This window comes from Cygnus olor, chromosome 3 (assembly GCF_009769625.2).
Source record: "Cygnus olor isolate bCygOlo1 chromosome 3, bCygOlo1.pri.v2, whole genome shotgun sequence".
Lineage (NCBI taxonomy): Eukaryota > Metazoa > Chordata > Aves > Anseriformes > Anatidae > Cygnus > Cygnus olor.
Window position 1 is genome coordinate 76949984 of NC_049171.1, and position 144179 is coordinate 77094162.

General features: G+C 41.5%; 2 protein-coding genes and 1 long non-coding RNA gene across 6 annotated transcripts; 1 reads left to right on the forward strand and 2 right to left on the reverse strand.

Annotated features, from left to right (window-relative positions):
* Positions 1-49293: 49293 nt before the first annotated feature.
* On the reverse strand, positions 49294-57436 carry DLL1 (delta like canonical Notch ligand 1). 2 transcript variants are annotated; one of them, XM_040551873.1, is made up of 11 exons: positions 56974-57436; positions 56494-56805; positions 56304-56364; positions 55881-56138; positions 53426-53486; positions 52806-52936; positions 52485-52654; positions 52130-52346; positions 50613-51405; positions 50385-50499; positions 49294-49998 (listed from the first exon to the last, which is right to left on the reverse strand). In XM_040551873.1, the coding sequence occupies exons 1-11, from the start codon at positions 57031-57033 to the stop codon at positions 49993-49995; spliced, it is 2184 nt and encodes a 727-aa protein (XP_040407807.1). In that variant the 5' UTR covers positions 57034-57436; the 3' UTR covers positions 49294-49992. The 2 variants fall into 2 exon arrangements, with proteins under 2 accessions (XP_040407807.1, XP_040407806.1); XM_040551872.1 differs by having other exon boundaries at positions 50385-50502.
* A 59-nt stretch (positions 57437-57495) lies between these two features.
* On the forward strand, positions 57496-118682 carry FAM120B (family with sequence similarity 120B). Of its 3 annotated transcripts, none has more exons than XM_040551875.1 (11): positions 57496-58075; positions 67006-68051; positions 71269-71449; positions 76994-77089; positions 83250-83422; positions 87429-87521; positions 104422-104628; positions 108597-108705; positions 110397-110510; positions 113606-113663; positions 116755-118682. In XM_040551875.1, exons 2-11 carry the CDS (start codon positions 67032-67034, stop codon positions 116765-116767), a joined length of 2064 nt encoding a protein of 687 aa, XP_040407809.1. In that variant the 5' UTR covers positions 57496-58075; positions 67006-67031; the 3' UTR covers positions 116768-118682. The 3 variants fall into 3 exon arrangements, with proteins under 3 accessions (XP_040407809.1, XP_040407808.1, XP_040407810.1); XM_040551874.1 differs by lacking the exon at positions 57496-58075 and adding an exon at positions 64042-64103; XM_040551876.1 differs by lacking the exons at positions 57496-58075; positions 113606-113663; positions 116755-118682 and adding an exon at positions 64046-64103 and having other exon boundaries at positions 109049-110413.
* Positions 97434-99368, reverse strand: LOC121067412. The gene is made up of 2 exons (XR_005818284.1): positions 99326-99368; positions 97434-97561 (listed from the first exon to the last, which is right to left on the reverse strand). It is a non-coding gene; the product is annotated as an uncharacterized LOC121067412 (long non-coding RNA).
* Positions 118683-144179: the final 25497 nt, after the last annotated feature.

Below are 144179 nucleotides of genomic sequence, written 5' to 3' on the forward strand. Positions count from 1 at the left end.
TAGGTATCATCTGAAAATGCTTCATTTATTTCCTCAAGGCACAGTCCATCCGAAATGTTCCAAGAAGTTTACTTCCTTTTGGTGGTTCTTCTCTCCCCTAAATTTCAGACTGACCCACCCCCCATCTCACCATCACCACCACCACCACCAGCACTCTGGCAGCTAAAAGACACCTTTATAATGAATTGTTTTACGTGTTTTTACAACATTTAAATGACTCCAGGTGGGAGCTTTCAAAGGAGCTTAAGGTGGAAACTCAACATCTCATTTCCTTTCAGAACCTTTGAAGATCCCATCTAATGGGCCTCGAGGGTTTTAAAAGTTGCAACAACAACAACAACAAAAGATGTAAATAGACCAACATCCTCCCTCAGTTCTGCACCCAACAAAGCTAGAGCCTAGAAGGCAGATTTTCAGTGCTTGAATCCTTGACTGAATTTAGGAAGGTGTTTGAGGAAATGAAGATAGCTGCAGTCTGTCTGCATATATGTGGGATTATATCCCATCCCTTAAAGTTCCTACCTGGCAGAAGGATCACCACCTTGTATTTTCATTCTGTTTGTGACACAGGGGAAGTCACAGCACTTGACAGCCTGCTGAGCCAGCCCTGGAAATGTGGAACCACAAAGAGACCTGACCCCTTCCATCATCCCCACCACATACTTCACCCTTCCTCCCACCTGGTGCCAATTAGCTTGGCATCAGTGGTTGGAAAGAAGGTCTGCCTTTCCAGAGGAAAGTAGTCATGGCCCTCCCCGGTGCTGATCAGTGCTGGATCAGTGCTAGTGCTCCAATCTGGGCCACATTGCCAGCCAGAGGTGTCTCGCCCACACCTCCTACAGGGATGCTGCTGCCTGCAGAGGTATCTGTGCATTTGGGTCTTCCATGGGACTTGGAAGCAGGAGATGTTGGTGTGTTTGCTGGGTGGTTTGTGGCTGGGCAGTAAGCTTTGTTATGCATTTTGGACTGGAAACCTCTAAAAGAAATTATTTCTAGTATATGGCACTTGGACCTCTCCCAAGGTCTACAAGTGAAGACTACGTCAGCACATTCCACTTTCCACAGAGAAACCTGATGTAAAAGATCTATGGAAGCAAAATTTATTTTCAGATTGAATGAAATATAACAAGGTAAATGGGGAGGTATTTGTCTTTCTTTGAAAAGCATCGGTACTGATTTTTCACAGAAAGTACATAAGTGAGTCACTACTTTTGATCTGTACAAATGTAACAAATACTGCTGTAACAAAAAAAAAAAAAAAAAAGTTAAGATCAAGTCAAGTCAAGAAAAACTCACAGTTTGACAAAATAGTCAGTAGCACAGCCCCTTACTATTTGCTTGGGTGTGATGCAGCCCCAGGATCAGTTGCCCACCTTGGCCTGGCATCTCCTGGCAGCAGACCAAGTCCTCGGGAAGCCCAGGGGTGCCCCAAGAGCTTCTGCTCTCCTCCAGCCCTCCTGAAGTTGCAGTTGTGCCACATCCACGGGGCAGAGGAAATGAGACACTTACTTCCCCACTAACCAAAGTAGGGTATGGAAAGTCAGGTGTGTTGGGAGCATGAGCAACTTGAACTCCACAACTAAAGGGTGCCTGAGGCGGCTTGATCGTGTCCCATGAACTGGCTGTTAAGCCAAAACCCCTTCCAGCCCAGCCAGCTGTTCAATGTCTTTGCCATTAAATATGACCACTGATGCTTCTGTTCTCTCCCTGGGCAGGAGGTCATACCACCCAAACTCTGCCTGGTTCCTCCTGCATCCCTTTCACACAGCCCTGTGCACAGCTTACAGACTTTGCATCCCCTCCAAAATGAGAGCCCCAGCTCTCTCCTTCAGGCTCTGCCCAAGGGAAACTGCTGCCACAAGTGATGCTCTGAGACTGGAGCAGACAACGACCAGAGATCCTTTCTGCTTCTGCACTCCTGGGATGAAATGCACAGTTTTCAGATCCAGACAGTGAAGCTCAGCACCGTGGCCTGCAGCACCTTCCTCAAGCTTTTTTTAGATCAGTGCAATAGGTACTTAAGGACCAGTGCACTCATTTGGATGTTCAGACGCAGTGATTTAGCACCCAAGATTGGTCCTGGTTTGAAAACTGGGTCAACTGTTAGTTTCTCCTCTGATCTGACTCTTTGCATGGGTACCAGTCAGCAACAGCTGCTTTTCTCATTTGAGACCATTTCTCACAGATTGACATAACTGGGCACTGCAGGAGAATTCTTATCTTGAGCTGCAAAAGTATGTGGTGACTTACAGAAAAGTTAGCCTGGTTAGGATCTCAGCAGCCTTTGCAAGGCTACATCCTGAGTGATAGCACAATTCTCCCAAGAGAGCTCTGAAGTACCTTCAGCCCTTGAAAGATGTTCATACCCGGTGGCTGGATAATGCTGAAAGCAGGGTCAAGAGACATCATTTGCAGCTTTCCATGAACAGATGCTCAGGCAAAAGATTATATGAATGGCAGACAAAAAGATCAAGCAAGCAACATTTGTGGAGAACACTTGTGTACCACAGGCTGAGTAGGTATTGAGTTTGTATCAGTTTCACTCCTGGTTACCCATGTGAAGTCACAGTAATGAAGGCTTGCTGCTGATGATTGCTCAGTTTTGCTTTTTGTTGTGTCAATCCTGTACACAGAGCTGACCACAACCTGCAAGTTTTAAGCTTTTTCTCTCTTTCAATTTAGAAATTACCAAACTGAGAACTGTTGACCTCAAGCTCTCTGTTTGCTGGAACAGAACCAAAAGATGTGAACACCACAGTCACTCACTTAGGTCAGCTACCAAGAAATACCGTGCTCAGATGGGGCTCTGTCTGGTTCTGGATTGTGCAGGTATTGGATCCCTGCCCCATCCACAGTGCTTGTGAGAAGGGATGACCGAGGCAGAGAAAAAAAGCAAGAGTCAAGGCTGGCCACCATGGACTAGCCTTGCCTTCAGAGATCATGGTGCATTATCCCCAGTCCAATTTTTATCTCCCCTGAAGGTTCATCCATCACCCTGGATGAACACCCAAGCACTGTTACCAAACCCAAGAGGGCTCTTCACCATAGATGCTACCCCGTAATACAGAGGTACCCTGGCATCCAATGGTATCTTTTGAGTGTGATTCATAAGCAATAGCTCCCTGTACACCATAACTGGTGAGACTGATACAACTCTATTCAACCTCTCTGAATGTTGTCTGTAACCTATCGCTCCCAGTTCCAACTCGTGTGAACTCCTGCCAGTTAACCTTCATCCCAGCCCAAATCTTCTGTAAACATTAGGTCATCCTTTCCATCACAGTGGCATCACCAACTGTGGTGCAGACATCCTGCCAGGCTTCGGCCCCATCCTGCAGACACCACCCTCGGTGCCCCCTGGCTCGCCCACAGGGACAGGACCTCTCCAAGCTACTGGGACCTCCCACAGGAAAGAGCTGGAGGTGACCAGGGGATTACCTCAGCTGTAGCTTTGGGTGTTACTGTGAGCTGGTTTCAGCATCCTTGCCACGGCCTCCGCTATTCTCAGGAGGCTAGAAATACTTTAATTTGGATTTTCATTTATTCTTGGTGTCTCAGTGTTACCCTGTAAAATTCATGTTGCCGTTCTGAACAGCATGCCGCATGTTTATGGTGATAACTCATGGGATGTTCATATTGACAGATGCTTTTTCGTTAGGCTGTCAAATGAGGCCTGAGATCATAGACTGTGTTTTGGCTATGATTTCTTTAAAGTCTGAATTCAAGGTAATTTTTGACAGTTTCAAAGTACAGCTGAACAACCAGAGGGTCTCATGCTTCACTTGGATGTGCTTACTGTCCAGTGTATCACTATAGCTCCCATTTTTCTAAATTCTCTGATCTTGTGCTTTTGCCCTTTGTTAAGAGACACACCCAACCATTTTTCTGTTTCAAAAGAAACACATGGGGGGTCACCAATGCTCTGCCAAGACCTTGGCTTCTCCAAGCCCTATTTAAAGAAAGTTATCCCAGATCAAAGCCTGGCTCCAAGAGCGCATCACCCCAGCCATCCCCAACCGATGGCAGGACCAAAGTGCGGAGTGGGGAGGGCCACCTGCATGGCCAAGGACTTCCAGCTAGTTGTGTCGGGATTTCTCCAGCCACACACATACCTATACCTACAGGAGAAGCAACAGCATACTGCATCAGCACAGGGAATGTTTAAGTCTTCCAGAGGGTTTGTTTAATTTTATGTAAGTAAAAGGGGAGGGAGGGGGGCTTGACCCATTTCACTTTCCGCTTCTTCTTTTCCTTCCTGTTTGTTTTCTATTTTCCCATCAGTTGCTTTTCCTTCAAACAGTGCTGCTGAGATGGCGAAGTTTCCCCATTAAAAAAAAACTCTCACTACCATTTCTGCAGCCTGACCAGCTTCCTCTTGCTTTGTTCCAGCATGCTCCACTAGGAACTGTTAGGATGAGCTCCGCAGCAGGACCCGCGCTGTGAAAGCATGGGGGTGCACACAGAAGGGAACGAGAGAGAGGCAAAGTATGTGTGTGTCCTCAGTTTAATTAGAAAATTTAATTGGATGGAGTTCGGGTCATTTTTTTCCCCCCCCTTAAGAGCTGGCTGCAATAAACAGACTTTTCTCTTTCCCTTTCATCCTTCAGTGGTTTGTAGTTCTGCATCTGCTCTGCTGGCATTGTCTCTGCTAACGGCCATACCGATCAGGAAGCCAGAGCCAGGAGGCAAATGAAGGGACTGCATTGATACCACTGATCACTGAGCCCCGGACAACTGGCAACTGTTTCTGTCTTTTACCTCTGGAGATGGGTTGAACAGATTGTGCAAAATTTGGTGGCTTCCAAAAATAGAAAGGAGGGTGGGGGAGGAGACAGAGGCATCTTACTGCCTGGCCCCCTCGCTACCTGGCACCAAAGGGTCTGTTGAGCAATGCTCTCGGCACAGGAAGCAAAAGTGAAAAATTCGTGGAAGTGAGCAAATCCGCTGATTTGAGGGGATGTTTGTACAAAAGAGCAAGAGACTAAATGTGCTGCGCCCTCTTCTCTCTCTGCAGGAGGATGCTACAGGCTTCAGTCCTACCACAGAGCCCTCCACCCTGGCTGTGCTGTGGCAGGAGGGCAGGCAAAGCCATGCACCGGGTGCTGGAGAAGGTGCTCGGCTTGGACACGGGGCAGCTTGTGCCGGGAACAGTGACTAACACCCAAGAGAGGCTGATGGTGATGCAGGGAGCTTCTCACAGATGCCGTTCCCCCTTGCTCAGCAGCAGCTCACCTCACAGGATATGGGGCACAGTCATAAGGCAAGATGGTTATTTGTCATCTCTACCCAGAAAGAATGGCCTGGGAAAGCTGACTGCTGGTTTTTGCTCCCCTCAGCCCATCTTCAAGCAAGACAGTAAAGAGCTGATAATATGAGTGGGCAAGTGTAGATTGCGCCATCTCCCACCAAGGCTTGTTTTTAGCCACACAACACTGGTGAGAGCTCGCCCTCCACTGCCAAGCACCCGGGTGCTCAGTGCAGTGAGCAGCTCACCACCTGATCTGGGGGCTGGGACAGGCTGAAAGCCCAGTTGCTCCTCACCTGATCTTCCCCACCATTTGCAACCTGCCAGCATGCTGAGGTGGGATGCAGAGTGCTCGCCTTACTTCTCCATCACAGAGTCTTGTCACCTTTCCATTTGCTTTAGCAGCTCCCCCTATGTCTGCTACAAGTTTGGATGCACAGGTGAAGTACTTGTAGGTGGATGCTTGTCCATCCTCACCTGGCTTTGAGGAGGATTATAACAAAATACATCTCTGCTACAAAGCCAATTTTGCTGTAAACAGTTCCTTTATTTGAATTTTAGGATAAATGTGACAAGGTGGACCCCCACTGCATCATCCTGCTGGTTCCTCAGGTGGATCAGATTCATACACGGGCATTATATGGTCCGCACACCCTATAATCTCTCTCTCTCTCCCTTTTTCTTCTTGCTCTCCCTGCCCCCACCAGCACCATGACCACATTACAAAGTCAGGCCAGGATCAAATTTAGCTTACGTGAATGTATATCATTTCCAAGTTGAAGTCTAATCTGCAGCCTTGTCCCCAGTGACATACTCAATTTACCACTCCTGTAACTAAAGCTCATTGTTACAACTATAATAATCAAATGTATCATTTTTCTAAATGATACTTCTGGTCAATGTTTTGCATTTTTTAAAAAGCTCTCTATAAAACTATTCTATTTGTTAGGTCACATTCAGGCTTCCTACTCTATTCAACTTCTTTTTTTGTGTGTGTGTCCCATTCATTACACCAACGTGGAGGCAAAAAAATATACATATATTTCCCCTTGGAAGAATCAAAACTGCTCATTTCTATGAAAGAATAATAGCACGACCAGGGGACTACAGATCAATGTTATCCAAATCAGCACTTAAATGGAAATCACTCTGCATGAAAAATTCACGATGCCCTCTATCCTTTACACGGATAATGGGGACATCTGGTTACAGGAGACAGAATCATTTTACGTATGTATATATGTGGGATACAGACCTGTGTGCTTTTGGCGTAATTCAGACAATGACTGGTATTGCCTAAATTAGTCATTCTGCAACTATTTTGAGGTGTTTAATAAACCTTCCTCTAATGAATACAAGTCCCCAGTAGTGGTATCATCAGAGGTACAGATAGTGGATAACACCACTACCGAGACCCCGTAATGCCTGCAGGTTACCTGCTGCTATTTTCTAACCCATGTCTTTCATATTAATAAAAGGGTCAGTAGCCCATCCTCCTGTCCTTTTATTCCTCCCTCTGTGAGCAGAGCCCCAGCAAGGTTTCCACTGCCCTGGGATCTCAGCATCGCATGCACAAAGAAGGAGGGAGCACAGAGCCTCACTACTCTGGCCCTGTGAACTTTACTCCATTTTTCCCCACTGGTGTCAAAAGCAGCTTATTCAGCAGCAGCCTTTTAGATAAGATAGTGGAAAACTGGGGAAATGCAAATGTTTCTTAAATCTCTGACCACCCTGCTGAGGATGGTATAAACAGGGCTATGCTGCCCTAACTCTCATTCTGACGGCTGGTCCCATGGGACTCCATCACGTGCCCCCATCAGTCTGGGCAGTGCCTTGGGGAAGGGGAACAGCCGAGCAGAGGCAGTGCCCTCGATCCACCTCCTCCCAGGGGTGGCCACCACCCCACTAGGGATGAAGGCTTCAAGGGCTAGGAGGAGATGCAGCACCAAAGGGAAACCTACCCTGCAGCCTTTGCTTTTCAACGCATACACAGTGAAGGAGTCTCAATTTCTTGCTCCTACTCCTCTGTGGATTCATACTTAATATGATCCAGTCTTTGGACAGAAGCTGCTAGTTTTGATTTGCAATGGGGATATATCTGTCTTTAGTTAGACTTTTGAAAAAAAAAAAATTAGGCGCATATTGTATTTCAGAAGTTTAAGGAAATCAGTGAGCTTCCTTCATATGTCTTGGGAAAGCTGGGGCCAAGCTTGCAGCACTGTGTAGCACTCCAGAGTCCTTGGAGCATCTCCTGCCCCTGCCCACCGACAGCAAAGGACAGAGGACAGGAGGGTCGGGGCAAACACAGGGTGTGGAAGGGGACCAGCAGCACCCTCCTCAGCACAAGGTCACACAGAAGTGGGAAAAGTGGGCAGCCACACCACTTTTAATTGTCAGCCATGAAATGTGAAGGCAGAGGCCAGCACGGAGAGAAAACAATCCAAATAGTTTCAGGATACATATTTGCAAAGGCGCACATATGTTAACATTAGAGATTAAGACTAAATGTACCCTATACCTGGAGAAAAGCCAGGAACAGAAGGTATCCAGGCTCAGCAATCCACAGATAGAAACAATACCACTTGCTTCAAGGTTATCTCCCACTACAAAGGGAAATTAAGTTGTATATTAGCTGTCCAAGTCAACGATAGTATTGGCATATGCTTTTATTACCTATATATTTAGCTGTCTTGGATAATGTAACCAGATTAGCCCAGCACAGGAGGATCCCATACTGCGTACTTATGTCCTAATGCACATGAGAACTGCTTCACGTGCTGCTGCTCCCTCCATGGCCATTAATATTGATCGGTGGTTAAGTGGAAGTTACTGTCGGCCTCTTGCTCTAGCTCTAACAACCACGGCCAGGCTCATTTCTGCTTCTAACGCAGGCCTTAACCTTTCTGCACTTACCTGTGCCCTTAGTGCCTGCTGTCTCCTCAGGAGTGCTGCCTCAACCAAATGAGGGCCCACAGCACTGCTTACAAAAAGGAGAGGAGACATTTTTTATCGGAGAGCATATTTTTTTTTCCCTATCACTCACACAATTTTCAACATTCAAATGAGGAAATTAACTGTTGAGTGGTACAGGCGAGATCTAATCTCATTAATCCAACGATAATTGAAGTACAGGGCTTCCCCTGAGGCCACGGATTAATGACCAGCTAGGTGGAGCTGCTGACATGAAGCACAGCCAAGTGCCATTAACCCCAGCCAGGCATTATTTAATCCCAGAGGAAATGTCCTGCGCAAAATTTGTTGCCGCTCGGGTGGGAGGACGAGGGAGGCGAGAGGTACATGGGCTGGGCGCAGGGGGCATCCCTGTGTCCCCTCACCTCCCGGCATCCCCCTCGTGCATCCCCCTCCAGCTCCAGTGTGGGTGCACAATTAAAATGAATTAACGACCTGAAGCAGAAACTGTGTTTAATGAAGCCCCTCTTAGACTCGTGCGCTAATGCCAACCCTGTTTGCCGACAAATATTTACCAACCCTCTGTGCATAAAGGGCCGGGCTACCTGCTCTCCCCCCTCACTGTGTCTCCCCGGGTGTAAAGGTAGCACTGTCTGGTTCAACCTGCGACGTCCGAGCCGCCGGAACAGCTTGTGAACGTCTCCGCAAAGCTGTGCCAGATCTGCCAAGCTCCATTTGTTTCAGCCTCTGTCTTTTTTAACTCCAGACATTGTTCACTTCCTAGATGTAAACTCAACTAAATGCTGTTGCCTGTTTTAGCAGAAGAGGTAATTTCCTGGCTAAAGGTTCCCACCGAAACACTTTCTGTCTTTTCAGCCAGAAATTGGAAATCCTTTAAACTGCACGTATTGCTCTCAGCTTTTACAAGGTGCGCCAAAGCAAGCAAAAATAGGTAATAAATCATAGTATTGGTTGATACTAGTTGATAATAGTGATACTAGCAATATTAGAAGTAGTTGCAGTGGGCATAGTAGTCATAGCAGTAGAAATTATCGTCACCGTAGCATAATTAATAATAATAGTGTTTTAAGGGCCTAGCCTTGTTTTCATTGAACTTGAGGGGGGGGGGGTGGAATTTACTTCAGTGGGAACAGGGTCAGATCTTAAACAAGCACCGAATAAAAAGGAAGCAGTATAGGATTAAGTCTCCCTCCCCTTTCTACCCCACGTAAAAGAAAACCAGGAAAGATTAGAGAGCTGTAAGGGAGACAGACAAGCAGGGGACGAGCAGAGGTTAAAAAGCAAACAAAGCTGCAGGCACAGCACTGGGTGGTGCCCCTGTTCGCACCAGCAAGGAGATGTCCACCTGAGCAGCCCCCCTGCAACAAGAACAAGGGACTCCACAGCGAACGGAAACGTGCCTCGCATTTCGCCTCTCTACTCCGTGGCTTAGGAAATCCATCTGGCACAAGGGCTGGCTCCTTCACTACACAGACAAGCAGGCACCTCGGCAGGCACAGCTGGGCGAGCAACCACGGCTTGGACATCGAAGTGACACCAAACCCACCCTTATCTACAGCAGGCCAAGCCTGAGCTCACCACAGCCGGAGCGCAGCGGCATCATTTCCTGCACAGGGCCAGAAGGAAGGACCCCACAGCCCTTACTCGCGCTGCGCCGTGCTCAGCACGATTTCGGGTCAGCCACTCGCGTGAGCAAGGCCCAAGGGGCTGCTCTGGCAACTGAGGTGGGCTGAATAACGCGCTCCTGGGGAGAGAAGGAAGAGTGGTGGTAAGTGCAAGATGCGCTTCACAGCTTTTTTCCACCTCTGCCTCCTCTGATCCTGCCATCAGCCACAAAACGCTCTGTTTCACATCCGTATTTTTCTGGGAATGGCATGACACAAAGCAAAGCCCCACGGTATTACAAGGTCACACACACACACAAAAAGCAACTGCCTGCTTGTTCCTCCATCTAACCATAGCCAAACATTAACAACCGATTGTTCCTTTGTAGATAGTTGGCTCCTTCCAGTCCTGACATGTGCAATTGCTTTCTGGTCTCCCACCCGACAAAGCACAGTGTGAAAGGATGTACACATGAAAGCCAGGGTAAATTCAAAAACATCAGTCCCAGGCTGCGAGGGAGCTGAATTCAATATCAGCAAAACATACAGGAAAGGACAATGTATAATGGAAGTGGAGGGGGATGGAGGGGGAGCCTGCAGGGGGAGGGGATAACGTAAACATTCACGCATGAAAATATTAGACAATTCTCGTTGCACAGTGACTTGAATTCAAAGTATTTACGTGGTCATTTCCATTTCTTTTCCCAAGAGGGTGCTGGGACTGGCATGGCTGTCAGAGGAGTGTGAGAAGATGCCAGCACAGGCAAGCAGTTTCCAAGGCAGAACTACAGCAATGCCTGATATTGTATTAATGCGAGTGCTGGCCATCTGGCCATTAGGGACAAGCTGCTGCCAGGGTGTCTCCCTTTTTCCATCTCATTTCAGAAGCTCTGGAGCCTGGGACTGAGACCCCTAGGGAGATTCTGGCTAAAGATCATTCCAGCATCCACTCAGATGTTGCGGAGAAAGGGCCAGAGAGCTGATAAGGCAGGAGAATGTGCTCACACCCACACAGAAAAAAACAACGGAGAATAACACTGGGGAGGGGGGGTTAGAGGCAGTAAGAAAATGAGAGCAGAAGAACAAGGGAATGGTTTAAATAAATAAGAGGGAGGAAGCAGGCAAAGGAAAAGAAAAATAAGAGGCACAGCGCTTGCTCAAAGGAGCCTTAAAAGGAGGAGAGAGGAACAGAGAAGAAAAGGAGTAGAAAGGGTTCAATAAGGAGAAATGGCTATCATTGAAGAGGCAGGGGTTATGAAAGGACCGCTAGCACAATGCACCTTTTCGGATTTTAACTCCTTGGGGCTAAAGTAAGAAAGCTTTCAGTTCACCCCTTTGAATAGCACCTTGTCCCGGGAGCCTGCTCAAGTCAGCCCTTGGTGTAAGAGGTTAGGGAGTGTGAGGAAAGGTGCCAAAACTTTGCCTTGTCAAAATAAATGCTCTTCCTTATGCTTGTTTATCTACTTCTCAAAGGTCATTGGAGATCTTTAGGCTAATCCCCTGGGAATCTTTCCCGTGTATAGAAAACTAAGCACAAAGCTGACAGTCACCATTTTACATCAATATGGAAGAATACATTCCTAGAAATGTCCATGGCTTTGCAACACTGCTGCTGAAGCTGAAAACTGAAAGGCAGAAATGACAGCACACCATTCTTCTGCAGAAGAAAGCAAAACATTTACCTACAAAATAAATTTTGGCTAATGACTGAGGAAGTGGCATGGAAGAGAGAGAGTACCAAAATGACAGCCTGCAAAGTCTCACTTCCTGCAAAAGTTGCTCAAGTGCTAGCTTTATAGTGTGATTTCCTGTGCACATTACTGAAAAGTAGACATTATATGTTATTTTTATTCCTGTTATTGTCATTATTATAGTGCCGTTATTTGGATCTATATCCTCTGAGATGCTCTGCAGGCGGATCTGGAAGTCTGAAAACAGGATTCCTTCCGAGATTTCCATGCTTCTTCATTTTGCCTAATGTTTGCCTGTTAATGGTTAAGGGCTGCTTTTCAAGAAAATGCTTCTGAGATGGAAACTCAGGTACTGATGCCACACCAAGCAGCCAAAGTCCATCTCTCAGGCCAAACTAGGGGAGCCGGTTTGAGCTGCACACCAGCAGAAAAAAGCAATTCTTGTCAACATTTTGGGGTGAAGGGGGAGTAGCTCCATGTTCCGCTCGAATTTAGAGCAGCAGAAATATTTGCTATCCATTGTTAATTAAACCCAGATAAGCCCTGGCGTAGCATTGCCCTGGAGTGAAACCAGTATGACTGGGACCAGAAGTGAGGCCTGATTCCTGTAAGCCCTCCCTACAAGTCACTCCTGCTCACCACAGCCACCCCTCTGAGGCACTGTCGGTGCTCATCTAACTTCCCCTTAGAGAAGTGTCAGAGGAGCACGTCCATAATGAGTAAGAGGAGGTTCTTCTGGCTTTCTGGAGTTTCAGACTTTTTTTTTTCATGTTCAACTAGCCATTCCAGGAAAGGTTTTTAGAGATGCCTAAGCACGATATGGCCATGACTGCCCTCTCGCAGCGACGCTGGCTCTCCCCAGCATTTCAGGGTCACCCCTCAAAGGCAGCCAAGAGCCCCTGTCCCCAGGGAGGCAGCTTTGGAGGAAGGCAGCCTGAAAAATCCCAAACAGCGCAGGGAAGGGGAGCGGGAGGGCAAGAAACCTGCTCAGGTCCGTGCGGAGCAGCAGTGCGCTGTGCCGTGCCGTGGAGCTGGGGTTTCTCCAATGAAACCACACTGCACCACACTTCATTTTTAACAGTCACTTGCGTGCTCATTCTCCTAAAAAGGGTTTCCAGCCACCTACACAGATTTCAGTGAGAAAAAAAAAAAAAAAACAAAAACCTCTGCAAATCGATAGAAAATGTACGAGCCATTGCATTCACTCTGTTCTAAAGGTTCATTTATAATAGGGTCTTCTAGCAGGGGTGGCCCCCCACTAAAACATTAGGTGAGCTGTCGCAGAGGGGATCTTGGCACGCAGTCTGCAACAGGCATAGAAAGTGAAAAACTTCACGGAGAGAGAAACTAATTGTAATTAACCGAATTAAAATCAACCTAAATATTTTTACCTTCCTAGAGTACTTCTAACGCTGCAGAGTGCTCTGCTTCCTTTATTTTGTATTTGATTAGCCAGAGTGAAATTGATAACAATCACAAGATTTTTTTTTTCTATGTCCATAATTAATTCTGTGAAAAAAAGTCCTGGTGGGGAACAAAGCATTCTGTAGGAAGATGTGGAAGGAAGATGAAAAATCCTTCATCTTCCACAAAGGGAAGAACAAACTGAGGTAAAAGCTCCTTTCCATTCCTAGTTTCTAAGGTTCAGTCTGCCTTCCCTACACTTCTCAAGCCTCCCTACACTTCTGACCAAAATTCAGTGAAATTATTTCACTAAAAAAGTGTGCAAACAAAAACTGATTTTGCTTTACAAAATTTTCAGTGAATACATTCTTGCATGATTTCCTAGGATATTTTTCAGATATTCTTTTTGTTTACAAAAGTTTTAACAAAGTTTTTGGTTGAAGTGTTTTTTTTTTAATTTCTGTTTTAAAATATTTTTATAACAACATATTTAGTTATTTATCACAAAGAAAATACATTGTGTTTAGTTTTTAAAAAAATAAATTATTGTTCTGTTCCAATAAAAAAAAAATGGAAAAGAATTGTGCAAAATCATAATGTTCTGACAAGGATTTGGGGTGTTCACCATTTTTAAAAAGTTTTGAAAATAAAAATAGGTAGCATAAGAATTGGAAAAACATTTCTCCAAGGATAACCTTTTCAACTTCACCTTCATGTAAGAACCCAACAGCTCCAACATGGCCGTGCTTTCTTTGCTGTTTGAAACAACCACTGATGAGGAAAGAGCGTGTTGCAAGGGACAGATGATGTGAGTTACTAATCAGGTGTCCATGACACTGTTTGCATTCTCTCACCATGTTAAACCATAGGCACCCAGGAAGCAGTTTCATCTATTGATGTCTAAGTGGGATGGGACAAAAAATAAGATGACTCAGTGCACATGGCTAGGACAAAGGCCTGTGTGGCTAACAGAGTGCCATCCCCACCCACGGGGATTAAGGAAGAATTAAATGGCACAGGGACCCTGTCTGGCAAAGGGCTGGATTTCCTGCAAGGCAGCAGGGCAAAGGCCAAACAATGGCAGGATGGGGTGCTGCTGGGCAGGAGGGGAGCTGGGAGGACAGCTCTGGTCACTGATGTGGTCACTAACACAGGAGACCCACACCAGGAGTGGCTAAAGAACATACCAGAGCCCTCTGGGGGCTCTGGGTTAATTTGGTTGGACAGAGGAAACCCAGAACCTGAGCATCTGCTGCTTGGTGGGGTGAGGGTGGGTGGTCAGGGTGTTCCTTTCCCATTGCAGAACATACAGAGAAATGCAATTCCCCTCTTCTGAGAAGCCTGTGACTGTCACTTCTTCCCCTGGCAGAAGGCTTCCTTGGGGCTCCACCTGCACAGATGTGCTCATGGTGCTTCTGCTCCTTCTGAGGCCACCACGTAGCCACCGCTGCTGTATGGCAGCAGTCACGCAGCTGGGTCACAGGTACAGCTACTTGCCTTGCCAGGAGTGCGTGCGTTTGCAGCTGAGGAGAAGACAGCTCTCTCTCACCTCACCTGCTTGAGACAGTGGGGAGAAACAGCAGAAGGAAGGAGCAGAAAAGAGATGGAGACAAAACTGTGGGAAGTCAGACCAGGATCCAGCCAGCACCTTCCAAAACAGGAGTGTGCAGAGAGTGTTTTGGCAAACAGCCCTACAAGTGGCAGCGAGACCATATCAGTGCAGTCCTGCAATCTTGGCTGAACAGAGAAGCAATAAGACAAAAAATCAATGGCAAAGCTCCCCGTGATGTCAATAGTACCAGATCAGGTTCACAGCATATACAAAAGCCAAGGATCGTTCTGCAGGAAAATTATGATTAGTGCTGAGGACAGTTTTACAGTATTTACACCCTGTGATTATATTCTCTAGTTAGGAGAACCAACAACCAATAGATTGGTAAATAATAAATAAATATTCACATTGTTTGAAATTTGATTTTATCCCATTTCATGAAGGCAGAAAAACTATGTGTTTTGAATGACTTATTGTTTGGAAATAATATATTTTACACTTAAGAAAAATCAATGCTAATGTAAACATTTACAAATAACTATGACCTTCTTCATAAAATGCACTTTAATGTTAGAGCCCAACCTTCTCAAATCCTGAAAGACGGAGTTCTTCAAAAGCTAAAGGTTCTCATTACCTTTCAGGACCAGCCCTTACCCTCAGCCTCTCCTTAATGTTCATACAGAACTTTCTTCCCTTTTAGGCTTATTTTTGTTTTTAACCAAGAGCCAATTAGACAGATTTTGAATAAGGTTGGAGCACTTTTTGTTCAAATGAGAAATTTTTAGTCCCTTGAAGTGTAATGGGTTTTCAATAGAAATCCTCTCCTGCTGTGCATTGATCAGCTATTGATTGGTGAGGGTTTAAGCTAAATTATCACTGCCAAATAAAAGACCTTCAGGATGAAGGAACTGAGCTGAGCACAGTGTTTTATGAAAAGTAAGCCAATCCTTTGTGGTGGAATCGAAAGGCCCTGGTCACTCTTGAAGAAAAAAAAATGTTAATTGAAAAATTCCTTAAATAGGTAACAGCTCTGAAAGTCTGCTTTACATAAAAGATATGAAATCACAATCAGCCAACAGAGAAAAAAGGATCCTGCAGTTCAAGTGTTTTTTCCCTCTAAATGGTGCTGATTACTTTCCCATTCATGGATGACATGGAGTGATGGAAATTAGTCATTTCAGAAGAAAGGACTAATGACAGCTGAACCTGCGGGCACTGGGAGAAGTTTGACTATTGGCTCCTTGAGACAGAAAGTTAAAACAAAAAACTTCCTATTGGGTGAAAAGATTTATCCCAAGTCTATCAGGAAAACAAATACATGAGCTTGATTAGGCTCTGAAAGATCTATTTTTTAATTTTTGCTTTCATCGTTGATCACAGCTCTCAAAGTTTGTTGAAAGAGCAGTGAAAGACAACTGCATTGACCACATACAAAGGGCTAGTAATAAAAAATATGTTCCCAAACAAGTTGTCTTCTTTACAATCTGGAAATGAAAAGAATGGATCTTGATGATCCTCAGAGGCAGGTATGGAAGGCTGGAGCTCCATCCAGCTAGTAGAATTTCAGTCAATGGCCTGATCTGCAGAGGTGCTAAAAGCTTTGGGTAGCCCCCAAGTAAGTTAAAAGGTCAGTCACTATTCCTAAAGTCAGGCCAGATCTTTGAGGAGCTGACTCTTTATACCCCTATCTCAACATGTGCAGGTCTGCAGGACCAGGCAGGATTGTACCCTGGCAGCATCACAGAGCACTGCAGTGCAAGTTGCTCCATAGACTCTGAAGATGCCTTCCCACACCTGTCTGGAGTGTGCCCATGCCATGCCTTGCCCACATCCACACCGACACTCAGCTTCCCTGCACGGCCCTGGGCATGGCTCTGCCTTCTCTGCTGGGAAGTTTCTTTGCTGCCAGTCCTTGGAACGAGTCTTTTTAAGGGTCAAGTAGCATGTAATTAATGCATACCATCTTTCTTAGCATATCAAAGGGTAACATGTAATAGGATCATTTAGTGAACATATTGAAGTGTTTCATTTTATTGCTAGAAAATGTATTTCAGGAGAGCAAATCTATAACCTGCTTGCAAGATTTCAGTTCAAGGTTCAGGATTGCCCAGTTTCACAGAGAGTTTTTTTCCCATTACTAAATAGCTGGCTCCATAACTAAACACGGACTCCAAGACAGCAGCATTAAAATTCATATTTACAGGGCTCTGTAGTGTCTGGTTCAGGGGTCGATTTAGTTTGTTATCCAGACATCTGGGAGATAAAGGTCTGGCTTGGACTCCACAAAAAATTCACCTTCAATCCGGCACTTTGCACAACAAAATCACGTGCACTTCAAGACTTCAAAGAAGTCAGAGCCAATATGGTTGCTTGATTTCTTTCAGTTAGAGGAACCATATCCATCCAATAAAAGCTTTCTCTTTGATTATGCTAATCTGTGGGCATTTAGCTGCTGGTAGCTGTAAATTGAGTGCTTGCCCAGATTTTGATACAAATATTTCATCCAACAAGATCCAATAGAGGTCTGCCATACCTTCTCAGTTGAGCAGGATATCACAGCAGTAACAGAATAAATATTTATCCATCAAAACTTTGCCAGTATCCTAAATACACTGGCCAATGCCAGAGCCTTCAAAAGAATAATAAAATCCCTTATAAAGCTCTCAGTTTTGTAACTGTAGAAACCTTGAATCTTAATGTCCCAGAAGACCCTTATCATTCATAATTTGAGAGCAAATAGCATTAATGTAGATAATATTCTTATCCATACAGATGTCTATTGCTTTTTCTTTATCTTAATTATGAATGTCGCAAAGCCGTGAGTTTTGTCAGCTAAACACACATGCATCAGCCAAGCACAAGCTATGCTTTAGGCAAGCATACATGCAAACAGAGTTAAGAGAAGTAACTTGGAAAATGAAAAAAATTCTGATAACGAGGAGGCCAGACTAAGTGATGTAGCTGTCCCATATGGCTCAGAGTTCTGTGAAATAACTTAGCCTGAAGAATCATGCCCTTTCATTCATTTTAAACTTTTAATTGAGCAAAAGCTTTTTTCATGTATCCTGTATGCAAAAGTAAGTAAGAATTAACATCTATTGCCAATGTAGTCTCCTGTTGGACACATAAATTCCACTTCTGTTAAATAGTTACAGTAGATGAGTATCCTGAATAATGAAAGCCCAGTCTTCTTACCATTTCAGTAGTGATGAGTCAACTGGCTTTAGTAGGAGAAAGATCAAGCCATAGACCCTGAGGCAAATGAATCTGATGATGCTGAAGATAGCAATCTAAGAGAAGGAAAACTTATGCAAAGGAGACTGGGAATATTTTCTTCCTCTGCCACCCACAAAATATCTTCTTCATTCTTGCTCATCCTGGCCTATTTATGCAGCAGACAGATTAATAAATTAGCTAGTGCTTCTCTAATCTCCAGTTTATCCCCAACATATGGATACAATATACTCCAAATCCTCAGTCACTGATAATTAGGATGAATTTTAGAGTAAGAGTTAAAAGGAAAACCTCTTAGGAGGATGTAAAAGTTCATCATGCAGAGTGCAAATATCTACAACATCATGTCACTTAGAATCTAATGGTTTGATTGCAGGACCTGATTTGACCCACAACTTGTTGTCAGGTTCTCTGTCATGTCTTTAGAAAATCAATGCTTTTGGTGGCCAAAAAGATCTACTGGCCTGGAAAGTCAGAGTGCAGGGGCAATGCTGGTCTTCCTAGAATGCTCCACACAAGCCCAGGTCCTGAGCATCAATAAAAAAATTCGGTAAAGGGAAGTCATACCTCACTTCTCCTGCACCCTGAGTTTCAGAACTGACATTTTAAGTGTCAAAGTTTCACATTACAACCACCAAACCATCAAGCTTTGGCATCTGGCACAACAAGCCTACTGGGCATGTTTTTCAAAGACTCCACAAGCTCACTAGGCAAGTGGAGAATAATTTGTTTAAGCATCCACACTACTCCTTTGATGCAGGTACAATGAGAATCTCTATTTCACAACAAAGAAAACTGAGGAATGAAAAAAATATCACCTTCCTAAGGAGAGGAAATGAGCATCAGAGACAATGCTAGAATGCAGATCATCTAATTACTGGACTGTGTTCTCCTAATTGCCAAAGAAAACCACTGCCCTACAAGAAGAATGATTACACCTTCATCACCATCCTGTTTACTAAACAATCTCGTAATAGAGCAATGACTAGGAGAAAATATGTTTTGGTTTTGAAAGACGATCACAGAGATTTGACAAGTCCTCGCAGAGACCTGTAATGAGTTCAAACCACTCTTGAAATAAAACTAAAGTCTGCAACAAGCTTCTGAAAAGGAATCTGTGTCACTTTCTGAAATGAACTGTTCATTCACATTCCTGTAATGATCTGACTGTATTGAACCCAATGCACTGAGTGACACATGTGAGAAAGCTCATTTACACTTTCCAACTTTGTTTTTTCCAGGGGAGCTGTTATTTACCTCCTCATTTCCTTTGGAGCTCTCCTGATTCGAACTATAAGCTAAGGGTCTTAAGCAATGGATGGGAGATGAAAGGTGACCAAATACATTCAAGCCGATAATAAACAGAGAGCATTTGTAGGTGAAAACAACCAGCTTAGCACAAGAGCCAGAGAGATAATGCAGTCAGTTTAATAGGAGGCTTTTAACGTTTCCTGTTCAGGATTGGCTAGCTTATTAATGATTTAAGCACAAATTGAATTAACCAAATATTGAACATATGTTCTTTTAAACTCTCTTAAATCTACCAGAGCCTCACGCGAGAGAGCTATGTGGCCATGCTGTTGAAGTGGGGGGAGGATGACAAGGGGGTATTGAGGGTGACTGGGTAAGTAAAACATAACCTGAAGGTGGTCAATTTAATGCTGTGTTAGTGGCCTGAACTTTCAGTTCCCAAAGGGAAAGGATGATTAATGCCACTACCAAATGTATACCCATACCTGACCCTGATCTCATCAAATCCTGCTGCCACCATCTGCTGTTTTTAATTCCTCCGCAATATTTGTATTTGCTACCTCCCTCCTACAAAGAGAAGGAGAAAAAAAAAATGTTCCCTGCTTATGAATGGTGTGATTTGGTAGTACTGGCTGAACGCTGGCCAGGAGGCATCTGTTGCTTATAGTCCTGACAGCATCTGCTACTATTTCTCACTTTTCCCAGCATGCTGTGAGATATGGTTTCTCCCAAAGGTGGCCTTTGTATGCACCATTGTCAATTCCATCATTGTCTGCCACAGCCTGTTCCCACGATGCAGTGGTAGTTATTACCACGCTGCAAAACCTTTTCTTGCAGGCTATCTGTAATCTAAGATATTGTGTGATTGAGTTATGCAGTTAACCCTTTTCCTATGCATCAAACCATTAAAATAAAAAGAAGCAGCCTGGACCATTTTTGGAATGAAAACCTTCAGGGCTTACAATGGATGGGAAAGTGAAACACATTTTTTTGTTGTTGTTGTTGCTTTTATTGCTTTTAGAATAATGACACTTTAGCGCTAAGTAAATTGGAGGTTTAAAAACAAACAAAAAGGCAAAAGCAAAAAATGTCTTAACTAGCAGTTTTAATTCCTTTAAAATGCTATAAAGGATGCATTGTTTTTTCTCCTGATTCCTGATACGGCTATTAAGCATTGTAACCAAATGTGTGTGAATGCTATTATTTATGTGTCTGATCCTTAAATACCCTCTGCTACTGGGATACAGGCTGAGACTTCTGATAGACATAGGCGTCCCAAGCTGTCATCTTGCCTTGTCCTTCTGTCAAACAGTTAGTGTGTCAAGCGCTTCTCCTGGGAACTTTTAGAGTAAGAGACTGGATGCACAGAGCAGTCCAGTCTCCAGAGAGCTACTTTTAACTCACGACAATATCCTTGGTGTCAGCTCAGAATAGCCCACTATGGGGCACAGCGAGAGAAAGCGCAACAGATGTTACTAGTAAAACCATGTTTACAATTCTGCAAAGTTATTGCCCTGACGTACCTTCTGACCAAAAACTGCTCGAAAGATGACCAGGTTCCTAGCAGTTGGATCGTTTAAGTTATTTCTGTTCACAGAAATGTTCTCATAGAGAATTGGTATGATTAAAACAGACACATCTCTTATACATACGTGCCCCTCCCTTTTCCCCCAGATCATTTGTAGTAGTACAGCCTTTCAAATAATATAGTTATCACTTACAGCTGTATTTATGATAATTTCTGTACCTATAACAGAATTTCAAATACATTTCCCTAAAATATGTAGGATGTGAGTGATGTTTTATCACTCAAATGCATTCATACTTCTTGTATCTCTTTTTTTTTTTATAACTTTTCACTATTTTGGGGCTATTTATTATGTATTGAACCATAAATCCTTTTTATGCAAGATTTAACGTAAGCAAGATGGATGACACTAGAAGCAACAATAATTAGCTGATTTCTGAAATACCTTGAAAAGGATCTGTCTTAGACCAGACTGAAACACTGGAGAGACAGAAAAAAAGAAACATGGAACTTGCGAAGATGGATTTTCAAATGAAGTTCCTCAAAAATCCTCACCTCTCCTTTCATCCACTTCTGATTTTCAATGAAGAACCACCAGGAAGTGCAATACAGTACATAATGACAGAGCAAATATTGGTATACTATTTAAAAGACTATATTTGTCTACTATTCCCCCGTTAGCCTCATTTGTGTTGTATTTTGCATCATCTATATTATATTTTCCAGGGAGAAGGGCTTCCAAGGAAGGGGCAAATTGCATTATTTTATATCTATCTATCTATCTATCTATCTATCTATCTATCTATCTAACTCTCTATCTATCTATCTGTGATTCCATTTTGCCAGGGATTTTGAACTGTGTTTTTACCCTTTCCACTTCCTCACAAAGGGAACTAAGGACAACCTTGCAATATGGCACAACATCCCCATTAAATAAGCGAAGATGAGGGACCAGATCATCTGACCTGCTGCAGAGCAGGGCAGGACAAAGAGGACAGCAAGTCAGTGAAGGCAGGGACATAACCCTCTCCTGCACAGTGGCTGCTCTAATAATGCCGACTGCAGTCCCAGCATGGAATGATCAAAATGAACAAGTACTGTACAGACATACCTCTCTATTTGGCACCAGTTTATCATGCTTTCATATCTTTACTAGCTATTTAAAGTCAATTTTCAGTGTTGTCATCAATTTAAATGAGGAAGTATGATCTGGAACAGGTTTACATTCTACCCTTTCTGCACTAGTAAAAGGCTAGGGAGAATAAGGCACTTGACAGGATAAGCCAGGTATGATGTTAGATCATAAATCTGATGAACTGCTGTTCAGTAAGACCATTAAAGATACCTTTCTGAATCAAAGATTGAGTTCCTCTCTGCATCCTGAAATTCTATTTCCAGAGGCAGCAGATAGAAGGCAAACAATGGCTGGGTGACTCAGTTGAAGTTTTTCTATCACCAAGGGATGATGAACCTGGGGAAGCAAAGACAGTGCAGCGAGACCTTTATGAAGCACCTAGTCTCCAGGACAGCTACAAAATCTGCATACACAAATTTGCATGGAGAAAGTCATGATTAAAAAAAATGAAGAAGAAGAAAAAGAAGAAGAAATGAAGAAGAAGAAGAAAACAAGAAGAAGGAGAAGAAGGAGAAGAAGAAGAAAAGAAGAAGAAGAAGAAGAAGAAGAAGAAGAAGGGGAAGCATTCCAGGAAGAAGTAGAAGAAGAAGAAGAAGAAGAAGAAGAAGAAGAAGAAGGAAGACAGCAAATGCATGTGAAGGAATCCACAGGTACAATGTGTGACCTGGCTTTATGAAACACTTAATATCCATTGGTAGAAAATAATAAAATTATCAAATTATCAAAGCAGCCAGATAACATGGCTTGCAAAAGAATCAGAGTGAAGCCACAATATGCAAATGCTATAAACTACAGATTTCAAGCTACAGATTCCTCCCAAGCTGGCTGCGTAAGCTCAACTGCTTACCTACCGTGCCTGAGTTGGTAGTACACTGGGGCATCACTGCAACCTTTGTTATTTCCATCAGGACACAGAATCCTTTGCTGACAGCTTGCTTTCTAGGAGATGTCTGTTTATTATGTCCTGCAACACATTGAAACAAGGTAAAACCTGCTGTGAAGGGCACTATCCCCTTGATGAGAACTTCATTAAAATACAGTAGAAGAGGAAACCAAACCCCAAGTGTGGTGTTAAGGAGGTACAAATGCACTGCTTTCAACATAAAGAAATTTACACTCTCATGGTATAAAATTGCTTCTATAAACTTTATTGGCTATTTTTTCCTATTTCAGGCCAATCATAGGGAATCCATTTCTCCTTGTTTTGACTAGCTCTTCTCTCTGCTACACTCTGGCTGAATACCCTGCTCTGCAAGAGGTGGACAATGACATCGGCCCAGGCGTCATGAGTGTTATAAAACAGAATTACCTTCAGGCATGCCAGTACCTTCACTGAATGAAAAGGAGCACTGGCAAGTTTACAGAAAAGCATGTGTGTAAATGTTTTCCTGAATCAGAAAATGTTGCACAGAGACAGAGTTTTTTTTTACCCTGTTTGTTTCAGTGGAAGAAACATGTATGGACAAAATTCCTTTATTACAGATATTTGGACAAGCATGGTATTTAGCCTAAGATCTGTTGTCTCTTTTCCTCTCTCCAATGTTATTGTCAGCAGATCCTTTTGCAAACTAGAAGAAAAAAAAAAGTCTGTGTGCAGGTAGGTTTTGATAACACATGTGTGCCAGAGGCTGCTTTCACTCACCCACTGTTTGTTTGTTTTTAATTTAGCAAAGTAGCTACACCTCCAATCATGCAAAACAAAGATTAAAATAATATGAATCAGAGGCACGAGATGTATTTACTTAGATAGGGCAGGCGTTACTGGAGGGGGAGATGGCAAGCCAGGGGAGAATGGCCACCCAGTGTTGGCAGCAGCGTGCCAATCCAGATCCTTCTGCAGGCCTCACAGCCCTAAGCGCCATCTTCCCCATTGCCTGCGAGGTGCCAGCATGTGGCGGGCCCCTGCCTGGATGGCCCTACCACCTCAATACCAGTGCCACATGGTTGGGTGGGCAGGGGCCCAGGATTGCTGGGATGCACTCCCCCAGCCTTCCTGTCATTCCCTGGCCTTCCCTGGCCTCCTCAGCCTCCCCTAGCCTTTCATGTCCTCCCTTAGCCTCCATGGCCCTCCCCGGCCTCCCCTGGCCTTCCCCAGCAACAGCCATGGCGGCAGCCAATGGGGCCGGGCCGGGTCAGGGCGGCGGCGGCTGCGGCGCAGGCCTTTGTGCAGGGTGGCAGGTGACCACAGCGGGGGAACAAAGAGGGGTCAGGGCGGGAGCCGGGTCCCTTTTCTCAGGCCCGTGTTCTCCACTCCTCACAATCTGTCTAAATTTAACTCGCCATTGAGGGCCCTGGCTGTCGAAAACAGCTTTATGTCGACTAATCCAGGCAGAAGTAAGGGTAGACACAGAGACAGGTTTGAAGGCGGGGACATGGCTATTCTGCCTGCCTTTTTTTTTTTTTTTTTTGGCTATTTTTCCCTCCCCCTCTCTTCCCCTCTGCCTCCAGTGAAAAGTTTTCAGAACAAAAAAAAAAAAAAAAAAAAAAAAAAAGGTGACAAGATTAATCAGCCCGTGGAGCTGAAACACATGCTTGACTTAAACAACCTCTTTGCTGTTATTAACAACTGCTCCAGCATTTCTCTTGTTATGCTAATTGTACAGATTAGAGTAAAATCTATTCCTTCTTTGCCGAACAGGCCAATTGATAGAGGCTGATCTATTTTGCTCCCCTGGTTTAATTCTTTTTTTTCTCCAGGCGCAAGTATTTGCGGCAGCAAAGACAACGGAAAACGGGAAAAAAAGAAGAAAACAAAAAAAAAAAACTGTGCACAAAAGTGACTATCCCTCACATACACTAAAATCATTAATAAATACAAATCTATACCAGTCTCCACTCCCACCTGGAAATCATGTCTGGGTGTTGTAACACAGGCGGACAACAAAAGACAGGAAATCCAACACAGTGGCTGATGCCCTACCTTCAACTCATTCACTTTTTTTCTGTGTAGACACAAACAGCCTGATAAAGGAGACAGCTTTGGTTAGTTTTAATACTTTGGTGGCATGAAAAATGGAGGAGGAGGGAGAGTCCTTGGGAGGTTCTGGCAAGGGCAACTTGACTCAAAACCAAACCCCACTTTTTTAGTAGTCAAGGACTGGCAGCTGTTTCATAGATAGCTGCAAAGCTGACATTTAAATCTGTGAGTTTATAACATGCTAAATATTTGAAAGCCTGGTATGTGTGACATCTCATAGAGGAGCTTTCAACAGGTATATAGTATTTATATTAACTAGTATAAACCTTGTACCACTTCCTCTGGATTTGAATTGTCCCTCTGTAAGTAAGCGGAAACATCAGGACCCTGGTTCTGCCTCATCCTACGCCAACTCAAATCAGTGAGACTGCTTCCAGGGATTTTCCCAGTTGCTAGGTCTGGCCCTACTGCTGCCTCTGTATGCAGCCACTGCTGAGCAGTAGCCATCTGCTGCCGCCTACCAGCACTTCTTCAGCCTCCCACCAGTTGGTTGATATGGTAAACTTGTCCAAGTTGACTGAGTTCAATGGATTTCCAGGATCCACTTGCGAAGCCTGCACTAACAGCTGGTTTATCTGCCCGGGTCCAAAGACATTAAAGACTCTCCTGGGCTAACACTGGATTTGGAGGTCAGTGCTTTGCTAGCACTGAATTTGATCAGACAGATTTCATAATTTCACAGAGTCAAAGACCGCAGGGATTGTTACATCCTCTGCTCTGATTTTCTGCATGCCATATGCCATCATATTTCACCAAGTTATTCCAATACTGAGCCTAATCACCTGTACTTGATTAAAACAGATCACCTGTCCTATCCTAATGAGATGGAATCAAAAAATGGAAAACTACCACTTCATGATAGCAGTTCATGCCAGTATGTTATTGACCTTCACTCTTCAAAAACATGTGCCTGGTTTCTCATTTGTGTGGGCCTAGTTCAATATTTGGGTTTGCTCAACTTTGCTCTCATGGAGTAAAAGAGCCTTTGTGAACCTGGTATTTTCATCCTGTGAAAGTATGTAGATTTCTTTGCCATCTGTCTCTTTACATTCTGTTGTTTTTTGTTGTTGTTTTTTTTTTTTTCTTTTCAATAATTTAAACAGGTTGAACCCCTTAGGGTGTTCACTGGAAGCCACTTTCTTGACCTTTCTCTGGTGTTCAGCTAGTGTTGCCTATTCTTACTTGCTAATCCTCCACATGCACCCAAGGACTGCTTTGAACCCTTTGCCATAGCCAAGCTCAGGCTGCTTGTCCTCCGTGAGTGCCAATCTTCCCCAGATTTTCTATAGTCCAGGAGGTGGCCTCACTTTCTCAAGGGGTGGCCCACCTTCTTTGCTCCTAAGAGGGCAACAACTTTCAGTTTGTCTGACCCTTGATCATATTGTGCCATATGACTGCTCTGCCCTTAGCCATTCTACTAACCTTCATATGAATATGTGTATTTAGCAGGACACTTTTTTTTTACTCCAAGATGAACAGGATGAGGCTTGCATGTGGCTGCTGTCAAACATAATCTTGAATTGCCCAGGAACAACTTTTCTTCAACACAGGCCAGTATCTAACTATTACTCTATTTATCATCTGATCTAGTGATATTTTAAAGAACGTTAGTCTAAACTTTAAATTTGTTCTATGGAACGTCTTCCATAGCATGAAGGCTCTGTGAAATGTATTGTATCTCTGCAGTTACATTCAAAAGTCAAACCTGGAATTTCACTGAAGAAGTAGTTGACAATTAGTTAAAAAGATCCACTTTCTTTGGGATTGTGAATCCAAAGACATTTCCATCTCTTAATTCTTTATTAATTAAAATCTATACCAGTCTAAGTATTATTGCCACAAACACACATAAATGATAGGCTAATTGGGCCATCATTACTTGGGTAATCCTACATGACATCAATACTCTGCAACTCACTGAAAATGAGCATCAACAAGCTGAAGATTTCCTTATCCAATGATTTCTGAACTCCTAGATATAAGTTGCTGAGCCCTGATGGTTTATAAATCATTATCATTAAAAGTCTTCACCTTGCTTTCCTTACAGTAACCCAGTATATGAAAGGAGCTTCCATGGACACCATAAAATAAAAATACATCAAGAAAAGAACAGAAATAGCTATGGAGAACCTGTTTTCCCACATTATGGGAAGTCTATTTTGTAATCTCAAGCTGATAATATTTATATCCCACCATTAGGATTTCTTTTGTTCTAACTGTAGTTGAAGAATTCCTTTCTATTGTCTTCAGCAACTCCAGATAGGGATTTTCCTGACTTTAGACTTCCCTTACCAATTTTCTGCACTTTATCACTTATTATATCCTTTGTTCTCTATTTTATCTTTTTCTTTATGATTTCTTATTTCTGACTGCTGCTTTAGATATTTTGCCAATGCTTTGTTGTTTCTTCTTAACATAAGCGTACAGTTATAGCAAAATAGCACTTCTGTCTGAAGAAAATATAAAAATGTACTGCATTTTTAGCATATCAACACCGTGATAGACTCCCTAACAGAAATCTAAGAAATCACAAATAAACTCTTTGGCATTCTGTGTAAAGATGTCCTCTTTCCCAGACAGAAGGAGATACATACCAACACATCAATAACTTCAGATGTACAAAGCTGCAGGCTGCACCAGTGTGTTCTCATGACCAGATCATGTGAGGCAGAAACATGCAGAAAAGGCATCAAAACCTGTTCAGGAAATCCCAGGCTGATATATAGGTCCATGTGGCACATGGTAGGTTTGTGGTCACCAGCAGGACTGTCTTGGTACACTGCAGTCATACCACACCTGAACAATGGCTGGGAAGCTGGCCAGAGACACTTCTCTGCTTGGACTGATGGACATTGGAAACCCCCTGAATGAAAAAAAGATGTGAGGGAGGCAGGGCATACAGCTGGTTTAGGCTACTGCCACTCCTTCTCACCCTCAAGTAAAATCTGCTTCCTTGAATAGTTCTTTGTGAAACAAGCATGAGAGTCCACATGGTGCTAGCTGTTTCTTAACCAGAAAGGCATACTGTGTCACCTAGTAGGTAAAAGTTCTTACTCCTCACTGAAGAAACATTGTTTCTGACAGCATTATTGTTCTCTATTCTCAAGTAAGAACTCAAATAAATAAGTAAATATTGTATGTACATACATACATAAATACATATTTCTCATTTTCACCCATGTTCTTTAAAGATATGATTTTTTCTAAACAGGATTTCGATACCTACTTGCAAGTCAAATATTTTCCTCAGTGAGAAGACTGACAGAGCACAAGGCCTGTCAGTCCTACCCTAGGACACTTTTGTCCCCCACTTAGAATATGCAGGATGTCATTATCATTCCAGTCTAGCTGGTGGGAGCAGTGGGAGATAAGTGAGAGGAGAAACATGTTGGGCTCTGGTGCCAGATCCCTAAATCTGAGCTTCATAGAAACAATGCCAAAAAAAAAAAAAAAAAAAAAAAAAAAGATCAGACAACACAGGAGCCAAGATGCTGTACACACACTAGATGCCAAATTTTAAATAAAACTACTGCCCTGAAAGAGGAAACTATTAGATTTTAAGAAAAGTCACCACATTGTCCAGCAGTAATGCCTCCCATAGCCAATAACTGCATCCCAACATAGTATTATATAAAGCACTAGAGCCAATTATTCTTGCAAATCAATGAGGAAAGAACAAAAATTGTATTATTGCTACTATGTTATTACTATTATTATTATTAGTGCACAATTTTTTATTCCTAACACTGCAGCCAGAGACAGTGAGCTTCCTTTCACAGCAGATAGTCAAGAAAACTGAACAAAACTCTGCAATTTTCATTTACCAGCATTCACACAATTTGTTTTGGTCCACATACCATACAATCCCTGGTTTACCCAGAAATATCTTGTAGACAGAAGTTGTGCCTAAGAATAAGCCAGCAAAGGAACTAAACAAAGTAATAAAGAGCCTTTGTTGATATGTGTAACATCTTTAGAGAATTGCACAACATCCAGCAATAAACACTTTCTTAAGCTGTAACTACTCCATCATTAGTCATGATGTGTGCTGCATCTCCTGTTGTTGTTCATATTTCTGTAGCACTACAGAGTCCTATTTGTAGACCCATTCTATTTAGCCATCAGCACTCTGTTGAACAGTACCAGATTTTGTGGTCTTGCAAACCAGCTACTGGTTGGAGAAGAAATGAGCGATCCAGAGTCTGGAGATTTTCTCAGCGTGGAAGTTACCAGGCTTTCTGGATCAAAGACTTTTAACAGCCATCCACACTTCTGTCAGTCACCAGGTACCCTAAACATTCATTTTTAAGCCAAAATTACTCTGAAGGGAAGCTTGTTTCATAAGCCAGCTCAGTGGACTGCTGCTGGTGTACCGCGCTCAAAGACAGACTGGAAAACAACTGGTTAGCCAGTATTTCAGAAAAGCTCCAGCGGCCAGAGTTTTTGGAATGAATCAGAACAAATTAAAGAAATACCTAGACTCTGCATCACTGTCTTAGGGTTTGGCTGCAAAAAACTTTGTAGGCTGACACAAGCTCACTCTGCCCACACTCCAGGCAAGCACAAACTCCTTCCATCCTAGTCAAAACCAAGGAAACTGTTCTAGAAGCCATGCTGCAGTATTAGTGTTGCATGGATCCACGGTAGTTTCTCCTGCATCTCTCAGCAGGACTTCTTAGCACAGGCTCAGCCTCCCTTTAACCACAGCTTCCAGTTTGGAGCTGCCATGGGTCCAGCTACCCCACTGAACAAGAAGAGTGAGCTATCTGTAAAGTGTCGCACAGCCATCATGCCATACAGGAATCTACTCTGTACAGTCTGTCTGTGTACATGAGAGATGTGTAAAAAACAAAGTCCATTGGCTGAGTGAAAAATAATACTGTATAATTCATCAGAAGACAATCCTGTTTCTACAGTTTATTCTAGGTATAGAAAAACAGAGGTCAAAATCTAATAATGCTGGAAGTAAATTCTCCAGGGAAAGAGGCAGCATAACTTAGAATAGCAGTTTTTCAAGGACAAAATGGTATTCTTCATAAGAAAAACAACTGGTAAAGCCACATGTGCCAGCCCCATGCCAGGACTGTATCAGACTGCAGTTACTGTATTCTTCTAACGAATGATGTCACCGCTATCTTAATTTGGCTTGTATAAATACAAGAATATACTTTATCTGTTTTCATAAATAAATCTAATATTAAATATATTTTATATGTTATAAATGTAAAGATATATTGTTTTTACAGCAGGTAATGTCGGTATATGAGAGAAAAAGAGATGATGAAGCAGCCAGAATATTTGAATGGGGCACAGGTACTCCTGAACCAAAAAATGTCAAAAATTTCAGACCTCAGACACTGAAAAAATCTCATGCTTCATATCAGTATAGCATTGACTGGTTAGAGAAAGAAAATATTTCTTTTTAACTGCACATAGAGGAGGGCAACCTGTACAACCAGGAGTCTCACTGTTTTGGGGTAAGCTCATAAAAATTTCCCTGCCATGACATCTTGCTCATTTTAGTGCTGGGAAACACAGGGCTCACCAAGGGCTTGGGAAAGGAAGTGGTTTAGATGTTACTATGGAATATCACCCAGTATTACATGAGTGGACACATTGATTGTGAAAGCAGATCTCATCCAAACTCTTTCTGATAGTTTTCACTGATAATCTGAAATGGATCAAGCTGTAGGTCTGTCAAGTTTTCAGAAACAGAGCACTGAATTTATATTGCAGACAGGCAGTTTTTTTCTTAAGGGACAGACTAGCTTTTGAACTGATTTGAAAAACTGGACAAATGGATGGTTAAATCAGGATGAAATTCCTAAGTGAGATGTTCAAGGCACTATGTATAAGAATTTGCAATTCCACTCCTTTGGAATTGCAGCAGTAATGGACTGTGCAAACACAGGATGGGAAATAACTGATTGGATAGCAGCCCTTCACAAATAAAGGTGCAGGCTAGAGCTGGACAAGCACAATGCCATGCAGGCAAGAAAAGTCCAAATACCCTGGTGGAGTGTATCAATTGGAGTCTAGCCTGCAAGATACATGAAGTCATCCTGAATTCAGCTCATCACTGGTACTCTGTGCAAATCTGAGTATCACCGCTGAAGCAAGGTTTGTGCAAATTGGAGGGAACCCAAAGGTGAAGAGAGAGGACTGAATAGATTGGGGTGGTCACATTAAGAAAAGTCTGAGGGACAGCAGGATGAATGTATTCAAATACATGAAAAGCTGCCAGAAAGAACAATCAGCTCATCTTATCTGCTGTGTAGAACATAAGTCAAGGAGCTCATCCAGATGCTAGGAAACCTTTCTGATAGTCATGACAGTGAAATACCTGAAGCCAGTTCTATCTGGTCACTGATATAAACTTCAGAAAAAGGACTGGTCCCTGCAAGCTTCTGTGGGTTAAATGCAAATATCTGGAGGAATTAAGATATAGTGTTTCCAGGGAGGTTTGTAGGATTGACTCCTCCTGCTGCCCATTCCTGATCTTCAACCATCACCCATGTACTGGAAACTCAACAGCAGACATGACAAAGAAGCAATTATCCCAACAAAATCAGTTATTACCAGCGATTCATATGGTAATGATGGTAGTGAGGATGATGATGATACTGCTCAAATGTAGCAAGGATGATAATAACCAGTTTTTTAGGGGATGGATTACATGTTTAATCATAATGACTAGTTTATCACAGATAATGAATTTTACAGAAGAGTACAATCCCTGTGAAAATGCCTTGTTCTGAATGCCTGAAAATGACATTGATTTAAGTAGTGAGCTACCATATTTGCACTATTTATTTAGGAGAACAGAGAATGTAGCACTTTAATGTAGATATTCTTTGCCAACCTTAAAAAACGTGTGCTGATGTCATGATCATAGAAAGGAGAGCCATTACAGAGTCCCACATGTTTATTGGTCTACTTTTTATAAGCTCTATCTTTTTTCTTTTGAGTCCCATCTATTCCATTTTTGTTTTTTCTCTGGCATAGAAAGAAAAAAATATCCTTGTGCTAAAAAGAAGCCAAGTTTTGTGACCATCTTGTGAGATTCATAAGCAACAAAGATCCTAACTCAGGAGAATGTTCGAGCTCCTGTTGTTAGAGTAGGACTTAAACATAAGCATAAGTAAGAGGAAAGCTCTCTCAAACAAAGGAATAAATGGAGATGGTCTGGAACAGTACGTTATCACTAAAATACTTTTTGAGCATATTCATTTCCCAACATTATGTTTTCCCCTAAAAAAAAAAAAAAAAAAAAAAAAAAAGCTTCACTTGTATGTCAAGAGAAAAGAAAAAAAAGAGAAAAAAAAAGGGAGAGAAGAAGGTGACAAGATATAATTAAAGGGTTGCCCATGTTTTAAAAATAGAGAAGTTTCAGACCCCAGAGAACATTACTTTATCCCCAAAAGTAGATTTTGACTACTGGTGTATCTGCTTTCCCATTCATTTAACTTTTCCTTGTATTTGCCAGAAGAATTCTCTGTAATATCATTCCTGGTATTGTTAATGATATTATGCTATTATTGTTGATTTCAAACCAGGCGCTGCTTTAGTTCACAAACTGCCCCCCAAACAAGCTGCAGAAATGATGAAATCAATACTTGCCTCTTGAAGGATAGATCTTTTGTAACACAAAGGAAAGAATGACTAATAGATTACTGAAGCCTTAACAAAACCTCAACAGATCCCCATATGGTGCATTGCAACTAAAAGAGTGGAGGATGGATTTATAATTTTTGGGGTGGAGAAAAGAAAAAAAAAATAAGACAGAAAAGAAAGAGTTTGGGACAAGAAAATGAGTGAGGTGGAGACAGAAGTGATGTGTGACCATACACAAAATAGAAACCCTTCTTTCTGGGCCTTTCATCTCTGGGTCACTGGTTCCAATCGAGCCCAGGTCGATAGTGAACAAAAATCATTTTAATCTGATGGCTGTTTGCTGACCTATGTGAAATGAACTGGTTGTGTCAGTCCACTTCCCAGCTGACAGCTCTCCCCGTCATCATGACCATTGCTACAAGTGGCAGTAATTGGTACTTTTTTGAGGCCAGCCCAGCTAAAAGGCTGAAGAATGTTAAAAAGAATAGGTCTGGACCACCTCCTGCTCTTGTCCAGCTGCTCCCTCCTCCAGGTGAGTGTTGCCTGCACCACATCTGCTCTTCAAACCAACAAAAGATTTAGGGGCAGGGGAGAGTCCTCTGAAGTGGTAAAGACTTCTCACGAGAATTGATATGATGATACAGCTGTTTGTTGGCAGCCCCATGGTTTCTGTGCAAGCCTGGGACTCCAAAGAGACCAGTTCCTGGGGGAGAGGGTCTGTAGGTATAATTCCACCAGCAAGAAAGGAGCAAGGAGGCCTAAACCCAATTTCCACTGATGTCTGTGGAAGGGCATCATGGCCCACTCACACACAGGTATATCAAAAGGACTTTAATAACATTTTCAGAGAATTTCAGTTTTAATGAAACAAGCTCACGTGAGGGGAAACCTGAGAAAGTGAGCTGAATCGAGGATGTTAGAATAATAAAGGAGAAAATAGAAGATGAACTTCAAGAAGTTAATAAAAGCTAATGCCCTCGAGAGGACTGTTTTAATCGTGTATTTTATCAGTGTTTCTCTGAGCAGCTGATACCTCCCCTGTTGTGAAGAGATAATGTATTATGAGAAGGATATTATGATGGGCGCTTTCAATTACACTTTAAGCTATGGCCACCCTGATTCCCTCAGATGTCCCCTGGGAAAGATGACTTTGCCATGGGAGATCAAAGATAACAGTCCATCTGTGCCAGGATGGTCTAGCTAACTGGGAGAACCAACAGGTCCTCTAAAGCCTACCCAAATTGTGCAGATATTTTCTGCAAGGTAAATCTGTGCTTGCTGCTACAGACAAGAGGGAGATCGTCTCCAGCAAGAGTCAGAGCTGATGGCAAAGCTGTGAAATGAAGCCTTGCAAAATGGGAAATCCACCTTTCAGTATCTGTTTCCCCTTTCAGAGATGCACAGAGCATAAGAGAATGAGGTCCCATCAAGCATCCTCAAGGTGGAGGGATCCATGCTGTGAGTGGGTTTTCTGATCTGAGTTAGCTGTTCCAGACATTGCACTTCACAAGCAAATGGTGTGATATTCCAGCTATGGGACACAGGTGAGTGGGGTAGGGACAAGGAAGGAAAGATGCCTAAAAAGATTAGGAGGAAGCTGGTTTTGCAAGTCACATCTTGTGCAACTAAGTCTTTGCCATATATGCTCCTCTTTCACATATATGCAAATGTCCTTTCTAGCACCTACATCAGGAATCCCTGTTACTTGGCAGAGGGAGTACTATGAAAAGAAACACCTCAGTTTTCAAAGTGGGAGCAGTAAAAATACAGGATGCTCTCTCATGTGGTGCACTTCTGAGCTCCTGTCATTCTGTGTCCATTGTCAGACAGACCACAGCCAGAGACAATCTGTGGAAGGCTGGCAGTGGTCTTCATCAACACATGTACCTTCTACTAAAAGAAAGAGTATGGAAACTTTTAACAGCTTCAGTCTGGATACTAGTGAGCATTGGCTGCTAGGAAAGCTATGTGTGCACACTGAATTCCCTTGTAGCTCCATGTCGGAAGAGAGTGCAAATAGTCATGGTATCTCCAAAATCTAAAAGAGTGCTGTTGCCTTCCCACTAGCTGAAATCTTTGGGAAGGGAGTGGGAACAGGCGATGTTCTAACAGGTACTGGTCCCACCTTGGCCTGAGTCAGTCATCAGGCAGGAGGGTGAAGAACAAGCACTTAAAACAAGTGAGAGATGGGTGTTACTAAACTATCTGGGCTTTGGCTGGAGTCTCATACTCCCTTGGATCCTTTCTCTGTTTAATCCAAGTTAAGCTCACTTTGCTCAGAGCTTTGCTAGTAAGGTAGGTACAAGATGAGTTTTGCTGCTGTGGATAAAGAGCTGGGCTGACTGTCCTGCCATGGGCAAGGAGTGATGGAGAGCTTGTGGGATGAGCCCATTTCCACAGCATGTTGTGGAATAAAAGGTCTGTGATTCACAGAAGGGTAAGGAATTATATTAAGAAGAATGTGATTCATATAGCATCAGTTGGCAAACTAAAACATATGTGTATGTTATATATCCTCACGTCTTAGAATACAAATCAGAACAAAGTGTTCAGGGGCAGGTAGAAACCTCATTCAGAGGTGAATCGCACTCAGGCCTTCCTCTGAAAAATTTATTCTTTTCAGAGATTATATCAACACTGGAAGGAATAGCCTGCAAACAGAAGAACTCCCTTTCAGTCAGAAACAGAGAAATTTCCACAGTGGCTCAGACCTCTGGTGCATTTGATTCAGTACCGCAGTGGAGCCACCAGCACATGATTTTGCAGAAGCTGGTAAGCCCCTGTGATAGTCAGTTGTGTCACGATATACCTGTTTCAAGCTGTTTCTATCTAAATACCACAATATCGTGACCTCTACAGAATTTGTGTGAGCCACAGTGAATATTCATACCTTGTAAGCTACAGGGTTTAGAGGACTGGTGTTCTGCAATAATTAGGAATTACATGAGACCACCTATTTCATTAAAACAAAATGAAAGAGTCAAAGCTGGGCCCACAAAGGTAAACAGTGCATGAATTCACTGCCTCCATATTTAAAGCCTTCAAAGCCTTTCACTTAAAATCCCTTTCCGCTCTGGATCTCAGCATGAGTCTGGCTGCGGGGAGGTTTTGTGTGGTGGCCTGTCAGCTTCCATCTCCAACACAGTGAAATTCAACTAATTGTAAGTGCACATTGCTCCGGGCGTGCACTACACACCACTAATTGTAAGTGCACACGCGGCCTGACCCCGTCCACCTACAGTACAATACAGCATGCTCCACACACACACACTTTTCCTTTTTGTTCCTTGAAATCACCAAAAAGATGACAGGCCATGTCCAGGAGCAGAGGTCATCGCTGTTTCTGCAACAATTGGTCTGGAGGGTTTTAGTACCACAAGAAGTGTGTTATGTGCCAAGCATTGCAGCAGTCACTGGATTGTGCCTCCATTAACGACAAAGGGCTGGCCAGAGAGCACAGTGTGAGGCTGCGTTTGCCTCCTGACTTTGATCTTACCTGCTGAAGCTGACCTCACTGTCGTGTCAGGCTCTCTGCATGGCAGCTGAGTATCAGAAAGCATCAAGGAAAAAAAAAAAGAGGAACAGAAAAATGGGAAGTACCTTGCAGTTGAAGACCTTCTGTGACCCAAAATAGCCTCTAATCCTCCATTGCTTGTGAGGTTCTGAAAGGTCAGCAGCCACACAAGCCTAATGTGCTCATTATGCAAAACTCTTTCATTCCTGAGCATTCATGGCAATGGTATAGTCACAGACTACTGCCAAACTGTCCCCAGCAGGCTATTTTCAGCACATATTTGTCCTTCAGAACTTGCGATCTGAACTTCACAGAAGTCATTTGACTTTGTTTCTGTTTCTGGATCCTTCCTTCTATGCTCACCTTTTTTGCCCACATTTGTATGCTGACTGAGGTAAGCAGCCCCATGCGCCACTACAGCTAGCACCCTTTGTAAGGACCTCCATACTCTTGGGGCACAAAAAGCAAGGTCCAGGCACACAGAGATCAACCCCTTCTGGGTTCTCAGGTGGAGGATAAAAGTGTCTCCAAAGTTCAACAAGCTTGGCTTGGAGGCCAATGCCTGCCCACAGCTCCTGTGGCAATGAGGGAATTTCAGGTGCCCAGGGTATTTCATGAACCAGAGCTCAAAATCCAGATAGTGCTAGGTACTTCCTCAGCAATGGGGAGCTGGGTTTCTGAATTCGTATATTTGTTCCTCAGCCTCGTTTGGCTCTTGTATTAGGTGCTGGAAGAGGTCATTTCAATCCCACCCTACACCTTTATTGTGTGTTAATACCAGTATAATGTGAACCTGATCCTTCATTGGTGACTCTAGGTGCTATTGTTGAATGAGTCATTTAAATAAGATTAATATTTGGCTAGCTGTTGGCACACCTTTTAGGCTGATCCTCATAAAGTGAAGTTCAGTTCTGAGCAACCTTCCTGATGTGACTAAATTCATTTTCATTACTCTACCACAGAAGTGTTTCTTATCCTTCAGATCACCTGCTAACTCTCCTCTCATGTTCAGCTGACCTGTGACACTCTATAATCCAGTGCTTCTTCAGTGACAATAACACTGTAGTTCAATCACACAAGATCAACAATTTAAATAAATAGTTCTGACTACTTTCAAAGAACTCGCAGTCCAAAAGGCTTTCACTGCCACTCACTGCTGAACCTCACCACTTATGCTCACCTAATTATGCAACACTTTTCTTCCCAAGTTGCACCTGAAGTGCTGATTATACTGTATTTGGAGTACTGGCTGCTCTCTGAAGGGCTGTTTGGTGTCTCTGTGAGGTTGCCACGTGGTTCCTGATACCATCCAATACCATTGCTATTTCCTACTTTGTTTTGGAGGCAATAACTGAAGTGCTGATGTTCAGGATTGCCTCCACAACACCACAATAAACAAAAATCCAACAATTCTCTTTTTGGATATGGGAACACTGGAGCAAAGCAGTTAGCCCAATATTTCATTCTCTTTTCAGGTCAGTGTGAGAACCACAATCCAGAAGTCCCAGCCTCTTCTCCTGGCTGTGAAAGCACACTTCTTGGAAAATGAATGCTAGGAAGGTGGCCCTGGGGAAAATACTTGCTGCTCCTAGCTTCCTTGGGAATTACTGTGTTAGAGATAAGAGTTCTCAAAAATACTGGAAGAGGAAAATTCAATTTTATTAATTAAAAAAACATGTTGGGGAGAGATCACATATGATGATGATGTGTGTGGTGCATGTGTGCATGTCTGCATGCATATATATATATGTATGTATATGTATACGCACATGTACATGTGTATGTATACATATATCCTTTCTACCTAGTTAAGGTATTCTAATCAGTTTCACTGTTTCATTCTCTTATTTCTAGGTGTTGTTTTTATTTTAAAAAATAAAAGTGATCATTTCACAGACTAGAGTCAAGGGGACCTTTTCTTGGGCCTTTTGATGTTGATTCAGAGTGCACTGGGATTTTCTAACAGGTCAAAGACAGCCTCTGCACATACAGGCAAAATAAACCAGTGTGCCAGTGAAGTCTTATTTTGAGGATTTAAATGCTAAGGACTTAAAGCTTTTTCCTGGTTTGCAAGATACAAATTTCATCCACAAAGCTTTACAATGTACAACAAAGTGGTACCATAGCAAACTGGAAACACAAGTGTACCTCTTCTCACTTGTCCTTAAGCGTCTTACCCATTTGAACTCACATTTCCTAAAAAAAGATTACAATTAGGAAGAAGCAGATTAGATAGAATTGAGTGGCTCAGCTGATCCTGACATATATTCTGATAGGTTTTGTGTTTCTGGAAATAGCTATTCAAGAGAGTTAGGGCTCCTTCCTTTAATGGAGACTCTAGGTCTATAATATCAGTTGGGTTGTCTCAGAGCATCTCATCCACCTTGTGGGCAGGGGGCCGGTCTCTAACACGAAATCACAGAGGGAAGTATAGGAGGCACAGTCCAAAGGAATAGAGAAAACAAATAGCATGGCCTTGCATGTCCTTCCTTACACAGGAGCTCAGGAAGGACTGGACCCACCATTCTCATAGATTCCTCAGAGTCACACTTCCTACCTCCTGCCTTCACACCGATTCCTGCTGAAGAACATCAAATTTTACCATGCAGACAAGTTCTCACAGGACAACTTCTTCTGCCAGCTGAGCCATTGCTGGGGAGCAGAGGGCATCCCACACTCTGAATGCTCAGGCCCTTACGTAGGAACTTTCTGGTATCAGCAGGCCAAGCATTTTCTCCCAGCAGGGCAATTTCCCTTGCACGTTCTCCCCTGTACTTACCCTATGGTTCCTCTGAGAAGCCATAAACCTCTACAGCAAGTGCTAGGATGTTTTTTTGCCATTTTGACAGTAGTCAATAGTGATTAGTAAACAAATACTGAATTTCCCCCCTAACTGTTGCATCTTTTGCATTCAGCTTAAAGACGCTATTCATCTACTTTCTTTCCTGCCAAGATTTTTCTAAGACAAAAATTCAGTACAAAATCATAATTATTCTACCACTCTTCTATTCCTAATCTTAGTAAGCAGTAATGGCCGAGGTTTGGAGATTATTTTTGAAGAGTTAGTGACAAGTCCAGAGGATCTGTTGGTTGGAGGTGCAGCAGAGAGTTGTTAGCCTCCAGCTAGTCACTAATCCCCAGGAAATGTTCACCCTGCAGTCGGTACTGCTCTTGCGATGAAAAGGGTTATATAAGAGCAGAGTATTATTATGAGGTAAGAAGAAGGGAAAAAAAAAAAGATGTTTTTCTGAGGGTAGGTACCCTTAGAATTGCATTTGGTTTTGATTTCCTTTTCCTAACACTGTTGAACTTCAGCAGAATGAACACTGGGTTGCTTTAAACCATTGCTTCCCTCATATGTAACTCAGTTTGTACAGGCATGTATTTTTATTTTTTTTTGTTTCTCTGAATACTGTTTATTTAAGTAATTGTTGGCTCTTTTCCTGTCCTTTGTTGACCCCAGGAAACAACTTTTTTTATGTGTTTCCATTCTGGGATTTCTATTATCTACTGACTTGAGCTGGGTGTACTTCCGTGAAAAGACCCAAAAGAGAAGGAGAGAGAGCTGAGGTTGCTCTTGAACTAAAGTCAATTTATCTTCCAGTCTGAGACCCAAGAAAACCATCACTTGAAGCAAGGCACTTAGAAGGTAGTTTAAAAGCCTACTTCCTAAGAACAAATGGGGTTGCAGTGCTATGTTATCACCTTTATGAAGTTACAAGAGGTGATTTTACAATTTAGTGGAAAGAAGTCCTGCTGTTAATTAGTCACATTTATTTGACAAAAAAAAAGTGGGGGAGGGTGAAAAGGGGAAAGGAAGTTGGGAAAGCAAAACAGAGCAGAAGGGAAAAAATCTTTATGATGAGGTGCTCGGCAGGATGAAGGAACAAAAGGAAGGCTTTCTGCCTGTCTCCTGATATTTTCCAACTCAGCAAAAAAATCCATTGTGTAGCTTAAGGGGGAAAAAAAGTTAAAGTTGAAAGCTTAGTGTGTGAAAGCAACTGCTCAACCATTGTATAATATGGGCTAATGTAATGTCACTGTTTCCCCATGATGTAAGTTGCAATTTTTGTTCCAGTTGCTGTGCTCAATGTTATCGCTTTCACTTTTCAAAAGGGGGTAAAGGGGCGCGTGAAGATGGTATTTCTCTTTACCCCCCAGCCCTTCCCCAGCCCGAAACAAATACTTCTGTTAGGAAATATCAGTGTTGACCAGATGTCACTGACTTTTTTTTTTTTTTTTTTGCATGTGTCCCTTAACAGCTGGCAAGAATATCAGCTCAAATTATTCACCACAAGCACACTCTTTCTGTTTGTCTCCAGATAAAGGGATTTGAAATCCTGGTTGTCAGAAAGGGATGCTGAAAACTGTGGAATGGATTTCTTTGGGCAGAGGGAATACTTCCTGAAGATCTTTTAAACCAGTCAGGGATGGTCACAACTAGTATATAAAACCAAACAGGTCCATTAGGGTTGGCACTTCATGTCCCCAGAAACTGTTTTATCCAAGGATGTTTTCTTGGAACCACCGAGAAGTGGCTTGTTCATAACAGTCAGCAAATCTAAATGTAGCAACACTTTTCATTTCAGTCATGTCAGCTGAAAAAAAAATAAATCTTAGATGTGGTTACAGATGAGAAATATAGTGGGTGGATGTTAAATAGAGACTGCTCTGCATGGATGCTCTAGAATTGCTTTGGATGAGAGCCATTTGTCTTTTCTACCTTGTACTACTATCTCTACATCTCGCATGCAGATCGAGGGCACAAGACAGCTCTAGGCTTGCAGTGTGACTGCTCCATGCACAGCCCTGGTGCCACAGGACTCGAGAGGTGGTGGTGATGATGCAGTGGCACTGTTCCACCTGGAACCACACATGGTAGGTACAGCTGTGCACGGCACAGAACAAGCTCTCATTTCTCCTCATGGGTCACGAGCAATGGCCCTTGTCACCTATGTCAGTGAGGACCATTACCTTCTGCCTAACTATAATCTCCTCTTCTTTCCCTCATATGTACGGGTGTATCTGCTTTTCTCTTCAAAACTGTCATAGGTAACTGAGAGTGTAGACATTAAAGCTGTGTTCTTCCCCAGTTATGACTCCATCTCAACAGCATGTTTTCAGTATACAACCAATCAACGATTATTAAGGAGCATGCTGCATGAAAATCATAATATGATACTGTTATAGTTAACATTATCTTCAGATGAAGGAAAAGCCAAAATCAGATGAGGATAGCTATGAGTTTCTGAAAACTCCCAGACAATGAGAAAGCAAATCTCAACTTAAGCTCTGCCTGTAAACCAGACTGAACCACTGTTTTTGTTAATGCTGCGTCTTGTCTTTGGGGATGGTCTCAAATAGTTACTTTAGTAGAAAGAAGCAAAGATTTTTAATGAACAATGAGGACACCAACTAGCCTTTTGAGAATATGTAACACATAACATGTCCTGCATAGCTAATGGTTATGTTATGCTTCAGCAAATTAGGGTTTGTATGCTTTCATTTATCCTCTGTAATGTTGCTGTAGAGATCTCCACTATTGGTATGAGCAACAACCCTTTTCTAAAGCCTGCCAAGCTTTTGAAATGACATCAGAGTTCAGAGACACTAAATACCATGGGTGAACTACATTATGGCGTCAGGTACTCTTATTTTGGCCTTTTCCAGCAAGCAAGTAGAACTCTATTCACTGCTCTCTATATTATCCTGTTCCCTTTAATAAGTAAACCCTAGCATTTTCCACATGCCTCATCACCTCCACTGTCAATCTCCTCAGCCTATTCATTTTTGTCCCTACCTGATTTGAAACACAGATCTGGGAACTGACTGTGGCTTTCTGACCATTTTATGATGTAGAAAGCTGGGGCTATAAGAAATCCTAGCTCCAAGTCAATACCAGCATTGCCATTGACTTCAAAGTGGCCAAGACTACTTCTGTGCCTCCATTTTTTTGCTGAAAAATAGATTATACTACTTGCCATTGTTTCTGAAGTGGATTTAGATCAATATGAAAATTAGATTGTTATATAAAAATTAATGATAATTATTAGTGCATTTTCCATATTGTTTTCCATCACACTATTTTGTTTGCTTCTCTTGATGGCCTCAAGGCACAGAGCAGATGTTTTCACTGAGCTGTCCTCAATGACTTTTAAATTACTTCATCATTGAAAAATGGCAGCGGTGCCAGCTTTTCTTGTAAGATTCAATCTCATCATTCCTCATATACTTTAAAAAGACCACTTCAGCACCAGATATACACAGCCTTGGAAGCACCATCTTCAGGTACCTCATGTAAACGGCAAGAGGGAGATGGAGAGGTAAACAGAGAAAGAGAGGGGGAAAAAGAAAAAGAAAAAAGAGTGAGAGAAAACACGACACAGAGAGAAAGGCAAGAAAGCAAGCTTATTTGTGCACTTGAAAACCATTATAGCTTGGATTTTCCTCAACTATTGATGGCCTGAAACTCAAATATTAATTTAGCTTGATTCTTGAATCTGTCTTGCCTTAGAAATAACGGGAGAGTCCTTTATTAGAAAAAGGAAAAAAATTCCTCAAATGTCTGACAATGGAACGTTACTGAAAACCTTTGATTCCCCCCAACAGAAAACCTATTAAAAAAAAAAAAAAAAAGACAAGTCATTAATCAGTAACAGCTGTTCCCAGCACCTGTTATTTATTCCAGTTATTAACACTTCCTTTAGCATTTCTGACAAAAAAAAAAAAAAGGGTATCTTTCCTACCAAATGCACTGTGCTCCTTGGAACATCCTCAGTACTTGCTGGCTACCTTTGATCTACAAGCTGCATTTGCAAATTACCCCAGTGTGGTAATGCAGCTTTGTCACTTACAGGCTCTTTTAATTTTTTACTGTAAACATAGGTTTAAAAAGCTCTGAGCATCCATCCCATATCTGTTGCTGAAAGCTTGTGCAGCCTCTGTTCTTGGACATGCCCTGGTTAGCTGGTGATAGGGGCATAGCCACATGCTAAACCACAGAATGGTTGAGGTTGGCAGGGCCCTCTGGAGGCCATCTCGTCCAACCTCTGCTCGAGCATGGACACCCAGAGCAGGCTGCCCAGGACTAGTGTAGGTAATGAGTGACCACGCAGGCCATACAGGCAGTCAGATGTGGAGAGGACAGCCACTGTCAACAACCATGTAAAACTCTCCTTGTGCACATGCAGAAGTGAGCTTTGAAAGCCCAGCCAGCTCTAGCAATTGCAGTTTGAAAATCCTATGATAGACACTAATATATTTCTGCACATAGTTAAACACATCCAGAGCAGTGCAGGAATGCAAGCATACCTATAATATTTGCACTCTGTTACCTTTTTCTTTTTCCAGCTTTCTCTTTTTGCTTAATAAACATCAGTCAAATCTGTTTCATGCTTGCTCATAGTTTAAACATTGAGATTTGCAATGGTTTCCTACCACCATTAGGCAATATTTTTCATCTGAAAGCCACTGTTTTCATTTATGGCTGTTGAAGTTGTGGCAACATTTATGTTGGTCTTGTGTTTTGTAACATAGTTTAAGTTAAAGGCATGCATGGGGTTGGATTTAGGAGAACATTGTTTAATACAGATAGATAAAGAAAGCAGTGTATTGTATTTATCAAAAGGAAATGTCAGCAGAACTTTATAGTCTGGTAATTAGATAACGCAGATAAGTCTGCTGAGTTTGTGTGCTCACAACTGCCATTCCAGATAACACTTCCTGAAGCAAATGAGAAGAACTTACACAACATTGTACATTTTTTGTGGCTCCTTTCTTTAAGCCGATATAGAAATTAAGACAGAAAATTCAGATACGACCTACAACAAGCACGATATGTTACATTTTTTGTTCTGAACAGTCCAGCTCGCTTTGAGCAAGCGCGCCAGGCATCCAACTTTTCCAAAGACACCCGCAACCGCAGCAGCGGCAGCTGTGCCAAACCATCACCACTGCGGGCAGTGGAGCATGCCACGGTCCCTTTGATTCAAAACAAGGTAAAGCCAGAGCAAAGCAAGGGGCTTACATTTTTCAGACAGGTGGCCTTTGTAAACACCCATGTTTGCATATATGGAAAACCTCATAAAGGAAAACCTCATAAAGGAAAACTTCTTAGTGTCTTGAAAAGGAAAACACACAAGCAATAGCCAAATTGTCCTGGATGTAGAACTCAGGTCCAAGTACTGAAGGCCTCATTCTCTGCTATACTTTTTTTTTTTTTAAATGCATTTGAGGTATTTTGATTCTATGCTTCTTGAAAACACACCAGAGAGGTTATTACTGGTAAAGCACTAGCCTTTTACCCTAGGAGCTTATTTCTCATAATGCTTTGTGCCTTATGTAATCAGCTGTTCCTGAGGATTCCAGTTTTCCCTTGTACAGGTTACCATTGAAAGTATTTTATGACATGTGGCCAAACCATGAAATTGGCTTGTGTTTAACACCACCTTCCGCAGGCCACTAACGTGCTACTTATTAGGGCCAGGAGATGTGGTGAGGGGGAGAACTTAGCTTTAAAAAGGTTCACGTTCTAAAGCAAAATCAAAAGTAAAATTATATGTAACTTGTTAATAGGAGAGAGTTTCCAGATTGATTCTATTTTTGAAATTAAAGAGGAAAAAAAAAAAAAAAAGAAGAAGAGGAAGAAAGGAAGTTTTCAGCTAACTTGCTGTCTGCCGGGAAACACTTACTTGTCATTTTGCTATCTTGCTTTAGGGAGAAAGTGAAACCCATAGGAGCTTTTCAAGAGTGTATTTCAGTTTACCATAACTGCAAAACAGCTTCCCCACTGAAAATAACCTTTTTAAAAATAATAACTTGGAAATCTTGTGCAAAACTGTAATTTTCTGGCAGGTAAAAATTCTGGTTCGAAATGCTCACCAACCCTCTGCAGTGCTGAGAGCCTGGTGGTGCTGGGAGCTGGCTATAGAAGTGACTTTGCAGAGCATCTCCTCCTGACACTGAGGGCTGGTCAGAATTTCTCCTGCTCTGTCCTTTCCCATGGAAAGTGCTGTCCTCACAAAGTTCAAGTTTCATGTTACAAAAGAGAACAGAGGACACCCCCTCCCGATCCTTTCTCCTGCTCAGCCTTCAGCGCGCTGGAGAACCTCCCCGTGGAGATGCATGCACCAAGTTGTGTGAGCCCACGCAACCTCAGTGCTCAAGCCTTGCCCAAGCAGCTGTGCGTCTTCTGATTTATACCTGTGTCTCCATAGCAGCACAACTGTGCTTTGGAGAACACAGTGGCATAAAGTCGCTTTTGCCAGTGCAGTTTAGATAAATAAACAAGGGAAGGGAATTTCTTTGCGCTGTATGTGACCTTTATTTCAACATAGCTGCATCCACACTGGCCGTTCTGTTGCTGTAGTTTTGTACCAGGAAAAAGATCATCACGGTCTTATATAGCCCACGTGTTGAGCAAGCTTTTGTGTAAACAATGCCATGTTTATATAGCAGCCCTGAGCAGCTGGCATGAGTCTGCACTGCCCATACAGCTACCCCACAGCTGACACACGACATTCCTCCTCCACGCCATGGAGCAAGCTTCAGCACGGTGCTAAGTGAGATGCTCTGGGTGCATCTCTGCTGGGAAATTAAATGGCTCCTGGTCCCAGGAGCATGATTATTTGTGCTGGTGCATGGCTACAGTCTTCCCTGCCATGCTTTTGTCCCTACAGGGAGCAGCGTCCTAGGCTGTCCTCAGGCACAGAGCAGGAGTCATCCCCAGTGTGGGTGTGAGCAGTGAGTTTAGGAGATTAAAGCCTTGTTTTTTTTCTAAAAATCTGTCCCATAGAGCACATTATGTCTTTTCCAGCCAAGCTCTTGATTTCTCTGACTTGCACGGTAGGTAACAGAGGTAGGTAACAAGTCCTAACAGCCAGGTGAAATGAATGGCTCCACAGGAGGGAAGGGAGCTGACAGGATCCCCATACCACATGAGCAGAGGCTGCTGGCCCTTTGGGCTCTGCTCTGCTCCCCACATGAACGCTGCCTCAGGTGGCATCTGTCCTGGGCCAGGGGCACACAGCGCATGCCTTATGCACAGCAGCATCCAGCCCCCACCAGCATGTCTGCTTGCTGCCAGCACAGGGCTTACTCATCCTCCCTCAAATGATGGATGTTTCAATTGTGATAGGGGTCTTTATTCCATGCGAGCATCTTGAAGCGCTTTACAAAAATAGCTCGCCGTCTCGCAGACAAGCAATCAGACATGCGGGGATAGGAAACAGCTTCACTCGCCTTGGAGGGTATTTTAACGTTCCCCACCGCCACAATATCCTCTCACAAGTACCAGTGACCTTCTCCCTCCCAGCACAACCAGGAGGCCCCCATTTTCCTTAGGCCCTGGAAAGATTAAGTGACCCAGGTCCAAGGTTGCACAGGAAGTCTGGAGGGAGCACTGGAAATAGAAGGGGGCCCTCCTGGGTCCCTCTGCAGCGCCTTGACCACCAGACCATCCTTCCTCTCCCAAGGTCACACATCGAGCCTGTGGTGGAGCCAGGAATAGTACCCAAGTTTCCTGACGCCCAGGCCCTTCTGCACAAAGTACAAATATCAATTTAAAGTAATTTATAAACCCAGGTCTTGCAATTAAACCTAAGACATGCTGCCTGAGCCTGACGCTTCCCGTGTCTCACTTAAAAACTCCCCACACCAAAAACTTTGTGGGATGCCACCGCTTGCTTTTCAGGTAGGGGCAGAGCCTGGGGGTGCCCTCTCGAGTGAGAAGGGACACCCCTGTCCCAGGGGATGAACCCCTGGGGAGGGACAGACCTGGCTAGAGCAGCCTCCGGCTTTCTCGCTGCGTGGGTGCGTGCCGCTGCCCCACGGATGTGCTGCGCCGGGGGGGCACGCTGCCACATGCCCCCGCAGCTCGTTGGAGCCTTTCCATTAATTTTAATGGGCATTGGATCAGGCCCTGAATTCTCAGCTGTTCTGGCTAAACGGCCTCCCCAGGCCAGCTCTCCTCTCTTTTTAGACCGGGGAGGACTTTTGGACACCCTGCTGACAGGGGGGTCCTGCTGCTTTTTGGCAGCCGACCGGCCTTCTCCCTGCGCACAGGGCTGGGCAGACCGGAGCACGCAGCCACCTGTGTGACCTCCGTGCACTGCTCAAATCGTCCTTTTTTCCCCCAAAAGAACCAGGTGCTAATGATGTGGAGCAAGGATCCATCGCTCCCCACTGCACACCTCAATCTGATCACCAGGAACCCCTGTATATGCGTGCAGGTGGGGGGGACTTGGTAACTGTGCAAGAAATAAATCCTGCATGTGGCAAGAGCCCCAACTCTGCTCAGAATAGAAGCTGGAAAAGCCATTCAGCTCATCTGCAAAGCTGTCGTTTCAGAAGGTGCTTCAGAAGAACAAGACCCTGCTCTTCTCTTTGCCCACAGTACTGTTTCCTTTATTCCCCAAACTCACAACATCTAGCAATTCTCACACTGGGACAAACTGAGCTTTCTGAAGACGTTTTATCTTCAAGCAAAGTTGCTTAAATGCTGATGCTGTGCCTCTTCACCAGAGCAAGGAGCTGCGTACTTCTCTGGACCTTTACCTGGCGGTACATTAAGTGGCACTTGCTTTAGCACTGGAGACCTAATGTTATCACAGAGGCACTCAGCCATCAATGGCTTCCACTTGTTACTGCTGTTTATACAGAAGCAGCATTAAGAGGTCCCAGCTGAGACCCTGGCACTGACAAAGTGCAGCAGATCACGAGGCAAGTCGGCCCTAAAAAAGCTTAGGAAGAAGAGGAAACAGAGAAATTAAGCAATTTGCTCAAGGTTGGAAAGCAAATCAGCAGCAGAGACAGCAATAAAACCTGCCCGAGCACACTTGTTTGTCCAATGGGAGGTTACGTTGCTCTGAGCACCCTGCTGCCATGCACACTGTCATGCCTGGGTCACTGTGTGATTTATTGACTGATTATCGGCAGGATGTTATGTGACCGTCCAGCTTGAAAATGCTGTTCAGACCATCACTCACAGGCTGCTTTTTAGTACCTCATGTCACTGTCCTTATGAAAACCTTCCCTAAAAAGACATTTGGGGATAAATGAAGAGGATATATACCCTATTGGGTCACTTCGTGGGAAGTGAGTTGGTAGATCTCTATAGGTACCTTCTCTCTCTATAGGTACCTTAAAGGAGGCTGTAGCGAGGTAGGGGTTGGTCTATTCTCCCATGTGGCTGGTGACAGGATGAGGGGGAATGGGCTAAAGTTGCACCAGGGGAGGTTTAGGTTGGATATTAGGAAGAATTTCGTTACTGAAAGGGTTGTTAGGCACTGGAACGGGCTGCCCAGGGAAGTGGTGGAGTCACCATCCCTGGAGGTCTTTAAGAGAAGTTTAGATGTTGAACTTAGTGATATGGTTTAGTGGAGGACTTGTTAGTGTTAGGTCAGAGGTTGGGCTAGGTGATCTTGGAGGTCTCTTCCAACCTAGACGATTCTGTGATTCTGTGATCTTGTCTAACGATTGGCTTAGTGAGATGACCCTATAGATGGACAAGCCCCTGCAGTCAGTGTGTTTTCTACCGACCCCACACAGAAGTACAGTTCTAGCTGTTCTCACATTCCTGTACACTAAAATAAGGTGACCACATATAGAATTTAGATACAGATCACCAGTTGCCATTATTGCTTGATTACACGTGCTATCCCATCCTTTGCATTTAGGATAGCATCCACATCCACCTCCACTGAAGTGAATGGGAGCGTACTATTTTCATCAGCTCCCAGAGGATGTGAGAGGTGGCCCACAACAATTGGGGTGGGATTGGCTTTAATGGGTCAAAAAAGAAATTATTTCCTAGATTGTCCTTCTTTTTCTTGAGATGGAAGAACACTTTGCATGTTTCCAAAGGGTCTCTGCTAACTAACAAGCACAACCCAAAGGAGAGTTAGTTAGGGCAAACTAAACAGCCTAGGAATTTGAGGCCAAGCCAGGGGATGGGGTCACACACTGCCCCAGTATGATGATGGTAGCAGGCACCAAGGGCAGAGCTGAAACTAAAGACACAACTGGTACTTTACGCAGATATCACAGTCAGGAGAGTTGTGGCCATCAGTCAACTCAGTGCCCCCTTTTCCTGGGGAGGGAAGGGCCAGCCCAAGGTTGGTATGACTGGGGGAGCTCAAGTCCCATGGGTGGGTACCAGGAGCATGCCCTGGACCAAGGACCAGGGCCAAGGCATGCCCTTGGTGTCCCAAACTCCCCATGACTCCGGGCAAGTGTTTGAGGTTGCAAGAAATGAAGAGCGGAGTCAGGACAAGCCCTGTGCTTGTATTGCAACAGAGCGCATCTGCATGGCTCTTCCTTGGGAAGTGATGCCGTATGTGTTTATATATACACAACCCAACAGGACTGAGCAAACATTACTCAAAGTTTTGACAGACATTTGCCTTTGGGATAAGGGTGAGCATGACAATGGGGTCAACAGTTCAGGAAGTCAGGAGGGGAAAGAAGGGTCTACATAGAACAAGTTGTTCCCCACACTTTGTGATAGATATCGGTCCTGCCCCGTCTCCCCATGAGTCTTCAGAAACCTGTCAGATATCTGGTCGCAAGGTTCAGTCCAGTTCATCATCAGTTATGAAACAAACATAGGACTTCAGTTATCATTAATAATATTTATTTTGGAAAAATATTTTAAAAATGAATTTCTTCATTAACAAAACGGTAAAAAAAACTCAAATAACATTTGCACAATATTCCATAAATACATTTATATACAAAAAAATATAGTCACATAGACCCGAAGTGCCTTTGTACATATTTACCAAAAAATTTAAATTATAAAAAAATGGACATCACAAAATACTCAAGCTTTACAATTATCATGAAAATATTTTTACAGATTCAGAAAAATAACACACTTTTTCTCACCTAGTAAAAACACATTTTAGTATCAAAAAAGACAATAAAGGCAGTGTTTGTGTCTCTAATTCAAGAAAAGACTGGCTCATAAGAATCCAAAATATACACTTCAGGCAGTGCATGCTTCTTATGTAGTAATTAAGTCCATTCATTTAAATATATATAGAAAAGCAACTGACCATAGTGCAATGATAAAATTCATAAAAGGCAGTGCAACAGTAATCCTTGAACACAGACCCTTGCCTGGTGTCCATCTTGTTTCTTTATTTTGCAGTCACTTTGCTAACTTCAGTAGAGAACCAGCTCAAGCCTGAATTTAGTTTCTCAGCAGCAGTCAGTGAAGGAATCTATCTCCCATTCCTCTTTCAGCAGCATTCATTGGGGCACGTCTCCTTTGAAATTGTTTTGAACAACATCTTTGCCATATCACGTCTGTTTTACACCTGTTGGGAGAAAACACAAACATAGACCAGAAGAGGTTAATAAACAGTAAGAAGAGGACAGTAAGGCTGCAGAGGTTCAGGACTTCATCTTCATGCCAAGCAAGAACAGGCTCCGCATGAAGTATACGAAGGGGTGAGTCAGTAGACCACAACCACACTATAGCTGTACCCTTGCCTGCAAATGTCACTGTCCCTCTAACACCCACTGGACTTATCTTAATCCAGAGCAAGTTTTTACAACATCTGCAGCACCATAAACTCAAGGCGGCCAGACTTCAACAGGTTCAAATCACTGTAGCCGCACAGAGAACAGCTTGGTTGCCCCGACCTCCATTGGATGGGGATTGCGCACCAAGTCTTGTCCAACTGCCAGGTGGGATACTAACCTCAGTTGCTATGATGCACTCATCTTTCTCTTCTGATATGACGTACACCGACTGGTACTTTGTGTCCTTTGAAGTGGAATATACTGAATCTGGCCGTTTTCTTTCAGAAGTATCACTACTGAAGACAAAGACAGACAACATAGGTCAGATGGCTGTTGCTTAACGCTACCTCTAAGACACGCACCCTCCAGAGTAAAGCCACCCCCAGCACTCGAGTATGAACGATACCTTTTTAGCTGTACTGCACTTTTCTCCTCTGCCTCTGAATCATACGTTTCACACTTGGCTTCACATTTGCCATGCTCCTCTTTAACAGAGTCCTCATTCTTGAGTTCATGCACCAAATTGTAATCCACAGATGGGTATCTAACTTTGTAGCCATTTTTATCAGAGTTATCACTGTGAAAGTCTACTTTCTTATTTGTGTTTTTAATCTGAGTGGCACCAATGACACTTATGGAAATGTCCTTCTCACGCTGGCAGTTCGCCAGGTTGTTCATGGTCTCTGTTTCGCTCCTGCAGGCGTCCTGCTGGTGGTGCCTCTTCTGCACCTTAAGCCTGATGCAGACGACCACGGCGGCGCACCCCAGCAGCAGCATGAGGACCAGAATAATCCCGGCACACACTGCGATCCAGGGGAACTGGCCATTCTGGCCCTCCGTGTACTTCTCGGTGAAGTCAACGATCACTGGTCCCTGAGGCGGCTCGGGGAGTAAGAACTGGCAGTTGAGCCCGCCGTAGCCCCGAGCACACTCACACACGTAGCGGTTGCTTCTCTCGTGGCAGGTGGCCCCGTTGTGGCAGGGGTTGTGCTCGCATCTGCTCACTGGGGTGCTGCAGTTCTTCCCGTTGTATCCGGGGGGGCAGGTGCAGGAATAGTCATTGACCCCGTCCTGGCAGGTCCCTCCATTGACGCAGGGAAAGGAAGCGCAGTCGTCCACGTTGTCATCACAGTGTCTCCCAGTGAAGCCAGCCTGGCACTGGCATATGTACGAGTTCCCCAGATCAACACACTGGGCTCCTGCAAGGCATTAAGGGCACAAAGTCTGAGTGGGCTGCAGTCACACCCTCCCCGCAGTGTGCCCTGAGTGCTGCTCTCAGGGTCATCGCCACAAGCCACAGCTGAGAAAATCTTCCCTTTAGAGAGGTTAGCCCCATCTTTGCCAAGTCTGAGCCACCATAAAAGTATGTATTTTTTTAAAGGAAGGTATTTCTTAATCGGATCTATTTTTTATTCACCATTCTATTCCGTTTTTGACATTTCACTTAGCTGGGACAATGAAGATAGTCCATATCAGGTTCACACCACAATCTCACATTACAGAGGTAAAGTGGCACTGAATAAGGAGGACTGCATTAAAGAAAATCTTCACTATGTTAGTCAAAGCAGGAAGATTACTATTGCCAGATTATAAGTAATAATAATACTTAGTATTAGTATGGCATTTCGTATCCATAGATCCCAAAGAGTGTCTATAAACCATTTAGAAGCATAATCCTCCACAGTTTTATGCATGAAGCTTCAGGCAAAGTTACCCCGCCACAGTGACCCCTTAAGAAAACATTATCTGTAGCAGTGACCCATGCCATACCATTACTTTTAAGCACACTTCCTCCAGCAAGTCAACCATTGACATGCCATAGCCCATGGTTTATCACTGGGCTTTATAATGAACTCCAGATCAGTAGCCAAAGCAACTGGTTGTTCTCCTTTCAGAAGGTCACTGTAGTGTATTTGGCCTTACCATTAGCACAAGGGCTGGAACTGCAGTAATCAATTTTCTTTTCACAGTTGAACCCAGAATAACCCAGTGGGCAGCGGCAGCTGTATCCCCCATCGGGGTTGTCGGTGCATCGCCCACCGTTGAAGCACGGTCCATCAGCACAGGTCATGGCGCTCAGCTCGCAGTTTTTACCATAGAAGCCCGGTGGGCAGGTACAAGAATAGCTGTTCTCGAGATCCTGGGGGAAAGACACAAGAAATGTTCAAAATATTTACCTGAAGTTGCTTTGAGATCCAGAAATGGATTCTGAAAATCAGTAGAACTGACATTAACTTGCCCCTTGGGGTTTCATACTGCACAAGTGACTGAGACTTACAGTGCAGCTTCCACCGTTCTTGCAAGGGTTGGCATCACATTCATTGATTTCAATCTCGCAGTTGGAGCCTGTGTACCCAGGCCGGCAAGAACAAGTGTAGCTCCCTTGACCAGTGTTCGTGCATGTGGCACCATTCTTGCACGGCTTGTGGTGGGTGCAGTAGTTCAGGTCTGTAAAACATTGAAAAAAAAAAAAAAAAGAGAGAGAAATCTGTCAAGATACTTGCTCCTTTGCAAGGTTAGGCTAGCACAGATGAGCTAGAAATAGCAGCCTTCTTTCTGCATTTTAAGACAGATCCTCAGGCAATGACTGAGAACTTACCCTGGTTGCAGAAAAGGCCACCCCAGCCTTCCTGGCAGTTGCACTGCCATGGCTGCTGACAGGTACCATGAAGGCAGCCTGGGTATCGGATGCACTCATCACAATATCGTCCCTGCCAACCCACTCTGCATCTGGAAAAAAAAAAAAAAAAAAAAAATTTTGACAACAAAGTCTTGTCAGATTTCAACTTCTCACATTTGGAAACCCTATAGCAAACTCTGCAAACACACTGATGCCAGGGATCAAGTTTCCTAAAAGCCTTCAGTGATCCTTCGTCTGAGAAAGTCACCGAGTCCAACCGTAGCATCAGCTTTCATCAGTCCCAGCTATTTCTTCTACTTCCTTAGACAGAGCCACAGTTGCAGGTAGTTAATTTGTTTACTCTAATAACAAACAGCTAAACCTTACACACAGCACTGTAAACTCGTTAGGTTAATATTAATGGCACTGATGTTTGACTTGCAGTTTAATACTTTGATCTGGCATCACCTGGATTTCTCGAATTACCATCTAATATGAAGAAAGGCATTTAAACTGACCCTCGAAGGACTGATGGCTTGTTTAGCACCAGAGCATTGAAGTTAAAGACAAAGAAGGGGGGGGGGTAGTGGAAAACTTACTTGCATTCCCCAGGTTTGTCGCAAAAGCCATGCTGCTCGTCACATCCAGGCAAACAAATCGCTGTAAACAGACCAAGGAGGGAGAGGCATAAGCTCCAGGGCCGAACGCCTCCCTTTTCAAAGTCCCCTCCTGAGAGCACCTTGTGGGTGGGGAGCCAGCCCCTTTTGCTAGGTCCAGGCAGTTAATAGCAGCTGAGTTAATCTCTGGAGCCTGCAGGAGTATTGATCTCGCCTGGTAGCTGGGCACTTTACTTATCGCCAGGGATGAGCATTCTTCTTAATACAGTTGCACACAGACAAAAGAGGGCTCACAATTGCTGCCTTCCCCACAGCCCCTCGCCCCCCTTCCCTTCCCAGCGAGGGTCAGAAGTCCTTTTTTCCAATTCTATGCACACAGCTCCACCTCTTAATATCCCCCGAAAGTGTGTGTGTAGATAAGAGTGGACAGCTGGTGTGCAGGGTGCCAGTGCAAGACAGCTGCTCTATTGTCTATTCTCTCCCAGCAGCTGCCCCACTGCAACAATACCCCCGGCCCCGGAGCCAATGGGGCCGGTGCCGGCGGCCGGGCAGCCTATCCCTGCCCACAGCTAATCTATGGCACGCGCGTGATTTCGCTGCAAAAACTTTTTTTCTTATTCAAATAAATAAGTCTAAAGTTCTTCCTCCCTCCTCCCCCCACTCCCCGCCCCGCTCGGAGCAGGGGCGGGTGGGTCCGGGCATGGTAAAGAGGTAAGCGGGCCAGCGGGAGGGAGGATGAGGGGAGGGAAAAAGGGACTTCTGCTCATTACTTTGCCTGGTTATGGAACTCATTAAGCAGGCACTGCAAAGTTTTAATTCAACAAAGCCAGCCAGAGACAATGGCATGCGAGGGGAAGGGGGGTGGAGGGGAGAAAGAATCAGTGCTGATAATCGGATCGCCTCAAAGTTGGAAAGAATGGAGCCGAGGGCAAGTAGACGGGAAGCAATCTGCCACTGGGAACTCGGCTTGCTAACAGGAAAACATTCTTTTTGCATGCACACATAAACACAGCTCCAGCGCCTAGCGGGTTTGCGCTGCTGCTGTGCGCTGTGTTTTCTGAGACAGAAAGCAGAGCAGCACGCACAACGAGTCGAGAAAGATGGACAGCGTTCTGCTTTGCTGGGGGAAGAGCGGCAGTGCACAGGCGTCCAAAAGTGCTGACAGCCCCGAAAGAGCTCATTATCAAAATGCTTCCTTTTTCCCCAGCCCTTGACATAACCGGGATAGGCACTTTTGATCACGGAAAAGGTTGTAGATCCTATTTAAAACGCTATCAAAGGAAATGCAAGCCCCTTTGCCTGCTGTTTATTGTGCAACATCGTACCATGAACTGTTAAAAGCATCTTAGCAGCCACTGACGGTGTGAATAATCAGTCTGAGATCATTCAATAGCAGCTCAGCTGAGACCACAGTGTAGGTGGGCTTTGAAAAAAATAAAGAAGAGAGGCTGCTTTACAGAATATAGCTGCTTCCTCTCAGCCCACCTGGCCCTCTGATGACTGGGAGCACTCAGTGCATCATCTGCCAGTGTACTTCAGACGTATGTGTACACACAAACAGAGAATGCCATCACACAACGCAGCAGGAGCTCTGCGTGTATGTTTGCCTGTATGCTGCTATGTGTCTACAAAGGGGGGTAATCTCATAAAAACCGGTGGTACCTGACATCTCCGGCTATCTGTCCTCTCTGTGATCTACTTACTAGCCCAGCTTTTCCTGCTACATCAGTACACCACATTCCTGAACAGTTTCAGGATCAGGCTCACTTTAAAACTTACATCCCGTGTCCTGTTCTGTCAGTAGCAATGAACACAGCAATGTCACAGGAGAGCAGTGGGGAAGAAGCTGACCTGTGGCTCCAGGTGCAAAAGTCTCTGTCAGTGGCCACGTGTGAGTACCCCAAATGAGAAATGTGCAGCCTCCAGGCCACAGGGCATATCTTGGCTCTCCCACTACTTTTTTCAAGACAAGGTGGCAAGACATCAGACAGCAACAAGCCTACCATTAGGCCTGCCACACGGATGTTGCCAAGGCCTAACTTCCTTTCCTGGAGCCACGTACCCCATAACGATGATATCAATGTACCAAGGCTGAAGGGGTGGCTAGGTGTAAAAAGGACTCCTGATGCATTTTAATACATCCTCAAGCAACTGCTGAACATTCTGCCACCAGATTTGACAACTACAGTGAACAAGCAAGAGTGTGATGTTGGCACTAACATTTTATTAGCTCGAGATGGAGCTGCCTGAGTTAAATTTCTGTGGTAAGGCTGAGGACCCCTGTCCCCCACACCAGTAAAGCCTGCACACTGCACCGGCCCTCCACGCGCTCCGGCTCGGTTCCCCCTCTCCCATGGGGCCTGATGTCAGGGAAACACCTCCCAGGGAGCTCAGGGGACACGGCCGCACCCAGTGAGACACGAAGGTGGACACTCACGCTCAGTGCAGTACTGGCCCTTCCAGCCCGGGTTGCAGACTTTCTCGCCACGCTCTCCGCAAGTGAAGTGACCGAAGGCATCGTCCCGGGGGCGGCAGAAGACAGAGCAGCCTTCTCCATAGTAGTGCTCGTCACAGACGAAGCGATACGAGTACTTGAGGTCAGTGCGGCCGCTGCTGTGCAGGTCCTGGGACCACTCCTCGCCCACCGCCAAGTGCCTCTGCGTGGCCAGGCGGCTGATGAGGCGCTCGGGGTTTTCTGCGTAGAGAGGAGAAGCGTGATCAGGGTGCCCGGAGCAGACAGGGGGATGCTCACAGGGGGGTGTCTGGTGGGATGGGGACCGCGGAGACGGGGCGAGGGGGGCTGCGTGCCTCCCTGGCAGGGGGGGTGGCTCTGGGGAGCGGTCTGTGGGGGGCCGGGTACCTGTGGTGAGGTCGTCGGGCGAGTCCGTGTGGAGAGCCTCGATGATGAGCGAGAAGGTGCCCTGCGGAGACAAGGGGCAGAGACAACCCGCCGCGACGGCGTGAGCACGGCCGGGGCCGGGGGGCAGCACCACCGGCCCCCACCCCGGGGTCGCCCTCCCTGCCACCCCCCCTCGTCCCCCCTCACTTACGGGCCAGGTGAAGCCGAAGGGGAAGCGGATGGGGTTGCTGAAGGCGGGGTCGGCGCCGCCCGCCCCGTCGGGGACGCTGAAGGAGTTGGCGCCGAGCACGGGGGTGATGGCGCTGCCGTAGGTGCAGGGCGGCTCGGGGGACACGCTGGCCTGGTAGTGCTTGAGGCAGACGCGGAAGAAGGTCTTGCAGTCGCACTGCTGCAGCCCGGCGCCGCCGGGGCCGCCCCCCCGGCAGCAGTTGCGGTTGCTGAGGAGCCCCTTCTTGTTGACGAACTCCTGCAGCTTCAGCTCGAACACCCCGGAGCCGGACACCTGACGGGGACGGGGACAGGGGCCGTCAGCCCGCAGAGCGGCCCCATGCCCCGACGGCTGCCCCCCCTGCCCGCTGCCCCCCCCCCCCCGGCCGCCGCTGGGACCCCCGAGGGGGCGTCCGGGTCCCCGTCCCCCCGTCCCCCCGTCCCCCCGTCCCCCCTCACGTACCTGGCGGCGGCAGGGCAGCACCGAGAGGAGGACGAGCGCCAGCAGGAACCGACCTCCCATGTTGGAGGGGCAGCTCTGGTGCCCTCGCGTTCCTCCCCCTTGTCTCGTCTGCGGGGGGGAAAGGGGAAAGTGTCTCTCGGGGGAAATTAAAAGAAATAATCACGAAGCGGCCAAAGCCGCTCGCCCCAGCGAAGCTGGAAGAGTTACTGTCACGGTCTCCTTCTTTCAGGAGCGGCTCTGACTTTTTTTTTTCCCCCTCTGCTGACACCTCTGGGTGTAGCCTGTCGCCGACTGACAGCTCTTTCGGATGGCAAAAACAGAAAAAAGAAGGAAAAAAAAAAGTTTACGATTGATCTGCTAAACTCTCTTTCTTTCCCAATCCACGGTGCTCCTCCTTTTCGCCAGGAAAAAAAATTAAAATGTCAAAAATCAAAAAAAAAAAAGCAACTTAATTCCCAACAGAGGCAGAGAAAAGGCTTGCCGAGGAAGATTTAAAAAAAAAAAAAAAAAAAAAAGGAAAGAAAAAAGTCGGCGCTCTGGAAATCCCTGCCGAGGCGGCGGCGGACGAGGCGGCGGCGCGGTAGTTCCCGGTGCGGCGCGGTGCGGGAGCGGCTCTGCGCGGCTGCGCTCGCCCTGCGCACGTCGGGGCTGGGAGGCGGCGAGCGGCAGCGGCGGCTTGCGGGTCACGTCGGAGCCTTGATTTCCCCCCCCACTTTTTTTTTTTTTATTATTATTCTTTTTTTTTTTTTTTTTTGGGCGAAAGAAGCGAAGCTCTCGTTCGTCGTCGTGGGCTTCCTTTTGTTTTTTAGAGGAATCCCGGCCAACTACAACAAGCTCGTGTCTCGACGGCGGCAGCAGCAGCAGCAGTGTCCGGGGGTGCTCCTGCGGGGGGGCAGGGGGTGCCTGCTCTGCGCCGCGGCTCGGCGGCTCTCTCCGAGGGTGAAGCGCTAAGGATCTGCCTCTCCTTGGGCGCCTGCCTCCCTTATATCCCGCCGGCCGCCTGCATGCCTAATGAGATGCAAATGAGCAGCCCCCCAATCTGGCTAGAGCTGTCACAAAGGAGCCACTTTTCCAAACCCTCCTCTCAATGGATCGCCAAATGGTCAGTGAGCTGTAAAATGTGCAACCCTCCTCCCCCTCTCCCCTCCGCGCTCACAAAACGTGCTCATTTACATTCCTGCAAATTTGGTAACCGCGAGAATCCCCCTCCTGCTCCGGGCAGAGGGCAGCACCCCCTCCGCACCGGGAGAACGAGCCCCCGGGGCCGCGGGCAGCGCCGCCGTGCCCCCCGAAAGTCGCCCGGCGACCGTGCCCCCTTCCGAGGGGCTTTAAAGGGAACGGGGGAGGCGGGCGGCAGCGAGGGAAATCCGATCCCTTTAAACTCACACCGCATTGCCCCCGGTATAAGCGGGATAATTGGGAGCGGGGGAGGGATGCGAGCGAACCCAGCCCCGGCTCGCCCTGCCCCGGCCTCCGCTCGCAGCACCCGTCCCGCCCGCACGGGCCCGGGGGGCTTCAGGGGTCCGGGGGGCCCGGCGGAGCCCGCTGCCCGCCGTCCCCGGGGGGGTCCCGGGAGCGGGGCGCTGCTGGTCCCGTCCCCACGACCACCGCTGGCGGAAAGAGCTCCCCGCTCCTGCCGGGTCCTACACCCCTGTATGATTATTATCATCATCACCAGCAACCTCTTTCCCTCTCTCTCTCTCTCTCTTTTTTTTTTTTTTTTCCTGCTTCAGCTTAGTAAAAAGTGAGTTTGGTGTGTGTCGTTCGCGTGGCTGTCATTAAGGCCGTTTGTTATTGTGTGAGGGCTGAATCAGTTAGCTCTTTGTGCTCTCAGCTGTATGGTAATGTAGACAGCACCTGCTCCCTGCACAATGCGAGGGAGAGAAAGAGCTCCCCTCGGCGCACGCTACTGCCTCTACAACAATGTCCGCACATTTTTTAAAGAAATCCCTTCCAGCACTTCCCCCCTCCGTAAAAAAAAAAAAAAAAAAAAAAAAAAAAGACTTTACACACCAACCGTCACCTTATTATTTTTTTACATATCCATCAGACACTAGAACTTTTGTTTTGACCTTAAAAACATCGAAAAGGAGTTTACTGGGGCGGTGAAAGAGGAGCAGAGATGATTACCCTTTGAGCAGCTTCTTAATGACGGATGGAAGCGGGGGATAAAAGTTTGAGGGCGACTCTGGCATGTCACTCGAAGCGAGGTTTTCCACTTTGTTAGGGCCTTCTGTTAAACACCTTCGGTAGGCGCAGGCGGATTCATTAGGATGCAAGGTGTAACTGTCTCTGTAAATGTCATTTTAATTGTAACAGATCATTTCAGCACAGATTAAGCTTGTGTGCGAAAGGAGAGGATTTGGCTACAATAACCTCACTGTAGGTATGCCGTGCTAAAAGCCTTATTATGGCGACTTTATTGGGCTGAAACGTGCATTTGCATGGCAAAATGTGACTTTCATTGAAGCAGATGTCTTGATCACAAATTATCTTACAATGCGCTAGGAAAAAAAAAAAAATCTTAAAGACTTCTTAAAGTAAAAGCACTGGGTAATACCAATTAAAAGAAAATCACTAATGAGTTCATTCAGCCCAGCTCTTCTTGACTGCTCCAGGACTGCGGCTGCCCACGTTCATCTGCGGGGCGTTTGCGACACCCACCCCAAACCTAGGCAGGTACTTTATCAAGCAGCCAGCCTCTCTACCTCCCTTAAACCCAGTCGGGGCCCAAGGAGCCCTCTGCACGCAGGTAGACGAGGAGAAGGCTCTTCCCCCTCCCCTCCCCTCCCCGCCCCCGACCCTCCAGAGAAAGCTGAAATGTGCAGGAATGTTTGCTTTTCCCCCGCACCCGCGGCCGGGCAGCGCCGTGCCGAGGCTCTGGGCAGGCAGAGGGGAAGATGCTTTCGTCCGGGGACCGGGGGCGAAACCGGGAAAGCGGCCCCCGAAGCGGGCAGGGGGCAGCGGGCAGCGGGCGGGCTCCTGGGCGCCGCGCACCCGGCAGCCCCGGCGGCACGAACCGTAAATTACTTTTGCCACCTAGCGTCAACATCTTTTCGAGTGGCTTCGCCGCTGCTTCGCGAACTTGCCTGCAGGGTTATCCCCAGGAAAGGGAGAGAGTGGGGAGGGAAAGAAAAAAAAAAAAAAAAAGAAAAAAGGAAAAGAAAAAAAAAAAAAGCAGATCGTCCCACTAAGCAAGTGGATTGGGGGGGGAACATCTCTTGAAATTTGGAGGTGACACGTCGGTGAGACGTGGTGTACCACCAGGGATCTTTTAATCAACGAGAGGTAGAAAGTTGGTCCAGTAGTATCCCCTTGCTTAAAAAAGTGGAAATAAAAAGTTACACGCGCGAGGGCTTTAACCTAGCGAAAAAAAAAAAAAAGCCCCGAAAAAAAAAAAAAAAACTTGCCCCCAAATCCTTAACAACCCCCCTTCGGTACCGGGTATTTGTTAAATTGACGTGGCACAGATTTCTCGATTACCGCTGCTGAGCGTGACTGAAAGGCGCCGTGAGAGCCGGCAGGATCCTGCCCACGGCGCTCATTCTTCTCCGGCTTAATTTATGCCACGCGATTCTGTATTGGGGAAATCAAGCAGAAAGCTCCTTTTTCTGCTTTTTTCCCCCCTCTCCCTCTCTCTTTCAGATGCCGGGCTAACGGGGAGACTGTTTAACTTAAGTGTTTCTATAGGAGGCTGTTGTAGTTTAACTCCTGCCCACCAGTAGCTGAGGCGAACAAAGGAGGGACTCGAGGTCTAACTATTCATCCATTCTCTGCACTTTAATTTTCATTGATTTTGAAGACAAGGGGAGCCCTTAGGGATTCTCGCTGAAGGGGGATGACACGCCTTTAGACGCGATCAGCCCCCTAGCCAGCCATCTGCTCCTAACCAAATGGCGCTTTTTCGCTCCCAACCGCGTGTCTCCGCATCGCGCTCCCCCCGCGATGCTGCCCGCCACCGCCGGCTCGGCCCGGCCCGGCTCGGTTTGGCCCGGCTTAGCCCGGCTCTGCCCTCGGGGAGCGGCTCCCAGCCCGGGGGTCCCGCCGCCGGCCCCCGCTCGATGCCCCCGCTCCACGGCGAGGGTTTGCAAGCCGAGAGCATCCCATCGGCCGCTATTTCCAAACAAGCCAGATTATGGGAAAAGTCACTTCCAAAGGGGGGGGTAGGGGAGGTGGGGGGGGGGGGCTGCTAATGAGGGCGAGGCGCTGAATTCACCGCCGTGCGAGCCTCCCTCGCCCGGGCCGGGGGGCTGCGGGCATATGGCGAACGGTGCGCCGCCGTACGTGTGGAGCTATGTGTAGCCGAGTGTGCATAATATTTTAATTAGCCCCCTAGCCCCTCCGGAGGCATGCGGGAGCCCCTCCGCCGCAGCCCCCCGTCAGGTGTCCCCGGGGCCGGCCGGGGAACCGGGAGCCGCGTCCCCGGCGGCCGGGGCTCGGCGCGGTGCCCGCCGTGCTGCCCGTGCCCCCACCCCTGGGGCGCTGAGTCCCTCGCCCCCGGGCCCCGATCCCCGCCTGCGGTCCCCCGGGGGCGCCGGGCCGCGCTTGCCGTGTGCGGGGAGGGGGATTACCAAGTTGCGCATGTAGGTTAGCCGAAAGTTGCAAAGGCATGTGCTGATTAGAATAAGAAAGGGCAGTCGCGTGGCTCAGCTGGCACACAGAGAGGCCAGATGATAGATAAGCAGCTCCGGGCCTTCCCTCCCTCCCCCCCCCCCCCCCCAGCCCCCTTTTTCAAATCGCAAATCATCTGCTCCAGCCCTATCCTAGCCCCTCATTTTCATGACAATGGCTGTGTGTTTACCTGTGATCCTAGGACCGGCGGGGCATTCCTTTGTCTCCCGATGAGATTACCGCAGCCAGCTGCTCTCCAACCCTTCCCCGGGCAAATCCCAAAGTGGCCCCTATATGTGTTTTTCTGATGGCACACGAGGAGAAAGCGAGCCCCCACCCCCCCCCCCCGCCGCCGCCCCCGCTCCCCTGCGCTACTTGTTTGTTTGGGTTTTCTCCCTGGCTCGTTTCCGACGCGATTTTGCTTGTGGGAAACTGCGAGGGATAAAATTGGCCACTCGTGTGTGTGCGAGAACGCTCCCGAAACGGGAGGTTGCGGTGGGCTGCACATCCCTGCTGTGGGCTGGCTGTGGGGGAGCCTCCCCCCTTCCTTGCTCCCTGCCATCCCCCAGGCCTTTGGGCTCACTCCAACCGGGGAAGACACCTTCCCCTGGGTGTCCCTAGGCTGGATGAAGGCCTGCTCACTCCCTCGACCTCCAATCTGTTGAAACGGATGAACCTTCCACCCCGTTTCTTCACCTCAGCAGCAGAAGAGGTGTGGTACTTAAGTTACCGCACTTTCCGTGCTCTGCTTGGGTACAGCTCAGCCCTACAGCTACAGAAGCGGCCTCGCTTGCCCCTTTTAACCCCAGGCTTGCGAGCTTAACCATACTAGAAACCACGATTCCTGTGCTGACCACCAACCAACCCAAAACACCCTACAACCCCAAGCACACCACCTGCCCCGTCAGGCAAGGCCAGTGTAGGCCCCTGCGGAGCTGTGGCCTGGGTTGCCTTAGTGGCAGTGTCCTTGAGCAGGGGGGACAGGCCGTGAGCTGGCTCAAATCATGCACACAGGGAAAAAAAAAGTGTTATAGCACTTCTCAGAAAAACATGTTGCACTCTGGCAATGAGATTTCGCGGGATGGCTGGAAATATTCCCCTCTGCTACCGACCTCAGTAGCAATACTTACCGTGTTCACCATTTCTCATGGGGAACCCCCCTCTTCCTTTTCCCCTGCCTTTATTTATCATCATCTTAAGTCAGAACTCCAAAGAGTAACTGCAAACTGCTACTCCAAAGAGCAGACTGCTCCTTCCCTGTGACAGTCAGCACAGCGTGCCGCTGTACTGTACCGCGTTTCATGCATGAAGGGGTTTTCTGTTCCCCTGTGGCCCGCAACCCCCAATGCACGGTGTGCACATCTTGTGTATTGTGTGCTGGCTGCAGCGCAAAACCTGCTGCTAATAAACTTTGGGGGGTGGCAGCAGTCTGATCGTATGTTTTCAGGGCTTTCCGAGCCACTTCCAATTTGCGTTGTTTCCATTTCTTTCCGCATCTCTCTGCATCTTCGTATGTGCAGGGAGGGGGCAGAAACTGCTCCGCAGAAGGTGATTACGAGGCAGAGGATGGGTATGGATGGGGCGGGCCCGTGCTTTTGGAAATGCTCTCCCCTTTTCTGAGAGCATCTGCCCGGAGACGAACAGATGTGGGCACCTGCGGTGACAGGCCACATATGCTCTGTCCTATTCACAGGCATTCAGACACGGCCACAATGGCGAGGCTTTGTGCGCGCGGAGTCACCAAATATATTAATCTGTGCTCCCCAGAGCACCACTCTGTTTAATTTTTCACCGGCAGTAACATCTGATCTCAGCCCTCCATCGGCTCCCCGGCCCCCTCCTTCCCCCCTGAAAACATGTGGAGTTATCCAGGCCCCCACCTGTTGCCTGCAGGGCGGAGGTGGGCCTGCCGCAGGGCTCCCCGCTCACCACAAAGCCAAGGAAACCCAATCTGGCCCCCCAGTTTTGCCCTCCAGGTCCCAGGGGCCGCTTTGTTGATCAAACCCTGCTGTTTTCCCCCCAGCACGGCGGTCAATAGGCTGCGCAGCCAAAAGGTGACATAAATCTTGGATGTGAAGCTTGGGGTTCTGTGTTGTTTTTTTGTTGTTGTGTTTTGTTCGTTGTTTTTTTTTTTTTTAAACTGCTTCAGTGGGTGTTTTGTTGTTTTTTATTTTTCAAACTACTTCAGCGGGTGTTTTGTTGACTTTTTTTTTTTTTTTTTAACTGCTTCACTGTGCGTGCCTCTTTCATCTCCCCCTCCCTCGTTCTGCCCGGGGTTGTTCTGGGCCACACCGAGCCCTTCAGCCCCACGGTGCCCGCACAGTGCCGGGGGACACCATGCCGCGGACGACCCCGTCCCCCCAAACCGCCACCACCCGCCGCCATTGCGCTGCCCGCGGCCCCTCCGCGGCCCCTCCGCGGCCGCCCCGCAGCTCCCCCACAACCCCTCAGCACGGCCCGGCCCGGCCGCTGCGCGCATGCGCAGCCCCGCCCGCGGGGAAGCGGAAGCGCAGGCTCGGGTCAGTGCCGGGGGTGCCGTCAGGCGGCCGTTTAACGGCCGAGGCGGGTGGGGGGGGGGGGTGCGAACGGGGCCCCGCTCGCAGCATGGCCCCGGGGGGGGGCTCGGCCCCTTGAGGCCGGGCCGCGGCGGCGAAAGGAGCGGGGGGACTTTGCCCCTTGTCCCTCCCCGGCCGGAGGGCACTCTGCGAGGGCGGTTGGGGGTGCCGGCAGCAGTGCTGCGCCTCGCTGGGAGGGGGACAATAAAATCCCTGTCGTGGTGGGGGGCGTGCTGGCGGAGTGAACTCACGGGTGTTCGGCTCGCCGGCAGTAGCAGGGGTCTCCCGTGAATCCTGGTGCTTGTGTAAACATCGGAAGGAAGGAAGACACCGCTGATTACTCGGGTGGTGGAGGGTTTTCTTCTTCTTCCTGCAGATTTTATTTTCTGAGAATAAAGAACATTTTTTAGCCTTGCAGCTGAGATCCCGTGTAAACCTGAGATCTCAGTTTCACAAAAAAATAAACATCCGGCTTTAAAACGTTCATCTGTTGCACAAAACATGCAAGTTTGCCACTCTTAGGAAACTGAAAGTTCCAACATCCAGTGCTTTAATCCTTCTTCCACCATTATTGAGGTTCTTCTCAAGGCAGTAGATCTTATCTTTTTTTTTTCTGATATTGTGGTGAAATCCACTACAGTATCAGAATATATAGAGAGCGAGTTTCACTTGACATGGAGGCTCTTAGATGAAAGAAAGAAAAACAGGATGAGTGAAAGAATATAAATTTGTTTTATTAATATTATTATGTTTTCAGCAGATGTTTGTGATAATGTTAAAATGGTAATAGCGCCCAAGATTCTTGCTTACATGCTTAGCTGTTAACTTTCTGTTGATTACGCCAAGCTGTTACTGGTCATGGAGATTTTTCTGATAATGTCAGTGTCACAGACTTGCATAAACTGTTAGGCAAGAGGAATGCTTCAGATACAAGAGTCTGAAGGTTAAAGGAAATAGCTCTTTCAATTTAATATAACATGGTACAGCCAGTAAGTTGTTTTACCACACTTCCTGCTCTAGGTGTGCAGCCACCAAGGCGGGAATTTGTACTGAATTATAAGTAACGCTTGGGCACAGCACGTTTCTGCAGCAGTAAGACCTGCAATGGCATACTGCATCTGGGTACTGAACATTTAGTCTGACTGCTCATGTTAGAGCCTGAAAGGTGAAGATCTTCACACTCGCTGCTAGATCTCCAAGGAAAGTGATAGATAATCTGTCAGTGCTCAAACCGTTTGCAATCAGAGGTGAGCTGCCCTGGAAAAGCAAATGGCTGAAGTGTTAAAGGCACCCAGGTATCACTGGAAGTAGCGCTGTTGAGAAAGCGATGCCCTACCTTGTGTACCCATGCCTTATGTTGTATGTAAATTCGTGTATTTCATATTGCATTAAAGAGGATGGTATTCAGAAACTGTATCTGAAGGGTATTAAATATTTCAAACTCCAAGGAAGAAGAACTGAAATACCTTTAAAAGTTGTCAATTCACAGTACTTTTTTGAATTCAATTTGTTTTGTATATATCAGAAGCATGTTTATTGTAATGTAACACTCCCGAGACAGTCTGTAATTGAAATGTCAGAAACCAACAGTGAGAAACAACAACAAAAAAGTACCTAATTAATTAAAGCATATTGAATGTCTTCACTGTGCAACTGAGAAAGGATTTACTTTCAAATAAAATCAAAATAAAAGCAAAACATATTTTCTGAGAATAAAGAACAAAACAAAACTTGATGAGAAGGTCAGTGTTGTCACTTCCAGTTTTCACTGGGAGGTCCTTTAAAATGGTGATGTGGTAAAGGAAATCACTGTTGTAGTAGAGGAAAGAGCACATCTAATGTCAAAGCTTTGCCAAACTAATTTGCATTGAGATTTCTAGAAATAAAAACAGAAGTCATCTGTGGTTTTAATTTTATCCCATGACTCTCTTTTTATGGAACACATATATTGGTTCATTCAGGATGCCAAATAAAGTTCTGCCACAGAATTTGGAGACTATGCTTCAATCTTTTGGTGTTTTGTAAACAAAAAATAAGACGTTCAATTTTTAATTATTTATTTTCTACTTAATATTTGCACATGTCTTTTAAAATAGATTTGTTCAAAATTGCTGTGCATGTTAGAAATCCCGTTTAATAAAATAACTTCACTATTCATGATAGTCAAATTTGTAGATTCACCAAGTATAGGTAAGCCCGTAATTCTTTAAACATGTCATGAAACTTAACTATGTCTTCAAATGCCAGCATGGTAAAATGGATTCAAAGCAAACTGACAGTGCCAATAATGTTGGGGAAGTCAGTATTGCATGCAACTGGCACCACACGGATGGAGTGCTGCCTGTAAACTGTGACGGTAGCTGAGCAATTTGAACACTCAAGGTACAGGACCAGTTTCCAAAGTTACTTAGTATTTTTTTCATCTAAATACAAGATGTCACATACTTTTAGTGTGAAAAGCAAGCCATTGAGTCCTGTGTTGCACATTGTCAGCTGAGATGGTATAAAGCTTTAAATTACATCTGTATTTGTTTTTCTAGCAATGTATACGTTTTAACACTTCATCTGAAATGTTTAAAGTCATGCAGATGAAAACATTTTGATTATTACAGTTTTCACTGATACAAAAAATGGAGATGGAAGGCAAAGCAAATAGGCTTTATGTCCAGTTTGTTGCTGGGATGAAAACTGGGTCAGATAGTTTAAAGGCCAGGATTAATAAAAGAAAAAAAAAAGGTATTAGCAAAAGCAGAGAAATAGCTGTTCAGTTTCTAAATGTTCTTTTTCGTTTGTTTAACAAACTAGCATTTTATTATATTTCTTAGTGCTGCATTTTGGAATTCTGTTTTTATTTTTCTTCTTTCAGGCTGCTTTGAGTTTCAGAGATCAACCATGGGCATTAAAGGCTTGCAGGGATTTGTGACAAGAGTTTGTCCTGACGCCTGCAGAACAGTAGATCTGAAAGAGGTGGCGGAAAAGCATCGCATCGATCATCCAGATATCCCGCCTGTTATCGTAGTAGATGCCATGAGTTGTGTTAGGCACTGGTACACGCCAGAATCCTGGGTGTGTGGTGGCCAGTGGCGGGAGTACCTTGCCAATTTAGAGGCTTTTATTAAAGCTTTTACAGCAGCTGGTATCACACTGGTGTTTTACTTCGATGGAGTGGTAGAAGAGAAGAAGAGAGATGAGTGGATCAAACGGAGGCGGCAGAATTACAAGGAAATAGCTGCACTGTTTCAGTTTGTCAAGACTCACAGGAAACAACCGGGGAGAGGAATGTTCGTTCTTCCCTCAGCGTTGCCTACTTTTACACGGTATGCCCTGAAGTCACTCGGTCAAAAAACAGTGTGCACGTTGCAGGAGGCAGACTTTGAGGTGGCTGCGTATGGTTTGCAACATAACTGCATAGGAATTCTTGGGCAAGACAGTGACTACCTCATCTATAATACGTCTCCCTATTTTTCCATTGAGAAGCTCTGCTTGGACAAACTGGTCACTGTTATGTACTGCAGAGAAGCTCTTTGCCGTGCGTTGGGTCTTAGTATGACACACCTCCCTCTCTTTGCTTGCTTGCTTGGCAATGATGTTGTTCCAGAAAGCTTGTTGGAAGGCTTTTGGAGTAAATGTTTAGCCACCTGTCCACCCAAGAATAAGAGCTACAACAGAAGAACAAACGTACTTCTGGCTGTAGCAAACTACATCTCGAGAGTTCCATGCTCGTACAGCAGCCTGAAACACTTGGAAGAGATGCTGCCTTTGGGATCAGACAAGACATTACTTCTCAAAGGAATGGAGTCCTATCTTTTGCCTGGGCAGCAGTCTCCATGGATTCCTCCCAGTGCGGGACATCTCAAAACGTTCTCAGATGTAGGAGAAACAGCCATGTGTCAAGATAAGGAAATCTTTCAGGTACCTTGTCTTCTAAAGCTCAGTGGTCTGTTTATTGTCATGACTACTTAGTGAAAGTTGGTAATGAGTTCATTAAATTTGCTTGAACAAAATATTTTGTTTGTTAAGAGCAGCTATGATTAGGAGTATTATATGCATCATGCTAAGGGCAGATGCAGCACATCTTAATTAACAGTGGTTCCTCTCTTTTTGAAGTGTCAGGTCAAATAACAGGGAGCAGCATGTTTCTGGGCTGGTAGCTGGGCACAGGGATGTGCTTTCCTTGTATTGCACGATGGAATAACTTGATTTTTGCTTTGAGAGCCCACAAGTCAGATGCAGCTGGTTAGTGGTCTGCTGGGCTATGCCTGGCACGTGCAGTCAAGGTACCAAAGGGGAGCTGTGCTAAGAACACAGGAGTTAAAACTGCTGTTGTGGAGGAGACAGAAAAGCTTCCAATAAATCTATATTTCAAGCTTTTAGGACCACATTAATTATCATTCAGATGCACTGCCCTTAATGAACCAAAAGCAGTGGCCTGTTAATCCTTAAAGGGCAGGGCTGCACTAAGAGGTTTAACGTATGGCTTCCTACGGGGGCAGAGATGCACTGGCAATGGGGTGAGAAGCCGTACAGATTGGCTCGCTCTAGCAGATTGGATGTGTTATCTCAGGTAGCCTGCCTGGCTAATAGAAAACTCCTCTGCCAAGACATGGGCTAATCTTTATACCTATTGAGCTGCCTTGCATCGGAGTTCATAGAACAGCAGTAAGCCTAGAACACAACTCTGCAAATTCATAGCAATTCAGAGAATATATTGAGGTTTAATTGAAAAAAAAAAAAAAGGCTACAGGAGGTAGTGGCTTTTGTACCCTGTATTAGTCATCTACTAACTCCCTATTTTGTCTGTCTCTTACTTATCTTGCAACTTTGCTTTGAGACTATTTTTGTTTCCTCATTATATTACTCTAATTATATAATTTACATTTTCCTTTTCAAGAAGACTCTGAAACATTTAAAAGCTAAATTAAAACCTATGCAATGATCATTTCAGCTAAACTGCAGATGTCTTTGGGTTTGATGTTAACCACATGTAGATACAATACATGTAATTTTTGACTGTACTAGTTAAATAGAGGACATCATTAGAAAAACAATAACACTACATCCTAATGAAGTGTTGAAAAATACTGTTTATGCTTGAAGTGCAAGGAAAAATTAGGCAGAATGTAATTATCTAGGTGGGATTACAGCCAGGGCAATAGTATTAATATCCTTACTTCTTAAGAGAATGTACTGTGTGGTCTTTATGACAAGTGGTCATTATTTCTCGGTTTAATCTTTCATTTATAGTGTTGCAGTTCTCTAGCATCATGCTGAGCTACTGCTGTACAGAAATAATAATGTTTAGAAGCTCCATTGAAGAATGCCTCACTCTTACTGCATAAATCCCACGTTAAGCTTGTACCTGAGCCAAGGAAATTACAGTCAAAGTTGAAGACATGTTGTCTTCTGCTTTTCTGTTACAGGTGTTTAAATATTTATATATGTTATGTGTGTGCTTTGTTTCATATTTTGAAATCCACAATGTAATTCTACTTGACTTGCACATTATCTAAACTGCGCACAAATGGCATACACAGCTCAGTTCCAACCTTAAGGACATAGCCTCATGTTCCTGGTTCCCTCAGGGAAGAAGAACATACCTTTCTAGCTGTCTGCATGTGTAAATTAGAAATATTTTTCAAGATACAGCATCGAAAACAACTTTACTATTGAAATCAGCTTTTTTTTTTTCCAGTACATTAGGATATGTATGCTATTTGCAAATGATAAGAAACTAGCATTTTCAAATGATCTCGTAGTTGTGAAGGTTTGTCTGAAATAGTTCCGTGGTGCTTTATTCAAATCATGCTCAGAAAACTTTTTTGGTTTTGTTTTATACAAGAGTGGATTTGGGAGATTACATTCTTTCAGTACATCAGCAATACTGAAGAATTTCTTCCTGGGTAACCAGTAATTTATTGCTGTAAGAAAATGCTCTGTTGACTGGCCATTTATATAGAAGCCTGTCATTCATTGTATGCTCATGTGAGCAGTTATTTGGGAAGTATGACCTTTCCATAGAATTAGTTTTGATCAGTAATGGCCAGTGTTTGACTGCAGCTTTGAACTCCTGAGTCCCTAGGGTTGTAGGTACCAGGATCCTGCAGAGATGATGAGTTTCTCTGGCCAGAGGTCTGGTAATTCCCTGCGAAAAAGACTGAGGTAGCTGTGTAGATGGCACAACCCAAATAATACGGATAGCGCGACACATGCAGGGAATGCCAAGCAGAGAAACTTCTGTGCCTGTGCACCATAAAGCATGGGTCCAGGAGAATTAGACCCCTGTAGTTTGGGTTTGAGGTTTGGAAGTAGAAAGTATGGCTGGCTCTGCACTTGGCCAATCCAGGTTAGTTAAGAGTAGGGTACCTAAGAGCAGCTTTGTTTGTAAGATGGTCCAGACCAGCTGTCCCCGTAGGTACCCTGGCTGCCTGTATTCATTTGATGTGCCTGCATCCGGTGGGTGGCAAGCCTGCAGCCTGATGCTGTGATTCTGCTTTTCAGCAAGGCTGGAGACCTTGTTTCCTCACTGGAGTAGACTGTATTTCTTTCCTTGAGAGAAAAAGCTATCACAAAGTAAAAGTGTGGTGAAGTTTCAGTATTCTAATTTCACCACTATGTAAAGTACACAAATCCAACTACTCTCAGGAAAGAAAAGGGACTGTCTTGTATAGCTTGTCTTACAATGAAATGAAAAGTTTGGGTTTTGTCATGCCTTCACTCAAGTGTTGTACTTTTTTTTTTTTTTTTTTGAAGTGTATATACACTTTTTAGAAAGGGAAGAACTCTTGAAGAAGAGTGGCTAATGGAGGACAGCTCATTTTTTTATGTCTGAATTCAGAACTCATTCTAAGCATGATTACTCTCTAAAAAGGTGTTGTGAAAAAAAAACGCTCAAGATTTAAGAATTCAAGGAGTGATTAAGAGAAAGGCAATGATGGGTTTCCTGGGAATTCCTATTTATAAAAAGATAGGTGTCTGAAAACATAGTATACTCCTGTTTTTTTGAAAAAGTGCTTGTTCCTTTCCTGACCACTCTGTCCACTTGTACCGATTCCTCTAACAATGGATATGTTTTATTACTTTTTGATCATTCTTAATTTTGGAGATAACGCCTTCTTCTTTCTTTGAACAGTTAGCTAAGGAACAACACATCCAATCTGAAAATTACGTAATCTTCAATATCCTGAGTAATGGAGTGATTGAGTGCAGCAACTCTTTGGAAGATGATCGCGATACAGAGATTCCTGGACAGGCACTCATCTTTCGCCCTGCTCGTCAGCATGTTTATTCTGTGTTGTTGGAATCTGGAAAAGGTATGGGTTAGCCTACTTACACCATTATTCAAGTGTACTTTGAATTCTGAAATATGAAATCTTGAACTTGTTGTTTCAGTAGCTACTTCTGCATGGCATTTAGGATAAAAACTGTGGGCAACTGAGATGTAGTTTGTAAGGAATCAAAAGAAAACTTGACAATGAAATTGTAGTTTTTCTACATGCTGTTAATTTTCAGTACTTTTCAAGAGATTTTAAAAAATATATTTTTTTGTTGATAAATGGGAAGTTGTAAAAGTTGTTAATCATCAAAAGATTGAGCAAAACTAAGACATTTAGAATATTTTAAGAGTTTGAGAGGATATAAAGCCTTGTTTTGTTTTACTAAGTATCTCCCGATGAATTAATGTCAGCTGTAATACACTTCTACAAAACAGTTACCGTTTTACCTTCTGTTGATTTTAAGTCTATGATTTTAAGAACATCTGATAGGCAAATGCAGTTATGGCAGTAATACACAAGCAGTCATGCCAGTGATTATTAATTCTTTCATCAAGGTGGAAGAAAGTAAGATTTCTTTATCCAGTTGTATAAACAGATACTGCAGTAGGTATGTTATCTGTGCTTCTATTCTACTTTAAGACAAAATTTTTATGTGCATCCTTGTACAAATTTTACACTATTAAGAGTCATTACTTAAATGTTATCTTTAGCTGTGGTGGCTTTTATTTCATGCTCCCAGTGGCTTTTAGGCAGTGACTTGAAAAAATGCACTTTTATTCTTTTTAATATGCTGTTTTCTCTTTGTTAATCACTTTACATTTGTATTGATGAAAGTGCCCCACAATCAACTTAATATTTAAACCATGTGCTTAGAAAGGCCATATAAATGAAGTACCTGACTTCCTTCACCAACTAGAAATTGAAGTCATACCATAATAGGAAAAAATAAGAAAAACTGAGTAAGAGTTTACATAGTCCTTTAGAGAGAATAACAAAAAGCTCAGCAGTAGTCATGCACATCTGTCATCTTTCATTTTTCAGCCTATTGCCTCTAAATTTTGTAGACAATTATAACTTCATTGGGTTTTGTTTGTTCCTCTGCGCAGCAGGATATTCACTGATGTTTTCAGAAACACCCAGTACCAAAACTTCTAATTAACAATTGTTGCTGCAGGATGGCAGGGTAGTAGGCAGATTTGCATTTGTGTTAGTGTTTGTAGTGGTCAGATGAAGAAGATTAGAATTGAAATATAGAAACATTAATTTAGAATTGTAATGAAAATGAAATTTGAAAGAGGTCTTCTTTTAAGAAAGCGATTTTAGAATAGAACCATGGATAACATGTTTTACTTGCTGTCAGTTCATGCTTCAAATTCCAGAAACAGTTTTGTAAAGTAAATCATGCTGAACACCCCCAATCCTTAACCTTTCCAAAAAGGTAGGTAGAGCTTGTCTGCATGGCTACTGTAATAAATCTGCATTTTTATTGCTTGTATCTACCTCTGTCTGCATTAACTGTGTCACTTCCTAGTCGTTCATGGTTTGGTTGGTTGGTATTTACTCCAGTGTATAGTTGCTTTCAGGTCAAGAGTGTAGACCATTAATCAGATTCTGTATGGAAATTTGTAAGTGAATGTCAGCATTATTTTTTAATGAATTTCCTTGTAGAGCTACAAGGCAATAGTGTTCTCTACAAAGTAAGTAGAATCTTTTACGAGTTTCACTCGGATAAAGTCTGACTTTTTTGTAGTTCAGTGAGGGGTAGGAAGGGGAGGTGTAAACAACACTGTATGTAGATTGTCATATAATGTAGAATTACTTTAGATTAGCATTAAAAAGAAGAGCTTACTGGAAGGAGGCAACCAATTAAATTAGGCTGGAGCCTGCTGCTGTAGAGAAACAATTGCCAGTGTAGCTCTTGTAAAATCAAGTCGGCTAACTACACAATGTTCCAGTGTGCAGTGGAGACGTATGTATACCCACTTTTATTCCTTAAGATCCCTCAATTATAAGATTCCTGGTTTGGATATGACCTCTTTGCAGTTTGCAAATCTTCTTATTTAGTGTTAAATAAGGATAACAAAACAGCCAACACTTTGTAAAAGCGGCAATTGCTGTTTTAGTTAAGAACATATTAAAAATAATGTAAACTGCTCCATCAACCCTGAAACAAGAACCTCTTACGTTTTGTTTATTTAGGTTAAGATTTTTAGGTGCCTAAGATACCCAAGAGTCAATAGGAGCTGGATGTCATCATATCCTTTGAAATCACCTGCATAGACCATGCCACTTTGCCAGCATTTATTTTGCTGCCACTGCCAGTGTAATTTTCTTGCACAGCCATTGCTTTCAGTCCCTGTGCAACCTCTCAGCTGTGCCGGTGCAGCTCTTTGTGCAGCTACATGGTGACAAACTGAAAATAGCTCATTTTTCTCTTCCCTGACTTTCTTGCAGTCAGGTAACTAACCTGGTTCTGTTTCCCTATCTGACTCTGTGTAGTCACAAACAGTTGTGGTAAAACAACCTGAGGGAATAGCAGGGAGTGGGAATCAGCAAATCAATGGTCACCGGAAAAAGTTAACAAGACTGCTGAAAGAACTGCTCGTGAAGCTGTCACTTCGGCTGTAGTTTGATGTATGGTAAGCAAGTGCATACATTTACTTACCAAAGTATTACTAGAATAAGAGCCTTATTTTCACCCCACCAAAAAAAAAAAAAAAAAAAAGGAAGGAGGATGATCTTGATCGTACAGCACTTGTTGCTTGTGTTTATTAAAAATATAATTAATATTACCAGAGCTTCTTCTGAGCACTAGGTGGAATATTGCTTTATAGTGATACATAAGTTGTCAACTTTCAACATTGTTCCTAGAACAACTGTACTGTTAGAAAAAATCGAGGAGGAGGGAAAAATAACAGTATATAGTGCAGCCTGATATACCAGCCAAGCTCTTTCTTTTGTACACAAAGAGTTCGGAACAAAGCCGACGGGTTTTGGCACTAGCTCAGTCCATGGAAATACCTGCACCAGTTGCAAGGTTATGTAATTCGGCCTAAACACGTGGCCAGCTCCTGGAAGTCCTGGCATCACTCCCAGTTCTAAGATTAGCAGCCCAGGCTGACCATGCCTTTGACACTGTCAAAAACAGGCCATTAGTATAATTTTTGCCAGTTATCACAAGTGACTGCTCAGTAGAGTTGGCGGTGGTGCAGGTGTAGAGGAGCACACCGTTTCCAGCAGTCTCTTAGTTCAATGTTTTGCACATAGCTGAAATTTTCCTTAAGCTACTAGGCAGTACTTTCACAGGTTATACAGGGTCTATTTAAGCAAAGGAAATCATGTTTTTGAATTTCAGTGCTGATAATCTATATGTGTATCGTGGGGGAAAAAATGTTTCAAAAATTAGACTACTTTTTTCCCCAGAGATAATTCCATGCCAGAAGACTTGGCATTTAGTAATCACCTTTCAATTCAGTTCTTGCTAGGTTAATGTGCTGTGAATTTGCAGGACCTTCTGCAATATATTGTGTTCTCAAGTATGTCCCCTCTCGTTTGTTGTTCTACCCAAATACCATGTACTTTTTTTTTTACTCAACTTTGTGTCTCCCGTAGCTATTGGTTTATTGCTTGGCCATCCAGTGCATTCAGACAGAACAGGTAACTTGACTTTCCTGCCTTTCTTTCAGTTGGTGCCCTAATAGGATCTGTCAGCTGAGTCACCAGTTTCATGCAATGTTTTGCTGTTTCATACAGTTGAAATCTTTTGTGCTGTTTCAGAGTTAGTTGAAAAAATCAGTGGGTCCATCAATTAGTTAAAAGACAGACATCCTAATTATATAAGCCTTGCTTCCTTAAGAAACCAGGCTAAAATTTAGGAGGTTGAATGGATTGGATAAAGCAGAGTCATTTACGTAATGGCTTCAAACAGTGCTAAAACATGAAAATGCTTTCTGAAAGTGACTTTGGGATATTAAATTGGAAGGTTTTCTTAACGGAAAAACATTATCATAGGCAATGATTTATAATCAAGATTTGAGACTCTTCAGCTCTTGGAATGTGCAGTTGAATGTGTTGGTTTTTTTTCCCCCAGCCTAGGCATTTTTCATTTTATTCTTCACATCAACAGTTTTCAAACAACAAAGCATGGTAAGCACAGGTGTAGTGCTGTCCCTTGCAGTCCAGTTGCTGACTCTTCAGTCCTTCACCTTCATTGGGAGTTTGTGCTGCAGGTCCATGCTTAAGGAAGGTAGAAGAAGCAGGGCAGTAAAACAGATTTTGTCAAGTTCTTTTCCCCTCCTCTTATTCCTGAGTCTAGCACCCCATCTGAGGTTTATTCTTCCCCTGCACCATGACATGCTATTGCTCATTCATGCCAGCAGTCATTTTCTGCACTGAACTGTGGACAAGGTCAGGAAACTAATGTGACCAAAGTTTTTGAGATGGGGGAGACAAGAGGAGGAGAGTGTTGGAGAGTTGGTTGTTGTTTGTGTGTCTTTGATGTTTTATGCTAGGTAAAGATTTTTTGGGGGTTCACATTGTGGCATAAGAAATCTATGTGAATCAAAATGCACAGTGATGGGAATTAATGACAAAAGGCAGGGATTTGTTGTTAGTACCACTGAAACCCCCTGTATCTCAAAAACACTGAGTGAGAGCTGGAAGGATTTATAGATGCAATTCTGTGAATCTGGAAACTGACCTTGGTTAGGTCAGCTTTGTACAACAGAAATCAGAACTGGTAACTGACTGTCCTGTCTTCCTCCCCCCAACACCCTTACGGCAGACATGTTCTGAGTGATGCAGAGAAGTAAGGTACCACCTTCCCTTTGATTTTAATGTGAGCTCAGCTTCAAAGCCAGTATGGGGTGGGGAGCATGTGGCTCAAGTAATGAAACTTTTAAGTTAAGAGACGCCTTAATCTTTACATTGGGCAAGGCTGAGGTTGGGGTTTGGAGGGCTAGGAAGCCACTTGAGCTATTAGGCATAAACAATCCCTTTATACCGGATAAAAGATCTGGAACGATGGTCTCTAAAAGCTCTGCATCTGACTGGGGTGACTCCATTGCTGTCAGCTTTCAAATAGATAGCCATCAAGGCTTCCTGTAAAGACTTTGTTGTAAATCCTGATACAGGAATTATCAGGGCAAACTGGCAGGAGGACCATATTAAGGATTGTCTGCGTTTGTGGCCCCGAGAGGCTGAGGTAGTTCATGCAGGTCCCTAAACTACACCAGATGCCTCCATCCTGCCTGAACTGCCTTGGAATGGGAGGGCCTAAAGTTGGCTGAAAGATGTTTTCGAATGCTTTCCACAGACTTTTGTACTTATATTTTTGGCTGTGGTTCCCAACTCCAAACTCATGTTTATGGTACATAATTCAAACTCTCTTCACTTTTTCTGATGATTTGTCATAAGGATACTAAAACTAATCTTTTGTGTTTTAATTTCAAAGAAGTAGAGCAAACAAGTCGTTGTGAAGTACTTCCTTTTACTTAGAACCCTGACCACCACTGCTTCCAACTTTTACGCAAGTATCAATGCTTGCACTGGACTTACTCACCCAATTCTGTCTTTGTTTAGGTGGAGCCTGTCCTTCTGTGAAAGAGTGGTTTGTCTATTTTGGAAATCCTCTGCAGCAGCCAGAGGTGATACAACCTGTGCAGCCTCCTCTTCCAGGTAGAATAAAAATGTGTTTAAATCTGAAATAATGACATCACTAAAATCAGGTTGGAAAATATATCATCAGATATTTGATATGGTATCCAAAATGATTGTGGAGAACAAGGAGCTAAATTAGAAATGCTACATGCCTGTAATTGCTTTTAATTGCCCTATGTAATTATACTAGGATTCCGCTTTGAGCTACATTTTATTACTGTGTCTTGTTAAACCCGGTGCTAATTCAAACATCCATTCGAAAATGCAAACAATTCCTTAAAGGTTCTAAATGCTGCTCTGAGGCCAGTGTAAGTGGTGTGTAGGGCTGTATTAAAATTCTCCTATTGAGCTGTTTGAGAGAATGTGTTAATGAGATTGGTGGAGAATATAAAAAAGGATCATTTTAGATCACTTGAGACAACCCAGAAGAGAGAATCCAGTTTCAAATTAAAAAAAAAAATGTAGTTATCTGTTATCAGTTACTTGTTTTTGTGTAGTGTCTTTTACTGCCTTAAGCATCAAGTGTTTTGTGTGTTCACATTTTCTTTCCTTTGGTAAAGTACGGATTCTTAAACACTCTTTGTGAAATCAGTATTATTAAGAATGTATTTATGAGGAAGTACACTGTAGTTAAAAGATTGGGCTTGGTGTATGTCACTTATCCTGTTATCACTAAATGGTTTGATGCTGTTCAATTTAGCATAGGAAATAAATAGTAGTGTATTATTTTTGTTATTTCAGAAGGAAAATTGTTGTAATTTTTAATTTGACAATGCTATTGGACTTGTAACCCCTCTACCTTTATTCTCACAGCTGTATCCCTCTCTATTCAACCACTAGCATGTGGATCAGAAGCTGGAAGTTTTTTAATTTTTATATGAAATATATTAGTTCCATTGATATATCAGTGATACCTTGTTGAGGAAAATGCCTTCACTTCTTTGTAGTGAACATAAACATCAAGCTGGAGCATGCTCTTTTTTTTTTTCTTTTTTTCCCCTTTTTTTTTTTTGGGGGGGGGGGGGGCTTTAGAAGCTACCTGTTTGTAATTTTCTGTGGTTACAATAAATTGTCTCAAGGTATCCTAAGATGGTATGTTTATCTTCGTGATTAAAAGTCGTAATATTTAATAAGAGTCTTCAAATTCAAGTATGAAGGAAAAACAGCTGATCTTAGATAGCAGCCTTTTCAAAATCCTTTTGAAAGGAACTGTTTGGAAAGAATTGAGTTATATAAACAAAGTACAAACAAACCTGCATTTGATATACAGTAGTTTCACTGTCCAGTAGCCCTGATATGCTATTAGAAGAGTGATTATCTAATTGACTTGATGATAGCATGAAATTGCTGTGAAATTTTCCAAATGGATATGAATATGCAGGGTAAAAGTTGATTTGTCTGTTCTGTAGAACTGTTTTATTTCAGCATGTAATGGTCTGGGAGCATGCATTTTTAAAAACAAACAAAAACTCAACAAAGTATAAATGATACCTATGTCGTTACATTTCTGTTTGCATGGCAGATATACTGTATTTATTGTTGTGAAATTTTCTTTCCCAGATAGTATAGTACCTTCCTCCTTTCTTGGAGAGGTATGTGCTCTGTTTCTACTGCCCTGCAACATACTACACACAGAATCCACCTTCATGTTGACAGTAAATAGGATTTCAAATTACTTTGTTTGTGTGCAGCAAATGCATATCAGGAGTTTGTAAAAACAGCATCTTCAGAGACATAATCTTTACTAAATCAGTAATGAAGGACTGTTCTAGCAGACTATTAAAAAAGGGGAGGAGGACTTCTGGTGTTTATTTTTAGTGCTCTGTTGTCATTCCTTCAGCGAACAAATATTTTTCTAAAATTTTTGCAGTCCATATTTGTATGCCTTACATTCGCTCATGCATCTTTTATTTTCCACAGCATGACTTTCTAATTCACCAAATAAGGTTCTCAACAGCGCATCACATTTTTCAGACAGGGATTGTATTTAGAGCTCACTTAAAAAAGTTGCTAAAGGAAGTTGGAGTTCAAAGCTGTCAATCAAGATCAGGTTACTAAAAAAAAAAAAAAAAGAAAGAAACCTTAATAGGAACTATTCGAAAAATTACAGGTGCAGTCAAACTGGGAAAGTTCTTTGTTTTATATTTTTGGGAAAAAACAATAGCCTCATCATCGCAAGTACTTCAGTAGTTCATTGTTTAGTAATATGCTGAGAATATATGTGAATTCTTGACTCTGTCGTGTTTGATTTAGATTAAAAAGTCTGAACAAATATTATTTGATATTAATTTTGAACTATAATGTATATCACTAAATATAAATTTCACGTTGGTCTTAAAAAAAAATCCCACTGATAAATGGATTTTTTTTGTGTATAAAACAGCAGAACTGTCTTGCATCTAAAAGGCTTGCAGGTAATGTATCAAATATAAGGGTTTTTAATGAAACATTGAATCCTTAAGACTTTAAGGTGGCAGTTTAAAATACATTTAAAGTACAGGGTTTATTATGTGTGTGTATTTTTCTTGAGAGAGAATCTGCTGAATTGTCATCTGCGCTTGCTCATGTTCTCTATCTCCCTTCTGGAATGTTTCCTTTCATTTGAATGAATGTGGTTGTGATGTTTCCCACACATTGACAAAGCACTACTTAAATTGATAAAATAAAAACAAAATTTATCTCTGAGAAATGAATTTTGTTAGAAGGTCTGTGATCTAAGAAATTACTGTTTAACATCCATATGTTGTGAAGGTAGCCAATCTATTTGATGTGTGTGCAGTTTGTTATGGAACAGGAGATTTAAAAATCTTTACTGGGAAAGTACGAATTCTGCATTCCATTTTATTTCTGAAAACATGTAGGATATTTTAGCTGGTTGTGCGTGCAGACTACTTTATACTTCAGGAGTTTGGATATACTTTCAGTCTTCTAATCATTACATCTTAAAGGAATATGTCATGAGTATGCTCAAGTTCAAATTACTGTCTTCTGAATGCTTCTTTAATGGTCAGATTTAATTTGCATTTGGATTTAAGGCATCTTTAGAATTGGCCAAGGTTGTTCACAAGTTAATGATGAGCATTCCTGTTGAGCATTATAACATTTTTATAAACCGATCTTTGTTGCTTAGTATTTGCATGAGCATGTAAAACAAAGAAATGTTAAAGTTCTATTACTGGTGTTATAAAATGAAATTTCAATAGTTATTACTTCAAACAGTAAATGAACAGTAAATAATATACATTTATATCTATATACAGAATGATGACATGACATAAGTCGGTATGAATGTGAGGGTCACCTTCGTATAAGCCCGAAGTTCAATGATGTCATATTGGTAATGCATTCCACAACTTTCACATGCATTCCATATTTGTAAATCAGTTATTGAAGTTAAAACAAATGAAATAAATATTTGTCTTCCCTTTAAGTGCTCTTATTTTTCACAATGCTTCCTATATGACAATGTCTTTATATGTATGAGTGAAAAGGAAAAAATAACAAATTACTTTTCTCTCACTTGTTGTTTGTCTGTGTTTGTATTTAAGCAAGTACTACTTCTAGATTTCCATGGACGTCTTTGTGATGCTCTCTTTCTGGGAGTGCCCAAGGACTACAGATTGCACACTGCTGAATACAGTTTTCACACAGTTTAGTGCATGTTGAGAAGAGGCATAATCATATGCAGCATTTAAGTCTCTCTCTGTAATTCATGGGACCTTATGGCTCCTATGACCCAAATAGCATAGATAATTTTCTCCTGACTAATCTTTACTGTAAAGATGTATCTGTTATACTTTTAAGCATGTTTTCTTCTGTTTCACTCCCTTTTGTTTTTCAGGTTTGCTGTTGTTGTCATTTTAAAGTTAATTTAGTAAATATTTAGACGTGTTCAGTAAGCAAAATATTTCTCATTCCTTTACAAATAAATTTCTCTTTTTCAGAAATGTTTTTATAATTGCTGTAAAGTATGTAGTGAGGTTGCAAGTAGAGCAGAAAACTGTTTTGGGGGTCTGCTGTGTATGAATTTAGGTCTGTTGCTGGCTGTACATGTGGTCATGGGAAAGTCATTAAACTTTAGAATATTTGTTCATTTTTACTGATCTTTCATTTAACGGTTAATAAATGTCTCTCTCTCTCTTGGTTATGACATGGATTTAATTATTTGTTGAATGCATTGAGACCCTTTCATAAAAATAATGGTTTTGGCAGGTATGTTCCAAAAGGAGGTAGTGTCAAGTTTTCTTCCCCAGAGTAAATAACTCATAATTCATCAGTACCTCATTTTCCCAGGCACAAGTTGATGTCACTTCTGAAAGTATAACGAACTGTTTATGGAAAAGATGTCTTGAATTTTTTGTTGAGCTCTCTCAATATAGATATGTAGCCTTGATTATTGATGTAGTTCATGGTTTTACTCTGAAGGAAGAAAAATTTCTATTATTAGGTATACCCTTGGATGCAATTCATTTTTAAAAAGTACAGATGGAAAGAGTACTTTCCTTTAACTGATTCTTGGAGTCTTTCTCCATATGTGGCTGAATGTGAACTTTTGGGAAAGCAGAAGCCATCAAAACTCTTTGAGTTTACCTACTTAAAAATTGTCTCCCCTTACAGCTGGTTAGCGTTGATTGGGAAAGTTGGCTTTGTTTTAGTTTTATGCATATTATCTTTGCATATCTATTTCTTCCTCGAAGTCACTGTGCTGTTCTTTTTTTATTTATTTTATTTTTATTTTCTTTCTCAATACAACAATTACCACTATCAAAAACAGCAGTCTGAATCTCTTACGGTGCTGTCTATACTGGTCCTGTTGCTGCCAGTGTTTGTGATATTGCTAACCACATGTTTAACCCAAATCAAGCTATTGGTATTTTTAATGTAATATATATGTTTTCCTACGAAGTAAGGTTAAGGTTAGAAACTTATGGATTTTACAATTATAGCTCTTTACATAGTTAAAACTTTTGAACAGAAAGTTGGTCTTAAAAATAGTAAGACAAACATACACCAAGGAGATGAAGAAAGAAAATACCAAGAACTTTCTAGTTTCACCCTCTCTGAAGAATTAATACCATTTGGTAAATGAGTTTTCTTGGCTAAATAAACAGCATCTATGTAGATTTAGCACCTTGTCACTTTAACCGTTTATTATCACCAAGTGTTCCTAACTGGACTACAGCTGCTGCATGTCACAAAAAAAAAAAAGGTGTTACCAAATGCAGCGTAATTGGTCCACATTTAAAATTCACACCTTTTTATTTAACTACAGAAGCAGCAGTGTTTTATGGTAGGGTTCTGTCTTTAATTGGGATTCTTAGGCATAACCAGTTAGCTGGTCTGTTATTTCACATGCATTAATGTTTATTTTGATAATGGACTAAATGTAATTTAAATGGGGAGCAAATTTTACATTAGTTCACACGTCACAAGTTGGGAGGTGGCAACGTGGAATAAATATTAAGCATTTAGTCACCGTGGTGAATGGTACTATAAAAAAGCCTGAAAAGATATACATAAATGATGGTTGTTCTTTTGCATGTGTTTGTAGTAATGTTTCATACAGTAGACTAGAGAGTATGAACTGCCAGATAGCCTTGATTTTTTTTTCCTTCCCCAAACTTTCTAGTGAACCTAATGCAGAAGAATCGTGCTAGCAGTGTTAAGTGGAGAGTGCATGCCAGTAAATGGTGTAGGTGGCCAGTTTGTTTCTTAAAGCAGGTGGTTGTGAGAAAGGCAATTCTAGCATCCTGAGGGGATCTGATGCACTGTTGCTAGGAGAGAGAAGAAGGATGTGGTTGTATCCTGTTGAATCATTTTTTATAATGAAACTTACCTCATTTAAAGCTCTGGGTCACCAAGGAAAAGCACACGCTTCAAGGCAAACGTTCTTGCAAAAGCTAAATATCTGTTGTCTCAAGGTTGTATGTGTTGTTGTAACAGTTGAATTCAGTCCACTCTGCTTAAATGTTGCTGTATTTGATACAACTTGGTTAAATTAGAGGCCTTAATATTTTGTGTTTCTTTCAAATGCCAAGTTTTGTCAAATACATTTTACTGTCGCTCTGTGGTCCTTGCGAGTGCCAAGAGCAGATCAGTTGTTTCCTTTCAAATTTTACTTAGGAAGGCATGTTTTATCTTGATGCTGCCAAGATAAAATAATGGATTTCTTTTGTAGGTGGAACACCTAATTTGAAAACACTGTGGTTTGCCAAGGGACCTGAAGTGGAAAAGCAACGGTACAGTACATTTCTGGCATGCTTTCATCTTCAGGATTTGATGGAAGAGCTCCAAGCTCTAGAAGCACCTGTTGCAGGATTCTGCTGCTTGGTGGCCTATCTAATGCTGCAGGTAACTGGGACAGTTACTGCTTCTTCAGCTGTCATCCCTTATAGGTGTGATTGACTAGTAAACTCTTTTTTGTTGGCCTGTGGTCAATTTTTCTCATAATCTTTACTGAAGGCATAGTTGATCAAATATAATAGTACTGCATTACAGTATTTTAATTACTTCATTTAACATGCATCGTCCTGTTTAAGAAACACTTATATTTTTTTAGTAGTTCATAATAACTCTCCCATGCCCATGACAAAACCCCTTGGGCAGTTTAACGGACAAAGTGTAAACTGAGGGATTTCCCAGCCTTTTGGGGACCTGTTCGCAAATTAGAGCTTTTCTTAGTGTTTCCTTAGTGTCATCAAAAGGAGACATCCCCTCAGGTGACTATGCAGGCTGGGCAAACAGGCAGTATAAATATTTAGTCAGCTCTCACTATTTTTTCATACTACTTTGTCAATCTATTCCATTTCAAGCCAGAATTGAGGATATGGTTCTGCTTATTAAAGTCTGAGTAATAGGGGATCATTAGGTAGTAGTTTTGCTATAATTCTAAATGCTTGGCAGCCTGCAGACTACCTTAATTGTAATAAAAAGGAATGCAAGATTAAATGCAATAACACTTTATTATTTATATTTCTCATAGGTATTTAATATGTTGTCTGTACTTGCCACCTTTCAAATGGTGATCTCACAAGTAGATTTTCCTCTCTGAGGATGAGAAAATTAGAATGCCTTTATCTAATCTGATAAGCTTTGTTGCACTTTTTCTTACTCTGAACTGTTTCGTCTTTTGTTTTGCTTTTTCATACTTCACTTGCCTCAATGACAGAATTATAGTGTTTTATGATGCATGAAAACAGGATCTCCATGGCTTTTCTGTTCTTTTTCCTTCGTGTATGTTTGCTCAAACTTAGATGACACATTGAGGCAGTATGTATGGGAATTCTACAAATGATCCATGTAGCTCCTTTTTTCTTTAATCTTTGCATAGCAAAATATTAATGGAAAGTTTTTTGAAGATCAAAGTCATGAAACAACATTTCATGCCTTACTGTTTCTATTCAACAAGATAAGAATTGTGCACTTAGCTTGAAAAACATACTTTAAGTGTTTTTTATATTTGGATATGATATGTTTTCACTGTTTCATTCATTTATCATGCTATTCTATGTATCCTTCCGTAGCATGATTACCGAATTATTTGAGAAAGGTTTCTTTCGTGGCATTAAGAAGTTGAGTAACATGATGGAACACCTACAGATGTATGGATTGATCGCAGCATATTAATAAAATGAAGAAAAAAAGGTGTTTAGGGATATGACCTTCAGAATTTATTATCCAGTGGCTAACATTGAAAACGAAGAGGAAAAACAGCTTTGCAGCTTGTAATTTCAGCAAGAAGACTAGCAGAGAGATCATGTTAAAAGGGCTTAGCTTGATGGAAGGTTTTTCATGGCAGTACCAGTTTCTCAACACCTGTCCCATTTTCCTGATTCTCTTCTGCCCTCTGAGAAGCATAAATACAATCTACCCTGTGAACCAGACTAGCAAATTGATTTGGATCAAAATGTTTTTCATTGCTTAGTTGTTTTTAACTCTTTTTTTTTAGTTCTCTGAAGTTGTTGTCCATTTGTTTTCATGGTGTGTTTGAAAGGAAGAGCAAGAGTAAGTGTCAGAAGCCATGCTTTGAGCTGGCAATACTGCCTCCATTTGTTTTTTTAGCTGAGAAAACAATGCTTGTCTAGCTGTGGCCTAATTCTTGTCTTTACACTTCAGTCTTGAATTTTTATTAAAGAGTTAAAGGGGATTGTTAACTCAAAGGGATTTAAGTTGCCTAATATTAGGCTTCCATTAGAGGCACGCCATCATATGAGGGAGAAATAAACGTCTCAACAATTCTGTTAGATATCATTTAAACCAACCTAAAACTGTTTTTTTTTTTTTTTTTCGAGGAACCAGCATACTGACCAACCAGGCTTCCTCAAAGTGTGTGCCATAACAGCATATAAAGCATGATTTAAAGAGTAATTTTTTCAATGAGGGTACTTTTCAAATATACTCCAATTGAGAAGAAAAATAGTGAAAAAATGACAATAAAAAAGACATTTAAATGTCTTTTAAAAGGCGAAAGGAGTGAATCACTTCAGAGATAAAACTGTAGAGCCTCCAAAGAAAGGGGAGATAGAAACAATATTTTAAGCTCCTACATTTTTAGAAGAAATCTGACAATGCAAGTGTGATTACTCACTGACTTGGGATACTGAATAAAATATTTCTCTAAAGAAATGTTTTGACATTGGTAAACATTTTTATTGGTCTACTCTCTTGGGGACTTTTTTTTTTCCTGTTGTATTTGCAAGAAGACTTTGACTTACTTTTCTTAGGACAAAATTGTGCAAGTATTAAGAATTGCTCTGTAGATATAAGTCACTTTTTCTGTTACTGCAATGGATAAAATTTGCAGACGTGTTGCCATCTACACAAAGGTGACACCTGACTTGAAATACAGGGTGACGGAGGGCCATTATCAGATCTTAGCAGCCAGGTGGAGTTAATGAATACCAAGGAGCAATTGGAAACTTAAAACTTCTCAGATATCCCTTACATTATGCAAGTTTTAATAACTTCATAGAGAGGAAAGTATTTTACAATGGGATAAGCAACAAGGCCTGATGAGAAAAGCAAAATAAAACAACTCTCAATAGTGGTTGAGTAATTTATATCTTGAAGATTACTCTTAAGCAAATAAATGTATGAAGTAATCATAGATGGCTTCTTAGTGTTGTTTTGTGGGTTTTTTTTCCTGTTCATTTACATCAATATTTTTATTTTCTCTCCTTCATTCTTTTTTTTTTTCTTACTTTGTAATTAATGATAGCCTTAGCTAAAATTCATAAGAGATTGAAGTGGGATATGCACAACATTCCCTGAAAATCAAGCTGTTAAAAGACAGACAAAGCAGAGTTGTAGGCAGCCTTTTAGCTGTACTGTAATCCCACATTACACACTTCCTCACTTTTGCAAGAGAAACCTTCCCTCAAGTTCCAGCTGATACTGAATTTCAATGCCTTGTGGCTCTCACTTAGAGTCCTCTTTGTAGTCTCAACAACTGTAGCAGATATTTTGTCTTGTTGCACACGTATAATTTACTGTTCTTACAGAGGAAGCAGATGATCAGAATTAGACAGTCACGGAGTCAGTCCAGCTGCTCTAGAGGCACTGTCTTTCCTCTGAGGTTGACCATGTGCATCTACAAAATCCAAGCATACTTTTTCACATCAGTAAATGCCCCATATTCTCCCTTTTCTGGTAGAATTTGAGTGAACTGTTACAATAATATAGAATTTTCCTTCATGTTTTCTCACTTAAGCATTTTAGATGTAGTTTTCTTAGAGTTTTGAGTTTTTCTCACATCACTATGTAACCTAGTGAAAGAATCCAGGTATGTTTTTTTCAATCCTGAATTTTAACTTAAAATAGGTAATTGAAATAGTTTAGATTATTATTTTAAGTTTTCAACAGGTAACCATGTAAGCATTTGAAATAAATCCTAATGTTCATCACATCTGTGGCTCATTGAGGTGTTTTTTGTTTTGGGGCTTGGTTATAGAGTGATTTTTTGTTGTTGTTGTTGGTTTTTTGTTTTGTTTTGTTTTACTATGCTCAGCATTATGGATATGAAGAAAATTCCTGTAATTAAGAAACTTCAGGGGAATAGGAGAAGGGAACATGTGAAGGGTGGGCATTTTGTTTGATGTGTGGAAATCATGTATATATGCTATACATGGGTATGGTGAGCTATGCACTTCATTCAAATTGTGGAAGTTTTTTGTTCTATGTAAGTGTCTTTTCCTAGACAGTACATTCATGGTTGTCATAACTCCATGAGGTCATTGATTTAAATCAATGTCTTGATGTGCTTGAGAAATGTTTGATGTGCTTGAGAAAAAGAGGAGCCAATTTTAACAGTTTCTCTTCAGAGCCTTCAAATAACATGTTACTTTCATCTCTGTTTTAGGTCCATAGCCTGTCTCTGGAAGACTTAAATGCATTTGTGGCTCTCGTTCTCTGCCTCAGAGGAAAGTCAGCATCTCAGCTGGAGCGTTTGCAGGTATTGATTGGAATAATTGAGTAACACGAAATGTTCATGGTAACTCAGGAATAAATATTCTGGGGAGAATTCTGCTTTAATTTTTAAGATATGGGAATTGAGCATCACAGAAAATAGTAGGCTTTTAATGTGGTACAGCTACTTTGGATATTTATATTTGTTAATCATGTAGAAAAATCAATAGAAGGGACATTCTGTAGTGGTTGGGATCCTAGGGTGAGCAAATTAATCTCAGGTTTCTTCCTGACTTGGTTTCTGGATGTCTAGCCAATGGAAATTTTTTAATGTTCAATCCCATCTTGATATATTGCTTCATTCCTTTTTCCTGAGGAGGACAGTGTTTCAGGACATCAGTTGTTTGAAAATCACTACATTTAATAAAGTTTGGCACTACTTTGTGTGGCAGAACATAAATCCAGCTAGAAAAAATGTCGTCTTAACTAATGTGGCCCACTATAGTGAAGACCTATTGAATCACTCTATAGAATATTGGATTGCAGAGAGCTATTCTGTGTTTTTTTGTTTGTTTGTTTGTTTGTTTTTTTCCCATGTTGGTGTGGTCTAATCACTTAGATCTTGTGATTTGTGGATCAAATTTTTCCAGTGCAGTCTTAAAGTAGGATAGTGTATTTATTTATTACTTATTTTTTATTAATGTGTAGCAGGGAATTAAAAGTTAAGACAGCAGAAACCACATGAATTATGTAATCATGGATGCTTGTGGAATCAGCTAGAGAGGTAGAGGCCTTATATATGAGCAGTCAACTAAGTAAAGATCTTCTTGTGATATGTTAGTAATAGCACTGTATTGATAAGGGCAGAAAGAGACAATTACCTAATATTTACAAGGGCTTCTAGAATCTGCTTTTAGATCTGGGACCAAACTGTAGTAAGTTTTGAAAATAAATTGGAAGATACTGACAATGGTTAAGGAAATCTACATTGTAGAAGTGTTTTTCTGTACAGTGATTGCAGAGGTTCAGCGTGTTCTCTTCCATGTGCTGTGTAGTCATGAGACTAGAGGGATGAAGGTAGGAATTCTCAGTTAAGATCTAAATTTCATGACTGTCAGTTATTCAAGAGTTCTTTTAAAAATTTTATACACTTTGCAAATCTGTTTTCTCCCTTTCCTATTTTCTTAAATTCACATGTGGAAAAGCAGGTTCTTAGATGGTTATTGAAACGGAGTCATCTAACTAGTTTTTCTTGTATATCTGATTATGCAAGAGTATTTTCAAAGTCATAACTTCAGATTGCATTTGAAGTATTAGCAGTGTACAGAACAGACTGCATCCGTCAATGGATATTTGAGTTGTGGGGTTACTTAAAAAAAAAAAGGAAGGGTCAGAAATGGTTGGAACTTTAGTCTACCTTCTCTCTGAAAATCTTGTTTATATTTCCGGGGAATTCTCTGTTTCTTTGAACAGGCCATATCAGAGTTTTAAAAGTCCTTTTTTGTTAATAGTAAGGTAACCAAACACTCCTGTTACTGTCTCTTGGTTTCTAGTGCACAGAGACCAAAATAACAAAAATGGTGTGATTCCAGTTTCATTAATTGACTCATTCTGACAGATAACTTTTTTCCCTTCCAAATTTATCACACATTTGTTCTTTAGGTAATCAATGTTAGATCTGTATAACAAAAAGGAAGCAATGAAATGAAAGCAATATGGAAAACAGCAAAAATGCAGGATTTATTTCTGTTTTGAAGACATTATTATACATAATGTTGCACTTAATGTTGAGCATATCATTATTTTATCAAGTCTGACATGGCAGTCATTCAGTAAAAGCATAAAGGCAGCCAAGCGTAATTAGGAAGTATTGAAACAATTGGTTATAGATGCGCCTACAGGTGCTATTACGTAAATTTATGTAAATCTAAATTATGTAAAGTGCTTGGAAGTTTATTCACTTTGATTTGGATGTGTTTGTTCATTCATTCATGTTGTGGTTCTATGGAATTATAAATCTGAGTTTGGGATGCTTAGTATTGCATACAACCATGTACTTAGTCATTCTGCTAATTGAAACTTGTTCACAAACTTTTGTAACTTACAAAGCCTGTGGAAGATCAAGTATTGTCTGTTCATCCACTGCTAGCATAAAAGTACATGAAACATGAAGTTGGTGTTATGCTGTATCATGCACTCTACCGAAGCAGACAGTATGATGTTGGGATTGAGTTACAGTTGACATTGGCAGGTACTTTCAAAAGTTAAATCACTCTGCTGCTTATATCAGCACTTCATGCACAAATGCGTTCTGCTGTGCTAAAAACCAACAAAAGATTCACGCAATGCAGCTGAAATATTTGTATCAGACTATTTCTTGTCATTCATAAAGCACTTCCTAGTGCTTTCTGTTGAAATTCATCGTAGTACCTTTGGTAGATGTTCAAGCCAGAATGAATCCCTATAAAGAGAATAATGAGGAAAGATTTTGGCCTGTTTCTATTCTGAGGATGTGAATAGGTGAATAACAGTTTGAAAACTTTCCCTTGTTACATTTGAATTAATCTACCTTCCTGTGTTTTGATGACTTGGATCTCCAAGTGGAAAATAGTTGCTCTTTGGCAGTTTGATGCATATCTCCTGAATTTTCAAGTTATATCATGAGAGAATGTCATGTTGGATGTATTGCCATAAAAAAAGCTTTTCTCTTTCATATCAAAAACATCCTGTAATTTTGTGGTAGGATTGACTTTAATATATATATGAGGTGAATCTCACTTCACTGGAAAAGTAAAAAATGGTCTGTTTCTCATTTCTGTTTTTCTGAAAAGTGGTGTGTAGATGAACTTTGTTATATCCTGTGAAGTTTCTCTTGGAAGGACAGGAGACAAATCTAATAGAATATTTTATACAAATATTTTAATAATAATCACAGATCAATAAAGCAAGCATTCTGAGAATTGCAATTGAAGCAGGTCTTTTTTCAGAATTCCACTTCAGAATAGTTAAAATGTTTTTACACATTTCTATGTTTGTTTTGTAGATCTGCAAAACTGAATTATGATGATAACTTTATTTTAATAAGTATGAAACATGTTATCAATAGATATTTAATAGTTTAAATTTCTATGTTTAAAATCAGTAGAGGACCCAAATATAATAATTACACTATAACAAGTACACTAGTACACAGCTAATAAATACACGAGCCTCATAGTAGGAAAACAGAAGAACAGAGTACTTGTCATACTTTTTCTTCTCCTCTGAAAAGTTAAACAAGATCCCTAGGAACAACTTAATAAAGTTTCAAAGAAGTTACATTAAACTTAGACAGCATCTACAAATATTTATGAAAATGTTTGCTTATTTGCAATCTTGGACTTGTCTCTACATTTTAAGTAATAATTCAGTATTAATATTTACTCCTTATAAACAATTCTGTGAAGAACACTGATTTGGTCAAAGTAGTTTTGCTCTGTTTCTGCACAAGAGTCCATTAGCAAATATATTTGAGCAGAAGAAAACAACTTCTACTGTTAACATGAGAGAAAATGTAAATAGAACCTGTTCTCATGTGGTGATCTTTTCAGCCTTCAATTCCAAATCTGCTTTCTGATGTATGATCCATATTTCATAGTTAATGAGATCCATAAGCCCACAAATTCATTAACAAATGTCTGTGGTTTGAACAAAATGGGTTAAAGCCATAAAAATACAGTTTATCTCATGCTGAAAGAAATTGACCTGTGGACATACAACTAAAATACACATGACTCCATTTTCAGAAAGTAACTGCTTAAAATTTATATATGAAGATTTGGTTATTTTTCAAGATCAATGGTTTCAAAATACTGAAATGTGCACATGATAGACAAGGGCTTTTGTAAATTCTTTCTCTCTTTTTATTTTTTATCTAGTTTCCTTGTACATCCCTTTTATGGTATATTAATGTTCTGTTTTGCCCAAGCCTCCCATAGAGCTTATACATAAGGTCAGAATTAAGTTTTGGACCCCAGGTTGCCTATTTCCCTTCTTTCTATTTTAATCTGGTGCGCTGTTCTGGCAGAAAGCCCAGAGAGCCATCAGTCTAACTTTGCAGCCATTGTAGAGAAAAGGAGGCACCAGCAGTCATGCTTGCAGTGTTGTTTCTTACATTGTGCTAGCCCTGGTTGTTTACAAGTGCAATTATAGATCATCTTTCACCTCTAACGCATGTAGAACACTCTTCAAATAGGAGAGGCCACAGTGAGTTACAAACAGAAATAATACATTTCTTCTAGGATTTCTTCAAATATGTGAACACTGGTATTAGAGGTGGAAAGCTGTGAATCACATATTTCTGAAAGTCGCAGCCAAAGATCAGTTTGGAAAATTTGGTTTAAAAAAAATAATATTAATAATAATGCCTGGAAACTGATAGATGAAACTTGGGTTCTGTAAATGCTTTTAAGAGTGAAATGTATGTCGTAATACACGAAGAAAATGTTAGTAGCAGATGTGTGATGGACATACGCATCACTTACTGCCGGTATTTATGGCATCTGCAAGCTCTTTATAGCTTTGCCATAACATATCCAGTTATGCCATAATATCCACTTTGGACTAGTTACATCTTTTGTGCTACTCATAAAAGAATCTGTTTGGCTGTGTATGACATATAAGAAAGTCAAGCCTGAAATGTATATCTTCAATTTTTCAAGTGCTTTCAGTTACTTGGACAGTATTACTGATATTAAATGTGGACAATCTTAAATGGTAAGTTCCAGAGAGTCTATGCAATTTGATTGCAAATGGACTTTCACAAAAAAACAAAAAACAAAACAAAACAAAAAAAAAACACTAACAAGCATTACTTCATTAGATTTTGGAACAATTGGAGGAAAAGAAAAAAGAAAAAAAAAACTCAGCAAACTAGTTTGACAGGCAGAAATAGCTTTAGCAAGAATAGTAGTTGTGTAGAAGGTTCTAATATTTTCTGTTGTGTGGTGCAATAGAAGCAGAATTACTTTGGTAATGGTATGATATCAATATTACACAAGATAACTTTTTTTTCTCAAGTGTTTTCCTGAGGGATACCTAGCCACATACATGCAAATAAAGTAGTATGTTTTAGAGTAATGTGTAAGTATCTTAGTTAGGGTAACTCACACTTCAGAATATTGCTAAATCTATTCTGTATTTTTAACTCAGTATTTTTTTTCTCCCCTGCCATCTAAACAGAAGAGCATAAATAATACCCTGACTCTGAATATTCCAGAATTTGTCTTTGACCTATTTGGCAAGCCAGGCTACATTTGTCAACACCATTAGATGTGATACTGTTCAGACAGACTTCAAACAGCTTTTGTAAGCAAGCCACATTTTTCAAAATCCAATTGTTTAAAAATAAAACAAAATAAAAATTTCTCCAGGAGAAATAAAGTCATTTCTGTGTATGTTTACTGTACCTGTATGGCTGTTTCCTATAATAATTATTTACTTGCAGTCTAATTGAATTAAGGAAAACATAAAATACGAGTAAGAATATTGTAAAGATCTCCTAGATAAAACTCTCTTAGGATATGCTTTAATGATATATTTTTGGTATTAACTAAAGAGGAATTTTAATGCATTCCCAAATGCTTTACTGAGTCAGGGCTTCATATTCCCACAGAACTTGCATCCAACAATACTGTCTTTAGGATGATTGGTGAGATTGTAACTGGTCAGGTGGGAGCAAGGGTGGGCTGAGGTGGTTTACTATCATTGCTTCAGAGCCCATTCTATCATATTATGCATTCTTTAGGTTTTCTCAGCGTTCTGGGCTAATCTGGAACAAAAGTGCAGTATAGGATGTGATTTCAAGCTGAGATTGGTTCAGTCCCTGTTCAGCTGCAGAAATAAAACTTTCTTCTCATTGCCTCAAGAAAATCTTAAGTGAATCAGTCCAAATAAAAAGAGTTCAAGTCTTCGAGTAGTTAAATTAGTTCGGTTTTTAAGCATTCCAAAAAATTTACATGGTTAATCAAGAGTAAGTTGCATCAAATGAAGACAGCAAGAGAATACCTGATTGTGCTGAAATTGTTCAAAACCTTTCACATTCCACTAAACAAGTTCAGAGAGTAACCAGTTTCACACTGGGAATCCTGCTTATATTAAATCCATATATTAAGTCTGAATGTATTCAGGTTTCCATATTCTATTTTTCTCCTGTTAACTGTATTTTGGCCTCTCGGGCCTGCATGCCTGCTTCAGTGTGCTGCCTTTGCTCTGCGAGACCTATTATTTTCTCTAATAAATGTGAAGTTGTGTATATGGCTCTAATACTTAACAGGCAGTAAGAGAACTATGAACTTGCACAGATTAAACATCTGTGCAAACAGAATTATATCTCAGGAGCTCAATTTACTCACCGTTTACGGTGTTTTTTGCAAGTCCAGTGTCTAGATCTGTTGGTATTTTCAGAATCATCCTTCGAAGTTCTGAAGAAATCCAAGTTCTCTTGGTCCTGTTGTACAGACAGCTGTCTCTACCTTTCTTTGCTGGTGTTGATTCATAAAGATATAAGAAAAAAAATTTAGGCTGCCATATTCAACTTTCAGACAAGATTGCTGTTCTCCCCTGCTCCCCAACCATTTTCTTCTTTACCAAGTTGGATATAGTTATTAGTATTTTTAGAGTCTGCTTCCCTGAACATTTTTTACATTTGACATAATCTCGAGTATCAAAATTCACATAACTGTGTGAATTCTGTTATGTGTCAGTGGCACGGATACAAACCCCAGCATGACCAGATCAGCTCTTCTACCTTCTGAAAAAAATAAGAATAAAAAAAAATTATTTAGTTGGATGCTCTTTGCTTATGGAGAAAATCATTGAGAAAGTGCCTTAAACCAGAGGATTTATATTCCTTTTTGTGGAAGAGATCTTGCATTTTTTTCCATAATCTCATGGGCTTGCTATGCTTTTTTTTATGAGTTTTCCCCTTAACTGTCATGTAGCTTATTAGCAAGGTTTCAACAGTAAGGAAATAGAAGCAGGGTTTCGGTTGTAAACTGCTTTCAAGCTTTATATAGCATAAAGGTTACTTTAAGGTAAAAGGTAATCTGGCATTTCAGCTGAAATTACTGTTACTTTTTAATCCATGCTCAGTAATACTGCAGAAGATGAAATGTAATTTTTGCTAGTGCGAGTAATAAAGATCTCCCAAATATCAATTGAGCAAACTGTCAGCTTTCAAAAAAGAAAGAAGTTACTACAGAGAAGGAAATATTAATTTCTGGTATCAACTGATATTTTTCTGCTAGGTTTGTATTGGTCTAAGTATCCGTTTACTCACAAGACAAATAGTTTTCACTTCCTTGCATACTATGTTAGAAGGAAGAAGCGGTACCTGAGGGCTGGAGCTGGTGTTTTCATGGCAGAGGTGGGGTTGCTCTCCGTTGCCTCTAAGGGCTGACCTGACTTACCGTAGGGCAGGTGACGGGCAGGGGCTGAAGCTGGGGAGGGAAGGGAGCATGCCATCAGGAAGCGGTGGCACCCATGCACCTGCCTGTCATCTGCTTCAGGCTGCCTGCACCTGCCTGCGTGCCCCTGTCACGCCTGAGCAGGAATGCAGGCTGCACATCTGCCTGGCCTTGCCCTGGAGAAGCAGATGGCAACATGTAACTTGGGAGAAGCAAAAACGTTTTCCTGAAATGGTCTAACATCCACATATAGGTGGTTGGAGAGAGAAGATAAAACAAGCCTTTAGGCATGCGGTTACAGGGTTTCATAGGATGTACTGGAATTTATGAAATGGCTATGGTAGAGATGTTCATCTTGAAGAAATCAGAAACAGCAAGGCTAACCAAGAACTGATTTGCTCTCTTTCTTTTCAAGTGTATTCTTGATTGACATCATCATTGTCCAGGGGTTAAAAGTCAAGACAGGGTCCAGTTCCTATCTGTTGCTTCTTCTATGACTTTGGTCAAATTAAGGTTTTTCTCCTGTTTTAGTTTTTACTTGTAACACTCATGCAGCCAATAATCTCAATAACAGTAGTTCTAAAACCAAAAGTGCTCTACAAATGTGCTTGCCTTTTTTTTTTTTACTGTGTTCTTAACATTCATATTGGAGTGATGTTGCACATATATTCTCCCATTCATCTTCATTTGACATTTCATTCATGACAATTTCATTTGACACTAAGTGAACAATAGTTGAGATGTGGTTGAAAGAATGTTTTATAAAAAAGGTGGAGCTATTTTAAGAGAAAGATGGTGTATACATTATAATATTCCTTACCAGTGTTGTACCTTAGCACCTCATGACAGCACCACTTGCTAAGACAACATTATTCTGGTTTTATGAGTGAGAAAACAAAACCCACAGAAAATAATGCCAGATCTATAAAGGTGGTTTTGTTACCTCCAAAGAAAATTTGTAGGTATGAGCAAGCTAAATACAATTTATGGGGAGATTTATTTAATTGCTCAGGAATCTAATCAGCATGTCTAGAGTAACACCAGCACTAGTAGAAAGCATATGCATATTAACTAAAAAGGTACATTACATTCAATTATGCCGCTATGTATTCACCTGATACATTTAACACAAGCAATATTCAGTTCCCTGCACAATAAGAAATAATGTACGTATTGGTTTTAGCAAGGGCAGTTAATGCATGCCTGAGGATCTTTTCCTATGTAGCAATAGCTTTCTGCTTACTTATTGTATATAGGATACAGGTCCTTTCACAGGTCACCTGAGATACTGTTGTGTTGATCCATGGTTTGATTTGTCTTGGACCTGAAGATAGTCCTGAAACAGAGTAGACCTGCTCTTTTCTTCCTCAACCTGTGGACTTAACACCTGGAAAATCCGTTAGCCAGAACTGTTTACCTTGTACCCTATCACTTCAAAAGGTGAACCTTAGTATCAACTAATCCTGTGGTACAGCTGCTTTACTATACAAAGAAATTGGAAGGGGGGTGGGGGAGGAATAGAAAAACACTTTATTGCGCTGGCAAACAGTATTTGTTCTCCTGGAATTCCCTGTACAAACCATCTTGGTTCACTGGCAGTTTCATTTATACCAGATGTGACGTTAGTAACAGCTGTCATAAGCTTTCTTGGAAGGTGCTGAGCTTCAGATATACCAAGTAATTAATGCCTGATCTAAATTGTGCTGAAGTTCATCAGTCTTCCTGTTGAACAGAAACAGATCAAGCCCCTAAAAAGTGTATACTCAAAAATTAGAGAGGGATTGGTCATACATTGAGACAATTAAATAAGTCTTGAATATCTACTCTGACTCCAGGGAGAAAGTAAGTTCTAGCTTGGCTAATTAAGCCTTGGACAGTTTTAGCAGTAAACTCCCACCTATCAAAATTCCTTTGTAGTTGCAATGATGTCTTAATCCACAGCAACAGTTTCACAGTACACTGTTAAAAAAGTCCACGAGAGAGGACACCAGAGGGTGGCACATGGAAGAGTTGTACCCCAAAACAGTTAGCATTTGCCAATGTAATCTGCTGCTGTGGCAAAGGTAGCCAAGTATATTCTGCAGAGCAGTTGTGTTGGTGGCAGATATTTTACTCCTAAACCTTTTTTATGGACTAGTCCTATGATTAAACAAAGGGAAAGGGCCTGGGGTAAGGCGTGGATGAGGTTTTTAGATTGGGAGTATGGTTAAGAGGCAGGTGATGGTAAATGCAGCCCCTAATTTAAAATGTTTTGTTCAAGGAGCTAGTCAACACAGAGTAGAATACAGAAATACAGAGTGAGGGTCAGAAAGTAAGGGAGTGGAAGACATTTGGGCTTCGGAGGCTTGTGTTGGGAAGTTGCTGGAACTAAGAAAGGAAGGCAGCCTTTTGTACAGTTCTTTAAGTTGGTTGTCTCTAATAATGGTCTCCTAATAACTTTTGAATATGTTGGCTATTTTCAGGAGGGTTTGATAGGGATGGAGGAGTCTCTGAAAGAAGCACATTACTGCAGATTTTGTGAGGTTCGGAGAGCCCATCGTTTCCTGGTGCAGGCGTACCAGGAGCCCGTCAGGAACTTGTCTCCCATCAGGGGCAAACTTTATTTGTTGCAAGGCAGATGGAGCAATTCCATGATTTTTAACTAGCATATGAAGAAGAAGAAAAAAAATATGTTGAACATGGGAGTTTTCAAAGTCCCAAACAAATAAATACATTTTGCTACTTAATAAATCCCATATTATCTATATGAGAGAAAGGTGAAGAAGTTCAAAGATACGTCACTAAAAACACAAACACGTATTTGAAGTTAAAATCCCAGTGAATCCATTTCTGTGGAAAGGATGTGGCTGCTGGCAGGGTCACAGTTAATCAGTTGGTTAGCCTGATGACTGTAACTCAGCGTTTATCTGAATGATCTGTAAATGTCACACGTATTATGGACTGCTATTAGCTGTGTAATCATTAGATCGGAGTCTAGCAATTGTACAGTTGTAGTTAAATAAGGAAAGTGATGCTATTTTAATTTTTTTCTACAAGTGATAGTGCACTGTCCATGACATATCTGTATGAATAACTTGAAAGGGCTCAACTTCTTAGCTACTGTGGTATTCCTCATCATGGAAATTTGAGTTATGCTAGGCTGTGCTGTAGATAGGACTTCAGAGCTCTGATAAAGACAGGTATTTTTGAAAATGAAACAGGTAATTAAAAAGCAGTCTTTCTGCAACCAAAGGAGATTTTTATCTGGTTGTAGACTGGTTAGCAGTAGTATTTTTGCTATTAGTACATCTGGTGCTTAAAGGTAAAAGCAATTTTGAAGCTTTGTTTAGGTTGACTGCATTGAAGTTTTTGGCCTCCTGTAAACAACAGTGTATCACTTTACATCAAACTCCTGATAAAACCCAGTAAATAAACCTTCTTCAAGGTATAAACACCAAACAATTGGGTTGTTTACTGCCCAATATTTACTGTGAAGACTTAGAAGTGTTTAAGAACTGGTTTTGCTAGTTTCTGTTGCAGCAGAGGCTCTCACAGGATCTGCTCCTCTTTCCAGTCTCCCTTTTCCTTTGCACCCGCCTTGTTTAAGCAGGAAGAGCTTAACTTAAGCCATAATCTTTTATCAGAATAAACCTTAATCGTGTTTTCAAAATACTGGCACTTCCCTCTTCCCTCAGTTTGACAGGTGAAGGAAGCAGGTGAAGTGCTACACTTCCAGCCACCTATTGCACAAAGCTGGCTGATGCCAAGTAAACACACTGCTTCGCCAGCCTCTCTCTCTAGGGTAACACTCCTTAAAATCACCACTGTTGCACTGGTTTAGCTTATTTTTTCTCAAGAGCACAGCATATCGTTCCCATGCATGGGATTTATAGTATCTTTGGACAACTTGCACTGAGAATTCATGCTAAGGGCCGAAGGCAAGACCTGGAATTCAAGCAAGGACCCTTGTCTTTAGGCTGAAAAAATTTCCTCAGCGATTCTTTCCATTGTAGCAAATGCAACTCCAGTGAAGTGGTCCTCATTTGACAGTTCATCTGTTTATGTTTGAACCACAACATGCCTTGCCTCTCCCAGGCAAAGCTAGGCCTTTCTGTTTTAATGACAAGTTCCTGAGATAGCATCTACCTGCTGCCTTTATTGCTCAAACATAAACCGCCTATGGTTAAATATTTGATCTTTTAAGACACAGGTGGGTTTGAGAGCAATAATACATGAAGTAATATACTGATAATATACTGACTGAGTTCAAGTAGGTTTAAAAAGAAGTGGTTAAACTAGGAAAGTACTTATATTTTGATCACCATCACTTGAATTCCAGTGGTTTATTGCTTGGATCAAGTTACATTGATTTTAAATTATAATTCTTTAATTGATTAATTTTAAGCAGAAATTAGCAAGTACTAACCTGTCCTTGAGTGCTGTGTTTTCCTTTTTATAACAGAAACACAAATATTCTTTTGAAGAAAACTAAAAGAAAAAGAAGTATGCCATTTTAAGTCATATCTTTTAAAATCTACATTTTAAAATGTTAATCATATTCATATCTTCCATATTCAAATAACCACAGGAACAAGGCAACAGATTAGGGAAAAATGTGCAACAACTTTAACCCAAGATTCAATATTAAATATATATATATAATGAATGTATATCCCCAGAATGTTATTAAAAATCTTACTTAAGGAACCAGTACTTAAATGAAATGTAGTATTTGGAGCATTGAGGTACGGATGAAGTGTAAAGTAAAGAGATATGAAGTTATTACCATATCTATATTGTTCCTGTTTTCTAGAAATGAAGATAGTGAGAGAGCTTTACCACTGGTTACGCTTCTGGCCTTCAATTGTTTCTTCTGACATTAGGCATATTCAGAGACTTGCCCTTACCTTTTAAGTGTGCTAGAGCCTATTCATCCTTTTAACAGAATTTGAACCCTCAAAAATCTTCGGAGTTTTACCATTCCAGGTGGAGGAGCTGCAAGGTTGGTTGGTTGTTTTTGCCATACTCTTATCACACAAAAGTGCAGCTTTTGAAGCACATACGAGAAGTTCATACCTCTCTCAAAGAAATAATTTGTGAATTCACAAAGAAGACGTAGGGGTCTAAAAATTCTTCCTTAAAGCACAAAGGTATTTTTACATCCTGAAAATGTGTTTTTGTCTAGATTTGCAAACTGCTCCTGTGAGCAAATGCTTCCTGCATGCAGAGCCTCTCTCTGTGGTCAGTGGGGATGCACGCGAGCACAGAGGTAGCCTGAGCTTGTGGTCCATAAGCTGAAGCACTGTGCAGAGCAGAAAAAGGCATGGCCTGAGATCACTCCCTGATGATGGCTCTTCTAGCAAAGACGTTTCTCAAATTGTTGTAAAAAATGTTGACATTAGTGATGTGGTTACTACATTTCTCTGTCTCTTTTCAAATTGGGTTATCAGTTCAGCTCAGGCCTTGTAAAGCACGGTATCAGTAACCTCTGATGCACTGCTATGAGAGGACTGTGACCTTGGAGTTCTCTCCTCAGTCTTCATGTGGGCAAATTGGAAGAGTAATCTTTGTTTCCCCAGCCTTGAGTGGTAGGAGCAGCAGCAGGAGCACAGCAGAGGCGGCCGGCGCAGGAGGAGCGGTTCTCACGCACCCCTGGGCTCCCTCGCACAAATGTCATCAGCTGGTGGTAAGAGTAGCAGCAGCAGGATCACAGGGGTGTATCTCAAATGATTCACTGGGGTCCCGAGTTTATAAAAATAGAAAAAAGAGCAGACAGAGTTTCCAATAAGAACTAATCTCTAGGGTGTAATGCCCTGGAAGGCAAGGCTTCTTTTCTTTTGGAATTTTCCACTTATCGTGACGTCTTTGCATTGCAGACACCGAGCAGTTGTGAGCATTCCCATGGCAAAGCAAGTCTGTGGTTTGCCATGTGCACGGGCTCATTGTTATAGACTCGCTGTGCTTTCATTTTCTTTGTTTTTCATTGCCAGACATAGAAAATAGAAACTACCCTTTAGTGAATGTATTTCCTGTCTTATTAAAATAAAGAAATCACTGTTGATAGTTCTTGCCACGGTCTTGCCAATATTGATTTCTATGAAAAAAACAAGCCTTCCCTTCACCCCTGTCCTCCCATTACATTAGTGCTTAAGGAAAGGTCTGGATTGATGTCCCTAGACAGTGAAATCTTCTACCTGTAAAAGCTGTCACCAGCAACTTTCTTTCATCTTTTTAACCTGTGTGCCTCAGCTGCAGTTGGAGAGCACAGCTGGGGTTGTATTGGTAGCTCAGGCTTCATACTCACTTAGGCAGAAGAAACAACTGGTAGCAATGGCAGTACTACGCTGATCTCCAGCTTGAGATGGCAGTCAAACTGGGACCTCAAAGTCCCTTTCTATATTTGATTATTTTGTGCATCACCATCAAAAGCAATTTTTTTCAAATTCCCATTTAGACACTTGTTCTGCAAATATCTATGCAGTTGTTTTGCATTAATGTGAATAACATAATTGAAGAAAGTTGGGTTAATCGCATACTTGTGTTGGGTGTATGCTTAGAGCTTTCAGAACAAAATAAAATAGATTTGAAATCTTTATCTTAAAGATTTGTGGCCCAGATGGCATCCAGCTTCTATATATAGTATTAGTAATCTGTCCTAGCAGCTGGTTTACATCCTCACCACCAGTGGGATTAAAATGGACAGTAAGAGCAAATCTTTATTAATAAATGTTAAAAGGTATGAATTAATAGTGATCTAGTACACAGGTGTTAAATTAGAAGATGGGAAATTTCTTGCTGCATATGCCAGCATTTACTATTTTCTTTTCAGCAGCTTAAATACCTGCTTTTGCTAGTTGTGGAAAGTGTGTTTTCAGCAATTAAATTTTTTGATGTTATCAGTACTTACTGATAATCCAATGACAGAAGATACTGATTTGTGTGACAGGGAATAAAAAATAAATATCTATAGTATCTATGTTAAAGCGAATGTTGGTTGTATGAGTCATACCAACACAAATTTGGCCAAATTTGATGCAGCTGATTAGCGTGCAACTGTTGTTCTTGGACTCTGCTGCTAATTTCAGCTTGATATGTCCATTTTCCATATAGCTTAAACAGCAAAACTTCACCTTTATTTTGTACTTGTTATTTAGTATTTGTCAAAGCATTTTATTGAAGTTATTTGAAGTTCAATTTATTGCTGCATTGCAAAGGAGACCGGGGTACATACATCCTGAAGGAACTCCCTGGCTGGATTAGTTTACAAAAAAGGGAGTTATGAAGTTTCCCAGTAGTTCTCCCTCACTGGATTTGCACTCATAAAGTCTCCCTTCAGTCACAAACCAAACAGCTTCCATCTGAAAGCATGAACTGACGTGAACTAGTTTCTGAAGAAGGTCTAGAGAATTGGCCAGGTGATCAGAAATGACTGAGTCAGTGTGATTTAAGCATCTCTCAGCTGCAACCTAATGACTGTCTGCATAGACTCTTACAATCTACTTTAGTACAAATAATACTGGTCCATTTAACCACATTCCTCTTTTAAGTACCTTTCAGCATTGTAAAGTGCTTTGTAAAAACCTGCTTTACTTGCCAGAGCAAGAGAGTTTTAAGTGTGCATGTAGTTACTGATCTCAGCTGGGAAGATGATTACTAACAGCTGGAGGCAGTAACTTCCTGAAATTCACAGCCTGAAAATGAGTTTCAGCCTCCCATCCTGAAAATGCTTTTATTTTAAAGCGGGTAATGGGGGAGGAGAAGAAGGTCTTCCTTACTGAAGTATGAAGTATCACAGTAGATGAAGGATGGGCCTTTCATTTTCTAAATGACTGCTCAAATTAGGTCCTGTTTTCTGTCCTTTTCTGTTTGTCTGTGATTGTCTGCAGTTTTCTTGGATGAATTGCAGGTACTGGGTGTCACCTTGGACCAGTGCCCTGCTAGTCCCCTTGATGCCTCTCCTGGAGTTGCTGGAGGCAGCTCCTCTTCCAAGAGGGCTCTGGATAGGCAGGGCTCAAGACACCCTACCTCGTATCTTTTGTCTGCATCATCACCTCTTAGTCCTCCTTTGCTTCTTCACTGTAGGAAAAAAAATAAACAAACTAGCCAATGAAGGTACACCTCTCTTCAAGGTGGCTTAACGGAACTGTACTGCCCCTTGTCTGTGTTTTAACTGACTTCCGCTTATTGAATAATACAGAAAGCTTATGTCTTTGACCTGGTTCTGGCTATATTCTTCTAAACTATTTACTGTTTGGCTCTTTCATATGTTGTGGCTTTGTGTTGTTAGCAAAGGTTTTCTGGTTTTATTATGTGGACTTTGGGTGTCGGGGATGAGGTTCTGATCTATTTTAATACCATATTTTGCGTTGTATGCTATGATCTTTTTGTTTATATGTATATATAGGGCAGTGAGTGTGTGTGTGCATACCTGTAAGTCTCTTGGGAACCTTTTCAAGTATAAGATAATATTATGGTTGGTAATGGTGAGCCAACGCTTTCCAATGCATTTCAGACAAACAACTCGCAGCTCTCCAGGAACCACGGTTGAGACAAATTTGAGCCACCTCTTTGTGTTTTCTGTTCTGGACTGTTATGGATGCTGGTAGAATTTGTACTGAAGGAAAACTGCACTCTAAGGGTACAACAGCTGCTGTGGATTACCGTATCGATGGCCGCATTGTTGTGAATCCCTCCTAGTCCTGACAGACTGCTCTGGTACAGACTGTAGAAGAGGCATTCCCCACTGAGGAGCTTTGTGCTGCCTATACAATGCATAAAAATCCCAGTTTTCCACTTACTAGATTCAAGACTTCTACAGTTTGCTATACTCTGCCACAACAGGTTTTCAAATTCACCCATCAAGTTTATTTTGGCCAAAAGTTTTAATTGTCTCGTTGAGTTTCTCACTTTGTGTTTTTCTGGATGCTGTCATACCATTCCTGTATTTCTTCTGGAGACATCCATGCTGAGGAGAAATAATTTGGCTTTTCAGTCAGAGGAAATTTTCAAGTATTTAAAGGATTTCTGAAGCCTGGGCACAATAAACTTCATCCTGTCAAATCTTATAATTGAAATGATTTCTAAGTGCTGTAACATATATCAGTTGATCAAGCTGTGGAAGGGCAATGGATCACTGTGCAAATCAGTTTTTTATACTCCCAGCGCATGCTTTTGCATTCCACTAACAGAATTTCTTTTGGGAAACTGCTAATGTTTGAGAATGCTATAGAGAATAGTTATTTCTTTTGTGTTTCAGTTTCCATTTTGAATGTATCTGTCTTTTAAAAAAAAAAAAACCTTGAGTATGATGCTGTGTTTGTTAACTCAAACTTTTTTCACTTTATTTAATAAAACTAGATACAGTATCCTTTGAATTCTACTGTGCAATAGCAAACCATCGTTGTCACAGTTCCAGGGCTATTTATCATTTGCTCTGCTGTTTGTATGGTTATGTCATGTTAAAATTGCTTATGTTCCCTGATTTGTGAAGTCTACTTTTTTGTTCTTTTTTAATGCTAACAGCTTATGGAAGTGGACTCCAGAGCTGTACATCTTGGTGCTGTCTTTATTCGTGGCCTTACAACATTGCTTATGGCCAATAGTGCCTGTGGCTTTCCATTCAGAATGGATGACTTGATGCCTTGGAAAGTGTTTGATGGAAAACTTTTTCAAGAAAAATACCAGCGGTCACACCAAAGTTGCTCTGTGGAGGAGCTTTTGGAAGGCAATGTGAGTAACTACATTCTCTTAGATAGTTCTGTATTTTTTTTTTTTTTGAAAAAAGGTATTTGTCCATATTTATATACATAAATTTTAATGTTGTTACTTTCTTTGTATCCTTCCTTTGTATTTTTCCTCTCTTAATTATTCCTGTTTCATCCTTCTCACCAAACAACGTAAAAAGTTAGAAATACTGGTACTATGCTGGAAGCTATAAATTTGCCTTTATTTTTGTTTCCAATTCTGAGAAAATAATACAAGGAAGTATCAAAATGGTTGTCAATTTCAAAAAATGAAAACTACGGTAACAGTTTTCTAATACTGAGATATTAGTGAAATCTTTTTGCTATAAGATTTTGTGCAAAATCATATGAATGTATTTTAAAGAAGCATACTAGGTATGGTTTTTAAAGCATGTAAGAGTAATATTTTCAAAGGTACTAAGGAACATAAATATGAGATGAAGATTTGATGAACTCCAGGGGGAACTGGAAATCAGAGAAAGTTATATAGATAGATAGATATTTTTAATAGAATCCCATCAAGTAACTTCCTGTGTGTTTAAGTACTTAACACTCAATTCCATTTTTCAGAAGCTGGGGTTTTGTACAATTTGCGTTTGCGTGCTATCTATGTTACCTAAAACTGGTAGGATTTAAAATATGCCTGCACTGGTAAAGGCAGCTAGGTAGCAGCAGTCTTGCAGGCTATGGGCCATACGTGATGCATTAAGGTGGCCATGATCAGAGGTGGGGTCCACCCGACCAGGTGCCGTGCTGCATTAGTGCACCAGTGAAGCCTTAGATGAGAACTGGCTCGTGGCCCACCAGTACAGAGAACATGGAGGGGAGCTTGGGAAGGTCTTTACTAACATGTGTAGATAGCTCTTAAGACCTTAGATTTGCATCTCTGTTTTCATTGTGGAACTGGAAAACCCATATCATTTAATAATTTCTGAAAGTTTTACCTTTTAAAGTGTTTTTACCTGTCTTTACACATATCACTTGAGGCTCAAAAAAAATTATTACAGAGAAAAAGGATTTTGTTTTTCAATAATATTAACCTCGTACATTTAATATCAGTCATGGTATAATTAGTTTGCTTTTCCAATTTTGTATCTAATTAGATTACATCCTGAACTGGCGTGATGAGTGGAACACATGTGGGTGGGTGGAATATATTTCTTTTTCAGCAGGAGGATGATAATCCTTTCCATACGGAGTCAATTGTATGATTAGGACTGTAGCTTCTATCCAAATGTTGTGGTTCCCACTGATCAGTCGTTGATTTCACTAGATTTTGGATTGTTCCAGTGGTTCATCCAGTTTTTCATGTAGAACTTTGGCAGAACAGTAGAGGATCTAAAGAATAAATGGAAAACTAGAAGACTACGTAAATCTCTGTGAAACTGTTACTTTTCCATTTGAGTAGATATTCAGATTGGTGATTTAGTTTTAAAATACATATATAAATCTGAATAAAATTGATATTGGCTGAGACATATTAAGTATGATAGCTAGCATGCTTTATCTAACATTTGAAGATCCTGATGGTAAAGTTATATTTTAGCATGTCTTAGAAGGGAGATGAAGAAATATGCTTATATCCCTAGAACAGAGCTGGAGGTTGACTTAATCAACTAGAATATCTACGTTAGGTTTTTAAAAAGCGTGATGCTCTAGTTTAAACAAACCCTAGATAAACTGTTCCATGGTGGAGAAAAAATAGTCTAGCCCCATTAAATTTTAGAGCAGTTTAAATAACTTTTATTTTTTAGGTACAGTTTTATGGTACATATATGGCAGAGAGTGTTCCCAGACTAATAAAATAGTTTTGCAGCTTATCAGTTTGAAAGGCAAGAGTCTGGTTTGGGGAGAATTGCCAAGAGATGCCAGTTTAGTTAGGGACACTGGCAAGGCAACAAGTTTATGTGATTGGTTGTTCCTATTATTATAAATTCAACTTAATAAATAAAATTGGTCCTTAGTTCCTGGCAGAGCTAAACGTACTGCTGGAAGCCAAGATCTTTCAGCACTTGTTTGTTATCAATCTATCCTTGAGCACCATAAATCTAACCTGATGATAGCTACAGCATTGTATGCAGAGGGAAGAAAAAAAAAGTTATTCTATGCGGGTGTTTTGTTATTGGAAAGATAAGTAAGAGGAAAAAGTTACTCCTTTTGGTGTTCCGTGCTTGTTTGCTAACTCCTAGGGTTTCTCTGTGTACATTAGATCTGGACAGTTAAATTACTTCAGGGAGTTCAGGAGATCTCAGAATTGCTGTTGCTTTGACTGTGATGGTTTAAATATAGTTAATAACTTTAACCAAGACTGTATTTCTACTGTAATTTTCATCAATATTTACATAGGTACAAACAATGTTGAACATCGTAGCATTTGCTTAATACAGATTCTTGTACCAAAAAAATAAATTTTAAAATTAAATGCAGTTAATATATTTGTGGACATTTTTTTTGTGTAATTCATCTCTATCTAGCCTTAGAAATTGTTAAAAATAAAAAATAGAAAGCTTCTGATGATAATGAATAGCCATACTGTTTTTTAAAAAATATACCAAGTTCTTATTATGCTAGTTCTGTTTTTCATAACAGTAATCATATTAGTTTGTTTATCCACACAGAAAATTGGATATAATAGTCTCATAAAGCAGTGAGACAATGATATTATCACTTCATTAGTCTTTTTATTGTGCTTCTCACTAATGGAGTATGTTTGCAATCATTTTTTTTTTTAATTAAAAACAAATTACCTAACAGGGTCAGCTTAAGTGATATGTTTTGTCCTTTTTTGATCATGTCTTTCATCCAACCTTCATAAACACATTCTGAATTTATTCTCCCAAGAATACAGTGAAAGGATTTTCCCATTAGTGGGAGTTCTTTGCAGACTGTACTCAGTCTGCGTGGAAAAAAAATATCTCTGGGTTGTGTTTGAGGCTCCATCTCTAAAGAGCACAAAAAATGTGCTAGAAAAATTCACAAGGGGGTTCAGGGATTCAGACTCTTACCTCTGCTTAAGAAACCTTTCTAGTTGCTCCAGTCTTGACACCTATTGGCTTTTTACCTTATCCTGTAATCCATTCTTACTGCTCCCCAGCCACCATGTTGGTTGCAAAAAGGGATTATCATCCTCATAAAAATCAGCTCCGTTTTATGAAAATAAATTATGATATTTAAAAGTCTGCCTTTTTGTAATTCTTTTCAATCTGCACAATTTCCACATGCCCAGTACAAAACAATAAGCAAAGAAAAATATTCTAAGATCTAACACTTCTAAGACACTTCTTCAATGTTCCCTGAAACCAGTAAAAGTTAAAGATGTATTGCATCTCTTAGTATTGGGTCTTCAAAGAGTTTCGGCATGTCCTTTGGACAGCATAACTTTTCATCCCACAAGGTAAATGCTTATTTAATTCCTCCATATCTCTTTAGACTAGATCATATTTTATGAGGAAACAATTGTCTGGAGTTAGGGCCGATGTGTTACTGTTGTGTTAAGTTTTGTTTGTAATGTATGAGATGCTTTGATTTTTTTTCACTGGTGAGTTTTTCCATCAGTTTGTCAGTCTTTATGTGGAGCCTTTAATTATCTCTGCCTGAGGTATTGTATTGTTGATAGACCTAATCTAGTCTAGTTAGGTATATTTGCAGATGCAGGGTAATAGAATAGGGAAGAAAGTAATTTACAGATGTGAGCAGAGGAGAAAAACAAACTTCACCAAGAGAGGAAAAAGCATTCTTTCTGCACCCCTACTCAACTCTCCAAGAATCCACTTTTAATATGAAACGTTTTAATTTTCTTTCCTGAAAAATGTGAACCAGAAGACCTGGTACCTTCATGCATGTATGAGTGTGGACTCAGAAAATTATTTTGGTTGTTAGATCTGTGATTGATTTGTGCTACACCTGATGAGAGAAAAGCAGAACGGTCATTAATGTTAACCCTGTTGTCTGCAGGAGTCTTTGTACACACCCTTCCAGAACCTGAAGTCACTCATTTGCAAGGCTTGCATGGCGAAGAAAAGAACAATACAGAGCAGACCAAGAGGGAAGGGACTTGTCACAGGTTGGCATCATGTTAATTTTCTCAATATATTATTGATAAGCTCAATCATCCTTTAACTGCAGCAGCATTTACTTAGGAAGCATGTCCAACTAAGTAAATCATAAGGTCTTTCTACAAGAAACTGAAGAAGGGATTTAAGAGAATACCTCCTGCTTTTCAGAATTCATATGAATTTGATTACCCAAGTTTGGATGAAATATTTTCATCTAGATATATAGCTAGTGAGATAGATGCAGTAAATAAAATACTATTCAGTAACAGAAACCACTGCTGTTTACTCAGTGACTAAAGTTATTTTTATAGGAATAATTGAATGACTCAGTTTTTTCTTCCTTTCCCTCAGGGGAGCTATTTTAGCTATGATAGTCTTAGGTCTGAGTGAGGCATTGAAGACTGATTGGTACAGTTCAAAACAAAGGCAAGCTTTTGGGCAACGTGGAGAAGGGTTTTTGCCTAAGACCTTGCTAATTTATTTCCAGCTATATGTCTTGGTTTACTAAGGACATTAGTTTTCCCAACTGATCTGCTTGGCTCTCAGTGAAAAACATCTAAAATGTTTTCAGCATCATTCACAGATCAACTTGATTGTTGAGGCTTTTGAGGGTTCAGTCACACACTGAATTAATCACGTTGTAATTATTAGATTTTAAAATGCCATTATTACTATTTAAAATGTTGTTACTACATAGAATGTGTATGTTATTGAAATGCAGATAAGACTGTGGGCATAATCTGCTAGTCTTTTCTATTAAGCAAAAGTATGTCCTCAGCTTTTGATAATATTTATACAGAACACTAAGAACCTCTAGCACCCCTTTGTATGTCAACTTCACTTTATAAACTTGAGTGCTTTTTGGTCTTATGTGAGAAAAGGGAAGGTTTTTTGATGGTTTTTAAATGTATACGTGATAGATAACCTAGATAAACTGTGGACCTTTTTATTTGTATATGTTGTTGCTTTATAGTTTCAGCGTCTACTGGTGGAGGTGTGGTTCTGCTTTCAATAGGAATCGATCTATGCACGACAGAATCACCTAACACTACAAATTTGATCTGGTTCAGCCATGAGCAGATGATTGCATTATGGTTGAATTAGCTGAACATCATGTGATAGAGTGTTTATGCTGGAATTATGTTTATTGCCTGCTTAATACCTGATCAAGTATGATGTCAGTGAGAATAAAAATTACCCCTTCAGAATTCATTGAGCAAATTGCAACAGACAGAATGATTTTCTTCTAGTTTAGTACTCTGCATCTTGCAACAACACTTCTGTCCAATTCTGATGTTGTACTACACCATACTGGTGCTGGTGATTTACGATACCAAACCTTGTTAGTGTCTGCTAATGCTTGAGAGCAGTACTTAACCATTTTAATTATGATTTGTGATTCCAATTTGGACAGAGATTTCTGTTTCATTTTAATGACTGCAGTCTCAAAATCTGTGTCATAAAATTTTGATCTGGTTTCTAAATACACTTGTTAACAGCTTGTAATCATGATGTGTATAGATGGAAATGAGGACAAGAACCATACTTATTATTTTTCCAAACTGTAGTCAGCCTAATAATTGAGCATAAGTATTTTGGCATAAATCTAAGAAATGTTGTTTCCCAAAAAAGAACATGCTCTCTTTTCTTCTTCATTTAATCTTACATATGAAGTGGGATAGTAAATACTGTTTTTCAGGAACACAGCAAAGAGAATTTAATCCCAGGTTCCAACAAGCACACAGAAGTTCTTTTGTTCCTCCATATCATAATCAGATGAGGGGGTTCCTCTGGAGAAGTCCTCAACCACAAGGTAAAAACTTTGTGTGTATTTGGAATTGTCTCTATCAGCAATATAACAGTTCTGTTTCTTTATGCAGTTTGTGTTTGTATGCATGTAGTTACCCTGTGCTCGCAGCATTCAGTAACAAACCTTTTATCAGTTTGAGTTGTGTAGTACCATTAGCAGAAACTAACTCTACAAGGTGAAGTGGAGTAGCATTATTATCTGAAGTCCTCATTTACTCACAATGTTCTGAAAAAATCTTTCATGCCGTATTTAAACTTTCCGTGCTTGGTCTCAGCTGAATGGTGTTTAAAACTGTAACAGGTCTAAAACAAGTCAGCACAGCTGCACAGAAATGTCTGTTTAAAGTCTTTGGTTGCAAATCTTAGTTCATACTTCAATAACACACTTAAGCATGGGAATAAATTTAAACGCATTTTAAGTGATTTTCTACATCAGGGTCTCAGCTTCAAGGTTATTGCTTAGGTAATAGAAATGAAGTCCTGTTTTGTCTTGACAGAAATTAATCTTGAGTCATTCACCGTTCTCACTTCTTGAACAGAACAGCTGCTTCAATGAAGCATCACTGTGAATAACACCACTGAGCTGATATTAATACAGTTTTACTTCCTCATTATTACAAATTAAAGCATATACACATAGATTAAAGAAAATAACCCAAAGGAAGAGAAGTGTCTAAGAAAGATACGTTATTTTGTGAAGTCTTCAGAGCCTAAATTTCTCCTGTGTTGCCAAATGAAGTTTTGAAAGGAGATTGATGATGCGATTAGTGTGGAGTGTTAATAAATAAATACAGTAAAGTCTTGAATGTGTTTCAGCTGCTTTTGTTATATGCTTGAGAGTGAGATACTGTCGTTTGATTCACGGATAAAATTGTTTGATGGTTTAGGTAGCAAATACTAAAATATAGTGTTCATGTTCAGTGTAAGCAAAAAACAGAACTTATCACTGTTATTGTGACCATCTCAAAAATCCAGCTATTCAGGAATCACTTTTGTAGGCACACTGATCACCTCCAGAGATCTCACCACTAGATGAATTCCATAAAATATGTTCCATAGTAACTGCACTGAACTGTGTTATAAACATGGTTCAATTCCTTTATCAAAATATTACGTGTTCCTCTACACTGGCAAAATTAAGCCTTATTTACTACCCTCAGGACACTCTTAAAATGTGATGCCATAAATGCAGTTAAATGTCTCTGTTGTAAATAAAATAGATCTATTAGAAAAATATCTGTCATTACAAAATAATCCTGCAGTGTTTTAGAGTTCCTTTTAAACTGACTTGCCAAGACTTTTGACATTTTCAGAGAATTCCCTTTTTCATAAGTTTCTTAGTATTAAGACAGGTATTTGGTTTGCTTCATTACGTAGCTGTTGTCTCTGGTACGTGTGCCTCTCACCACAGAGAGGAGGAAAAAAAAAGGGGGGGATCAAAAAAGCAGACATTGTGTTCCATGATAGCTTGTGATAAAACTTCCTAGTAATATTATTGATATCTATCAATCCTATCCCTTATCTTCCCATGCTATACTGCTATAGTTGCTGCTGTTGCATATAATATATAAATCATTGGATAAAATGCCTTAAAAATTAATGGAACAGTAACCATGGGACCCATATCTTCTGTCAGAAAAGAACCCAGTGATTAGGCATTCCTTGCTTACTCTTACCAGTTAATGTTGAAGAATTTCGTGGCAATGGCTCGACTTAACAGTGGAGGAAAGAGTGCCTCCAACCAGAAAGTATAAACCTAAGAAGCAGCAGTATTTCTTTGAAATGATAATTTCAATACCTTCAGGCAGACAAAGAATCAAATTTAGGTATCTCTCATTTTGTGGTGAATACTAACCTCTAATCTGTTGTAATTAGCATCTAATTCTCTAACTGTGTTTTGAGAGACAGGAATTCAGCTTGTTTTTTTGTTTTGCCCTTTTTTTAAACAATCATTCTCTTAATAAATTTATTGGCCATGTGTCACAAATTGAGAGATTGCATCCAAGTAACAGAGCAGGACACCAAAGCCTTTCAGAGAGGTAGAAGTTTTATCCGCAGCGTTTCTTGTTTGATAATTTAGAAGACTTCCCAATGAGCGTGCTAAGTTTTGTATATTCTGTTCTGAGTGCCTGAATGTTATGATGCTTGTTGAACAGATTCTAGGTATCTAATTTAAAGCTAAGGTAAGGCTTCTGTTATTGAGCAGTAAAACATCTAAAAATTTGGCTTTACAGGTCTTGGTAGTTTTTGTTTTGCATTTAAAAGTATTCCCTGAGGTACCAGAGATGTTTGTAACAAAGAATGTCTAAATTCTAGGTTCATGGCTAAAACAGCCCACCAAGTGCTAGCTGTTGCTAGATATAACTTCATTAATTATCAGTTAAGACCACTCGTATATTGTTTTGAATCACATTGTCACCTCATTCTGCAAATAGCTAAAAATAAACTGAGCACTAAGAACTATGGAAATCACTATTGCCATGTATCTCTGTCACTCTCTTCAGCAGTCCAACTGATAAACGTTTATTTCTCTTATAATACAAATTACTACCTAGGTCTAAATCAATATACAACAGATAGACAAAAGGAAGTCTAAGCTTATCTATATATTGTCATATACTTCTATAACTTTATTTAAACATATCAGTAATTTGGGCAATGATTGTCATACTCGTATTTGAAAACCTGTCTGGAAAAGCACAAAAGTGAGCTGAAGATAGGAGAAAGACATAGTAAAGATAGTGTCTATAGGACCAGTTGAAATAGGTATATGAATGGTTAAAATTGACAATACCCTAATATATTAGAAATAGTGAAAGGACTTGGCAAGGCTATAGCTTTTCTGATCTGCCTGTGGTAAGGTAAACACCTGAACTCTGTCTGATGGAACTGTGGGAGAAGAAGAAGAGCAATTCCATCATATGCTTTAGCCTTCAACATCTCAAAATACTGTCCATGATTGCATACCAACTGGAGAGAAACATGTTGTTTTTTCAAAATATAAATACATTTTTGTTCTTGCAGACTGTCTGAATAAGTTCTTGTTTTCCTCTTTTAATGTTAATTGACAGTATTTAACTCCTCTCCTGCTTCCTCCAGGTAGAGAATATAGATCGGGACATCCAGACCGGAGGAGAAGATTCCACCTTCCTCCTTGGTAAAGAATAAATGTGATGACCTATCAAACTGAGATAGTTATTGCTGGGGTCATTTTGTCTCTGAAAGTTTCTTCTCACAAACTTTACAGAGTAACTGAACCATACGACTGCAAAGGAAATAACTCAAAGCTGAGGGTATTTCGGGTGTTAATTAATCCCTTGTCATGTTAAGTCTAAGCTTACAATGAGACCAAAATCACTAAAACTTAAGTTAAAGGTACCAACTGAAGTAGAGTAGCGTCCAAGTATATCTACGTTATTTTGTGATATTGACACTGGATGATCTGAAGTATTTTGACCACATCATTAGATATTCCTGACTATAAGTTTTGCACGTTTTTGTTATATGTTTCTATAGGACTTTGCACACCATGAATCATGTGGAATATCCATGTTGAATTGTGGTTTGTGTCTTGTGTAGATTATATCTTAATTTTAAGGGTTGTACCATTGTTACAGAAACCCGTTGAAAAGTTTGAAAGATGACATCACTGATTGTAAATATCACCTGCCAGTGAAACAAAATGACCTTCCTGTAAAATGCAGTACTTTTGTGTTAGAGCCAAAAGCTGCTGTTGCTTTTGGCTCTTTTAGTTAAGCAGTTCTGTCTCAGCTGAATGTGCGGGATGAACCACATCATTGCTGAGGAGAGAAAGAATCTAAGTCTTGTCACGCTTTACTACTGCAATAAATAATACTTAGGAGAACTAGGCTTTTTGTCCCTGTCTGGAATTCTAGTTCAAAGACTTATCTTTGTAAACCTTTCTTAACAAATAGGTAGGCTTCACTTTGTGATTCAATTTCAGTAATAAACTTATTTAATTATTAACTTTATTTCAAATTAATTTTATATAATACTAAAGGAGCATGAAAGAACAGAGCATTTGCAGTTTTTAACAGCACTGTCAGATCCTATATTGATAAATTGATACCACAAAAGCCCCTCTTCATGCATTACAGTGTAAAAAACACAGTACTTGTGTTTTTTAAGAAACTGTTTTTTTAAGAGCTTACAACATCCTTCTCATGTCTTCCATTTGCATACCCATTCAGTTAAAACAATCAGAGGTACTTTGCTTAATCGCTGTCATTAAGCAAAAAAAAAAAAATAGGCGGTTATGTACAAATCCCATTTTAAATCATGAAGTGTAAAAATTGTATCAGAGAGAAAAAATGTCAACACTTAAGTCACATAGAAAGTGGGTGACACTTAAAACTGTAGTTAGCTCTTTACTGATCTGCATCTCAACAGCCTAATTGAAAATTGTATCCTTCTATGTAATCTTCAATAATTTCATTCTTTTCTTGGATTTGTAGTGGTCTTTTAATTGGGCTGGCTCAAGTGGATGTTTATGAAACTGATGGGATTTCCTCTGTTTATGTGCTTTGGAATCACCCTATCTTCAGTTTTGTACTTCAGCATTTTCGATAGATTAAGTTATGTAAAAAACTTTCTTCTCCTTTGTATAGGAAGTATATGATGAAAGGAAAATGAAAGCCCGATGTCCTGTTCCCACTCACAAAAAAGACTGAGCAGCAGAAAAAAAAAGAATCAAAATGTTAAGAGCATGTTTTTAAATCTGATATGATTTGCAGATTTTCATAGGAGTCAGCTTTTAGAAGTTTTCCACTTTCCTATTCTTCAATCTCTGTAAGAATCAGCAAACTTTTTAGTGTGCCCAGTGGATAAGACGTTTTGACCTGATTCTTGCATAAGTTATTGAGTCAGAAATTGCAGATTTTCTAGTTGTCATGTTCTTTGACAAAGCATTCAGAAAATAAATATATTTCACAATTTATTTAATACTACTACAACCCGAACTATTTGAAATTGCGTTAAAATACCTTATGTGGAATTGTGATAGATTTTTTTTTTGACATGGAAGCTTTTCTCAGAGTAGTAAGAACACTTCCTAAAGTTTCTTTACATTCCCGACCTGGAAATTATTTTGCTTGAAGGACTTTCACCAATGTCAATGGTGTTGCACATGAACAAAACTTTGTAGGTACTCAGAGAACCATGGCGTTAATACTTATGTTGGAAAATCCACTGTCTCGGCTAATTTTTCCTTTTTGTTTTGAATAACATTGAGTATCATGTTAATAGTTCTCAAGATCATAATGCTAGATTTTACTGATACAAAAACTATATTTCAGTGTCATGCTTCTAACTGTATAACTGCCAGGTTTATGATAAACATTTGAAAACTAGATCTATATCTGAAAACTATCTCATGAACCTTACTAACAGAGAGTAGTAGATGCAATAGAACTTAATGCTTGCATTAAGATTTGCATAACGGAAGGGTTAAAGCACAAATGCTGACCAGGGTAGTTAGTACATAAGTCACTGAACCTGGAATGCATCATTATGATACTTTAATCACCTACATAATACAGACCACAAAATCTTACCCTTTATCAGGCCCTAACTTCTATTTAAGGTAGATTACACCAGAAATGTGTATCTTATCAAAATATCAATATTTTATGTACTGCAGAACATGTAATATTTCTAGCTAAGGATTACTGTTGTGTTACTGTAAAAGAAATATTCTGTGCCTTCTATCTGGCTTGAAATTGTCTAACGCCTGTTTTTGTCTCTAAATTCCATTGAAGTGTCTAAGGAAATTCACAACTAAGAAGAAATACAAACAGAAAAACAGAGGGGAAAAATCAAATATATCAACATTTTCTTCTAATTTTTCTAAAAGAGAAACAAGGGGCTCCAACCTTTATAAAATTGTGGTAGATGCCTGTCTGCATCTTCAGTCATATAAAGATCACCAAAAAATGTGGTCCACAGAGTCTTGCTCACATAGTAAAACTTAGGTTCAAATGTCTAACAATTAGGACAGGTTTTTCAGAGACGTCTGTAAATCTGAAGATGTACTTTTGAAAACACTCTGAAAACGAGACTGAAAATGTTACCCTAAGTATTTCTTGCCTTTCAGGCATGTCATTAATTTGTGTCTTTCATGAGCAGTTGAGTACTGTAGCTTTTCACTGTATTTTTTTTTGTTATTAGAATTTTTTCAGTGTTGACGTTGGTGTGTCTTATTTGGCTCCTCACAACTGTTTGTCTTTTAGGTCGCCCAGATGACCCTACTTATTACTGGAAGTGAATGAAAATGGATAAGAGAACAAGATACGTTTTTATGAAAGGCTATATGCTGAAGATCACAAAAACTTTCAGTAATGGTGGTGGGAAGGCTCTAATCAGAATTTTATCATGCATCGTTTTCAGTTAGGTTTTATTTTATATACATTGTTTTTGTAGACTATTGCTTACTGGAGTAAATTATGGAATGTAGCAAAACAATTCTTATGTATTTTAGGCTTCATACAGTATTGTTTGGAGCACTTTATAAAAATGTTATTGACACAGTTATACAATGATTAAAAAATTTGTAATAAAAAAATCATGCCTAAAAAGCAGAAGCCAGTCCTAGGTGTTAAAAGGCTGCAGAAATTTAATTCACCTAGTTGTATTGGCAAAACTGTTATGCCTCTTCTGTTAAATCTTTATGCTATATGAGGATGAAATTGCCCAGTCTTGAACAACAACAAAAAAGTATTTTTAAAGTGTTTACATTAATGTCAGGGTTAAAAAAGTCATACTTTTCTGTAACCTGACTTACTTTCATAGGTCCTCAGTCTCAGAAAATGAGAAAAGGGTAAAAACACTGCTGAAACACTCTAGATTAGTTTTGAAATCAGTTTATATGTATAAAACTGCTGCAGCTGTCCTGTTCTTTGGGGCCTTTCAGAGCTGAGTCAAATACATAGTCCTCTTTTAGAATACCTAGAATTCTCCTCCGTATGCAATGAGTCATTTTTGAAACATTTAAGGTTTATGTCAGACCTTAAACCTATCTTTAGATAGCCTCAAAATAAAAGTGGCAGTGTGAGCCTCTGGCCAGTGTGACTTTGGCAGAAATTCTAAATTAAGAGAAAGCTAACAGTCACGTTGAATGCACTCATGTTTTTATAAGTGACAGCTATTTGAAGCACACGTGTAAATTTTTTTCTCTGTTGACAACTTTGATACCTTTTTTACAGATATTTGTGGAGCCACGATTTCACTCTATACTAGATAGTCCTGAGAGATACAAGTAAATGGACAGACAGAGTACAGGTAGGGCAATCAGGTATCTCCTGTTGATTTTCACTAGTCTTACACATCACACAGACTTTCTTAATACTTTTGAGATGTGTGATTTTAGAATAGTACATAATCATGCTCAAATGTCTTCAGAAGTGTTTAGCATGTGGAAAACATGCTATTTTTATATTCCAAAGAGAAAATTTAGCTCTCATTTTGAAATCTATTTTCATAAGCAGTACTATAGCTATTTCACAACTTAGATTTATCCTTATGGTATAGTGATTACTAATGTAAACTCTGCTGGTTTTAGTCCATTATTGCTCAGTTAATGTATTTTCTTAGGCCTTGTGCAGGTAATTTGTTTGAGCCAACTGTCAGTGGAATTTAATTCCTATTTAGTATACATGTTATGTCAAAGTGAATAGTATTGTCAGATGTATATAACTTGATACTATTATTTTCTTGTATTATTTCCTTTTTCTGTTTGTAGCACAGTAAATATATTCTTTCATACCCTGCATGTAGCAACAGTCCATCTAAACAAATAAATTGGCAGCAACACAGAATTTCTAACTCTATGAAAAATGTGAGCAGACACAATTTTTACATGATGCAGTGTCTGATATGCGTTGTAAGGATCCGGTTGTGATAGGGATATTCCCGCTTCCTTTTTATCTTGATTTATAACTGACTGTAATTGTACTGCCTCTTTTTTTCCTTTTTTTTTCTTTCCCCAAAACCTTTTGAATGGTGTGGTCTGAATTTTATGGAAAGTTCTTTAGTTTCAGGAATCTTGTTTTGTATAATGGTGTATTTGAAAAGAATGTCACCGTGTGCCAGAATTTGCTAGTAATTTCTCCTTTAGGTTCTGATATGGGGAAAGATTTCTGTTGGCCTCAATAAAATTAAATACAGTTAGAGTGGGAGTTTTGCTGTGTTTGTTGTGGTATATTGTGAATTGCTGGTAATAATTATCCCAGCCACTGAAGAACTGTTAGTTTCTCTGAGTTTGTTGGTTGTTTTTTTTTTCCTCCTAAGGTTAGACCATAAGCAGAAGCTGCTATTATTATTTTTTTCCAAGCCAAAATTTTTTTTCCCATCAGGAATCAAAGTAGAAGCAGGAAGCTGAAACACAGAAGTGCTATTTTCCTCACTGAACTTTAGATTGGTTAGAGTACTGTAAAGCTTATGGACTGTAGAAGGCTGTCATATACAAGGAAATATCCTTAAAGCTTCCAATCTAATAGTGTCTCCTTAATATATGGACTGCAGGGATACTTTGAATTGGTTTTAAAAAAAAAAAAAAACCTGGCATGGATTTGAAGTGAACAAATCTATTTTTGTGAAGGAAAGAAAATGCAAGGAAAGCATTTCTTATTTCTTGTTTGGCTATATTGCTTACTATCTTCAGCCGTGTGAAGTGCAGCTGACTTTCATCAAATGTTCATGTGAATTGTGTGTTTATTAGCTGCTCTTCTGAAAGAAGATTCAGGGAATATTGATTAACACTGGTAATTTGATTAACACCAGTCAGCTGTGACTCAACAGTAGTGACCAACAGGAAGACATCTTACTTCCTGGTTTCCCCAGGAAATGAACGTGCCTCATCACCATGGTCTTGTACAGTGATTACGGACAAGAACATGTGATTACATGTGCGAACATGGTTACCGTTATCAGACTTGCCCAGCTCTTGTTCAGGTACTGTGGGACTGCACCCTCACCAGTGATGCCGCTGCCCTGCCGACACTGGCACTGTCAACTGCTGCTTTGCCTTCCCTTGTGGAGCAGCCCGCACGTGCTGCTCCATGACAGTGGGATTCAAGACCCAAACAGAACAGGTGGTCAGAAAGTTTGTAATAGGTACTGTAGTAATTGGACGGTGTAAAAAAATCATAAATATGGCCTGTGGGATTGCTTGCTGATGAAAACAGCCTGAAAAACTGAAAATAGCTACACCAGCAAAGTGTCTTTTTATATCTCAGTGTAGTTAAGTGCTTGCATTCATTGCTTTCGTAGACTTTACAGCTGACATCGAGACCTTTCTCACCCATCATTAGGCTACTGAGTACACTGTGTTTCAAAGTTACACGCTACAAATGTAAAGCTAGTTCAAAACTTGGAAGCTCTTGCCAAAGATGATGTTCTTGCAATTGATATTCTTAGGGCTCTGCCAGCTTCTGCTGCTTTTGAAGTCCTAGGTAGGGCAGAAGGTGCTAAGTTTAACCTACAGTGTCTTCAAAGGCTAGGATTTCTTACCTGGAAGTCTGTAGTTCTCTTAGGGCTCTGTAGGGCTCAACACATCATGATATGAAGTGTTGTCTGTAAAAGACAAAGAGGCATCTGGCAGAGCATTCTGTCTGAGAACACATCAACATAAATGTGTTTTTTTGTGTTATTTCAGAATTAAAGACTAATGGTTTGATGTTGTGTTTTTGTTGTTGTTGTTGTTTTTCACTTGTGCTAACCTTGAAAATATATCTTTATTGTATGAAGAAAAAAAACCCTACAGGCTTAAAAAATTTGGTTGTTGAGGTTAGGAATCAAAACCAAGTACTGGCCCTGATCTTGTAATGAGTAAGAGTTATGGTAGTGCACAACTGAAAATTCTCTAATACATTTGAAATAAACTCTGTCTCCCACATCTCTATATACTACAAATAGGGATGGAGACTGGGGCCAAAGAACTGTGCTGACTGCAGAATTTCAGTCACACAGTGTTGCATCCTGCACTAGGTGTTCATATTTGATATCAAAATTGTTTCATCAATAAGCATCATCAAAAGACTCTCTGCATTGATTACGTTTTGAAGTAGCGCTCACTAGTCCCCACAAAGGTAAAGGATTTGATTTGTTAATCTGCTACATTCACAAGCCTGAAAAATACACTATCTAGGGAAACAAAGAAGAGAATAAGATGGATATATACAGCTTCTTATATTTTTAGACTTTTATCTTTGTGCTGGTACTTTTTATTCTGCCATAGTTGGTAATTAAATCACTTACTGAATGTCCTATTATTACTACTGGTCACAAGATAAAAAGCTACATATTCAAAGGCAGTGTACCTAATCTAGGCATGAACTTTAGTCTGAAATACGTAGGTATTTCAAGTGTATTAATGTCCTCCGTCCCAGAACACACACAAAATACTAGACACAGAAACCAGTCCTAGATATAATGCATCTGACAATGCTTGATAACTGAAGGCTTTTAAACAGAGAATGATACACTCAATCTTAAACATTCGGTAACCAACTATGCAGCTGGTCTTTGGACTCATATTAAAGAGCAAAGCCACACTATATGAACTGCTCTGACTTCAGATGTGATTTTTAAATATGCCATAGGAAGCTCAAAATGTCATTGTTCAGTGAAAGCAGTCATAATTTTTAGAACTGTGATGAGAAACTTGTGAAAGAGAAGCTTGTGTGAGAAACATTTATGGCACATGGAAATTTAACTCAAGGTAACCATTCAGGAGTTACCTTTATCAGATACATCTTTACTCTAGTCAAGGGTAGGTTTGTTTGTTAATAGCCGAAGTCCAGCAGGCTCTGTATTTACTTTCTGAGAAATCCTTAATTTTCACTTGTGATGAAGATGCAGCTCATCTAAAAGGATGCGAATGTGTAATGTGCTGCTTTTTGATAATCATCTTTGCCCTCTGGTGTAATTAGTCCTTCTAATCTACATTCTGCTGGAGGGTTTTCAATTTGTGTAAAGTTTATTCAGGTTTGATTCATGCTAGTGTAATACGCATATGAAAGATCACCAGGTTTAAATGTGTTGCTTACAGAATACAGCGATAAGGTTGGCTCAGAATCTTAACCATCTTTGGGCAAATTACATTACTTTTGTCTTTGAGAAAGCCTGTATTCTGTAGGTGTTTTTATAATTTCTCCTCTACATTCCTTGTGAAGAGAACAGACTCCACAATGCAGCAAATAGGGGAGGTTCCATGAAGTCCACTAGTGATACTGTATTTCCAAAGAAAAGACGGAGAGCAGTTACACAGGTGCTACCCGACAGTACAGAGCATTAAGATGGTGGCCAGTGCATCTTGAGCAAAAGCTCTGTTTTTTAAAAACACTTTAAAAAACTAGGGCATACTGTACTTCCATTGTGGTTGCAAAACACTTAATACAGTTTTTTTTTTTTTTATTGACTCTCTGCTTTCATGTTGCAACTTCACGTGACCTCTCTGCAAGTCTAGACGGTGACTGATTTATGCTTTACATAAGGGTTACATTTTGAATGATTTCCTGAAGTGATCAAATGGAAGTAGTTAATAACCTGCCTTTTACTTTGAGAACAGACATTTATTCCTTTGCATTAGTGATTACTGTATTAACTCCTGACAGCAAATAGTTCTGTAAGAAATTCTTGCTTCAAGCAAGTTTAATAAATAGCATTAAAAAAAAGGAAAAAGTTAAGTGCTAGTTGGAGCCAGCTTTTGTGTCCTAACGCTTGCTTGTTGGGAGTAGGAAAGAAATGCCAAATCTGTGATTATGCATTTGTTTCCACTAACATGTTACTGTTTGATCAATCCTCCATCCTCTCCCTCCCTCTCTGTGATGAACACTCCCATCTGTCTGTAGAGAGAGCCCAAACCAGCAAGTCTGATAGCTTGTTGTTTTAGAAATTAAGATCTGAAAGACCAAAAAAAAAAATGTTCCTCTTCTGTTGCTTGTGCTCCCGGAGCGCAGTGATTCAAGGGGTTGTTAACTGTGCCGTGTAATGCTAACTAGGGGCTACAGCTGGTGCCAGCCCTCAGCATTTAGTTTTTGAGAGGATGAGTGTCCAGCCTTATCATGCTGGGGATTGACATGCATTTGCCTTTCAATGAGCTGGATGTGGTATATCCTTCAAAAAGGAACAGTGTCAATCCACAAATTGTAATAATTCTAGGTATGTGAGGGTAACGTGCGAAGTTTCTATAAGAGACTCTGTAGCATCTTCCTCCCATACAGAGTTTCCTCACTCTTCTTTATGACTTCAGTCAAATCTCTGAGAGGCCAGAGGGAGGATGTTGTGTTTTTTTTTTTTTTCCTGAATTTTGTAGGTTTTATATTGGGTCCACCAGAAAAGGTAATAAATCAATTTGTAGGTAACTTTACAGAAGAGGATTAAGAGGATGTGAGGCCAGAATTGCTTGAAAAATAGGAATTAAGGGTTATGTTTTATTTTAGATGTCTTGCACAACTGACTTCAGATTCACTGCATCCTTTTAGATGTGTTAGGGGGACAGTGCTGGGAAATTAGCCCAGACCTGACTTCTGATAGGTTTCTTGACTGCCGGACTACAAACTCACATGACAGATTGCATCCAGCACAGTAGGCTGCAGAAAGTAGTTAATGGAAAATAGACTGCTTTGATGTTCACTTCTGGTGGGCTGATCCTCCGGTTTAAAGGCTAAACACCTATTGTCCTCAGTAGGAGTTTTCTTTCTGAAAAGCTTTCACAAAATCTGTAATTTCCAATTTTGTTTTCTGAAACCGTAGTTTGGTCTATTTCTGCATTCAGAAGCCAGCAAATGTTTTCAAGAGTGATTTCTGATTTTTTAGTCTCTAACTTCAGATGCCACAGAGAGGACCTTATTTCTCAGAAGTCACTGAGCATCTGTCCTCTCCTGCTGAAGCAGATGTCTCTAAAGCATTTCCATTAGAGCACCATAAATGAAGGCACCTAAACACACTGCCTGCTTTCCTGAAAAATGGGGCTAAGCGCTGCAGAGATGCACCTTAGAAAACAGGCTCAGCTAGAATTAAAATGGGGGGGAGGGTGAGGAGAGGGAGAGCAAATACGGTAGCAGCCTATGATTAGAAATCTTAACAATGACAGTGAGTTCTGTTTAATTTCTAACCGCTTAAAAGCAGGCCTGGGGAAATGCTCTGCTTAGAAATGTCATGGAAAGTGCAGCTGGTCCGTGGGCTTTATCTTGAAAAGCAAAGGATCTTTCCCATTTTGCAGTAACACTGCCATTTACTGGGCCATACCACTAGCAATTTGCAACAATGGGAGGGAAAAAAGCTGCCATTTGACCTAGAATGCAATTTTCAACTAATTAATAAAGTGACCATTAGTGCCCGAGGGGATAATAACAGGAATAAGAACAAATTACTATGGGGTGCAAAGGAGGCTCAGGCATTGTATTGCAAATTTCTTATGGCACTATTCTTCTTTTTTTTTCTCACTAATACTTTTAAAGTGCCCCCACTCAACACTTGCTCCTTGTAGGACCCTTGCAAACCACATAAGAATTAGCCCTTCAAAGATCAATCAGGATCTAATTGTTGTTAACAAAGTGCCACCTGGAGAGAAATGTTACAATATACCTTCATTACAAAGCATTCAATCTCTCTCACGCTCACAAGTCCTGGCTACAGTACAGACAAAAAGGAGCGCTTGCTAGCATTAAGATCAGGCACCTGCAATTGCTTGGAAAACACTGGCAGTCCCTGCACAAATATGTTGCTAACATTGCAGGAGCCTCGTTAGAACTGCTCTGTTTATGCTTCCTCAGAGCAAATTTTGCTGGGGTCCCTCTATTAGCGGTGCTGTACCACATCGCCGAAGCCCTTGTATTGCTGGGGACGCTGGGCAAAGCAGCTACACCGTTTCCTGTGATCTCTCTTAGGCTTCAGGGACTGCTTTCAGCAAGGATCCTTCTGTGTTTTACAACCCTCGCTCTCCATATCCCAAAGGTGAACGTTCTGGAAGCCTCTAGCAAACTGCCTTTGAGTGTTGTGTTTTCATTTCTGGTAACTGGCTCTGTCTGTCCTGTCAGAGATGGTTACCAGGTAGGGCGCATTTGCTGTAGGTCCTGCCTGTGCTAGTACTTCTGAGCTTCTTTGGTTAAGTTCAAGACGTGACTCACTGCCCAGCATCTGCCACTTACTTCTCAGACGTGTTTGTGGCTACATCTCCACAGAAGTTAAAGTCAACTGATAATACCTACCTGTCCCACCTGCCCTCTTCCTCGTGCTGGCACTGGCACTCCTTTGACATCCTAAGCTGGATCTAGATGTTGAGCCAACAGAAACATTTATTTTTTAGGCTGGTTTAGTTTTCCGCTGCTTTAGCTCACTGAACTGTTTTACCCTGCGCTCATAGGAGCACCCTAGTGCCCAGGCAGGACAGAGACCACAGTGCTGATGACTGAATTAATGTGCCAGTTTCAGTGACCTCTTGGCTGAGGTGCCTGTGCATGCCTGAATGAAGCATGGTTCCCTGAAGGGCAGCTGGTGACACTCCGAATGGCATTTTCAGGCCTGGCCCGTGCTGGCCTTTCACTGCTATGCAAAGATCTGCATGTTCACCCCTGGGGCAGGTAACATCTGTAAGGGGTATGGGAAGGAGCTTAAAGCAGAGCTCTTCAGTTTTACTGCCAGGTACACCGGACGAGGGCCAGCCCTGGTGTCTGAGGTGGGGATGACAGTGGTACCCGGTTGAATTTACCTCATAGTGAAATTAGAATGCCTTCCAACTTCTCATGGCTGTTAGACTGCTGTCAGTGTCTGGCTGGGCTAGGACAAGACTGTTGTGCCCCCTCACCATGGCTTAGATTCATTAGTTACCTTCAAGTATTTATTTAAAAAAAAAAAAAAAGAAGAAGAAGAAGAAGGAAAAGGAAATAAATCAGCCACTGAAGTGATTCTGAGGCATTTGCCACTGCACATCCCTTTCGGGATGCCTGATCTCCTGGGAATTCCTGCAGAGATTCCTGCTCTGCTTGTCAACAGCAAAGCTACCAAGATAAAGCAGAACAGGAGTCTCGAACCTTTTTTGGTTTGTGGGCTCCTGAACATTTCCAGTGAACTGCTTTATAGGCAATTTAAAACTACCGTCATCAGACTTACTTTGCTCATGCCTTGTTTACAGTCAGGAAGTTGGCTTGACTGAAAGCTCTGTATGAAGGTAAACTCAGCCTCTTCCCAAAAACAAACATCGGTGGTTACCCAGGGTCCCCAGACGACACTTGGCCAGTGATGTAGGGAACAGTGTTTCTGTTTGGGTGTTTCTCCTTCCAGTTCAGTTCAGACGCATTCAGTCCTCACTTCGTTCCTGTGTTGGCAATTGTGATAACTGCTATTGCTAGGACTGTGGAAGCCGGGCCCAGGGGCTAGTGAGGGCAGTGCTTCCTTTCCCAGTCACCCCAAGGGCAGGTGCTCCTTCAGTGTGGGCTGCGTTCCCCCTGTGTGGTTCCCTTCCCTGCACTGTCAGCCCCTTTAAGTATACCTGTCATCCCCCAGAAGCAGGAAATCAGTCAGGTACTGTGTTTGCTGGGTTGTACATCACATTTGTGTCCGTGCTAAAGAAGATTAAGTTGTCCATGCTGTAGAGGTTCACTGTTGTCTAGTGTTTCATTTAATAGAATTCAAAGCAAAAACGCACAATATTTTAGCTAAGTCCCAGGGAAGAAAATTAGCTCGGTAAGGGTAATTAATACACACTGGCAAATGGGCAGAAGCTCTGAGACATTCACACAGTCTTGCAGACTAGCTCACTGTCCCAAGTGCTGTATCCAAGGGTTTGCTTGTGGGATCCACTCCAAAAAATAGTGTTAGAGGGTGTTGGCTAAGTGTCCACTGCAGCAGTGAGCTGACATGACCTGTGATCGTGGGAATACATGGGTTGTGATCGCTCTACAGAGCTAGTATGGCTATTCTGCTGCTGCGGTTTGAGTTAGTAGCTGACAAACATAATTTTGTACTACTTACACTTTTAATATAAAAACATTAATAACCTAATTAATCATTTATATGATCATTTATATAACCACATTTGATTGTTTGTAAGTATTGGGTTAGTTCTGGCAAACACAGTAAAAATGTAAGCCATCTGGAGTCTAAAGTACTTCTTTGTCAACGACAGTGTTAGTATGAGTTCCATGAGTACTATGGTGTTACCCTAAATCTGGCTGACTAAAGTAATTTGGTGTGTCAGGGAACAAACTGTGACAACCAAGTGCTTTCTAGGGGCAGTCTCAGTTAGTTGGCTACATCTTGGTTGTATATAATAGGCCATTATATGTAGAAACTATAATTTCACTTAATTTCCCCTAGCATGTTACAAAGATAACCTGTAGTGGGTTTTTGAGCTGTTCAGAGTATGTTCCTGGCTGCATCTCTAACTAGATTGATTCATTAATTGGTGTATGTGGAGGCAGGAATCTTCCAGAGAATTAGGCATGTGGTCTTAGGCTTCTGGTTGTTTTAGTAGAGAAATCACGTCTTTGCAGACTCAGCCCCGTACACATATACATGGGGAGAAATGGCACATTCAGTGCCTGTCTTGTTGGATAACTAAATCCCAGTGCACTATCTACCATCTATTTTGGTTCAAAGTAGTGCAAATAAAGATACAGAGGGGTTTTTTGTTTGTTTGTTTGTTTGTTTGTTTGTTTGTTTTGATAAAGAGCACATTATGCACAACTGGACCAATCTTCCTGGATCCTAACAGGCTTTATTTGTTAAACGTCATGCTAAATGTCCTTAACTTTAAGATACTGGCCGTTTGTGCTCGCCCCACAGTTGTTTTGTAAACAGTTTGTGTTACTGCTGCAATTAAAATACATGCTTTGAATTTTTCATTTTGACTTTGTGTGTCTGCCCATCCTAAATTGCCATGTAAGCAGCACGTTGATCATAAAGGAGCTGTGCCACTTTAACCTAGCTGAAGATTTGCCAAAGAACCAAGTGGTGATGTTTGAAATAAAAAATCTTTGGTGTAGCAGGAACAGTGAGGCTGCACTGAACTAATAAATATGCACAAGCTTCACATATATGTGATGGAGGAAAGGAGAAAGAACATTCCCTATGAGTGGAAGAGAGCCCCCCCAGACAACACTGAAAGAGGTGAGCTTCTGACCATACAATCCCAGACTTGCAGATTGTCTTTTTGAAAGGCTGAAAGTCACTGATAGCACAAAACAGCTGGCATCCTTGAAATGAATCAGAATGGTTCAACGACTCTGGCTTTTTAGGTTTAAAATGTCCTTAAATGGCTTTACTAGAGTTGCAGTGCTTTTCTATGGAAGTCAGCAACAAGAACGCGTGCTTGGGACACCTCGCTACTCTGCAGCAATCACTGTTTATATGTGATTATCTATCCAGTCATTTGCATACGTTGTTTGTTAGGGAGTGCTCATTGAGCACATGTTTTCAGACTTGATGAGTATCTAATTTGGCCTGCTCTAAGAGGATTCTGTCTAATCAGTGCAATATGGGGCAGAGTTAGGAATCCTGGTTAATTCCCCTGCACCTTCCTTGTCGTTTACTTACCCTGTCACCTTGCTCAAGACATACCAGCTCCTGTGCCACCCATTGTCATCTGCTGGAGTGCAGCCTACCTGTCTCTAGAAGTCTGTATGGATCTTAGATCCACTGGACACTGCTGTTACTGTAGTGCATGGTCACTAAATAATGCCGAGGCCAAATACTGAGGTGCGCAAAATTAGAAGCCACTTGAAAATATGGGCAATTGACTCCCTGTGCTGCCCTTTGCCAAAACAGAGCTGACAGTATTCACCTCTCACAGGTATTACAGCTTGAAGAAGGGCAAGAGATCCTTACGTGAATGGGTTGTAGGACTGCATAGTAGCCGGGTAAAGCTTCAGAGGAGAAAATGTAGGAATAAATAGGGGGGAGGCAGAGGGCTATCCAGACTGCAAATCTCTGAGCAAATTCATACATGCCAAAGAAAGGCTCAAGGAACAGAGATGCAAGGGTTTGCCATCCCCAAAACAGCTTGGCAGTCCCCCCAGGACTGAAGACTGGTTTCACTGGAGGGCCTGTTCTGCTGCTGACACAAGAGAAGGATCTACATCCAAGTCCCACTAGTGTTAAAGGGAGGCACCTGCTAAACTTTCCCACGTTAGTGGAGGAAAAGTTGTCTAAAGGTATCTCACAAAGTAACAAAAAGTTGTTGCTGCACATGTTGCATTTTTTAGTATTTGTCTGTGACACAAGCTGTATGCCTACATCATTTGAATGTATGTGCTTGAAATCCTGCTGTCTGTCACAAAGGGGCATTTTGGGACCGTCCAGCAAGCTTTCCCATTCTCCTCAATGCAAGACTATAAATATACAACTTGTATGCAACCTGTTTGCGTACTGATTCCTTCTCCCTGATCAATCTGTTGCTGATTTCCAAGGACTACAGCCCCCTTTGATTCCTGTTTTTTTACTGCAAGCTCATCAGCAGGGATATATGCCTGAGCTTTTTCTTCTGTAGCTGTAAGTTTTTCTGTCTTTTGTAGCAATCATTAAAGTTTATTTGCGGGCTGAGGAAAGTTATACCCTTTCTGACAATGTGTTGTGGGGGTTTATTTAATCCTGTGGGGCATTTGAGTGCATTCTATTGGGGGAGGGATGGAAGAAGTAAAAGAAAAAGCTGTAGAAATCAGTGGAACTGAAGATCTAGAGTCCTAGAAGGTGGCAATCTGTTAATTAGTGTTCTTGGGAAAACCTGCCTGTGATGAAAATAAAGCCCCATCGTTAAAACCCACTGCATTTTCCTTTTCTGTCCTTGAATGTTGTTAACAATGTTGCACTCTGGTTAAGTAAAAATCTAAAACTGCACTGAAGTGTTAGTAATCGGTTCCTGAGCAGATTCTCTAACGCTATTCACTTTTCCCTGCTAATCTTCCTGTGTGAGTTATAACAATGCAGCACCAAATGAGAAGGAAATGTCAGGTTATGTTTCAGGGCCAGCCTCCTGCCCACCCTCCATCTGTGCTGATGTCAGTGCTTATTGGAACATATGCTGCCTGTTGCTCACTGACCATCTGTTAGCCGAGCTGATGAAGTGTTCCCGTTGCTGGGACAACCCGGCCCTTGATTGCCAGTGGCACCGCAAACATTTTCCGCTCAGGTTTCACTTTTATCTGTGCTCTGGAATGGCAGCCCCGGGTGGGCACGGGTTGCCCCGTCCCTGCCTTTTCCTTCCACGTGCGGGCCGAGCCAGAACACAGGCTGTAAGTTTTGGGGCGAGCGTGGAAGGCTGCAGCGAAACTCAGGTGCATGTGGGGCCTGCAATCAGCTGCTGGCATTACGGGCTCGGGTCTAAGGGCAGGAACGTGTCTGGTGGTGGTTAAAAAGTGTGTTCAGTAAGAGCCGCTGGACTGTGACCGGCATGGCTCAGAAACACTTGTAGCCCACGGCTACAGAGGTATTTTTGGGGCCAAGCAAAAGGCTAGAGATGGGCAGCTTTTCCCTTGGTTAAGAGTCATTTGTTCAGTAATTACTGGGTTCTGTATTTGTGTCTGACAGCCGCAAGTCTCTTTACAACTGTAGGCCTCAGTTCATAGTGCAAAAGTGATGATAAACCACAGCAGCAGTGATCAAACTGTTTGCCCACATGCAGCCTTTTTGCAGCTCAGTCGGGTGAGCCTCCCCCCGCCTCTTAAAAATGTCTACAAGCGTTAATCAATCCTCATGACAAGCCTGTGGGGCTGGCAGGTGGTATTCCCATTTTGAAGAGAGAAAAGCGAAGTATGAGAGCTGGCATGAGAACCGAGGCGTGCCCACCTCCCAACCCTCGCCTGCTGAGATCACTAGACCATATTGCCCTTCACTGCACACCAAGGGCCCCAGCTCAGCCGCAGTGCCAACGGGAGCTGCATACCAGAAACGGGGGCCGGGTAGGCTGTGTCCTTTAGTTCTTCCCATGTTAAATATAAAGGGAAAAGAGCAGGGCCTGATAAGTGAATTTTGTTGGTGAAGGTGGCTGTGGTGGTTAGGCTCAGTGCTGTGGTAACTAGGTAAGTGACAGCCTTTAGATTGCAGAAAGTCTGGCTGCTTGGTAGTGTAAAACACTGTCAGGTTGTGAAATGCCTTGGTCTTTTGTCTTCTATGTTGGTACTCCCTGGCATTTCTCCTTGCCGAATCTGGCAGCAGTTTTGGTCCCTGGATGACATCAGTCACTTCCACGAGCTCTCTGCCCCGGCGCTAAAAACTATCCAGTCCATCTTTCCGTTCCTCTCCCTTCCATGCAGCCTTGCCACTTCTCTGTTTTACCAAAATCCTTCTCATACATGTTGCCCCTTTGCAGTTCCTACAAAGTAAAAAGTGCAGTTTTTAGCCTCACCTACAGCCTGTCCTTTCTGCCTTCTCCCAGTCTTCCTGTACCTGTAGCCTTCTCTCTGGATGGCCTTTTTTTTTTCCCTTCCCCTCACTTCTCATGTTTCTAAAATCCTCTTTTCTTCTGTTCTTCACACAAAAATCCTATTTTCATTTTTGTTTTTCAGTTCATCCTATCAGATACCTGTACCATCTTTTCATAGAAGGTTGTAGGCTCCTGTAAGAGTTGTAAGAAAAAGGGCTATTTCTTTTTCATCCTGCACATCAATTATTGTTTTAATTAAATGGCTGAATGCTACAATAATGCTGTGTGCTCAGAGACTGCGTGACGTGTGGTAGAGCTGGATGAGATATGATACATACTGACATAATCCTAGGTGTTAATAATAATGTACAACTTCAGCATATGTTGCTATTTCAGGATGTTCTGGCACAATAGGCTGGTTTTATTCACCCTGGGGCCAAGCACATGAACAAATTACTGCAAGGCCAGCAAGGGTAGGGATTTGCATTGCCTCATCTGCTTTGTGGTAAGTGCCTGTGTTGGTTCCTATTCCATGGTGAGTGTGAGGTGCTGTGCTGTGCAGCAGCAAGCCAAGTCTCTTACCTTACATTTATCATGGTTATGATAAAGGCATTTATCTTCAGTTTATCACAATTACCACAATGGAGCCTGAGCACTCTAAATTTATACTCTCTCTTGTGGTGACTCGTTTGGTGCCAGTCTGCTTTTAAATCCACTTCAGTGTCCCTTTGCATTGCCAGAATGGTACAAATGAGCCAGAAAATAGATTAAAATCGGGCCAACTTTTAATCCCTTCCAAAAATTTAGTAGGTTTTGTTGGTTTTACAGGCCTGGGCCTCTATGCATTTTGAATCAAAACAATGCGGAGTTTAGCACTTTCCTTTAAGAATTGACAACCTGAATTTCCCTTGATCAAGAAAAATGAAGGAAAACTGGTAATATAAGCCACCATCTACCCAGCCTCTAGCAGAGTTTGCAGTTCTGAACTGAAAGCTCTATTTCTACACAGGACAGAATTGCAATTTTTAGACTGAGGTTAAACCGTCATACTGATTTCTGCATGTGGCTGAGTAGATAGATTACAGTGTGGATTTAGTGATACTTGAACAGCAAGCGTGTTAAACTGAATACTTTCAAAGCTTTGAGATGCTACAGAGCACGGTTAAGATGAGGCAGATGCGTATATTTTACCAGAAATTTGTAACGTCTGAGCATTTCTAGGGCAATAACTAAGGGTCATGTTGAACTTCCAGATGGTGATACTCTTGCTATCTTACATGGATAGCTTTGTAACAGTTACTGTCCTCATCTTAACTGCTGGTGGAGGTCTCTGGTTCTGTGGCCTTGCCACAACACCGGACGGTAAACTACGGGTTGTCTTGCAAGCACACATACAGGCCTCTGAGATGCGTACACGTAGCCTTGGCTGATGCTTGCAAAAAGCAGAGGGGTAGATATAAATCACCTGTTTGGTGATGCTTTGATGTAGGTATCAGAAATTGTTACGAAAGCACTGTTGTGCTGCTAGGGAAGATCCTCAGCTAAGTGATACCTAGCAACACCATTAGAGAAAAAACAATTTTTACCAGCCAAGAATCAGGTCTCTGTGGCTAAGGTGTTAGACGATGAGGGCTCTGCGTAATCACAGCTCTCACACATTTCCTCAGTCTGGATGGCTGGATCCTGTGAAGAACAATGAATACTTGATTGCACTGCTGCGCTCTAAGGTTTGCGGAGTGGGGCTGTTGTGTGTGCTTTTGTGAAAAAATCCCGTCCTCGCCGCAGTGGGGGGGGGCAGCCTGCCACTAACATCAGCTGCGGGAGGATTTGCTCTGCCTGAGTTCTGCACATCACTCTCCGCACAAATTAATTAAAAGATGCCGTAGGTAGGTGTCCAGCAGGCACAGAAGGAACCCAGCTCTGTTACTAGTCTGCAATCCCCAGTTTTCCAGCTGTCACTATGTAATACGGTCTCCCCCTCACGTAATTCCTTCCTGTAGTCCAATAGAAGTCCTTTAAAGACGAAAAAAAAAAAAAAAAAGAAAGAAAGAGGAACAACAAGCAAGTAATCCTGTCATACGATCTGCCCCAGTAGTTTGGGGCCTGTTTCTCTTTCAGGGGCTGTGAGCATGCTTTGAGGTGCACAATAGAGATGCCTTCTCCATTGACTGAGGAGCTCAATGAGCCAAGCTCGGCAGCAGCCCCGGTAACAGCAGCAGCAGCAGCAGTGGTGCAGCACAGTAATGGGCCCAACTGTTAACTGATTTAACACTCTGCCAGCTGCAGTCCCTGAGCTCAGAGAGGAGCAGCGGGCCTTTGAATATTACCTTTCAGCCAATTAGACATATGTCACTTTCAGAAAATGTTGCGTGCCTGCTCCTGTTGAAGAGAGGCTCTGCTGGGGAGCAGAGGGGAAGGGCATTACCTGCTTTTCTCCCAAATGTGAGGTCTCTCCCTGGGGTAAGAATTTGTTGTTTCTGGTATTATCAGCACTGTGGATGCAAGTTCCTGAAGAGGACTGTGAGGAAGAGTGATTATTGGAGCTCCAGGTTTTATAGTATCTTGTAGGCTGCCTGGGACAGAGCTTTTACAGAAGAGGTGGGTTTGAGTCACTGAATTAAAATGAGACCTCTCTCCTCACCTGAACGCTGAGAAAGTTAAAATCAGCATCTGAATCAGCTTGCGATTGCTTTACATGTAAAAAAAAACAAACAAACAAACAATCAAAAATGATCTCAAAGAAACTCTGGATTCAGCTGAAGTAAATGAGTATGCAGATGTCAGGGAGTGGTGCAGATTGACAGCAGCTCAGAATGTAAAATTTTGGCCCAGCAATCAAGTTTACAAAAAAGTACAAGTCAAACTGTTACTAGTGAGTGGCAGCTCAGGGTGAGCACTACAGGCTGCTTGATTTGTCCAAAGGGTCGTCATCACAGTACCACTGAGCTAACAAACAGGGCTCTGGGGTACCAGGCATGGCTGCTCCAAAGTCAGTGTCCTTAGGGTTGAGAAGTAGGTATTCACAGAAAATGAATATTAGGGATATTTATTTTCAGAATCAGTGGGAAAAGCAGAAGCATTTATGTTTGTCATAGAGTAAGTATGCCACGTTTTATTCCCAGATTGATTGACTATTTGTATTTCAATAAATTTGAAATTCTTACTTCAGTCGAGTTAGTTTCTTTATGCTTTTTATATTAAAATACACAAAAATGCATTTTTTAACGTGTATTGGGATGAAATATTGCAAATTATGGAAAAAATAAATGTTTCATATAATGTGTTTAAAATATTTTAATAGCAAAAGTCAAAACAAGTGAAATGAAGCTAACAAGTTAAGCCAAAAGAACTAAATGAAAAGGATAAGATAAATGTTTAAAGGTTTTTTACAACATTGTAAAAATGGAAGCATTCTGGGGATGGAGGCTAGTGGACAGAAAAAAAATTATTTTAAAACCTTGGCCTAACATTTTCTGTCTGGCAGTTGTTGCTGTGACACTACTGGTGAGCAGAAATAAGGGATCTAGGACTGTGTGAAGACTGCTGCTTTTCCCACTGGAGGTGGGGATCTGCACACGTTTTGGACACTGTCAGACCTGGACAACAAACTGTGTGTGGCATTCAAGAAAAGAAGGAACAGGTGATGGCTCTTGCTTCTGTAACTTGTGAGAGGAGTGATGAAGCTAGGTTAATTACTCACCAAAAAGCCATGAGAGTGAAATGTTCTCTGAATAAGTGTAATCATTTCATTTGGTTTGGGCTTTCCCGGGTTTATTCTGGGTTTTCCTTCTCAGTTTCTTCAGTCATTCTCCTAGTAAGATGTTCTATGATTTAGACTTTTGGTGCTTGGTAATTAGGAAATAATGTTTGTCAGGGGCAATGAGGCGAGGCATATTTTGGGGGTGAGGGATCACATTGGATCTAAATGTGCAGAAGTTTTGAGGTATTGAGTCCTTTTCACATCTAACAATACCTGAAGAAAGTCTTGAGTTTAGATTTTGAAAAAAAGAATCCTTTCCTTTCCAAAAAGAAAACCCTCTTCCCTTACACTGTTTTGACCAGCTTCAGGCAGTGATGACAGGATTATGGAATGGTAATATACACACTGAAATGAGATGCTATTTGGAAGATCCCAGGGTTGTAGTCAGACAAATGCTTTAAGCCAGAATAAGTTGTCAGGGTTGATAAAAGTAGTAGTTCCACACTTCCTATGCTTCTGGCTGCTTGTTCGCACCCTTGTGCTATTCTCTTCCCATCACCATACTCTCCTTTCTGCAACCTAACACTGGAGCAGATTCAGCTGGAAATAACCTTTTCAGATTATTTCAGAGGCTGTGAAGGAGAGGGGCGTGTGTGTGGCAGGGTGTATCTGGACCTATTTTCTCCAGTCTGGTTCATTGCATGGCTACACAAACCCTTGTGTCAGTAGATAGTACATGGTACCACAATGATGGAATTGAGCGATCAGGGCAGGAAGAGAGCAGGACCACTTTATTTTTTTCTTCGGTGATAGCACTAGCTTATTGTCTCCAACAAAGCCTGTCTTCCCATGTAGGGAAAAATTGGGAAAAAGGACAATTTACCCTTTTTTAACAGCTGGATCACCTACCAACAGAAGCCGCTTGAGGAGATCTTACAAAGTCCAAGTCAGTGTCTTGTCCAGCCAGCAGCTGGAGAGCCAAGATCAGATGTTCCTGTTGCTGGAGCTCCTTCCAGGTGTTGCTACCTGTAGACTTCATTTGGATGTGACAGCTTTCACAGTGGGGTACTTCAGTGCTGCTAAGCATGTTTTTGACGACAGTCCTCATTTTATCTGATTGCATAGTTTTTGATTAAAAAAAGAGATTCTGAACACAAGTGGGGTAAGTTTAAATACATCATCAATAAACAACACAGTATTTTCCCCCTGTGGAAGTGTGTTGGGTATTTACCTCACAGGTCTTGTATAACACTACACTGTTTGAACATGGTATTTCAGGTAATGATTGTTCACTTTTTTTTGTCTTTCTCTGCCAAATCTTCACTGAAGTGATCTTGCAGACTCTGTTGCTTTCTACCATCAGTCACTTGGTTGGTATGGCTTGGAACTTGCATATCTTTGTGCATTTGAATTCATTACTAATGCATAAGCATTCATCAGTTTGGCAGGAATGGACATTGCACATCTGTAATTCATAAGCTTCGAGACAGTTTTGGGTGATGATGATTCAGGCATCCACAAAATGTCCAAATTCCCTTTGGCATCAGTTGTCCAGCCATAACTTGTTGGATCCAGCAGAGTGAGTTCACATTGCAGGAATCATCTCCAAATTCCCGCTTAATAGTTTGCATGCAGTTCATGCTGGAATAAGCAATCTTTGCATGGGGGAAGCAGGCTGGAGTCAATTTCATCCCTTTTGGCAGAGAAAAGTTGATAATGGCATCAGTTGTTGCACTTTTAGGGACAAACAGATGGCATGTGAATTCTTGTAATTTCTGAAAGAAGCCTGATGAAAGCTCCCAGGGTTGTCCAAACGCTGAAAAGTTATATTGATAATGCCATTTTCTTTGCATGAGTTCTAGGGCTCCCAGTTTTCCTTTGTCTGAAAAAACACTAACAGCATCGCATCCCCAAAAGACATGCAGGCCAATCAGTACCCTGCATGCGTCAGTCCCAGGGGGGCATGCTATTATATTACTGTCAGGGAATGATGTTTGGTGTCTGCTTTCCAACTTTCTCATGCATCAGCCAAGATCTGTATTACTGCTGGATCTCACCCATCGTTTTAGCATGCAGTATAACACACATCTTCCCTTTTTTTATGGTGCTTTGAGAAGTTCTGTTTTCTTGTGGTGGTCTGTGGTTAGCCAGAAAGAGAGGATCACACTTCAGTAGAGAAGTCTGTAATGTACTTTACCTTTGTGATTTACACACATGCACACCATCTTTTAATCAGGATTTTGATAAGGTTTGACTTCTTGATGGGTCAAGAGAAAAAAATTTGTTACTTGGACTTTGTGGTCTGCATTTGTGTTCTCAAAACGAAAGCTGGTAGTGGATCCTCTTGTATTTCTCACCACCTTTTGTTGCTTATGTCTGGTAAATATTCTAACTTTCTGACTTTGTGCACCTTCCTATAGTTCAAAAGAGCAGAGATGCCTTGTTAACACCACTCAGCCCTGGGACAAGTCTTTGTTAATAATACAGACAGATGGGATAGTGATGGTTTCAGGGGGACTTTGCTGGACTGTTTTTTCCCCAATCTGACTAAAGAAACTAAGCCTTAGTCAAAGAGGTTTATCTGTTGCTCTGTTCTTGCTGATGGGCTTAAGTCTTCCTTCTATCCTGTTAGCATTGTATGAAGAAACCATGTGCATTTGACTTAATTCAGTTCTGAGGGCTGAAAAGGCCACAGCTCACTCTAACTGCATACTTTGATGTCTGCTGTCCTCTGTAAAACTGCTCTACACAGCACCACTTGGATGCCTATTGATTTTTACTTCGTTGCTTTCAGCTCTGTGGTGAGCACTAAATTATCTTTGGCAAGCATATCCATCAACAAGTTGTCGGGATACGTGAGCTCTGTCCCTTTGTCTCCCTGGCTGATACGTACCTAGTGTCTCCTTCAAACCTGCTCTTTCAGGTTCCAAAGGATTTTTTTTTTTCTCAGTTGAAACATATTTATTGGTTTGCATTTTTTTCTTTTAGATAGAACTACTCTTACTTTGAGATAAAGTTGCTGTCATATCTGGGTTAATGAAGACATTTTATGATAACTGCAAAGACTGCTTGGTATACAGAAGGTTTTTTCTTCAGAATATTCAGAATTTGGATTATCCATCTGGTAGTATAGAGCGCTGTTATTTTGTCTGCCTTTGCTTTTGAAGTACAAATGGTAACAAGACTGGGAATTAATGAACTTCTGAAACCATAGATTCTCTGTTGAAAATGGCAAGGTTCCTGGTTCTTTGAAATATTCCTTACTTATACATCAGCACATAATGTATTGCATTTTACAGGCAGTTACTAATCCTTTATTTTTTCAAGTATTTGGGATGAGGAGTCATTTGAGTTTTGGTTGTTGTTGTTTTGGTTTTTTTTTTAGGTTTTGATTTTTTTGTTTTGTTTTGTTTGATTATTTTGTTGTTGTTTGTTTGTGTTGTTCCCCCCTCCCCCCCAAGAGAAGACACATTCCTACTCCTTGAATCCTGTTTCTTTGTTTTCCTAGAAGTTTCTCCCTTCTCAGTCATTGTTGCCTTGTTCCTTTGACCGAGTGATATCCCCAAAGACCTATTTTTGGCCATGGTTATTCATACTTCTCACAATACTGAATTTGTGATGTCTAATTTTTGTTTGGCAAAATCCTGAAACAGAGTCTGGTTGCGGATCTAGGCAGCTTTCGGAAGGGTATTTGCAAATGCATGCTCAGATGTGGCTTTAGGTTAGAGCTTGGTCTTCTGAAATTGTGTGAAGAGTATGTTTTCTGTGCTGTTTCAAAGCTGTTCACTAGTTCCTCTCTCTACTGCTTACTTTAATAGATGTGACACTAATATTTCAAACCTGCAATAAAAAACACATGTATTGGAAGCATCAGCAAAGTTTACCATCATGTAAACAGAAAGAGCATGTGTGAAGAAAACTGATATTGTGGCATTCAGTTTTCATTTGGTGACCAATCTGGAAAAGCTAATCTGCTTGACATTTGTATTTGTCTTCAAACTCTATCCATGGCCAACCATAGAGATAATGCAAACTATGTCGATTCACACAGAAGAATCCACCTAATTCAAAATTTGCCCTCTCAAATGCTATTGCTTACTATCCTGAGACACTGATAAAGAGAAAAAGTGCTATAGCTCCACTTCAGTGAGCACTCAAACAGTAATAGCAGGAAGACAGATACACTATCTCTGCCTTTCCTTAACCCAAATTTTAGTGAAAGGGCCGAATTCAACAACTCTAAGATACAAAAGCAAAATAATGCGAAAATGGCTTCCTCTCAAAACAAATTGCTTTCATTCAATGCTTTGTGTTGTTTGACTCACATAAATTCCTGATATTACTAATATTTTCTGGCTCCCCATCAGAACCAGATGAATAAATCCCTTGTTACTGGATTTTCATATGTGTAGCCTTGAAAACTCAAACCTTTCAGTTCATTCTCCAGTCTGTCTGTAATAAGAAGTGACTTGAAGGATCTGGACCAGAAAATTGTTGAAATGGATATGTAGCTGGGAAGCATTTCATCCTTAGCAAAACAACATATTTGGCTAAATTTCATGTAGTTGCAAATACCCCCATCAGTCCTGGCCAGCAGTGTTTGGTAGTGCCATAAATTAAATAAATGCTATCTTCAGAAAGCAATTGCCTATGTAAGAACACTGCTAGCACAGTTCTCCTACTTATCTTTCTTTGATTACTTGCACTTAATAAGTGGAAAGGAGCAGACAAACGTACAAGTGGTAACAGACACTTCATCTGATGAATAAGGTAGGTTGACTGCCTATATAATACTTTGTATTTCTTCTTCAGTTTAGATGTTTTAAAAAAGCCCATAATGTTCAAGATGGGTAAGGCTGAGAATCAGCCACATAAGATAATTTAAAAAAAAACTAAGAGATGTTCCATGAAAAGAGCAAAGGAACTGAAGGAGCATGATCTCTTCAGGACCTCTTGTTTTGTGCTTATATTCTCTGGTGTTTAATAAAGCGTTGCCTCTAGTGTTCCCTGACTGAGGCAGACATTATGTCTCCCGTATAGATTCCTTGCATCTCATAAGATTTAGCTTCTGCTAATACCTTTTCTTTGATAAGGGCACAAACAGAAGCACCTTCCTCAACCCAGCTGCCCATTTTCGTGAGACTTGTAGGAATTTAATCTCGGAGTGTAATTTCAGCCTCCTGGTGACTTCACTGCTGTTCTGACTCCTTGATACTTTGGGCACTTTCTTACCTGCTTGTGGGTGCATTTAGGAATCTGATGTTCATGTCACTTTTTCTAATGACTTTTCTCCTTCGAAAATGTAGTGAGATACAGAGTTCCTGTGTCTACTCCCAGTAAGGAAAACCTGCTGCAGAGGAGAAGCTGTTCTGAACATGGACATAGTTCCTCGGTTGTGAGTTTTGGTCCTATTTAAAACATGCACTGCATGTGTGAAACCATAGGTTATTCTTGCTTTTTTTTTCCTGCCTTGGAAAACTTGAAAGTCAAACACAGACACCATGTCTGTCTTTGAGCAGAACAATTAAGGTAATTAGCCAAGGCAACTGCTCAGTCTCTGCAAAGCAGAGCTGAGGAAAGTAGGAGGAATTTCCTCCTATGGAAGAGATACTTGAAGTTACCTCCAGATTCTTAGCTACTGCTATCAACTTGAGAATTTAGCTGGCATGCAAATCAAAAGGGACAAAGCCCGAGCAGGAGCAAAAGGGAAAACGAGACACTTAAGAATATCCCTGAGGAGATTAGATGAAGATCCCTCTACAGGAACTCTTGACACAGCAGACACAAGCTTAAGAGACTGTCCTGAATTAGACATGTCGGAAAGCAGAGCTAACAATAGCTGCTGGGCCCAGCAGACTTAGCCGCGCACCCAGGAGGCTGCACTGCCCATCAGAAATTAGTTATCAGGGCACAGTCAGAAGCAGCCACCATCCTGGAAGCTGAGTGAGTGATGTGAGCAGCAGGTATTGCTTGGGGATGGTTGTGGTAGCTCCCATTCAGAACAATGCTGTAAGATACCTGTTACCCATAATGTGTGCAAAGACATTTAAGGTCGTATTTGCCACAGGAAAATACTGGTGTAACACCTGAAATAAATTGTCTGAGGTGCTTACAAATGAGGTGTCCAATTCACTTGACTGTAGAGAAGCCCTATGGTAACAACGAAGGGTAACGTCCATAGCAGTTTTGCACTTATCTTGTCTTTTTTGGCTCTTCAGCTCCTCAGTACTTCATTGTGGTGGCATTCAGAGCCATAGCAGGACACGCTGATGCCACACATGCATCGCACTTTCATGGTAGCTGCAGGCTGGTGAGGGGAGGTTGTTCTGGCCGTCTTGCCTCACAGCTGCTGCAGCTCTGCTGACACACGGAGCAGGGTGTGCTCCGAGCACAGCTGTTGTTGCTGTCATCGAGGAATGGTGGAGACTCTGTCTTATGCTAGAGTCCAGGTTCAGGGGATTCCTGGGGAGCTCCTTGCAGGCAGTGTATTATAAAAGTGCTTGTAAAACCATTTCGACCTTAGTTTGTAAGAAGATATACACGGAAGTCATTTGGAGCTGCATTTTTTGGAAAAAAACTTCAGCTCTTAGCTCGTGAAGCATACTCTATGTTGATAGTTGAGCAGTGTATTCAGCTGGGAGGAGCTATACAGGGAGGCTAGGGCAGGGTTCCTGCAGGAGATTAATGCCCTTATGTTCAACTTGATCTATTACATAGAGTGCTCTGTGTCACTTCTCCCGGACACACCATGATTTAACATTCAGGAACACACACATCTTGTCATGAACTCAATCAGCTACTGGCTTTCTAACCCATCCCTTTGTCAGAGTGTGACAATTTTTGCTTGCAAATATCTCCAGAGTAAGGCTTCTCATCCGGAGGAAGCAGAAGGAAACTGCCCTCCTTAATGAGCGTGAATTAAAAAAGGAGGAAATTTTCCTGCCTTTCTGCCCTCCATGAACACAGTTGAGGTCCATCGTGGATGCTGTTTGATGCGCCCAAACTTCTCCTTCAAATAAACTGTAAAGCCAGGGTCCTGGCTGTTTCTTATTAAACATCCCCTGGAACTTTTCACAACCGTCAAGTGCTGACTTGTGCACAGCAGCTGAATTCCACCTTGGAGTAACTGGACATCACTTCTCTATCTTCCTCATCTGGTTGTGTTTCTCTCCTTCTTCCTTGGCACCCTAGCCAAAGGCAGCCTCATTTCACTAGTGAGTTTGTTCTGCACAGTGTTACCTAGAGGCTGAATCCTTCGGTCCTTACTCCAGCTGGTGCTTCCCTTGACTTCAGTGCAAATGTTGTGTGGAGAAGTTTAAGTAAAGACTACAGAGTGGCTCCAATCCTGCGTCTAAATTTAAGCACACCGTGGTGCCAGTGTAGAATTTCATTCCTTCTCTTCAGCTTTGTGAGACTGAAAAGGCTTCTCTGTAAGGAGCCAGGTGCAGCAGGGGGATCAGCATCTATACATCCCTCAGATAAAGTGCTGCTGTGGAATTCACAAGAGTTAAAATAGCCGGTATATTGATACTGTCATTGTAGTACCATATTTTTAATAGATTAAAAATCTTGCTTATTTTTCATGACCAATAAGTTGTATTAAAAAAATAAAAATAAAATAAACTTTCAAAGGTTTCATTAAGAGTGCCAAAAGATCCTGGAAACAGGGGAACTTCTGAGAATTCCAAGTGTCCAGCTCTAAAGTCTTCATATACTAAAAACAAAAATTAATACTTGAGGATTTGTCCTTTACTCAGCTATCTTGTAAGTATTGCTGCAAATGCAACAAGAGCTGAAAACAGCAGCCTCTTAGCAGTGGCTTTTTTTTTTTTTGGCTGTTTAATAAACATACACTAGATACAAATTTAGCCAATAAAAGCTTCATGTAGTATGTATGTATGTATAATACATGCACAAAAGGACTATTCAAAATGCATAGCAACCACTCGGCAGGGTTTAATTTTCCTTAACAGTTTTCCATTTTCCTTTAAATTTGGGATGGGAGTGGGGGGGTAGCAATCAGAATCCTTGGCATAAATGGGATAATAATAAGGAAGTTCCTGGTATTGTTGATGTTATAGTTCCTAACAAAGCATACGACTGAATTCAGATAAAAGAAAGTTTCTGATTAAAAGGGACCATATGAATGAAAAATTTTAGAAGTTATTGGAAATTTCTTTTAGCTGCTAATCATTGTCATATGTTAATCATAAGAGAAGTGAAACACCAGCCAAGATTTTTGTAACATGCTTTATTAATTGGTTAACAACTTTCTTAAATGTATTTTAAAAACTATTAGCATTCTGTATGATAGCACACATAAATTATGTCAGCCGAACAGTACGGCAGGTTACATCATTGTGACATTTATGAAGCCAGCATCTGCTGTGCATGATGGGCTGGCTTTTTCGAAAGCCTATCTAAGGGTTTTACAGCTGGCTTTCCAAATATATGCCCTTCCGTCTTCTTAAAGTGACACACACACACAGAGATCGGTGCTGGGTTTGGATTTTCATCCAGATTTCTCACTTAACAGGGTCTGTTTGGGTCTCGGTTTTCATGTATGCTGGCGGTGAAGTCCTGAGTGTTAAGCAGATGTGTTAGGACAACACCTAGATATCCAGACTGAGGCTGTAATCCCCTTTTAGTACAAGTGCAGGAGCAGATATTACTAACAGTTGGCTGAGAGTGCTGAGTGCTGTAAAACCTAGTCACACTTTACTGTCTTGAAAAATACAGAGACAGTTTTGGAGGGTGTTTTGTTGATTTTTTTAATATTTGACACTAATGGTACAGACAAGACTTTTTATTTGTTTGTTTCAGAAGAATCTACCTTTCTAACTCTCACTGAAATCTGGCAGTTCAGTGCCTTCGTGTATTTAATGGGCCAGGGTCTGGCCCTCTCAGCCTTTTTAGGCACTTAAATTGTCCTTTGCACTGTGCTGGAGAAAAGGCTTGAGATGTGCCTGTAGGCTTCTGTGAATGCAAAGAAAACAGGGTTTTAAAGAACTTAGGGCCTGGGCACAAGCAAAAGCAGGACTGCTGATAAAATAGCACCAGTCCTGCCAGCCACAGCGCGGTACTGGGTAAGTTGGTCTGCCACGTTTATCTTCGCCTGTTTGTTTCATTTTGTTTTGCTCTCTGCATAGAGCAGCGCAATCAGCCTGTGATGTGTGAGTGAAATAGGCGGAGGCTTTCTTCACATTTTATCTTCCTCTGCTATTAAAAAAAAAAAACCAGCAACCTCTTTCCTGTCAAGACTGGCAGAACAATCTTGTGATACATGGTCAAGATGCATATAGATGTGTGCATGTACGTACATATACGTATACGAAGTATTCTGTCCCTAAGTCCTGAAGTCAAACAAAGCCCCAAACCCCTGCAGTGCACTAAATAGTCTTGCAGTTCTGATACATGCATAAAGCAGGCACCTAGTACTTCTCCCTGAAAAGGCTTTCTGTGCCTGAAGAAAGAAGCAAGCAGAGGTGAAATCAGGTTTACAAAGTGGCATCGCAGTGTCTCTCACCTACCTGAAGGGATCGGCTTCAGATTCCCCTGCAAAACCCACCAGCAAAACACCAAGCTGTTACTGAGCC

Excerpts from the sequence above, each read along its gene's own strand:
- FAM120B (XM_040551875.1), top strand. The coding sequence starts at position 67,032 with ATGGGCATTAAAGGCTTGCAGGGATTTGTGACAAGAGTTTGTCCTGAC. Across the intron at positions 68,052-71,268 it reads AAGATAAGGAAATCTTTCAG|TTAGCTAAGGAACAACACAT; the intron begins GTACCTTGTCTT and ends TTCTTTGAACAG. Across the intron at positions 77,090-83,249 it reads TGTGCAGCCTCCTCTTCCAG|GTGGAACACCTAATTTGAAA; the intron begins GTAGAATAAAAA and ends TTTCTTTTGTAG.
- DLL1 (XM_040551872.1), bottom strand. The coding sequence starts at position 57,033 with ATGGGAGGTCGGTTCCTGCTGGCGCTCGTCCTCCTCTCGGTGCTGCCC. Across the intron at positions 56,806-56,973 it reads TGCTGCCCTGCCGCCGCCAG|GTGTCCGGCTCCGGGGTGTT; the intron begins GTACGTGAGGGG and ends CGTCCCCGTCAG. Across the intron at positions 52,347-52,484 it reads AGAACGGTGGAAGCTGCACT|GATCTCGAGAACAGCTATTC; the intron begins GTAAGTCTCAGT and ends TCTTTCCCCCAG.